This window comes from Melitaea cinxia, chromosome 26, assembly GCF_905220565.1.
Source record: "Melitaea cinxia chromosome 26, ilMelCinx1.1, whole genome shotgun sequence".
Taxonomy (NCBI): Eukaryota; Metazoa; Arthropoda; class Insecta; order Lepidoptera; family Nymphalidae; genus Melitaea; species Melitaea cinxia.
The window spans coordinates 2,283,106-2,427,284 of NC_059419.1; the positions used below are offsets into that span (position 1 = coordinate 2,283,106).

Sequence of the window (144,179 nt, forward strand, 5' to 3'; positions counted from 1 at the left end):
GATCAAAGACCTGGCAGCTACTTCGGACAAAGAATTAGTCTAGCTATTCAAAGGGGGAACGCTGCCAGTATCTTCGGAACCTTGCCTAAAGGGACTCCTTTTAATAATATTTTTGAATTATTATATTATGTATATATTAAGGTGTTTTAGTTTAATGTTATTTATCTAATTACTATTATTATAAATACATTTTATATATTTGGTGGCAAGCAAGCATTCTATTCAACTAATAGCAAACGGTTACCGTAGCTCATGGACACTTGTGTGGGTAACACAAAAATAAATCGTACTAATTAAGAAATTGTGAGGCCGCGTTGGCACAACGGTCACAGCCATGGATTGTACCCGTTACGCTGATGGTTGTGGGTTCGATCCCCGCACATGACAAACATTTGTATTGGCCATATAGGTATTTGCCGTGGTCTGGGTGTTTGTGCAGTCCTTGTGGGTCACCCCACCGTGCCTCGGAGAGCCCGTTAAGCCGTCGGTCCCGGTTGTTATCATATACACCTGATAGCGATCGTTACTCATAGTAGGGAATATATCCGCCAACCCGCATTGGAGTAGCGTGGTGGATTAAGCTCTGATCCTTCTCCTACATGGGGAAAGAGGCCTATACCCAGCAGTACAATATTACAGGTTGAAGCGAAAGCTAATTCAAATAGTATAATTGCTTTTGCTCATATAAAAAACCAGACCAGTTTACATAGGCAAGTAATAAAATAGAAGAAGAAATAGAACAAGAAATTGTAATTTTTGTGAAATATTTTACTTTCTACTCTCTTCTACTTTAAATAGTGTTTGCAGATTGCTTTCTCTAATAAACTTCGAGTTTTTGGCACTTCTTAATAGAAGAAAGGCTTAAATAATAATCATAACAATATAATGATGTAACAAACAACACTAGTTTTACTTTTGTTGTGTATTAATTACAAAAAACGTTATTGCTTTAGAATTTCTTTGTGGAGTACAACGGTAATTTTCTAGCAAATATAATCGCTAATCGCTCCCGCTTCGACTTTTATCTTAGACCATGTCCTAAAGAATACGCCCAGCAAGGTGCGGCCTGCATACACAGTTGCTAATGGATTGCTTTTCATGCCCCTTATTATCGTTACAGATTCTAAAATTCGTTTTACAGCCCCTTTTGTACCTAAAATATTTTTAGATTTTATGAAAATACGTGTTTGTATAAATGTTATTTATTTCTCTGTAAACTTTAAATTTATTTGACTGTATAGATATATAAAGTACTGGCTTATTAGTATTTATTTAAATACAGTTTATTCATAATTGTCGATCGATGCATTGGCGCAGTCGGTAGTGGCCCTGCTTTCTGCTACAGGGTACTAGTTGTTTCATATCTACTCTATTACAATACTATCTTCTACTATTTATTCTACTGCTAGGCTATTAAAATAAATCACGAAAGGCTTGTCTAAAACATTCCTTAATTAAATACTTGTCAGAGTACCTCAAATCTGCAAAAGTAACACTCAAATGTTAAACTCATAACGTATTATATTACAATTTATCATAGAAAACTTACCAGAAATACCAATTTAATCACAACAAACAACTTAATTGCGATTTATCTATTTTGAAAGTTTACTTGAATTTCACGCTTAATATAAATCTAAATTAAAATGGTACCAGCCTGTGTCTGTGATTCTAGGTGTAAGGTTATGAACACAAATATTAATTTTCAAACGACAAATTTATTTTTAGTTGTATTTTACTAGCTGACCTAAATAGTTTCGAAACTCTATAACCTTTTTTTAATGAATATATGTATTAAGTTTTTTTAGTAACTTTAATACAAACTTTGACCAGATATTATCACACAAAAAAAAACTATCTATATATAAAATGATATCACCACGAGTAGCCACCGTTAACTGTTGTCCCTGAGGTACGGAGGGAAGACTCAAAAGAACGTATTACATCCAGATTAGAAATAAAGCTCTGTGTTTTTTTTTATGTCACTAGGTCGGCAAACAAGCGTACGGCTCACCTGATGGTAAGCGATTACCATAGCTTATAGACACCTGCAACACCAGAAGCATCGCAAGCGCGTTGCCGACCCAATCCCCAATCCCCCCAGGAGCTCTGGTCACCTTACTCATCAACAGGAACACAATACTGCTGTGTACAGATCTGCCCTTAGCAAATGTCAATTCTATGACATTTAAAATTATAGTAACTACTCGCAACAATTATTGAGTAAGACCTCACAAAAGGAAAGCTCTATGGTAGTGTACAGGGATCCATACTTGTCAAACCATGGTTTTTCAAGTATAGAAAGGCAAATAAGGTTAGGTCATTTTTGCACCCATGTCTTCCTTCACAAAATTAGAGTAAAGGATTCTTCACTTTGCAAATGTGGTCTTGAGGAAGGCACTCTTGAACAAATATTTTTAACTGTTCAAAACTTCAGTTTTCCCTCTATGATGTTCTTACCCTTGAGATACCTCGCCCATCTAACCTGAGGTCTCTTTTAGCATAAGTTCATTCTCAGTTTATTGATATTTTATGTACCTATATTAATCAAAATAATATTAAATTGAAGCACTGTTTGTCTTGATTAACCCTACTAACCAATTTTTTTACATGTTTTTTTGTCTTTTGTTTTAGATACTAACTCGGCACTTAAAATTGATTGATTTGATTCATTTCTTCGTCTTTATTTTTGCTCTTACTACTTGCACTCCCACAAAACCTTACACAAAGCAAAGTTTTCTGTCCTAACTTAACAATTCTTATAATGCAAACTAAGATTCACTCAAAAGAAAGTAAAACCTCTTTACGTACGTTTGACTTGGGGAGTAAGCTGGTGAATGCGTGACGAGAGCCTTATGAAAATTGTGATCGGGCGAGGGAAACGGAAGTTGAGAGGGAGATTATAATTTAGTGAAGATAGAAAGAGATAGTTGTTAGGTTTCGTAAGTTTAGCTTCAGTCGTGTGGTCTAAAGCACACTCGTTTTTTTTTATATAACTAAGTAAACAAACAAGCGTACGGCTCACTTGATTGTAAGCGATTACTATAGCTTAAAGACGCCTGCAACACTGGAAGCATCATCGCAAGCGCGTTGCCCACCTTACCCGATCAGGCTGCTCCAGACTTTGGGCAGGATATTTTCTGCTGTGTCCTACCTCAGTCACAATTACTACAACATATATACATACCCTTTAAAATATTACGCACAATGTCGTCGTATCAAGCAGATTATGAACAATAATTGTTTAGACTTTATACTTATCTAAGTTTCAAGACTTTCCCAATTTCTAAATTCATTCTTTATAACATTTATTTAAAAATTCTTATAACACTATTTAATATTAATAAACAAAACCCTTTCTCTGTCAGAAAATCACTAGGATATAACTACGAAATAATTATAATGACCTAAATAATTCAGTGTAAATTATTTGGAAAACATGCCACCAGGTCGGTGCGATTGGTTGACATGAAAATGGGCGCCATCAAATATTTAGGTATGAAATAGTTCTTTTGTTTTCATGGTAGACATAACTATTACATATACGACTCATCGATAATCAGTAACAATTTTTCAATTCAATCTAGTGAACAGTATTTTAATATATTATATGTCATAATTTAGTAACGATTTTTAATCGACTTTAATAGGAAGGTGTGGAAGGTTTAACTGAGGTAGGGCACAGCAGGAATTCCCTGCTCAAAATATGGAGCAGCCCGACTGGGGAAGTACCTCGACCTTACAGAAGATCACAGCTAAATAATACTGTTTTCAAACAGTATTGTGTTCCTGTTGGTGAGTAAGGTGACCAGAGCTCCTGGGGAGGGATTGGGGATTGGGTCGGCAACGCGCTTGCGATGCTTCTGGTGTTGCAGGCGTCTATAAGCTACGGTAATCGCTTACCATCAGGTGAGCCGTACGCTTGTTTGCCGACCTAGTGATATATCAAAAAAAGGTGTTCAATTCAGCTGTATTTATATGTAATTACTTCATAACTTTTTGCTGGGTGTACCGATTTAGATTATCCTTTTTTTAATCAAAAGTTAATACTTGACACGCGGTTCAATTTAAATTTGACTGAGACCTGACGAGTACTTTTAGAGTTATATCTGATAATGCGTATTTATTTGACTATTTTTTCATCTGCGTTATATTACTTGTCGATGTAGTTGAAGTCGGTTTTTTTCATTTGCGAGCACATACAATTATATAATTTCATGTATTATTTTTTGTACATTAAAAGTTTGTAAAAGATTAAACGTGTACATTATTGCTTTTTTTTTGAAATTACACAAAAGAAAAATATAATTTGAAGCTGAACTCTACAAAGGCGTTTTAAACTACTTATTAAGTTGTACGTATTTATGAATATTTATGTTTTACAAATTTTTATATATGGACGCAATTCAGCCTGTAGAATCCCACTGCTGGGCGTAGGCCTCTTTCTCAATCTAGGAGAAGGTATCGAGAATAAACCACCACGCTGCTCAATTGCGGGTTGGCGGATATATATGAATACGTAGTGTGTATTTACATTAGGTAATACATTGTTATATAACTATGGATTATGCATGTAAAAATTGTACTAAGATTGTTTGTACAATTTTCAAACACATATAGCCGTATTAAAAGTATATGTATTTATTTATTAGTTATATAATGTTTTTTTCGTGATATAGTGATATATATATATATATATATATATATATATATATATATATATATATATATATATATATATATATATATATATATAGGATATTCCACCAGTAGCACTGGTCACATTACTCACCACAAGAATAAAACATTGCTTGAAAGAAGCATTATTAAGTTGTGATCTTCTGTAATTAATTTAATTTTTTAGAAAAATGCACAGGTTTTTCATCATGTGTACTCAACTTAATCATATACTCGCTATGTATACCAAACAGCAAACAATCTGATCAAAATCAAACCGTTGCCTAGCAACGAAATAACAATTTTGAAATATCTTCACTTTTCAAAAGCATCACAGTTCCATTCGATAAAGATACCTAGTTGCACGCATACGAAAAAATAAAAAATAAAAACGCGCAAATTCTTGTCACACTCGAACGGTCACAGATAAAAACGTGACAAGAATTAGTAATTTAATTCGCATTTTAAACAAGCGATTGTGACCTTAACATTTTGAATGGTGCAATGTATTGATTGAAGCTTAAGGCGATACAAACTAGGGCAGGTGAGGCGTCTTGTGTAGTTTATAGATTTAAAGTTATCGTGCTTTTTTGTTCTTATCGCACTCCAGGTGTTCGATATTTCTGTCTCTTTCACCTATTAAACTTTTATAAGATTGCTTCCACTGTATCAAGGACAATTTTATGCTTAAGATATTAATGTATATTGATGGATTTATTCTGTCAGTCATATTTAATTTTGTGTTGTTGTTATGTGTATGTTTTGATAAATGATTGTTTGAAATTATTTAATGGTGAATTATTAGATATGAAAATAATACGTTATTCTATAGAGTTAGTTCATTTATTTGAACGTTCTAATCTCAAGGGGTATTAATTCGACTTTATACATATACCTATAGTTGTACGATATGTGTATATAATTAGTATTACGTCAGAAAATGACGCACCCATGACTATGAAAGTAAGAAAATTGTCAAATCATGTGATTAACGTACTGACGGACTGATTCGCTGACTACTTTTTGTAACGTATAAGTAAAGAAATTAAAATATAAATCTGTTTATACATGTGTGTATTTTTGTCATATTTTCTAAGTTATAGTCTAATCCGACATAAGTAGATTTAACATACGATATCTAATATATAAAATTTTCGTGTCACAATATTAGTTACAATACTCGCTTCGGCCTGTAATATCCCACTACTGGGCATAAGCCTCTTTCCCCATGTTAGGGAAGGATCAGAGCTTTATCCACCACGCTGCTCCAATGCGGGTTGGCGGATATATTCCCTACTATGAGTAACGATCGCTATCAGGCGTAGATGATAACAACCGAGACCGACGGCTTAACGTGCTCTCCGAGGCACGGTGGGGAGACCCACAAGGACTACATTAACACCCAGACCACGGCAAACACCTGTATGGCCAATACAAATGTTTGTCATGTGCGGGGATCGAACCCTCAACCGCCAGCGCAACAGGCACACTACATGAAAATTACAATACTCCTCCGAATTAAATTTTTATTAAATTGTGTGTGCATATCGGGTAGGTCTGAGAATCGGCCAACATCTATTTTTCATACCCCTAAGTTATAAGGGAGGGGGATTTGGGGTGTCAGCATCATATACATAGATTTAACAACAATATTATTGCAATTATGCTAATACGACTAAAACCATGTTTTTGTTGTCTATTTATCTCTTTATATGATTGCGTAATAGCCAAAATGGACTAAACAGATTTTGATGATCCAAGACGTCGTCGCGAGCAAAATCGAGAGATTGGGCTAGTCGTTGACAAAAACCCTATCTGGCGTATATAAACATCATTTCTCAGAAACCAAAACTTAACCAAACAGATGTCGTAAATAGTAACATAAAATACATTATAATCTATATATAAATGAAAGTTTGTCTGTATATCCTTTATAGAATCGTAAACTATGCATTTGATTATGTGACATGATCTTCAGCAAAGTGTTGTGCATGAGTCCACAAAGGTTTCTGAGTTGGTACGACCAAAAAAAGCGTAGCAACGCGCGCAGGGTTCAGCTAGTAATTATAATAAATAAAAGCTTTTGCTTCAACACATTGGTTGGGAAAACTTGTTACGAATTACTTTAACAGTATTATGCGAGAACGTAAAAAATCTTTACGCAACATAAGTTTAAAAAAAATTATTTCTTCCGTATAATTTTCCGTAAATTTCTTTTTTCAGTTCTTTTTACGCAACTTCGCGTTCCATTTCATTAATGCGTATTTTAAGTATAAACTTAAAAAGTTATTCTGATGTATAATTTTATTTTGTTACGAGATGTACGTTGAGATTTTTAATGCGTTATATGTTGACGCTTTCTGGTTGTTTTATGCTTGTATTTATTGCGTAAGGCCTAACTGATTTCATAAGTAATTAGAGATCAGATTATTGTCGACTCAAAGAGACCAGTATTTTTCTTTTTTTTTTTAAATTGACAACTAGGTCGGTAAACAAGCGTGCGGCTTACCTGATGGTAAAGGATTACCGTAGCCTATAGATGCCTGCAATACCCAATTTCCCCAAGAGCTGTGGTCACCTTACTCACCACAGGAATACAACACTACTTAAAAGCAGTATTATTTAGCTGTGATCTTCTGTGAGGTCGAGGTACTTCCCCAATCAGGCTGCTTTAGATTTCGTGCAGGATATACCCGCTGTTTCCTACCTCAGTTAATCAATTTACGAGTATATACTCGTTAGCCCCATTTTTAGGTGTAAAGTTCTAGTGACTCCTTAAAATCTTAGGGTAAAACCGAAAACAACGATCCACGTTAGGTTTAAACAACAAACAAGCCCATCTTTTTACTGAAATTATATTATTTTTACCAATGGCGTCCATAATAAGGGCTTCCTGAGACCCCAGAGGGTGGCTACCCACAGTTTGGAAGATAATTATAGGCTGATAACGCTGAGTGGACCGCGGCCAATGAAAGCATTCATATTATTTATTTCTGTGTTACTCACACATTAGGGAATTCTAAACATTTTTTTTTATATCAAATTCGACTGTTCCAGCGGGGATTGAACCTGCACCTTCGACTAACTGTTTCGGTGCTCTAGCCAATTAAGCTATGGAACGATGTACCCGCTAGAGCGAAATTTTTGATATGATGATTTTATATGCGGTTTTGAGCGACCGCGGCGCCATCTATAGTGAGTCTTTTACAGCACTCGTAACAAATAAAAAATAGTGAAAACATGGCCAAAATATGTAGTCATAGATGCTGTTATTCCTCTACTTCTTAAAAGAATCTCATTAGTGGGGACCATTATAGTGTGTTAAAAACTTAATCTATATTTGCAGTCTTAATTGACTTTGATAATAATTACAAAAGAAGAGAATTACGCAATGTTTTTACCAGCTATGAGCGAGTTCAACTTATTGTTAATTAATAGAATACATTACAAAAGTAGGTATAACTTTAAACTTTGTGATGAACGACGTGTTATCGCAACGGTGTGACCGCTTTGTCGCACTGGTTTGAGGCTGTTCGCTAGCGGTTGTGAGTTCCATCCCCGCACATGACAAACATTTGTATTGGCCATAAATATATTTACCGTGGTCTGGCTCTTTGTGTAGTCCTTGTGGGTCTCCCCACCGAGCCTTGAATAGCACGTTTCACCGTCGGTTCCGGTTGTTATCATGTACAACTGGTACCGATCGTTACTTATAGGAGGGGAATATATCCAATCCGCATTGGAGCAGCATGTTGGATTAAGCTCTGATCTTTCTCTTACACGGTGAAAGAGGCTTATGCCCAGCAGTGGGATATTACAGGCTGAAGCGATAGAAGTTAGTTTTTTATTAATGAGACAACTGGCCCTTAGTAGTCGCGTAATATGGACTGTAATCATGCCAAGACTCTTTCAAATTCATTAAATACATTTGGGGTGGTATCCGGCACAGATGCCGATGTAAACCTGGTGAAGTTTAACGCCTCTAAGACCCAGGCGTGTCTATTTTCGGCAAAGCGGAGTCCTTTCCATCTGACTTCCTCTTTCCATGGTATTTCCGTGTCCATAACTGGCCACCTGGAGCTTCTTGGTGTTACTTTGTCATCGACCATCGATTTTGGCTTATACATAAAGGCAAAGGCTCAAATAGCTGCAAAAAAACCGGGCGTCCTCTAGAAGGTGAGACAGTAATTCACTCCGGAACAGCTTCTAAATTTATATCAAGCCCAAGTTCGATCATGCATGGAGTACTGCTCGCGTCTTTAGGATGGCTCAGCCAAGTACCAACTGGAGCTACTTGAGTCAATTGCGAGACGAGCCAGGAAACTCAACGGTGATGATGCACTGGTCGCTGCAAAGCTGCAAAGCTTGCGTCATCGGCGTAGGGTGGCCGGCCTGCCGGCTTTTTATCGGATACACTTCGGAAAGTGTGCGCAGGAACTCCATGACCTGATTCCCCCTTCTCCCTTCCATCTTCGTACAACCAGATGCTCTGCGTTACGCCACCTTTATATAGTTGACATTTCTCCTGCTTCCTCCTCCTGCGATTCACTAGTACAATCTCGATCTGTACGGCCAAAGAATGAAAATCTCTATCAGCGTCTTTGTTTCCAGAAAACTATAACCCGGGGATCTTTAAGTCGCGAGTGAACAGGTTACTTCTAGGTAAGCGTGCTCCATCTTAGACCGCATTTTCACTTATCATCAGGTAAAATAGTGGTCAAACGCAAGCCTATCATAGTATAAAAAAAATGTAAACAGGCAGAGAAAAAGCTAAAAATCCATTTCGGTATATTCGGTATCGATTATATTACTGCAAATATTTTTTTGCTTGCAAACGAAAATCAAAACTGACTTCAATTTAGAATCAATCAATCAATCAATCAATCAATCAGACATAGCAAGCACCAGCTTTCGATTATAAAAGATTCATCAAAGAATTATTGTTCAATATCAATACATCCAGTAAAAGATTATGAGATAAAAAATATAAAAGTACAGTCGAATTAAAAATCTCTTTCTTGTTTTGAAGACACTTTTTTAACACAAATACTTTTTTAACACAAATATTTTAAAAACTTCTTCAATGTACCAACTTCGACTTGATACAAGCTTTATAATAAACATAGTTAAACAGTTTGAAGGTAGTTTGAAATATGAGCGTCATTTAATTAAAATTTTACCCTCGTCACGTTATCACCAGTGCAGTTTCATGCAGAACTTTATCGAGTACTTGAAACACGAACAGATAAGTACGATTACGGTGTAATAAATTCGTTGTACTTTATCTATATAGTTTAAACACTTTAGCACTGGTTTTGAAGTATTTCCATTATCATTTATTACTAGAAGTGTAACGCTGTTCCGTCCTACGTGTAATTTTGATATTTGATCTGACATTTGTATTTGGAATTTTAAAGAGTTCTTGAATTCTTATGGCAATATGATTTCTGAAATCTAATTAACAATTTTTTCTTGCTTTATTGTAATAGGACCATCGAAGACTACTATACTTTCTGATTCTACTATACTTTCTGAGACGAAAATACTCTAGCACTTTTTCGAAGTGTGCAGGCGTAGATATAGAACGTGGTAAATATCTGATGTTGTGTGATTATACACGACGATCATTGGCACAAAAGGAGCTTTTTAACTGTTCTGGCTTACAAACAGAATAGGCAGTAACGGCAGCAACCTGATGATGTTTTGTATTCGGGTCATTAAAAATACGTTGATACGCGTTAAAAGGAACGAAGTGAAGTGAAAAGGAGATATAGTCCTTTGTATTTCCTGTTTGTAGTAACTTCCCTCTGCTGGTTTTTCAGTCTGGGGATATATCTGCTGAGGCAAACACATGTATTTTCTTTTATCACGTTTAGTTACTAGAAGTGCAGTAAAAACTGCTTTGCAATGGGCCAACTTTTTATGAAAGATACTCTTTCTAATAGTTTTAGAATTTCTATTTTCTAATAGATTAGACTATTAAAATCGTTGTAACAAGCGAGGTCACGGGTAGACATTAGTTACGGGTGAGTAGGATTTTCGGTTGACCAAGCCGGATAGGCCATTGTCTCTAGATAACACCGGCTTTTAATGTAATAGGATTGTTTCTTGGTCGAGAGTTATTTGCGTAATGTTGGTATTACTTAATTAAGCTTTTGTTGCGGCTATCGATACATATCGCGGTTATCTTTGTAAAATATTATTTAATGATAAATATTATTAAATATTTCTTGTTTATTTATCGTTAGACAGGCTAATTTCGTTTATTACGACATATTTTTTTATGAAATCTATAAATGACCTATTTATGATGTTTTTGCCGATTAAACCTCTTAAGACACCTGGTGCATGTTACGTGCTTCTAAATATTTTTTTTTTACTTCGATTTATTTAGATTGAAGTTAATATTGACTGTCAATTATTTTGAATACCATTTATTTTGTCTGCCGTTTATTTTGTACGCCATTCACTTTGACTGCGGTTCATTTTTTCTGCCGTTTACTTTGAACTCAATTCACTTTGCCTGCTATTTACTTTGACCGTCGTTTGCTTCGATCTCCGTTTACTTTAAGTGCCGTTTACGTTGACTATTCGATTGATATTTTTGGAGTTAAGAACCGATTTTCCCCCCCGGTTTATACAAAATATGAGGATTAAAATCTACTGAACGAATGACGTCATTACACTTCTATCGCACTTTTCCATCGCGCAACGCCATCTATCGCGTTAAGTCTAAAGGCATTACGACGTTTTCTAATAACGCCATCTTGTCGAATCGTATCATCGATAGATGGCGTCATTTGATTTGTTTATTTACCTTTTGCTATGGTATTAATATTTTTCTTAGACTAGTAAGCCTTTTTAGAACACAAACAGCAAAGACAAAGCCAGCTCTGCGGTCACCAACCCGCCTGCCCAGCGTGGTGACTATGGGCAAAACACATGAGTTCGCGCCATTTTTCGCTCGAGCTTGTGGAGGCCTATGTCCAGTAGTGGACTGCAATAGGCTGAAATGATGAAATAATGAGCAAGCCTTTTTTGTATGTATGATTTTATTTTTGTGTTACCCACACATTAGGAATTCTAAACATTTTTGAATATCATATCAAAAATTGACCGCTCCAGCGGGATAAGCCTTTTTTGTGCCTATTTAGACAGTCGATCTAAAGGAGTAAACTCCAGTCGTGCATCAGAGCTGACACACACTCTTTTTTTACTGCAGTTTACTTTGACCTTCGTTTACTTCGAGTGCTGTTTAATAGAATTGTTTACTTTGATTGCCGTTTAATGAGATTGCAATAGCCAATCGGTTTGTAATTACAAACTTCGCCGGGTCTGCATAAATAATTATGTACATATACATACAGATTTAATCCAGTCAATATGGACGACCACACCGTCGACCTGATATTCGGCGGTTCGCTGAAGTCTCTGCCGCCGGTCAGCTCGAAGATCGTAAGGATTTTCACCAGCTCAACATTTACAGGTAACATTAGTAATAATACCAGATTAATGAAGTGTAGTAAATACCATATAGTCAATCAGGCTTCAAAAGTGACGCTTGTAAGTTCAAGACAACATTTGTACTCCACCTCTTTATTTATCTTCAAATTAATTATTAATTTATTTTGAAATAACCTATATTTTTATAATCAGAATAACTCAAAATCAAAATCAAAAACATCTTTATTCAAATAGACTACGAAACACTTTCGAATCGTAATCTTAGAAATTAATATTTTAAAGTGACTATTACTTTTTGAAAGTAAAGCTACCATCGATTAGAAATGTAGATTCTGCAGAGAAAAATCAGCAAGAAATTCCAGTTACTCTTTTGAAAAAAATATATAAACTATGTTTTAGTATAAAATTAGTAATATATTACATGAAATCATGAATATTCTAGAAGATGGAGAAATCCATCAACTAAAAATACATAATTATTTATTACACACTCTCTACTCCTTCTTTTTCGAAATTTCCCTAATTAATCTACTCATATAAAGTCTTCCCTAATTAATCTCATAACTCACATACTCATATAAAGTCTATTTACGATTTGACAAGTAGGAGTAGATTTAGGGAGTTACATTTTCTTTGAAAAGTGCACCATTGATTTAATAATTAGATTGTGCTAGTTCAGAACTGAAGACAAAGTGTGGCTAGAGTTCGTTTATACCTTAAATTTCTTTTTAGTCTTAATATGTCAGGTGGACGTAAAGGTTAATTTATGTTGCTGCAGTCCAATTTATCGACCTATAACCTTTTTTTTTACGTGGGGAAAATCCATCATGGATACCCGCCAGCGCGGGGGCGCCAGAGGGTTATGTCAGACTCCTACTGACTAAAAACCACCACGTGTTAGCAGTCATACGCCTGGGTGGGGCGAGATGGGGTCGCGCTAGCATTCGCCATCTCGCCTCAGCGGTAGGCCCAGACAAAGCCTCCGGGCCCCGGCATAATGGTGGGGTGGCCTCGCTTACATAAGGCCACCCTTATCGACCTCTAACCTAACGTAACCTTTACATAAATCTTATAAATATTCTATCGAATATTAAGATGACATAATTAAAAATGAAAATATATGAAATAATTTTAACCGTCCTTAACACACCAAGTTGACGGCGCGTTAGCGCTTCGGTCACAGCACTGGCGTATGGCTGTTGTGCTGGCGGTTACGGATTCGATCCTTGAACATGACAGACATTTCTACTAGCTATACAGATGTGTACTGTGTGGTTACGTGCACTGTGTGGCTACGGGTACTGTGTGGCTACGGTACTAAAGAATATAGCCACCCCCTCTCTTCCCGTGGGTGTCGTAAGAGGCGACTAAGGTATAACTCAGTTCCGCTACCACCTTCGAACTTAAAAAGCCGACCGGTGGCGGGATAACTATCCAACTGCTGGCTTTGAAATACACAGGCCGAAGACGGGCAGCAGCGTCTTCGGTGCGACAAAGCCAGCCCTGCGGTCACCAACCCGCCTGCCCAGCGTAGTGAATATGGGCAAAACACAGTTCACGTTATTTTTGGCGTAAACTTGTGGAGGCCTATGTCCAGCTGTGGACTGTATAGGCTGTAATGATGATGATGATGATACAGATGTTTGTCGTTGTTTGGGCGTTTGTGCCTGTGTATTGTGTGTTTCCGGACCTCTGAGACAGGAATAAATCCTAGTGGGGGCCGTTGAGTCTGAAGTATTTCAGATGTATCGTATTAATAACGTTGAGTCGTTACTTGCATATAGGACCCGAGCTTAAGTATATTTAATAGTGTGAGATATATATTTAATAGTGTGTGATAGAGTGAAATAACATGGTGTAGTTAGTAAAATATTATTGAAATTTTGCACAGCAGGAAATATCTTCTATCTCCTCAACTTAAAGAAGATCACAGCTAAACAACACTACCCTCAAGTAATGCTGTGTTTCTGTGGTGAGTGTGCTAGCCATAGCACCCGAGGAAGGTCAGAGATAGGGTCGGGAACGCACTAGCAATGCTTTTAGTGTTACTGGCATCCATAAGCTACGGTATCTGCTATCAAGCTTACTATCAAGTAGAACGTTCCTTTGTTTGTCAACCTGGATGTATTAAAAAAATAATTGTTACACTTGTGAAGCAGTTTGCCTTAAACACAAATTGTTACAAATTGCTACCACCAACACCCTTAAGCTCTTGAAATATATTTCGTTTGAGTGAAACCAGAGGGAACGTAAAGTTGTTGAAAAGTATTATTTATATTCGTTAAAAAACGATCTAATTAATTTGTTGAATAAATCTTTGTTGGTCGGCGAGTAGTTCTCTATAATATTCTTGGCAACAGTTTTCATATTTTAATGAGTTTGGATGTCAGCCATCTTTGCTCAGGTGAAAATGTTTTTGAAGACGAATTTTTTAACTATAAAATATTTCGATTCATTTAAATTCCTTTTTACAAGTAATTTTACATAAGCTCTTTATATGGAGATATTAGCTAATTAAATTTTCAAGATGTATTACGATTTGCAATTATCGTGCACTAACTGTTTGATTTTCATTGAATTTATCTATCTATTACAAATGGTTAGTATTTGTATGGCTAGCTAATTATCAAATCCTTTTGTCTTTTACCAATCACATTTTTTCTATCTATCTATCTCTATCTAATCACGTGTTTGGGAGATTATTTGATATTTAAAAAAAAATAACTGCGATTAAGCTGATGATAGTGTCTTAAAAAATAAATAATTGTGTCATGACAAGGCAGTGATTTTATTATTTTTATTTTAGTAGATGAAAGTGGAAAGTAAAAGAGTTTTCATTTACACAAAATACATATTTTGAATAATATTAGAATATAGATATTTTGTATGTAAGATATAATTATAGCTATGCCTAAATGGTCTCTTATTTTTATACATTACTTAAATTATTAAGTCATTTGTATTTAAAAGGTTTTGAACATAGAAATAAATTCATCTACTTTATTATTAGTATAGATGATTGGGTACACGCAAACAAAATAACAAACGGCAACACATTGTTGTTGCGGTGATCCGCATTACAGCTGCATTTGACGCATGATATTGCACTATTTCGCGATATTGTGAACAACCTACATACTATTTACTATCCATAAAATTATTATAACTGGATTAATGAAATATTCTCATTTAAAAAACATATCACTGTACACCTACATTAGAACACAAGTTACAAATGTATATTTTAAGCCGACGATGCATTGGCGCAAGGGTGACAGCACTGGTTTGTGGCTGTTGGGCTGGCAGTTGCGGGTTCGATCCCCGCACGTGACAAGCATTTGCATTGGCCATACAGATGTATGCCGTGGTCTGGATGTTTGTGCCTCGGAGAGCACGTTAAGCCATCAGTCCCGGTTGTTATCATGTACACCTGATAGCGATTGCTACTCATAGTAGGGAATATATCCGCCAGCCAGCATTGGAACAGCATGGTGGATTAAGCTCTGATCCTTCTCCTATATGGGGAAAGAGGCCTATGCAGTGGCATACAACAGACTGAAGCATGTTTTAAACCGACTTGAAAAAGGGGGGAAGTTCTCAATTCTATTCTATTTTGTATGTGTTGAAACTCGTAACTTTTTTTTATGACAAATAGGCAGGCATTTGACCACAATCTCACCTGATGTTAAGTGACGATGCGGTCGAAGGTGGAGCATGCCTGCCTAATAACAGCCTATTCACTCTGGCCTTGAAGGCACCCAGATTGTATCGTTCGGAGAACTTTTTATTGGATGTCCTGATTTTATGTTTCTTGATTCTATGTTGTTTTAATTTTATGTTGCCGGTGCTTGTCGTGTGGTCCTATTCAAATTTGAGCCAGATCCTACAAGTAGTTTTTGAATGATCCGTAATAACGTGTATTGTTTTCGTGAGGCCATCAATATGAAAAAAATATCAGAAGTAAAATCTACTGAACAAATGACCTCGTTACGTTGCTCGTAACGCCATCTAACGCTAATAGACGTCGACGTTTTCTAATAACGCCATCTATCGAAACCCTATTGGTATTTGATTCGTTTATTTACCATTTAACATGGAAAGCCCGGGTAGGCAGGCATAACCGTACCCGGAGAGGCCCTCGGGCCTGCCAGGACGATCCACACACACATTTGACATGGTATAAATCTTTTTATTAGACTAGTAAGCCTTTGTGCCAGCGATCTGAAGGAGCAAACTCCAGTGGTGCGTCGGAGCTGAATGACACACTTTTTTAAGGTTTATTATCAGAACAAATTTTATATAAAGAGTGATAAAATGCTAGTATTTTTTAGTACATATATGTATACATTTGTATTACAGATAGTTTCGAAGTAATATTTAATAAAACCAAAGAAAATATTAATTTCCGTGTATTACTTAGTGAATAATAGAAATCGCGTGACAAGTGACCGTAGATTACCAACGAGCCACATTTAGTACCAACATAATATATACCTTGTTAACGTAGAACCATCCTCATTTTTATTTATTCACCTTTTAAGTTATATATCGTTAGAAGTTGGTAGAAAAAGCTCCTTCGATATTATATTGTTTATAAAAGTAGGCCATACCAGCGTACGACGTAGTACGTCAAACAAGCGTACGGCCTGTCTGATAGTAAGCGGTTACCGTGGCTTATGCATAGTTAGTTAGTAGCATAGCTAATGCTTATGTTATTATCAATATACTAGCTAACCTCACAAATATTGTTTTGTCACATATGTTATTAACGTCCCTAAATCCCCTCCCCTATAACTTAGGGGTATGAAAAATAGATATTGGCCGATTGTCAGACCTACCCGATATGCACACAAAATTTCATAAAAATCGGTTCAGCTGTTTTGAAAGAGTCTTGTAACTAATATTGTGACACGAGAATTTAACATATAATATAGAGAGAAATAAATAAAATTGGAGTGTCTGCTTGTAATATTAAAACAACCGCTTTTAACTAAATGCATATTATGGATGGTATACACGGTACATACACTAAAATAATATTTTTTACAATTCTTGTCTGTCTGTCTGTCTGTTTGTTCCGGCTAATCTCTGAAACGGCTGGACCGATTTTGACGGGACTTTCAGTGGCAGATAACAATTATATATTTTTTGTTAAATTCCACGCGGACGTAGTCGCGGGTACAGCTAGTATTATATAAATGATAAACATGAATTTTATGGAAAAAGTTACAAATTTTGTATTAAAACACAGTTTCTTTCTTTAAAAGAGTAGATGCGGAGTTACTTTCCTACCCCTAATCCCCCCAGGAGCTCTGGACCTTACTCACCGCAGGATCGCAGCATTGCTTAAAAGCAGCAGTGTTATTTAGCTGTGATCTCCTGTAAATATATATTATATAATTAGTTGAATACTTCATGTACTCCTTATGTCTACATAATACGTCAAAAAACTTTATGAAAGAGACAAAAAAAAATGTTCATAAAGTTTTTAGACTCACATAAAAAAGTTTCCTTTTACTATGTAAAAGTGTTTGACTATATTTATGCAAGAGAGTATTAATGAATAAAATAAAATAAATAAAAAAGTAAATGGGCAGTCGGCTGACGTTAAGATATTATTACTGCCCATTAGCTATCTATTACGTTTTATGTGTAGTGGGTACTCAGTTTAGGCAGTTAAGGAAATTATTCCTCTTAGGGACTACTCCCTTCATTTATTAAAGAGGTCAACGGCAATCTACATACAAAAAAAATGTGTATATACTATTTTTTTCTGTTTTTTTTTAATGTGATATAACATTTTCAGCTATAATTAAATGACTTTTGACACTTTAAAGATTAATTTTATTGACACACTAGCTGACCCGGCGAACTTCGTATCGCCTGACAGTGACTTTTAAGTATTATCACAAATCTTTTGTATGGGAGTATAGAAAAGTGTTGTTTGTAGACTTTTTCAGAAAATTTTAAAATTTTTTTTTTTTTAGAATTTTTCTCTCCGTAAGAACCATCCTCGTACTTCAAGGAATATTTTAAAAAAAGAATTAGCGAAATCGGTCCAACCGTTCTCGAGTTTTGCGCTTAGCAACACATTTTGCGATTCATTTTTATATATAAGAGATGACGACTTCGATTCTCGCATATGACAAATATTTGTTTAGGCCCATACAGGTGTTTGTGGTGATCTGGGCTTTGCTTGTGCGTTCTATATTTCCGGACCCCCGTCACTGACGAAAATCGTACTAGGTGCCATTGAGTGTATGGCATTTGTTTATACATATCATTTGCATATCATTGGTATACATATAAATAATATATTATAATTTTTTTTTCTAGATACAACGATGGAGAGGAACACACTAATGGCCAAATGCTATCCCAGAATAAAAGATTACTGTCGTGAAAAACATGGTTTGGAGTTTCAGGTACGTCAAAATATTTTGTTTCTAATCGATTGATTTAGCTTGTAGCATTCCACTGGTGGACAATCCGCGAATTCGCATTGGAGCAGCGTGGTGGATTAAGCTCTGATCCTTTTCCTACATGGGGAAAGAGGCCTATGCCCAGTAGTGGGATATTAAAGGCTGAAGCGTATTCCGCTGGTGGAGATAGCCATCCACCTTCACGTAGGATCTATCTCCGCTTCATCCACCAATTTGTTCGAATGCCGGTTGGTGGAATATTCCCTACTATAAGTATAACTAAGGGAGGTAAAGGAAATTTCCTGCTCAAAATATGGAGCAACGCGACTGGGCTAGTATCTCGACATTACAGCTAAATAAAACTGTTTTCAAGCAGTGCTGTGTTCCTATTGGCGACTAAGGTGACCACACTATACGGTAACGCTCTTCCGATGTTTCTAGTGTGGTAGACGTCTATGCTACGGCTGACAGTAAGCCGTAGAATAATGACAGTGAGGTTAATGTGTCATAAATTTTTACTGAGAGAATCAGTTTTGATTATTATTAAGGTGGTGCTTGTCGTGTGATCTAATTTAAGTAAAGCGAGGTCTGATGACTAGTTTTGTATTATCCCTAATAATTATAATGAAACAACTTGTTTTTAGTATTCTGGATCTTACCGCAGTTTATTAAGATTTTTTAACACCCGACGTTTCGGATATATTATAGCAAACATGGTCAGGGAGGACTCCGTGACATGGTTACAAAAAAGTGATATCATTATAATGAGTTAAATTCGCGTAAACATTAGAAAAAAATATCCTTAATAATTTTTAATCTGGTATACTTGTAAATACAAATCGAACCAACACAATTTTAAACGCGACTTACGCAACACACTAAGAATTATTTGTTTTATATAAAAAGTTCTCGTTTTCCTTGAATTCGGGCGATTATTATCTTATCCGATACTATAAAAATTTATGTCTTCCGTTTCCCAGTTTCTAAATCCTTGTTTTCATTAAGGAGAAAGTCATTTTAATAATATTTTTTTCTGAAATCTCTATTCAATTTAATTAAAACAATTGTGTTTGCTCGTAAACGAAAAAATAAATTGGACTTCAATTACATCAACAAATAATACAATGTAGGTAGACGAAAAAATAGTCAAGTAAAAACGCGTTAATAAAGATTGCTCAAAAAGTAATTGATCAAATTTAAATGGTAATGTCATGACAAGTAGGTATCAAGGAAGTTTTAATTTAAAACAAGAATCGATTATCGAAAGTGCTACACCCAGTGTAAAGTTATGCGGTATAATGCAACGTGGGTCGACGAAAAAATAGTCAAGTAATTACGCATTGTTGTCAGATCTCGATTAAATTTAAATGGGACTATATGAAAAGTACCACCTGTCGATAAAAAAAAATCATCGAAGCCAATCCACCCAGTAAAAAGTTCTAAGGTAACATACATAAATAAGGATATAGTCGAATTGAGAAATACCCCCTTTTTTTGAAGTTGGTGAAAAAGACGTTGAATTTTTGTCCCTTGTACGAACTGACTCTTGCTTGTCGACTCTTGCTTGTGCAAGAATTTTTTTGTCTTTTTTTATCGCTTATGATCACTATATAAGTTTTCGTGCAGTGATTGAAAATCGAAAGCCATTTATTTCATTTATTTAGTATATTTCAATGGCATTAACAAAGATTTTTTTTGTATATTTTGGTAAATATACACAATAATATAAAATAACAAATTACCTGAAAATAAAACACATATTTCAGTTCAAAACTTTATAATAGCGACTTATTGAAAAAGAGTATTTCCATCTTAAACCACACGTATATGCGGATATTTAACCCTCAAACTGAACTTACCCTTAAATTTCCTTTGATTTGTCTCTCATAATAATCTTCGTATAAATCCGTAGATTTTTCCGAGTAGAAGCGAAGGGATTTTAAAGCTGTGGATACGAAACGAACAAAGGACGTTTTTCGGAAACCCATAATGCCATTAATCCCTTAAATGTTTCCCATAGAATTGATCAAACAGAAACGGATTCTTGAAAATGATTCATCAATCATGCAAGTTGATTTATTTATTGACGATTCTAAGGAAGTAAATCTTTTTTAGAATCGCTGTGATTTGAAACTCGATGAAACAAAACTGCGTCACGATAAACAAACAAACACAAATGTAGAGGAGAGAATGAGATAGAAAACATTACACAGTATTTTATATTCATGGTGAAAACTCTCTTGCAGGCTGCTTTTCAGAAGTTTCACTTCTCCCGTGTGCACACACACACTTTTTTCGTTTTAAATTAGACCGGAAAAGCTCGAAAACAACATAAATAGATATTTTCCCTACCTTAGGAGCGGGCGACCATCTGTATATGTTTTTCGTCATTATTCGTATTAGTTCAAAAGTAGATACTACAGGTAAAGACTTATTACATACAATTTACTTATATTTATAATTATGTTGACGATTTAACGTTGATACATATATTATCAAGAAATACAAGAGTTAAAGTTTTGTTGTAAATAAATATTTCTACCAGAAGTTCTAAATTTTTTTTCTACATCGTCTGTACAAAGTATTCATCTTAAGAGAGGATAAATATCATCATTTTGTTCCCTGTAAGATTAATTATCATAATTAGAAATTCGCTCAGAATGGCAACAAACGTACACGTAAAGTTTTTTGTTGGGTGGGTAGGTACTACTACGAGCTCGTTACTTTCATTATGAATTTGGTACAAAATATAAAGTAATGAAAAGTACTTGGCATAGCAAATTATATTTTATAACATCTACTCGTAATATTAGAACAATAAAATAAAATAAAATTTCTTTACCAAAAAAGTAAGCAAAAAATATCAAAATAATCCAAATGCGTTATATCGTGTGTAGTTCGAACTTGACATTTCCATTCAATTCGAAAATTAATAATTCAACAGAAATCCACCGTAAAATTCAAAGCCAAACAAAAGGTGCTTTATTAAAAAAATCTAAAATTAATAAAAATGAAACTCACAAAAAGGTTACCTTTAACGATGATGAAAGATTATTTATACAACATATGAGTAGAGTTAACAAATTTCATAGCGCAGTTGAAATAGTACGTCGAACAGCACGTGGGCATGCTTCCGTCGACAGAAATAAACCTGCTGCTGGAATTGTTGGTTTTCGTAAGGGTTATTTAGTACTTTTAGCTATATTGACGCGAGTTATAAGCGATATAATGTAATTTTATAAATAAATGTAATAGTTCGTAATAGTTATATGTACCGCAGCAAGATATATTGTTACGTGTTAGGGTTCGAAGGATTTGGAGAGAAAGACCTGCTGACTCTTTTCAAGACTTTATTCACTAGCACTAGGTCCAACACAAAGCACTAGGTTCAAACACTAAGCACTAAGTTCAAACACTAAGCACTCACAATGTCCTCAGTCGTAGCCAATGTCGTAGGTTTCACTGGTACCACTCTTGATCACTAGTTTTCACTCTTGAAGTCGCCTCGAAGATCGCTCAAACTGAACTGAACTCGCTCGCCTACCTGCGGCTATTTATATCGGCCGACGCGAGGCCCAGACCATTCTGGAAAGTTCGCGCATGTACCCGGTTTTCGAGACTATACTTCTATATAGTTCCACAGTAGTACCTCTAACGCCATCTAGTATTGAGTAGAGAGTTTCATGCGGTCTCTGTATTTGCGTGGTTTCAATGGTTGCCGCTAGATGGCGCTAGTTTCTTTGTGTGTCCTTAACACTACTCCCCTCTTAGAGATGCTCGTCCCGAGCATCGTTGTTACTGCTATGGTAACGCGCCAGACGGTCTATGTGTACCACTTTGAATGTCCCTCTTGGTTGCTTTTGAATCCTGTAAGTCACATCATTCAGTCGGGTAACCACTTTGTATGGACCGTCCCACTTGGTCTGCAGCTTTGGCGATTTCCCTTTCCGGCGGGTTGGGTTATGCAGCCACACCAGTGACCCTTCCTTGAAGCCGCTCGTGTTCGATTTCCGGTCGTATCTGGTTTTCATGTTCTCGCTTGAATGTAACCCATTTTCCCGAACCAAGGCGTGTATATAGCGCATTTTTTCACTTAAATCGCTGACATAGTCTTGTACGGTATTTGGTCCCTCCGGTGCCCCTCCAGTCAATAGGTCTACTGGTATTCGTAATTCTCTACCGTAATTGACATACGCCGGGGTAGCTTTTATGCTCTCATGCTCGGCGGTTCGGTACGACAGAAGGAAGAGTGGTATATACTTGTCCCAATCTTTTTGTTTGTCGTCTACCAATTTCGCCAAATGCCTCTCAAGGGTCTGGTTAAATCTCTCAACCATTCCTCAGACTGTGGATGGTACGCGGTGGTCCTCGTCTTATGCATGCCCAAAATTCTGCACACTTCCTGGAATACTTGCGATTCGAAGTTCCTGCCCTGATCGGAATGGATTTCTAGAGGCACGCCAAAGCGACATATCACTTCTTCGACTAACTTAGAAGCAACTGTTGTAGCTTCTTGGTTTGGTATGGCGAACACTTCGGGCCATTTGGTGAAGTAGTCCATGACGACCATAAAATACTTGTTTCCCGATTCCGTTACAGGAAATGGCCCCGCTACGTCAACTGCAATTCGTTCCCATGGTGCAGCGACGTTATACAATCGCAGATTCCCACGGCTCCTGGTCTGTGGTCCTTTTACAGCAGCGCAAGTAGTACATTTGCGGCACCAATCCTGTACATCATCTCGACAATGCAACCAGTAGAATCGTTCTCGCACTTTTGTTAACGTCCTCTTGACACCTAGATGACCTCCTGATACGCCATCATGTATTTCACGGAGAACATCTGGTACTCTCGTTCTTGGGACAATTATCTGAAGGTGGAACTCTCTGCCGTTAGTCTTCTCCCATTTCCGGTAGAGTATTCCGTTTTGAAGTATCAGACTGTCCCATTGAGCCCAGTACGCCTTAGTGACAGCGCCAGTGGGTGCAACCTCACTCCAGATTGGTTTTACGTCACCCCGTTTCTTCCATGTGATGATGTGCCGAAGGTCGTCATCTCTTTCTTGAGCTTCCCTCATAGCATCATTCTTCCAGATACCCAAAGGACTTGTTCTTGTTAGCTTTAATGTTACTTCATTAGATTCTTGCTTAACACAATGTTTGCAGTCTTCCGAACACGGCATTCGTGAAAGTGCGTCGGCATTCCCATGCATCTTCCCGCTGCGGTGTTCCGCCTTGATCGCCGTTATCAACATATCAAATGTTTCGCTTTCGACAACATGTAACGGAATCATGTTAGAAATAAAAAAGTATACATTTGTCCACTTTGGTTTGAGGTACACCACTACCGGTAGATGCAATACCGAAAGATTCTCCAATGCTCCTCTGACGTATTTTTTTACCTGGATTACTGGTACTTGCAGCGCTATCATCGTCATTTTAATTTTCAGCTTCAACGATTTTCCTCTTAGGCTTGCCCCGATTAGATCCCGCCCTGATAATCTCTTCAAACCGTATGTATTGGGACTCGTGAACTCTCTTCATGTGTTGTTTTAAATTGTTGAGGCTCGATGCATGAACTTTTATTTTTGTTTCTTTAGGCAAGCATCTTTTACACACAAAGAGTATTTGTTGTCCCGATTTGGATACAAAATCAACATACTCACTCAAATGTGGCCATGGATTTTCTTCAGTCTCACTGTAATCTGAATCCATGATATTTTTTTAATGATCACACACTTTATTTATAAACTTACACCACACCAACTGCACTGCTCATATAAATACGCAATTTCACAGGAAAAGACAAGAAAACAAAACAAACACTCGTTAGCTCTTGACCGTAACCGCCGATAATAAGTAATGAAACCAAAACAAAAACAATGTGAAGTGAATTTCATACAGCGCAGTTTTCCCGCTCGCACGCGCCACACCTAAGCTATATTTGTTTCACTCACACCGCGGCACGCGCTCCGCGCTGCAAGTGCCGGCGCGCTCGACCAAACTTGTCGAAACCTGTTTTTCCCGCCGCGCGCGGTGCGTACTTCCATTGGGTTAACTGTTAACGGGTCCGTTAACCATTTTATAAGTTAACTTAAAAGTTAATCCGTTACTCGAAGTGTTAACTTCGTTAATTAACTGTTAACGGATTAACGAGTTAATGCCCAGCTCTGGTACTGATATTATATAATATGTCATTAAATCGTGTGTTATTACATTTTGAGCTTTGTTTAACAATTATGAACGATACCTTTTCTCATTTATAATGTTACACAATTGTGTTTGCTGGCAAATGAAAAAAAAAAAAACAAATTCAATTACATCGACAACTACTACAACGTAGGTAGACGAAGAAATAGTCAAGTAAATACGCGTTATCAAAGATTACTTAAAAAATACTCATCAGATCTCAAATGAAAATCACCACCTTTTGATTAAAAAAAAAAATTACCTAAATTGGAAAATATGCATTAATAGCGATAGTTCAAAAATACTAGTTAGATATCTCAATTAAATTTAATTGAACTATCGCTCAGATTAGCTCAATATAGCTTTCAGAGTATAAAAATCTTTAAATGTTTACAAGACCCGCACTCGGTCCTGATCGAGAATAGTTCGGAATTGTAATAGAAAACACGAAGCGGATAATTAAACAATGAATAAGAACATTGGCACCGATTTCTACCAATGTTGTTTTACAATGACTAATGGTATACAAGTATGCCAATTATTTCGCATACGACTCAAAATTTACAACATAAAAGCAGTTATTGCATTTAATGGTGAAAGAATACATGACCGTTTCTGAATAATATTTCACAGACGGTCGTCTTTTCCTAAGATAAGCAATTTAATTTATTTTATTTATTTATTTATTTAAGCATACTAACAATGTACATATTTTTACATTGTTATAAACACATTAGGGAATACAGTAAGGTCCTTAATACATATATCAATAACTAGCATGCATAACATTCAATTTTTTTTTTCAGCTTGCATATAAAACATATAAATCTATTAATAAACAAATAAAACTATTAATTGCTTAAAAATTACAAACGAGAAAAAAATTACAAACGGATTACAAACGAGAACATAAAAAAGGATTACAAAAGAGAATATGAATAAAGAAAGAAAAAAAACTATATTATTTGTGATAATTGTGTTTGCAGACAAACGAAAAAAAACCGACTTCAATTACATCGACAAGTAATACAACGTAGATCGACGAAAAAATAGTTAAGTAACTACGCGTTATCAAAGATTACTCCAAAAGCAGTTATCAGGTCTCGATAAAATTTAAATGTGACCACATCATCATCAACAAACATCAGCTTTTGATTAAATTAAAAATTATCAAAATCGGTACACCCAGTAAAAAGTTATGCGGATTTTCGAGAGTTTCCCTCGATTTCTCTAGAATCCTATCATCAGATCCTGGTTTTCTTATCATAGTACCAAACTAAGGATATCCCCTTTCCAACAAAAAAAGAATTATCAAAATCGGTACATCCAGTAGAGTTATGCGGTATAATACAACGTAGGTCGACGAAAAAAGCGTCAAGTAAAAACGCATTATTAGATATAACTCGAAAATTAGTTATTAGATCTCAAATAAATTTAAATGGGACCAATTGACACACACCACCTTTCGATTAAAAAAAAAATTGTCGAAATCGGTCCACACGGTCAAAAGTTCTGATGTAACATACATAAAAAAAATACAGTCGAATTGAGAACCTCCCCCTTTTTTGGAAGTCGGTTAAAAATGAGCAATAAGTTTCCTCTTAAATGTATTATAATTATCACCAAATCTGTCAATGCCTGGTAAATCTTTTGCAATTGTTATAATGTTATATTAGTGTTATAATTTAAGCACAGTTTAACCACGGGCGCCTGATTTCCCATATGAGTTTTTGATCGTGGAATATAAAAGATATTAAGGATTTTATTTCTTGGGTACCTACGTAGGACTGAAAGAGTATACGCTCAGCCAAGTTGCTACAATGTACATCATGATGCAGAATTTTATACAAAAAGCATAGCTCGAGAAGTGCGCGCCTGTTCCGAAGGCTCATCATTCCAAATCAAGCCAATCGTTGACTGTATGGCTGTCTGTGTGAGATGCCACTGGCAGAAAAAGCGAGATACCTCGTAAAAGTACGTTGTATACTTTCTAAGCGTTGTGAGTGCACAATATAGGTGGGGCACCAAACAACACTAGCATATTCGAGAAGACTGCGAACCAAGGCATTGTACAAACCTATTTTTGTAGACCAAGAGAAACCGTATTACGTCTAATAAACCCAAGCAAACGAGCCGCTTTTGTAATCACTTTGTCAATGTGGGATCTAAATGTTAATTTCTTATCAATAATGACTCCCAAATCTCTTATTTCCGCCACTTCCTGAAGTGATTTATTACCAATTAAGTAGCTTGAAACAAGCGGTTTTTTTTCCTTATGTATTTGATAAAGAAACATTTTCTAACATTGAGAGTCATGTTATTGGTATGGCACTATGTGGAAATTGCATTAAGATCTTCCTGAACTAACCTAGCATCTACATTATTATTTATTGTTTTATAATTTTTTAAATCGTCAGCGAACAAAGAAATTTTGCAATGTTTTATTTTACTCGTAATATCATTAATAAACACCAGAAATAAGAGTGGTCCCAAATGTGATCCCTGTGGTACACCAGAATTTGCCAAATATGTACCAAATTCAAAGCCATTGACAGTTTGGGGTCGCTTGTTTAAATACGATTCAAAACATTTCAATAAGGCACCCCCAATCCCATACTGACCCAGCTTGTGGATTAGCAAAAAATGATCGACTTTGTCAAAAGCATTGCTGAAGTCAGTATAAATTGCATCAACCTCCTGTCCACCATCTATCGCGCGCGACAAATCAGAGATAAATACTGATAAATTGATTTAAACAGAATGACCCCTCCTAAAACCATGCTGGGCACCTGTAAGAAAACGTTCAAATGGTTCGATATTATCGGATATAATATCTTTTCGAATAGCTTTGCAAAGCACAAGAGAATACATCCATGCGATCACCTTTTTTGTGCACAGGAACAATTTTCGCCTTTTTCCACTCGTCAGGGAAAACTCCCTCTTTTAACGATCGATTAAAAGTAAGGGTAAGAGGAAAAGCAATAGCTGAACCACACCGTTTGATAAAAAGGGGAGGAAGATTATCCGCGCCAGCACCTTTTTTTATATCCAGAGATTTTATTACTTTTAATACTTCATTTTCGTTAAACTTTATTTTACCTATATATGGAATGTTAGGGTTAGAAAATCTGGTTGGAGAAGCAATTTAATGCTATATATATACATACATACATACATGTATACCCAACTGCGTTAACAGGCAGGTCTTTATAGCATATTCAATTGGTCACTTTGCGTATCAAATGTTTTGGAACGCCTTGGTTACGGGACCTATTTGCTAAAATATTTTTTTTTTTAATTCTTTAATTTTTTTTTTTAGGGACTTTTGTCTACACAGACATGCCAGCCCCATCATACCCTAATTCTCACTATGTCTAAGAAATGGAGAGAGAATCATTGATGATGTAAGATCATATTAACTAGCAAATTTGCTGCATCAGACAAAGGTTCTGTTAACACAGAAAAAAAAGTACCCATATCAAATTTATTTATACTAAATCGTTTCATCAATAATTCTCTCTCCGTTTCGTATTTACAACATTCACTTAATATGTGGTGTACATCGTCTAGCAGACCGCATGTGTCACAATTAGGGGATTCAGCTTTTTTCATTAAAAAGGCAAACTTTTTGGATGGAAAATGGCCTGAACGTAATTTGAATGCTGTAGTGATGTACTTCCTACTAATCCTTGCTTTTATAAACCAAGGTAAACGAGGGGGCTGATTTTGAATAATTTTGTACCATATACCCTTTTCTTTACTTCTTTGGTCGAAATATTCTTTAAATTTTTGATAACAATCAATTCTAAATTTAGTCAAACTTTCTGAAAAAGTAGGTAAAACGTGAAGTTCCAATCCTTCATTTATAGCTATTTTTGCTAGATAGTCAGCCTTCTCGTTACCACTAAGACCTATATGCGATGGAACCCACTGCAGCTTCACATTTATATTCCTAATCCGGAGTTCGTTTAAAATGTTGACAATTGTGTAGGCTATCGATACACCTCTGCTATATCCAGAGGCGCATCGAGCCAAATGTTGTAAACTACTTTTACTATCCGTGAAAATGACAATATTTTGGTTATTCAGTGTACTGAGATATTTTAAAGCCTCTGAAACTGCAATGAGTTCTGCCGTCATTATACAAATATTTGATAAAATTTTAAATTGACCAAAAATATCCCCTTTCTGGCTACAATAAGCACATCCAAGTCCAGCTTCGCTCCTCGACCCATCTGTAAATATTTGTGTCCAACCAGAATACTTTTCGTACAATTCTTTCACGACACTAATTTTCAGAGATGCGCTTTCATAGCTTCTTTTAGATAATTTAATACAATTCAAATTAGTTTCTATTACATTACTTAAATCAATACTACTGATCCATGAATTCAATTTAAACATTTCTAATAGGTTCGAGGAGTGAATCTGGACCTGTTTACATTCACGATATACTAATAAAAGTAACGGGTTTTTAATATTTTGCCAGTATCTCTCATATCTTGATGAACTTAAATCATCCAAAAGTTTAATTGTTGCATTATTTGACCAAGATCTACATTTCATACAATATTTATATGCTAAATACAATCTCCTAATAAACAATGGTTGAATACACAATTCACTCTCCATTACATGTATAGGAGTACTTCTAATGAATCCACCTATTATTCGAAGGGCTTGGTTTTGAACCTTGTCAATTTTATAAAGATGTGTTTTTGCACTGTTATCGTAAAAATAGCAACCATAATCAAACCTGCTTCTAATCAAAGACAAGTACAAGGATCGAATATGGCCTGGATGGATACCCCAACCAGACCCAGCCAACACTTTTAATAAATTTAAAAATTTTGTAGATTTCTCAACAATCTCATTGATATGTTTACTCCAACGCAACGATCGATCTAGCCAGAGGCCTAAATATTTAATATTTTCATTCAATAGCAAAATATCATTATTAATTTTTAACTTAACTTTTCCTCTACGGCGACTTCTACTAAATATACACACCTTAGATTTACTTCCAGATATTTGAAGGCCAATATTATCCAACATTTTAACAACCGAGTTCAAAGCTATTTGTAATTCCGTTTCACAGTGCTTTAAATCGTTATGGCAAATGTAGAAAATAAAATCATCTGCATACTGTGCAACACATACATTTTTAATTTTAGTACATATTTCAAAAGTTGCTATATTAAAAAGTAACGGAGAAATTGGGTCGCCTTGGGCTAGACCCCTATTAGTATACCTAGTTAACTGATCCATTGTACTATCTTTGATCATTAGCTGTCTGTTGCTCAGAAATGACCAGATGTAGTTGCATATTCTCTTACCAACTCCTAATTTATCCAATGTCGTAACCATTCTATCTATCGAAATATTATTGTATGCATTTTCAATATCTATGCAACACGCCACTGTTGATATTTTATTTGCAAAGCCTAATTGAATGTAAGAAACAAGACGTGACAAACAGTCTGAACAAGATTGTGTCTTTCTAAAACCACAAGTAAGAGGTGATAAAATCAACTTGTTTTCTATAAACCATTCCAACCGTTTTCCTATCATGTTATGAAATATTTTACACAAACACGATATAAGTGAGATAGGTCTTAAATTGATTTCTGAATTTAAGCTATTATGTGATTTGGGAATGGGAACTATCAAAATTGTACGCCATTGCTTTGGCACAGTAGCCGAATTAAATATAGCATTAAATATTGTTAGAAGTGCTTTTTTACCAGCCAATGGTAAATTAAAAATCATGGAATACGTAATACCATCAGTACCAGGAGCCGTATCCTTCTTTTTTAAACAGGCCTCTAATTCTTGAATAGTGAAACTTGACTCTAGTAAAACATTATTGGATTGGACAAAAGGCTGACAGTTCGAGGCATAATCGGGGGTAAGGGATCGAAGCAACTCGTTTAGTTTCTCTTTGGGTGGTGAAATAATAGTTTTTTGATACCCTTTAAACCATCTCATTTTATTCCACATATCTGTTACGGATGTAGACTCATTAATATCCGTACAAAATTTTTTCCAGCTGTTTAATTTAGCCTTGAGCAGCATTGTTCTTGCTTGCTTAGTTTTATCTTCTAATTTTCGAAGATTATCTGGAGTAGGGTTTTTTCTAAATCTACTGAGAGCTAGTCTACGCTCGGCAATCGCTTTCGATAACGTTGGTGACCAGTAATGTTTAGGTTTGAAATTTTTGATAGGACTTATAAAAATTTTACTTATAGGTATGTTTTTGTTAGCTGAAAAATTGATTTGATTGATAAAATAATCATATAAATCTTGTATACTAGTAATAGAACGGTTGAAACTATCTACCGAGACAAATGAATCAGTAAGGTCCTTTTTGTATGATTCCCAATTAGCTTTTAAAAAATTACGTTTTTCAATATAGACTATTTCGTTAGTAAAATTCAATTTAACTTTAATAACCAGATGGTCACTCCCGAGGTTCTCATTAATTACCCGCCAGTCAAAACTAACAGCTACATCAGACGACACAAATGTTATATCTGGAGATGACATCTGCAAAATGCCATTTACTAATTTAACTCTTGTTGCATCTCCATTGTTAAGTGACACAAAACCTTGCTCTAAAGAAGAATCCAGTAATTGAACACCCCTGTTATCTGTTTTGTAGGACCAATTGGAATGATGTCCGTTGAAGTCCCCCCCAATTAAAGTTTTCCTAGATGCTATTGAAAAGATACTATCCCAGTCACACTGACGTGTTGTAACAGATGAAGGACAATAAACAGAAATTATATTTTCTAAGTACTTACAATTAATTATTTTAATATGAACTACCTCTATGCCAGAATTAATACTACTGCTAGAGCAAACAAACGACTTTAAAGATTTATGGATCATAACCGCTACTCCTCCATAAGAGTCATAACGATCCTTTCTATACACATTATACTCACTCAGATAGAGAGTAGTGTCCGTATTCAACCACGTCTCAGAGATAATAGCAATATGAATTTTTTCTTGATACAATAAATTTTCAAAACTAATTAATTTTGGTTTCAAACTTTGTGAGTTCCATTGCAATATATTAATGTTACAGTTCTTATCCATTGAAATAATTAAACAAATTTTCACCCATTCGCGTACCAGATATTATATTAAACACAAACAATTGAAATTCTTCACACACTACCTTCACAAACGCTGATACTTTATCTTTAAATTCATCATTAGACGTTACTATATTCTTAATTTTAATTATAAAACTCCAAATGTCAAATTTTTGCATTCTACTTCTCTCGCGTTTTTTTGTATGGGGATTTTCTATATTAGGGTTTTCTGCCACTGAGTCTGAATTGCTGTTGTCATCTTCTGAAATTTGTAATTCCATTTCGTCTTCTTGTAATTCTGTTTGTGAGTTTACATATGATTCTTTATTTTTCTTTTTAAAACTTTTTCTAAATTGTTGTGATTGATTTGTTATCTTTCTTATTTTAGACTGTTTGTTATGAGTGTCTTGTTCTTTATTCTTTTGTAGAACCGAACTATACGTTTTTCCTGAATTTAGGGAGGTTCCCGGCAAAGCTTTATGAGGTTCCTTATCAATCCAGTGCGATATAACCGGTAATAAATTTTCTTCTCCTCTTTGTTCATCCAAATAAACTTGTAATGCTTTTTTATATGTTAAATTTTGTTCACTCATAATTAATCGGATTTTCTTTTCTTTTAAAAACCACGGACAAATCTTGTCTATAGCCATGTGTTGACCCTTACAATTTGGACAGCAAAATACTTCCACTTCACAGTTATGATGATCCTTACCGCACTTTGGGCATGTCGGTTTGTTAATGGAGCATACTTTCTTTGAATGACCGAATTTCCAACAGTTGGAACATTGTGTTACTGGGAAAACATATTTTTCTATATCCATTTTACATCCATACGCAGATACATACTGTGGTGGAGAAGAGCACTTAAAACATACCCGAATCGATTGACTATCAATCCATTTTCCATCTTCATTGATTCTTTTCAATCTCTTAATAGATACTATCTCATGTACGGAACTCAAATTATCTAATAATTCTTCATCTTTTATGTCAAAATCTACTCCCCTAATTACACCGTAAGATAAATTTCCTTCATCAGTAAATTGAGCCCTTATATCCATCTCTGAAATCTTCTGACTTTGTATGAGTTTTTCAGCTTGTTTTTTATCATCAAACTGAATAAATAATTTATACGCACTCTTATATTTTATTTTTGTAATATTAGTTATATTTTCATTTTTCAGAAATTTGGCCATAGCCATTTGTTTAGGCAAAACTTTTAATGAAAACAAACATACTTCATACTGAACAGGTCCGTTTCCATTTCCTTCTTTATTCAAATGCTGCTCCATCATATAATTACTATTACTTGTCGAATCACTACGAATCAATCTCTTGGATCTTCTCCTTGTGACAGTCGTAAATCCTTCTTCGCTACTATCTTCGGCCTCACGTAATCTTTTTTCACTTTTTTTAGCATTCTCGGTTTGCTCCGTTAGATCCAAGCTCATATCCTTCAACAAATGTTCACGCTGCTTTAAAGTTGTTGAATGACCCTCATCAGGATCATCCTCATCACTCAAAGAAAATTCATCCATATTCATTAATTATTTTTAAAGTGGGTAGATTGATAATATTTTTACAATGTAAATACAGTCGCAATCGTTACGTGCGCTCGTCGCAGACTATCGCGCGACACTGTGCTAAAATATGCTTGGTAACTTAAATTTAGTTAATTGATTGATTTAGCATATAATATCCCATTTTTCCTTATAACAGATCACTAAATCTTGGAAAAAAAATCACAGAAAGTTGTTACGCAAAATTTTAAAAAGAATACAACGAACGAAACAGTGATGAATATGATACCATCCTGATTCAGTTTAACTAATTCTTATGTTGTAGGTTGTAGATATGCGGTGGGGTGTTCGAGATGAAGCTACTGATGATCACATGACAACAGAACTGTGTATGCGGGAGATCAAAAACTGCCAGCGGTTGTCTATGGGGCCCAATTTTGTAGTATTTCTCGGGCAAAAGTATGGTTACAGGTAATAATTTTGTCTGATGTATCTTTATAATTATTTTATTTGCTACTGCCTTGTCTTATAATTGGTTTTACTAGTTCATAGTCAATAATGAACTTAGTGAAACAAAGTCAGCCAATTGTGAATGTTAGACTAGACTAAACTTGGTTAAGCTACTAAAAATGCTATAATATAGTCAACGCGCTGTGAAAGCGAAGCAGTAATTGAACAGGTGAAACTTGGCGGATTGCGTAGTCTTAATGTAATTAAAAAAAACAAAAAAAAAAAACATCTAAGTTGGTTTCAAGTCTAAAACTTTTGACGATTGCTCTTGACAGACATTTGTAAAGTTACAATTGCTGAAGCTTTCAAAGCGTGGTACTCCAAGTTCGCTCTGGATACTTTCATGATGTTAACAAATTGTTTCTTGACTGTTTTTCATCGTTACTAATTATACAATAATATATATTTAAGTGTATTATTTACCTAGCCACAAAATATGCCTACATTATTATAACACAATAAGACAACAAGGTTTTTATAAAAGAAATTTAAAAATAACTACTTATGAAAAATAAATGGTTGTACGAATCATCATCATTACAGCCTTTACAGTCCACTGCTGGACATAGGCCTCTACAAGTTCGCGCCAAAAATGCGTGAACTCATGTATGTTGCCCATAGTCACCACGCTGGGCAGGCGGGTTGGTGACCGCAGGGCTGGCTTTGTCGCACCGAAGACGCTGCTGCCCGTCTTCGGCCTGTGTATTTCAAAGCCAGCAGTTGGGTGGTTATCCCGCCACCGGTCGGCTGTACGAATATTCGGCGGATATTATTTTAATTAATATTTTTTTCTCGATACATTTTTTGGTTATGCAGCTGGCATAAAAGGGCTTTTATTTTAGTTCTTGGTTATATTTTTTTATACAACAACATACGGCTCACCTGATGGTAAGCGATTTTTATTTTACCTATCCTCCACGAATCTTAAGAACAAAATAGTTTTATAGAATGCGCTAATGTAAGTGTCAAGAGATTTCCCAATAACATTTTGACATATTTAAAAAAATTATTGTGTCAATATTTTATCCATCCATCCATCAGCCGTTAGAAGTCCAGGCGCAATAGAGATAATATATACCAAATAAAAGTTACAGTGGCAGTTAGACCAACGAAAAACCTATTCCTCGTTTTTTTTTACAATTATTATTACTTAAGTCTTGCTTTCATTTTTCAGACCAATACCAACCTACGTGCTATCATCAGAGTTACAAATGCTCAGAGACGAACTGGCAGCGGGTGGGGTTGATGTGATACTGTTAGATACGTGGTACAAAAAGGACTCTAACGCAGTACCACCTGTTTCTGTGTTGCAACCTATTTCATCTATATTAGTCAATTTCAATAACAAAGTAAGTTTAAAGTCTCAGGTAAGGTAAAAAGTCTTTGAATAAGCATAATAACTTAGGTATGTTCGTTGATTTTAGAATTGAATGTTTACTTAAATGGTTTAACTCGATTCGAACTTTATACCAAATTGTCTTTTATTAATTAGTTCTTACTGCGTTGTTAATATGTAAGATTCGATCGAAATAAATTAAATGAAAGAAAAAGGAAAAAAAAAAACGAGTGCGCTTTAGACTACACGACTGAATTAAAACTTCTGCACAATAGGCCTGCACTGTGTCTTAGATATACGATACGTAACTGGCTATGAGAGAAAGAGAGAAAGAAAATTTGCGCTCGTACCTCTCTCTTGCTCCGTTCGCCTCACCTGATCACACTTTTCACAACACTCTCATCACGTATTCATTAGCTTATTATCCAAGTCAATCATGCGTAAAGAAGTTTTACTTATAAAAATAAATAAATTCAACATTATTTCTGTTTAATTATTCATAGTTGATAGACAAAAAAAGTTCAGCTCTGACCTTATGTAACATGCAGGCATTATGCCATATAAACTAAATATTACAACCTTACTATGACGAAAAAAAAAAACAATGTAGCGATAAAGTGGTCTAATATTAGGTCTTTTACCTATGATATTGCCGTTTCGTCGTACTGGCTATCTAAAAACTAAAAAAAAATCGCTAAGAACTCGAATTTCAAATTATTTTTATTTTTAAAATAAAGAATTCTTATTTTATAATTAGTCATTTGTTTAATGGTTAGCGTTCTGTTTACATCGCATTTGTACGTTTTTCGTCATCATGGATATGTTAAAAATTCGAATGATTATATGAAGTATGAGTTCCGTCGTGGTAGCAAAGCGGCAGAAGCGGCATGCAACATCAGCGACGTTTACGGTGCGAACACTACTAACGATCGTACCACCCGTTATTGATTTGCTCGCTTTCGTTCCGGAAATTTGGATCTAAGAAATGAACCACGTGGTCGGCTGGAAATGTTGGTCGACAATGACGAATTAAAGGCTATTGTGGAGGCTGATGATTCTCAAACTACAGCTGAATTAGCAGCAGCTTTCGCAGTTAGCACTAAAACAATATTGGTCCATTTGCGTCAAATTGGCAAGGTAAAGAAGCTCGACAAATAGGTGCCTCACGAATCGAATGAACGCCAGCGCGAAATACGCGTCGAGACATGCCATGCACTGCTCAACAGACACACAAACGAAGGCATATTGAATCGCATTGTTATTTGTGATAAAAAATGGATTCTATTCGACAATCGCAAGCGCTCAGCTAGTTGGTTAGATCCTGGTTCATTACCTAAACAATACCCTAAACGAAAAATGACCCCTAAAAAAGTGATGGTAAATGTTTGGTGGTCTAGCGCTGGTGTAATTCATCACGGCTTCTTACCAAGAGGCATAAGCATTACTGCAGATGTGTACTAAGAAGAATTAAACACAATAATGGGGAAGTTTGCACGTTTCCAACCAGCTTTAGTCAATCGCTCGGCTCCGCTGGTCCTGCACGACACCGCGCTACCTCATCTGCACAACAGACGGTCTCCAAGTTACAAGAGCTGGGGTTAGAAGTTCTCCGTCATCCACCGTACTCACCAGATCTTGCCCCTACAGACTTCCACTTTTTCAAGAATTTGGATACCTTTTTGGCGGGAAAAAATCAATACCCGAGAGGCAGTACAAAATGCCTTTGAAGAGTTTGTTGCCTCCCGTCCAGCAGAGTTTTTCAAGAAAGGCATCAATAAGTTACCACTACGTTGGTAAAAATACATTGATTCCATGGGATTGAATAATAAAAATAAAAAATACAGAAAAAATTTCATTAAAAACGGCAATTTAATAGATAAAGACTTATTATTTATTTTTCACCGGCAATGAGATTAACAAAGAACGCAACAAAGCATAAACAAATTTATAATATAATCATGAATCGTAGAAAGTTTCTCAAGATGAAGTTCTAATTAAATAGAATCCCGTGTATAAATAAATCAGGCATTCAGTGAGCAATTTATAAAGTTAACTGTTAACTCGCTTCGAACAAAAACAACTTTAAATCAAACTTTATTGAAAGCGCCTTAAGTATAGGTTTTCTAAATTAATGGACTTGTGTGATATTCTTTTGTTTACTTTAGAATATTCCAAAAGTCCTATTATGATTATGCTTTGTTAAATAATATATTTTCAAGTAGATTTCTTCTTATTAGTCTTGACAAGGTTTTGGAAGTACTTTAAATTTTTCGTCATCTTTACTTTTGTTGTACAACGTGTTACCGCCAAATTGCCGTTTGCTCACGAAAAACATATTTTTTTCATTATTGTCAGTCCTTTCATTACAATTCGTTGATAAAATAAGTGATAGCCAACTATTATCCTTAAAATCTATTAACTTAGCTCGGTTACTTGTAAATGATGATAAAAATGCTAGCTTTTCTTTTTTTTAAGAGAGTTCCTAAGCTCCAAGCAGAGGACCAAGCGATATGGTGGGACACACTCACCAAAATGCAAAAACTATTTCGCAAGTCATCATTGCAACTTTATAATGCCGGAAAAATTGATAAAGACACTATGCACAATTATTTTATGTCGGGTAAGTCTCGTTTAGGAAATAATTTTGCAATTTTCAAGATTACTTACAACTGACTTTAAGAAATGTTTGGCTTTGTTTAAAATACCATTGTTTAGTTATCTTGTGGAATGATCAAGGAAGCTTAAGTTACCGTTTCATTGAAGAATAGAATCATGCTTAAAGCTTATTATTAAGCTACTTTTGATTATTTTTGTTGATAAGTCTAACTTCGTTGTTATTTATGACAACTGATATCAATAATTACTCATGCCACAGAAGATTATTCGCATTTGTTATTAATGAAAACTGACAGAAAAATTACTCATAGCACAGAAAATTATTGCTTCTTATGCATGAAGAGTTTCCCCAGCAATGAAACGTTTATTCAGTGAAGCATGTATTAAACACTGACAGCTTACTTGAATTAGCCATATCCTCGTTCAGTCCTTATATTTCAGTATTCAATATACCAGATAGGTTTTAGGAAAGAAATTTTAAAACGTTTAAAAACTTATAACAAAATATCTTTACTTGCACAAAAAAAATATATGAGAATGTCTTCTTTTTCAGTAACTGAAAGAGAAGTTATCAACGGAATTCTCAACGTGAAGAACACGAAGAATCACTGTCTAGCATATGTGCGTTACATCAATAATATCAATCTCCAGAACCTAAAGAAGGCCAGTAACTTCGTCGACATTCTCAATAGAAGCTTAGACGCTGAAGCCTCCAAGCTCTTGGCTGATTTAAGAGATGTCAGATTGCCGAATAAGATTGAAACAACGAATATACAAAAGTCAGTTATTTGTACAAATTTAAGTATTCATATATTGTTGGAGTGCTTCTAATTTAAATTTTATTAGATATTATTTTAATAATCGTCACATTTTGGATAGTTAAAAGAGAGTTTTATATATTTATATGATTTGTGTGCTGTGTAGTTACGGCAGTAAAGAATATGCAGTATTTTATTTATTCGTAAAAAGGAACGAATTTTAAATAATTAGAAAATACTCAAATATTCAACTATATTCTTGTATATTCGGTTTACCAAATGGAAACTAACATTTACAACAAGCTAATCACTCCTTGTCTGTAAAGATAATAATCGACCAAATTACAATTTGACGTGATTGTCTGGTGTTTGGCTTCCCAATTTATTGATTACTCGCATTTTCGTGTGAAGCCATATTGTAATTGTTTTTAGTGTACAAGAGGTAAATGAACTCGAGCAGTTACATAAATTATTGTAAAAAATATTTTTTTTTTTTGTGTAAATAAAATACAACTGAGGTTTTAGAAACTGGGATGCTGGTAGAGGTATCAAATTGAAGAATATATGGATTAGGATAAATTCGGATGGAGATTAGGTATAAATTCGGTTTACTACAAAAGTTACCGACTGTTACGGTATATTTGACAGTTTTCTATGTTATTTATATGTTTTTTTATGTTAATTTTACTGAAAGTATATAGGTACTAATTGTAACAATCAATATTAAAAACATATTAATATGTGCGTGTGTGTATTGTAAGATCCATATCTTTACTACCCATTTCTTCAACCCCAAATTTAACTGTAAGAGATAGCTGCAGTGATAAGGCTTCCTTGTACCCTAATTATTATTATTTTGTTTACAGATACACAGTCGAGTGGATTGGACGTGACGGCCTTGATAATGAGACTCACGGCGAATATCTTAATCACTTTATATCACATTTTTACAAGAACATCATTAAACTTGTTGATAGGTATAATGTTTTTTATGAGAAAATATTTCGTGTGTGTGTGTGTGCATGTATGGACAAATTACCTGACGTTTTGTACCAGAATTCAGAATTATGTTTCGATATAATTAACTTATTAATCAGAATGACTATTATTAAAGATGAATATTTACTACTATCTGTAAAGTTGAAATTGTTATGACAAATTACGATACTTTGTTGTTTCCTATATTTTTAGATAGCTTTCTAACGGTGACACTTATTAATTTCATTAATTTTATTAGTTTCAGACATCATTGATTACAATAAAGCCATTATGATTTTGATAGAAATTTAAGAGTAATAAAAAATATTATCCACCTACCCGCATTAGAGCAGCGTGGTGGATTTAGCTCTCCTACATGGGCAAAAAGGCTCAGCAGTGGGATATTATAGGTGAAGCGTAAAAATACTGAAAAATATAGAAACTTATTTAAGTTAAAAAATTCTATTATCATTTAAAACAATTTGTCGTTAACTTCTAGAGCAATGCGTAAAGAAGACAGCAGTGCTCAAGGTCAGATAGTGACGGAGATACTCCAGCATCTACACGCTTGCAACAACTCAGTGAAGGTTTTCCATGGACGAGAGGATGATCTGAACTTCATCGAGAACTACATGATGAACAGTTCTGATAAACCACTTGTGTTGTATGGAGAAGGTAATTTTTGTTTCTTTTTGGTTTATTTCTGTCGTCAACCAAAATTTCGTCGGTAAGCATGCTTGTAACAACTCAGTGAAGGCCTTCCACGGAAGAGAAGATAACCTGAACTTGATCGAAAACTATACGATGGATATCTTAAGATAAATCTTTATTACTAATAATCTCCTTTTACCTTGGGTTGTCTGGAAGATATTGCTTAAAGCAATAAGACCGCCTTTGCATGCTGTCATTGTAAGTACTTTTTGTTTAATTTTATTTCTGTATTGCTGTTTTTTTTTCCTTTTTTTACTACGTAAAAGTGTTTGATTATATTTATGCAAGGAGTAATAAATAAATAAATAAACAAATATATAGTAAACCTTGGTTTTTGTATAGAAAAGGTGATTTTTCAAGACAAAATAACCTTCCGTAATTTTTATATTAATTTGTGCAAAGCCATAGTTTCCATATTTTTGCCTAAGCAAAATGGAGCCTGATTGTTCGAGGATAGTTTTTTAAAAAACTTTTAGACTATATTAAAATAAATAGTTTCCACACTATATAACGACAAATTATGAGGATTTTATTTATTTGGTATTAATATTTATCCTGTAAAACACAATATCACTAATAAATTTGTAGTAAAAATTTTAAGTCTAACATTACATTACATTTTAGAACGCGTGTTGCGTTCCAGTAGCAAGGTATTGTGTCTATATTTTATATATATTAATACGTGAAGCAAAAACTTTGTACCCCTTTTTCCGAAAATTACGCGGACGGAGAAGTATAAAATTTCGCACACTTATAGTTTATATAGAGAAGAAATGCAAAATGCTCATATTTTTTTAATTATGCATAAAAAGTACATTAAATCAGTTTAAAAAAAACATTACACACACTGCCATGTATTTGACACACACGCGTTTATTATTATATATTTATTGTTGATTGTCAGTCTGTGGTCAAATTTAAAATTTAAAAAAAAAAGGTTCTTTATTTTCATTATTTTTTGGTTTTCTTTAGTTTTAATTTTTAATTATGGTCGAATTTCTACCTCTAGGCGACAACTAGTTACTATTAAAGGACAATATTGTATGCGATCTTCTGTAAGTTTTACTAAGTACTACCTCCACAGTCAAAATTCTCCAGATTTTGAGTATACTCGTAATTATATTTTTGTTATTCAATTTACAGGTGGTTGTGGAAAAACAAGTCTCCTGGCAAAAAGTTCAGCAATGTCCTTAGACAAGTGGTTCGCGGAATTGCGACCGACGAACATCATCAGGTTTCTCGGAACTACTCCCGACTCCAGCGCTCTTACGCCAACACTTATATCAATATGTCAACAGGTATTTATTTTAGATATTTCAATTTGTTTATGTGTTCATTGAGCTTATGTTATTTATATTATTTAAGTATGTGATGATTTAGGAAAATATGTATAAGTGTGATTATTTTCACTTTCATTAATCGGCATTCTTTCAAAAAAATGCTGTGAATATTAGATATATCTACTAATTTATAAAATAGAAAAGTTTGTTTGTTTCTTTAAACGCGCTAATCTCAGAAGTTACAGGTTTAAATCGAAAAAATATTTTTAGTTCCGATAGCCCATTTACAGAAGATGGCTATTTTTTTTCTCAAATTAACGCGGGTGAAACCGCCGGGTACACTAGCTGTGCAAGCAATATTATACACTAGTATAATCATTGCATGGTATAAAACAAAATCGCTTCCCGCTGTCTGTATGCTTAGATCTTTAAAACTACGCAACGGATTTTGATGCGGTTTTCTTGAGTAAATAAAGTGATTCCAGAGAAAGATTTATATGAATGAAACATGCATAATATAGTAAAGAAACACTGATAGTTTTAGAGTTTTCTAATGTGATATCGTAAATAAACACTTTTTTGTGCTTATATTGCAAATATTTATCTAATAAAATTTCGAAATAAATGTAAAATAATCTTTAAAAAAAATTGTTATATTGAGTTTTATTTATATTTTATCTTTAAAGAAATTAAAAAGAATATGTATATTTGACATTTAGTGTGACCACTTTTGTACATATTTCTTTATTTGTTACAGTTTTGGCTTTTTTAATTTTTTTCAGATCTCGTACAACTTCGCCCTTCCTTTCGAAAATATCCCAGATGACCTGGTACCCCTCACCGCTCACTTCAAACAACTCCTAACCCTGGCTTCACCGCAACAACCTCTCCTTCTCTTCCTGGATTCTGTAGACCAGCTCACTGGTATTGGCACTGAAAATAATAAGGTTTCGTGGTTACCAACGAGACTACCACCACATTGTAAGGTAAAGAGCTAAATAATTAAAATGTAAAATTAATTCTCTCAATACGGACTATATCGTATAAGTTCATGATATTAGTGAGTACATTCTTTATCATTCCTTTGCAAATGGTTCTGCCCTTTGGAGCTATCTGCTGACCCTAATTTTTACCGACATGAGAAAGAGCTTACATCTATCGAAAAAATGTGGCTTTATCAGTCGAATTTTACCTATAACACCAACTTTAAGTATCTTAGGAACAGAAGACTGCGTCTGTGTGTTGAAGATAAATATATAAATGTATAATTATGTGTATATGTATATGTGTATATATGTATTATATGTAGTACTTTTACTTATTTTTAAATCATATAACTTGTAAACTTCATGCCAATTCTTTATCAACTATTCGCACATTTCTTACCGCTTCTCATTTTATACGCCTTGTCCTATACCCTAAGGTTGTTTGGGTGAAATCGCTCTTAGCGATAAGACCGCCTTGGTATATATTTCTTCGTATGTATTGCTTTTTTTGTAACGTTTCTTTGTAGTGTACAATAAATAGTATTTATTATTATTATAAAAATTTGTATTTCAAAAATAATTATTTTCTCTTTCTGGAAAAACTAAAATAACCTACAGAAATATGAACTCTAAGCAATTTAAAATTGTACTAAAATATATTTAAAATATGTTCTGCAGATAATAGTAACATGTGCATGTGAAGAGGCAAATCCAGAAGTTTCTAAAGAATACGATGTGTTGCGACGCATGATTGATTCAGAAGAGAATTTCCTAGAAGTCAAAGCTTTGGGAGAGGATTTAGCTATGCAAGTTTTGAAGTGAGTAACGAAATTAAAAACATAATTTGCAAAACTTTTGAGAAAGGTTAAAAAATAGTATTTAGAAATATTTGCAACTACTCAGTACTAGAATACCTGTTTAGTGTCACCCGCATTGAGGTTACGACTCTATATTTCTTTTTTTTTTTGAAGTAAAACTACGCACGCTTGACTTGGGGAGTTAGGCGGTGAATGAGCGATGAAAGATACGAAAAGTGTGATTGGGCGAGGCGAAAGGAAGTTGAAAGGGAGATATAAATTAGTGAAGATAGAAAAAGAGAGAGTTACGTGTCGTATATTACTGTTGTGGCAATATAGATGTTTAACATTAGTCGTGTGTTCTAAAGGATACTCGTTTTTGTCTTACCGTAATGTTCGTTTTTCAAGGCAATACAAATAGTCAGATAGATTCATAAATTGTCTTGATAAAAAAAAAACGAAATATAAATTTATCGCAATAAAAATTTACAAAACATGAAAAACAAATATTACATCTCTAACAATACAATGTCTACATGAATAAGGTTTTATATAACTAGTTATAGTGCCTAATTTTCTTTCAGACTATGGATGGCATCTGCTGCTAGAGATCTCTCGAATAAATAGTCATAGTGCCTATTTTTCATTTCAGACTATGGATGGCATCTGCTGCTAGGGATCTCTCGAACTATCAATGGCGTCTGGTCTCCAATGCTATTGGGCAATGCTCTTTGCCTATATTCGTCAAACTTGTATTTGCTGAGGTATTTTGCAATTTTCAGATTTTATATTGTATTTTCTATTTTTTATAATTTCTTGCTATACCAATAAGTACGATTTTATTTTTGTGTTACCCTCATACGTTTGTTCACTAGTTTCAAATAGTTACATAATTCAATGTCTACAATGAGTCTAGTATTAAAAAAACGTAAAATATATGATTTTCATAATTATTATAGTGTCTTTAATTTTTTCTCGTTAAATAATAATCCTAACTTTATAGGTCTGTAGATGGAGAAGTTACACAAAACCTCAAGATACGCATTTAGCATCAACAGTTATGGATTCTATTATGATGCTATTCGAACGAATCGAAAAACAAGTAAGCATAATAACAAGTCTAGACTTGTTTTATGACCGTTTATAACAATTTTATTAGAATTTTAAATCTTATCATTGCGTAAGTAATTGTGGATTTAGTAACAATGGCTTAACTGCTAGCACAAGAAGTATAATTTTAAAATTTTAGTCTGTAATTTATATCGATTACTTATGTTACAACTAATAATTGTTGACGCTTTCGTACGTGACTAACGACACTGTATTATGGCTGTTGCTCTGGCGGTCGTAAGTTCGATCCCCACACATGGCATGTATTGTATTGGCCACAACCGTTACTGTTGTTTGGGTCTTCGTACTTGTGTATTGTGTGTGTGATTTCTGATTCCTGTATGTGTAAATCCTAGTACCTATCCTACTTTTAAGTCAGTGTTAAGATTGAGTGCAGTAGGTTTATTTATTTATTTTTTTATTCTTATCAGCATGGTAGGTTGCTGGTCTTTCATGCCCTGGCCTATATCACCGCAGCTAGAAGTGGTCTCTCAGAAACCGAACTAGAAGACCTTATATCATTAGATGATAAGGTGTTAGATGACGTGTATCAGTACCATCTTCCACCGGTTAGAAGAATACCACCTTTGCTGTGGACCAGGTATGACCCCATGGGAATAATCTTATCTTCCATAAGTTAATATTAATTAATATTATAGAAATTGTAATTGTTGATCATTCTTGTACAATATGCATGTCAAATATTTAAAGCAGTACACATACGTACCTATTAAATACTTTTTATTACCACCCAAAAAAATTAAAGAGAAAAAAATAGAAAATAAAATGGAAGAATAACTTTTGTTAAAAACCTGTGTGTTAAGTAAATGTTTTAGTTCCTTTAAAAAGTATTGACTTTTTTGGTGTCACAATTACCACAAAAATGTAATAACTTCTCTTCAATGTAACGTTTCTAGAATCCGCAACGATCTTCCAAATTACTTATCGGAGAGAGAAGCCGATGGCGTTTCAGTAATGAACTGGTACCATCGACAGTTCCGTGACACGGCGCGGGAAAGATACTTCAAGAATATGAACATGGCGATGTACTTCCATTCCATGATCGCTGATTATTATTTGGGTAAGATTTCTATGAAAGATAAAAAAACTTTGTGAACTGGTAAAAGTTTGAGTAGTCAAATGAAAAGTCTAGTCGAGATTGAGGAAATTTTTTTAATTTCCAGAAAGCGCAACGCAAAGCGCATTACGCAATTTATTATAATCTAACAAAACCTGTCTGAGACTGAATTTTAGAATCCAGAAAAAATATCACCATACACTTAGAACATATTGATTTTTTTAAGCACTCGTTATAAGGTTATAAAAATCGCATACATAAAAAAATCTAGCGATCATGACCCATTAAGACAGGCAACATCTGACAGTATTAACCTAATACATTTGTCCAAATTTTTTTCTTTTATATATAAAAAGATAGGCTTAAGTTTGACCACTATTTCAACTGATGTTAAGTGAAAATGCGGTCTAGGATGGAGCAAGCTTACCTAGAAGTAACCTATTCACTCGCGACTTAAAGATCGTATTATCGTAAATCGTAGGTATATGGGGCGGTGGTACACCAAAACCATTTAAGTATACTGAGATTCAACGTCATCGGTTTAATCTCGCGGACAAAGAAGGCGTCGCTGACAGGAAGGTGCCTCTACAGCCTCTCGTATTCACTTCTGCTGATGGTTCTTCTAAGAGATACAACTTACGCAAGGTAAGTTTAACAAATAAGAAAAAATAAATGCTGATTACAGAACGCCTAAAAGATACTGTCATTAATAAAAATATTTTAACGAAACCTAAGGCTAAAAACTGTGAGCACTTTTAACAAATTGAACTAATGCACAATGGATTCCCAACGACTATATTACTAGTAGATATATTTTAGAACCAAATATGTTAAATAACAAAGGAAAAATCTTGTTATTTATAAGCATTCATATTATATTCATTTCACTCACTCACTCACTTTAGCCTAATACAGTCCGCTGCTGGACATAGGCCTCCCAAGTTATATTCATTTATCTAAGGTAAATCCAACATATCTGTCCAAAAAGTGAAGTTTTCTTATGTTTTTATTTTATTTATTTTAAGTATTCTACTAAAATTCTTAATGGTTTCAGTTTGGCGAACTCCCTTTCCACCTGGTTCGATCCAAGCGTTTCACTGATCTCTATGCTGAAGTCCTCTTCAATTATGAATGGCTGCATGCAAAACTCAACTGCTGTCCGTTACAAGCTGTACTAGCTGACTTCGAAGATGCTAAGCAACATGTTAACAAAGACGCTGTAAGGTAAAAAACTGACCCAACTTCTTTAAGCTCCGTTAAGGTTACTAATTTTATTACAAAGTAAAAAAAGTGTGTGTCAGCTCTGACGCACGACTGGAGTTTACTCCTTCAGATCGACCGTCTAGATAGGCACAAAAAGGCTTACTACTCTAAGAAAAAGATGAATACAAAACACTCGGCCACACATAACCGAGTCAAGTAACACCGCCTTCTGCATCCTGGCTGCGAGCTGACCGTCCCGGATATCCAGTTGCCTCAGATGGTGAGTGCGGCTAACCGGGATCAAACCGTTGACAGATATTACGATAGGAATGATTTCAGCGGACCTCTCATCCCACATGTCGACAATATCATGCGCCAGATACAGATATTTACGTTTTTTCTCAGTTTCGGCTTTCACGAGTTATTATTGTTATTATTATTATTATTAAAAGAAGTAAAGTAGTTTATCACGAGTAGCAGACAAAAACTTATTACATATCAGTATATATATACCCAAAAACTTGAATAAGTTTATCCATCATTTTTCATTAAATTATAAATATGTATTCAGATTTTTAAGATGTAAAGAGTCAATTTAGCTATTTTATAGATATATCGTCATCATAGATTTTATAGTCTAATTGTAATATGACGATTCAAACCATGCTTAAATATAAATGCTTAAATATAATGAAATTTAATGGAATAGCGACATACATATTAACATTTAAAAAAAAAATGTTCTCAGGGAGCTGACGCTTGTAGCGGATGCACTACGTCTGGGCGGCGCTATCCTAGGCCTGTTTCCAGACATGCTGGCTCCGCAACTAGTGGGGCGACTGCTGCCCGAGTCCCAGCACGCCGCAGTAGCTGCTCTGCTCGCTCAGTGCGCTCGCGCGGGACGACACCACTGTGCGTTGCTGCCTGCACATCACTGTCTGCATACTCCTGGTGGTCCGCTCAAGGTAAGAGGTGAGGTGAACGGAGTAAGAGAGAGAGAGGTGCGAGCACACATTTTCGATTTTCTTTCTCTCTTTATCTCATAGCAAGTTCGTATATCTATGACACAGGCAGGCATATTGCGCGGGACCATTGCTAAAAAAATTTAGTTAGTACCCTTAGTTATTGTGGTCTAAAGCACACTCGTTTTTTTTTTTAATTTTTATATGAATTTTTTTGTCATGAAGAAATGTGAGAGAATTATTTTAACTGAGGTAGGGACAGCAGGAATTATCCTGCTCTAAATATGAAACTGCTGTGTGGCTACGGCATTTAAGAATATAGCCACCTCCTCTCTTCCCGTGGGTGTCGTAAGAGGCGATTAAGGGATAGCACAGTTCCACTACAAACTTGGAACATATAAAGCCGACCGATGGCGGGATAACCATCCCATTGCTGGCTTTAAAATATACATACATGCCGAAGACTGGCAGCAGCGTCTTAGGTGCGACAAAGCCAGCCCTGCGGTTGCCAACCCGCCTGCCCAGCGTGGTGACTATGAGCAACACACATGAGCTCATGCCATTTTTTCGCGAACTTGTAGAGGCCTATGTCCAGCAGTGTACTGCAATAGGCTGAAATGATGATGAATGATGAAATATAAAACGACCCGACTGAGGAAGTACCTCAACTTTAGAGAAGTTAACAGCTAAATAATATAGCTTTCAAGAATGAAATATTTATTAACTTTGCATTGAGATACATAAATTGAAAATTCAAAGGCTTCCCAAAGTTTTAATAGAATATTTATATTTCGGATGTATATTGAACTTAATATACTTTTAAACGATAAATCAAATGAAAAAAAAATCTTAAAATCATAAACAATCTGTAGAAACGAAAATTTTAATGGGTGTATTAATCATTTTATTTTACGTCATTTTTACAACTTTTATTTTGTTATAAAATCTGATATTATTCCAGTTACATCGTCATTGTTTCAGTACTCACTCGAAGGTCATCAGTTCGCTGTATTCGCGTTCCGTCTAAGCTCGGACAAGCGCTATGTTGTATCTATATCTAGTCGAGTAATATCCTGGGATTTGTCCACATCAGACCTCGCCAGAGACCTCTGTCCTCAACTGGAAGGTATTATGCAAAACCTCGAAATATCGCCTGATAACAAATGGGCAGCTGCGTCTACTAATAATTCTGTTGTAAGTAACAATATCCTTCATTAAAAATTGCAAATGATATCTAAAACACTACTTAATAATGTTTGTTAAGAATAGTTACTGAGTAAAATTTCTAATAAACTGTTTCAGTCAATTCTCCTCAACATGCTGACAAGTGAATACATCACAATCGATAACCCATTGGATGAAGGTTAGTATTATTTATTATTGTCATAAAATATTATAAATTACAAGTTACATATCACCAATCATTTTTAAAACCTTTTATTTAAATTAACCAACGTCCAAAAAATAGGAGTTTCTCAATTCGATTCTATATTTTTTTATGTATGTTACCTCAGAACTTTTGACTATGTGAACCGATTTCGATGTTTTTTTTAAATCGAAAGAAGTTGCGTGTCATGGTGTCCCATTTAAATTTAATTGATATCTGACAAGCACTTTCTGAGTTATATCTAATAATGTGTATTTACTTGACTATAATTTTTTCGTCAGCCTACGTTGTATTATACTGCATAACTTTTTACTGGGTTAGATTTTGATGATTCTTACTTTAACACTTGTCATGTAGTCCCATATAAATATGACCGAGGTATAATGAGTGCTTTTTTAGTTATCTTTGATGACGCGTATTTATGAGACATTGATGACACTTTGTCGCAATGCCATCTATCCGGAATCCAGTAAAACTACTTCGGTTCGGACTATCAATCTACTATAACGTAGTGAGCAATAAAATCCACAAGAGGGCCGTAGTAGTTTATTGTTTATAAATAATTTTGATGAATTCTGATTTAACTAAAAGCTAATACGTGTGCAATGGGACCACCATTTAAGTTTGTTCTAGATCTGATGACTGCTTTTTGGATAATCATAGATTATTACTTACGGTGTATTACTTTTCGATGTAGGTAATTGAAGTCGGTTTTTTTTTCGTTTGCGAGCAGAAACAATTATGTAAGAGTTTGAATCTTGCAACTCAATTTGAACCCTATATCTTTCACCGATTGAGCTGAAATATTGTAAACACGCTTAGTTTGAATAACAATGCATGCTTAGCTATGTGAATTCATTCTTAATCCTTAAAAAATAAAATATATGTAAAAAAAAACAATTTATATAATATAAATAAATAATTATTTAGATCGCTTCAGCCTGTAATATCCCACTGTTGCCTGTAGCCTGTGTGGTTCTGATCCTTCTCCTACTGTGGCCCATGTAGGAGAAGGATCAAAACTTAATCCACCACGCTGCTCCAATGCGGGTTGGCGGATATATTCGCTACTATGAGTAACGATCGCTATCAGGTGTACACCTGACCATGATAACAACCGGGACCGACAGCTTAACGTGCTCTCCGAGGCACGGTGGGGAGACCCACAAACACTGCGCACACACCCAGACCATGGCAAACACCTGTATGGCTAATACAAATGTATGTCATGTGCGGGGATCGAACCCGCAACCACCAGCACAACCGGCACAATCCATTGCTGTGACCGTTGCGCCAACGCGGCGGCATTGTTTAGATATATATTGTAAAAAAACAATTAGGGTACTTTGATTTATTTCATTTACGATAAAACCAAACTTAATATATTACACTAGTCTATTGAAAGAGTAAAATTCCAATTTTCTATTTTGACACTTAAAGAAAACACTTTAAAAAAATGAAAGCGATCCTATGCAGACAAAGACATGTGTCAATTCTAGTTTTCTATACATCGATCAGTTATTACGTACAACACTTAAGTAAAGTTTGACAAACAGTTAAAAACTAAACTGTATCAGGCCAATTTTGACGATAGTGAAATATAAAACTTTAATTTAATATTAATTATATACAAGATTTATTATTAACTATTCTAGGCCAAACAGTACGTGGTGTTTACGTTCTAAATCATCACATGTTCATATACGGCCCTTATTCATGGGTTCAGTACAGTATGAGGGGAGAACTCGAGGACACCAAGCCAGCTCCCGACACAGCACCGTATGATGACATGTCTTGGGAAATACTTTGTAAGTAAATAGTAGATATCTGAAACTTCAGGTTTTGCGGTTATTTGAGGAGATTTATTTATTTATTTATTTATTTATGTTTATTAGGAAGACATACAGTTTGATATACATTAAAAATTAAATTTAAATGACATACATTTACCAGTTAAGTCTTCACATAATAATAGCACAAATAATAGCAATTAGTACATTAGTAAAAAAAAGCATACTAATTTCAACTCTAAGGGTCTAAATTTAGATATATATTTTCTTATACCAAAATAAAATGCCAATAAAATATGATTGAAAACAAAAAAAAATGACAACAAAAAAAGTGACAGAATTCTAACAATATCAGATATTAAGATTACAATTAAAATTAATTAAAATTAAAATATCATCGAGAAATGACATTCATCGTGATAGATTTAAATCTATTTAAGTTAACATTAAACATGTCAATGTCACCAAACACATTGTCATGAGAGTTGCATGCACGATAAAGAAAAATATTCCGAGCATATTTCGTTCTAATTACAGGTACAAAAAATTGTAATTTTTTACGAGCTTGTAAACGAGGACATCTCAAACTAATATTACTCAAAAGATAAGGGGTATCAACATAACCGGTTAGTATTTTATAAAGCAAATGCTCATCCCTAACCATTCGACGGTCCTTTAAAGAGATCAGAGCGGATGGCTTCGCGAACAGGTAGTTAGTTTTAAAACGAATATGTTTGCTAAATTTCTTTTGAACATTCTCAATTCTATCAATGTATACATTGTATATTGGGTTCCACACAGTTGAAGCATATTCGAGAACTGAGCTGACGTAGGCATTGTACAAAGTAAAGAGTGTGGCACTGTTACGAAAATCTTTTCCAATCCTAAGAATAAACCCCAGCATTCGAAACGCCCTGCCAACAATGTAGTCAATATGACAGTTAAATAAAAGTTTACAGTCAAGGTACACTCCCAGGTCTCTCACCTCAGTAACCCTCTTGATTGGTTCATTGTTAAAACAGTAATTGTACTCCACTGTATTACGTTTACGCGAAAAAGTAATGACATTGCATTTTTCGATGTTCAAGATAAGACCATTGCACTGACAGTAATCAAATAAACGGTTCAAATCATCCTGCAACAATGCACAATCAGTAGGTGTATTAATAGGTTTAAAAATTTTCATGTCGTCAGCATATAATAATATTTCCGAGTTCTTAAATACCTTATTTATGTTATTTATGAATAGATTAAAAAGTAGAGGGCCGAGATGAGAACCCTGAGGCACACCTGAGGTAACAGGTACAAAAGATGAGCAAAAGCCTTTAACTGTCACAGCCTGACTCCGCTCCCTAAGATACGAAATCATCCAACGTAGGAGATCGCCATGTATACCAACTTCTACAAGCCTACGAATTAATAAATAATGCGAAATTTTATCAAATGCTTTTGAGAAGTCGGTATACACGACGTCAACCTGACAACCACTATCCATATGAGACAATATTCGGTGTAAAAATTCATTCAAATTAGACTCTGTAGATTTTTTATTCATAAAACCGTGTTGCTGTTCAATAATTATAGGCCTAAAAGTTGGAAAAATGCTGTCATATATAATTTTTTCAAATAATTTAGCGATAACACACAATTTAGAAATAGGTCTGTAATTCTGAATATTATGTTTATTACCAGACTTAAAAACGGGCACCACAAATGACTGTTTCCATAACAGCGGCATAACTCCGGTTTTCAGGGACTTATCAAAAAGCAGAGATATTGGAAGCGCAAGACTGTCACTACACATTTTTAGAAAATATGGAGGTATAAGGTCAGGGCCACAACCCTTACTAACGTCAAGTTTCCTTAAATATCTTGATACAATTCCACGCGATATATCGACAGTTCCAATTGAAACACTATCATGACAATTTTGAGACGTGTTAAAGTTATTTACTTCGTAATCTGTGTTGGGCGTATTAGATCGAAAAACTGATTTAAAATAATTGTTGAAAAGAGAACTAATCTCTATACCATTTGACGCAGACAAATGATCCAAAAACATCGTGCCAGGTAATTCATTACAGCTTTTTTTAGACTTTACGAATGACCAAAAATGTTTACTGTGTCGTAATATTTTTTCTTCTGAGTTATTAATATAAGTATCATAGCAGTATACTTGTGCCCTTTTTTGTCTATCCCTTAATAATCTGAAAGTATCATAATCACTAATCCTTCCGTAGATTTTCCACTTTCTGTGATATTTGAGTTTTTCCCTAACAATTTTAATTAAAGCGCTCGAATACCAACACGGATAATGTCTACTATCTGCCACGACCCTAACGGGAACCCATTCGGATATGATTTCATTAATGGTTTGATAAAAGACAGTAACAGACGTATCGATATCGAGGCCCGACAGTAACTCATACCAATTAATATTATCAATAATCCCGTTGACAATATTGTAATCAACGGCACGATATAGTCGCACAGTCCTTGATTTAGAAGAAAGGGTTTGTTGTTTAAAAGCATTGAGACATACCTCTATTGCCGGATGATGGCTATCCTCGGGGACAAGCGCACAAATCGATTTAGAAGTTACACAGTGGCAGCTACAAATAATTAAATCCAGATACCTATGATTTACATTTGGAATACAATTATATTGATTCAGACCTGTAAAACTTAGAAAATTAAATAATGTATAGACGAGATTGTTATCTAAATTAGAATTATCCAAACACATAACAGAGTCATTAGAATACCATTTAGCTACGGAAATGTTAAAATCACCCGCTATAAAATAATCTTCTTCGGGGCAGTTAATCACGTCATTTGAAATAATTTCGAAACACCCGTACAGTGCCTCAAAATGCAACTGACAATGAGGAAAATAACAAGTATAAATGTTTAAAAAATGCAATCTTCGTTCACGACTAAGTTTTATTTTCACTTTGATAACCTTAGCGACTGCACCGATAATAGGTATAGCTGTAACAGAATCTACAAAAAAGTCCCGCCTGACGGCTATTAAAACACCACCACCTAAAGTGTTTCCACGTACCTTATAATCCCTATCGCATCTGTAGACACAATATCGAGAGTCAAACAATTCCTCGTTAAAAATGCCCTCCAGTAGCCATGTTTCTGTCAGACATATAATTCCAAAATCTGTTTTAAGTAGGTTTCGAAAAAATAAATTGGTTTTAGAACGTAAGCCACGAACATTCTGATAATAAATAGAGATATTATCATCCATTTCCGTAGAAAACACATTCACAGTTCAGTAATACTAAAGTATAAAGACGATCCAAATGCAACTCAAGAAACACAACAGAAAAGTCAAAGCAATTAGCAAACACAAAACAATCACAAGTCAAGATGTCCTCGCTACCTACAATATTAGTTATACAATAGGGTGACAATTCAATTAGTAATAAATTTATTTTTACAAAATGAATATATATAAAATAAAAAAATAAAAAATAATAATGAAAGAATAAAAAATAATAATGAAATAATAAAAAATAATCAGAGGAAGGTATAACGACATTCACGCAATTTTTTTCAAATCGCTGTTGCTTAATATATGTAATACTGGACTGGTATCTGTACGTCGGACCATAATAGTACAATTCTTTATCCAAACATAGGAAAAAATTTTCTCTTTGGCCAACTTTTTAGCTTCCTGCAGAAGAGCTTTGTTAGAACGTGTCAGGTGTTCTTTAAAGTACACATTAGAGCTATTACCAGCAAAACCAATATCACTACATTGGAGTTTTATTCTTTTAGCTAAAGCCAAGAAGTCATCCTTCTTCCAACGTGACAGGAACTTAATAACTATAGGTTTAATAAGCCGATTTTCGCTTTTACTATGAGCAACTCTGGTAACAAAATCAATATCTGTAGAAGGATTTAATTGATAACCAGTACGATCTGAGATTGTTTTTAAAATCTCCATTAGGTTTTCATTCTTCCTCACAGGTATACCATAAACTTCAATATTTGATCTACGTGACCATTGCTCTCGGCTATTATTTTCAGTTTCCAAAGTATCAATTTTCTTCTTTAAAGTATTCAGTTCAATAGACAGTGGGGATAAGGACTTTAATTCTTTTTCTAATCCAATGACTTTATTATTAAACTCATAATACTTCGAATTGATAAAAGACACAGATTCCCTCAAACTTGTAATATCGTCCTTAATTGGTTGAAGAAGTGTTGACACCATATTGCTTATCGACGCTTCTAAATCTACTTTCCACTTTGCCATTTCACTGGCTATAAATTCCTTAATACTCTCAAATTGAGTGGATATATCAAAATCGCTCGTCACAATCTCAGGTGACTGATTCAACACAGTCGAACCGCCTCTTTTTGTGTTTATATTCTCACTGGGAGATCTCGCGGAGGTTGAGCCACGTACAGGGGTATTATCTGAATTAAGGCGACGATCGCGTGCAGACACACATACAGGACATGCCCATTCCCTCATATACTCCGGTGACAATTGTTTGTTTCTATCACAAGGAAATAAACATTTAATATGATATGTATCCTTACACTGTTTACAATTGATACGGCCAGTGGCGTCCCCTGCCGTTGATTTGCAACAAGCATATTTCATTTTAAAAATTACAATAACTTCAAATAAACTTCAAACAAACCAAAGATTAAATTGAATATACAAAAATTGTCTCGGTGTTAGACTTGGATTGGAACTCGGGTTATATCGATTGATTAATTCTTTTATTCTGTCATACAAGCCGCCGCGCCAGCGTTGTATTGTTAATGATCAGTGAAAACTTGTTCCTTATAATGTTCTATGTAATTGAAGTTTATAATTATGATTATGAGGGTATCTCCCAATATTCATCAAGAAATCAGCACAGTGACGATGTAAAAACAATGTAAAACACCAACACCAAACGATGATTAAGCACTTAACTGGTGAAAGTACACACACTCAACTATGTAGATTCATAAATAAGTAAATTATTTCGACCTCGAAAAAACAAAGAGGTTGATAAAATGAAAATAAAGGTAGATAAAGGTAGATAAGTCGATATAACAATTTTAGTATTCAAAGTTCCCCTGAATAAGGATTTTGTACAACAATCTTTAAAATTAGTTAAACTGAAGTCTGAAAACGATTATTGATGGATAAAAAGGAGCAGAATTGATAAGGTTTCGCTTCTAAATAAGAAGACAATTTCGAACACAATTTGATATTTCATTTTCATAATAGTTTGCAAGACTTATACAGTAGATGCTGTGTGCTCATGTTAAAAATTCATACAGAATATCCGATACACCCTTGTTGATATTTTTTTACGTACAACAGTGACATTATTTCCAGCAATAGAATTTCGAGACTTGGAAAATTTGGTGTTAGTGATGTGGAGCGGTGATCTGGATGATGATAGACTTTTGGTGCATTTCTGCAAGGATGATGTCTGGATGCAGCCATTGAGGTGTAGGGGAGCTTTTACGATGAACAAGTACTGGACAAAGATTTATACCAGTGATCCTGAGAGAGGGTATCAGGTACCACAAATTATGTTAATTAAAACGCTTTTTATTCATTAGAAAGAAAATTAAAAAATTTCAGTTATCAACGATACTAAGCAAGTGAACTCTTCAGACGACAAACTCATGCAATCATCGTTGGAAACCAGACTTACAATAAAAGCAGACGGTAATTCTTATAATACTAAAATAAATATACATTTTCTATAGATCTCGGTATACGAATTAAATAAAGAAGAAAAAGTTTGGGATAAAGTCGAAGAACTACATCACAAAGACACAGACACTGCAGAGGCGATGCTACAATTGAAAAGAGGAAAGAAGGATCGGATGTTACTTGGTACAAATATTTATTATAAATATGCTTTTTTAGAATAAACAAAGCTTAGTTGCTATTTTTGTTCCTACAAAAATACATACTAGTCGCTTCTAGTTATTCCCAATCAAGACACCTCTCTACCATGACTTGATCAAACAACCTTACGACCCGCTTTATTATAAACGCTACCTGGCATATTCCTAGGAGCTCTAACTATTTTATTCACCACAGGAACACAACATTACTAGCAGTATTCGTAGTAATTTATTAATAAATGTTATTTCTTTGTCATTTTAACTTTTAACTTTTAAGGAAAAATAATAAGCAAAATAAGTTCATACAAAATCGATTTAAATCATATACATGGGTGTCAGTGAAGACTCAACAAAAACTTAAAGTGATTATTAAAAAGAAATTATAAGGTAAAGCGTCTTATTCGGAGTAGAATTACATAGTTGATAAAGATATGTAGACTTAGTGACGCCTGTATTACATACAAGATAATATTACTATTTTTTTACAAAAACACAGTTTATATATTATTTTCAAAAGAATAACTGCGGAGTTTCTTGCGGATACTTCTCTGAATAATCTAGCAGCTTCGCTTTTAAAAATAATACTTTAAAATTTTAAATTGTAGCGTGCTTTTGAAGCCGATTTTAATAAAGCTGTTTTCGATTTTGATTTTTGACTAAAAGTAAGTTATTTTATTTCAGCTACAACAACTTACAGTTTTGTAGTTTGGGATTTTTATAATATCATACCAAGAGGTAATCATGATAATGGTGATAAAGATGAAGAAAATGATGACAAGAATGAAGATGAAGTCGTAAGTAAAAGCATATTTTATTTTCTGCGAGTTATGTTCAGTTAAGTATCAGATAATACAAAAGACAGTAAACATTTTAAAATAATTGTGATAAAATTTTTATTTAAGAAAGAGAAACAAGACAAACAAGAAAAGGATCTGAGATTAGAGGGCATAGTTCTAAAACTTCCTCACACTATTAGAAATATTTCAACGAAAATGACTCAATCTAACTCTTTCATGATCAGCAATAATAATACTTATGCTGTAGCTGGAGTGAGGTATGTCTTTGTTTTTTTTTTATGTATACGTCGGCACCTGCGCTATCGTAGGCAATTAGCAAGAAATTTATAAGCAACAGATGCACACCGATTACACCACTTAGCACATCGTTCGATACTCACCTACCCTCACTCATTCCATTGTTTGAGTCATTCTGACATGTATAAAACGTCTGGAGCAACTGTGGCTAAGGGAGTCTTGGCTCTGGCTTGGCACGGAGCACATGCTGTATCCTGCTAGTTGCTTACCCTAGACTCTTTCGATAGTTAATTTGTGCAAACTAATTAACTTTTACATATTATGTTACAATGTATAGTTGTTAACTAATAACTATCTCGGGTTACCTTAGATGTGACCTCCTTACTACATACAAATAAGTTTATATTATTTTTATGGATTGTATGTTTATATGTATTACGCTTCAGCCGGTAATATCCCACTAGAGGGCATAGGGCTCTTTCCCCATGTAGGAGAAGGATCAGAGCTTAATCCACCACGCTGCTCCAATGCGGGTTGGCGGATATATTCCCTACTATGAGTAACGATCATCAGGTGTACATGATAACAACCGGGACCGACGGCTTAACGTGCTCTCCGAGGCACGGTGGGGAGACCCACAAGGACTGCACAAACACTCAGACCACGGCAAACACCAACATACAATACAAATGTTAGTTAGTTACAAGTCGACCTTACAGAAGACCACAGCAAAATAATACTGCTTTCAAGCAGTGCTGTGTTCCTGTTGGTGTGTAAAGTGATCAGAGCTCCTGGGGGGAATTGGGGGTAGTGTCGACAACGTGCCTGTGATGCTTTTGACGTTGCGGCATCCATAAAGTAAGGTAATCGCTTACCATCAGGTGAGCCATACGCTTTTTTGCCAACCTAGTTGTGTAAAAAAACTATATTTTTTTTGTAAATTGTCAAACTTCTTTGTCACGTTCCAAATTTATAATTCCCAGGAAAAATCTATACGTCTGGAGCCTAGAGACAACAAAGCTGATAAAAGTCTTAGACGCCCACTTCGGTAGAATTGTTCAGCTGGAACCTCTGACTGTAGGTGCTTGGAACAACGTGATCACCTCCTCTATAGACAGAACTGTGAAGATATGGAACATTGATAACATATTTGAGCAAGTCCACAAAATTGATAGGCAGGAACTACCTATCGAATCAATTAGGTTTGTTGTTAAATATAAGTTTTAGGTTTGAAAATTATTTTCACTACTCTGCTTTATATGTTTAGGTGACAATTTTGTTTTTTTTTTACATAGAATTGAATTTTGACATTACACGATTACATGTTTTATGTAAAAACAAGAATGATTGCTAACGTAACTTTTGAAAAAAGTCTTAAGATATATTTTTAAATAAAACTAATATTTACCAATAAAAAGGTTCCTTCATACAATTCCTTCTGAGACATTTTTCACTGAATTAAATTAGCTGATCCTTTTTTTAACTGTGTTCGTGTAAACGATTATTACTTTGTTTATATTTATCGCAGCGTTACAATTTACACTCAACTATTACAATTGTCAAAAACCATTATTAGATAAGGTAAGTTTCATCAAAATCAATAAGTTTTAGAAACAGACGAAAAATAAGGTACTAGTATCGGACCAAAACGCTTTTCACACTAGTCCATATTTTAAATATAAAATGTAGAGGGGTTTTCAAGAAGAACTTTGTTTTATAAATCATGCACTACTATAATCAAGCTCTTTTTTATTTACTAAACAAAGTTTTGAAAACTTCTTACGCACGCTTGACTCGTGGAGTAAGCTGGCGAATGCGTGACGAGAATGTGATAAGTGTGATCGGGCGAGGCGAACAGAACTTGAGAAGGAGATATATGTTAAATTGAACTAATTATTGTGTTATTTGTGCTGTGTGGCTACGGCACTGTGCTGTGTGGCTACGGCACTAAAGAATTTAGCCACCCTCTCTCTTCTCGTGGGTGTCGTAAGAGGCGACTAAGGGATAACAAGGTTCCACCAACCATCTTGGAACTTAAGAAGCCGATCGATGGCGGGATAACCATCCAACTGCTGGCTTTGAAATACACAGGCCGAAGACGGGCAGCAGCGTCTTCGGTGCGACAAAGCCAGTACTGCGGTCACCAACCCGCCTGCCCAGCGTGGTGACTATGGGCAAAACACACGAGTTCACGTTATTTTTGACGTAAACTTGTGGAGGCCTATGTCCAGCAGTGGACTGTATAGGCTGTAATGATAATGGTGAACTAATTAAGTTTTACTTTCGTCGTGTGGTCTAAAGAACACTCATTTTTTTTGTAAAATTTGGCTATTTATTTATTAATTTAACATTAACACCAACAAGACATACACTAACAAGAAGAGAATAATAATGAATTTTTACAAAAATATTAAGTATAAGTGCTGCCTTAATTATAGGTGTTACATACAATTCGCAAAAAGAAAACAGAGGCACAATATCCAAAGTTATATATAACAAATTCATATTAAATTAAATCACCGAAAAAAAAAATTCTACGGCTCGACCGATTTTAATAAAATTTTGTGGGCATATCGGGTAGGACTGAGAATCGGCCAACATCTATTTTTCATACCCCTAAGTTATAAGGGATTAAGGGGTTAAACATTAAGCGGGTTAATAACATATATGGCAAAGAAACGTTTGCGGGGTCAGGTAGTATATATATATATATATATATATATATATATATATATATATATATATATATATATATATATATATATATTTCCATGTATCAGCCTGGCCCGCGACGTCCCGCTGGCAGCGACAGTGACGCGCAGTTGCTGGGGGCTGTGGGACACGCGCGCGGGCCGCCTGCTCGCGCAGCTCGCGGACGCGCCCCTCGGCGCCATAGTGACGCACGCGCGCATCACGCCGGCGGGCGCTCACGTCGTCACCGCTGAGTCTGGCTGCTTAATTATATGGGACACGGCTGACAGACAGGTCTCTTTTATTCTTTATTGTTAATTCTAAGTATCGTTTAAAGTTATTAAGAATTACACATATGTACGACTTTTATTTTTGTGTTACCCGCACATTAGGAATTCTAAATATTTTTGAATATCATATCAAAAATTGACTAGAGCGCCGACACGGTCAGTCAGACGCGGGTTCAAACCCCGCTGAAGCGGTCAATTTTTGATATGATATTCAAAAATGTTAAGAATTACACATGTTTATATATATATAAGTATTATGTTGTATATGTATGTCTGTTGTATTGTTATTTATTTATAATAATTTTTACTCGCTACTTGAAACTGTCCTAGGACTCCAAGGTGACACTATTCGTCGTACATTATCCTAACATTGTATATGTATATCATTTCGATGGCTATCAAAATAGTTTTAAAATTCTATGTTCACGCCTCCAAGTTTATTTATAAGATAATTAATAATTGAGTTTACCACTAAAAATATACAATTTATAACTAGTTAATGTATAGAGGTAGGGCACAGCAGGAATTTCCTGCTCAAAATATGAAGCAGCCCGACTGGGGTAGTACTTCGAACTTACAGAAGATCACAGCTAAATAATACTGTTTTCAAGCAGTAGTCCTGTTGGTAAGGTGACCAGAGCTCCTGGGTGGGTGGAGATTGAGTCGTCAACGCGCTTGCGATGGTTCTGGTGTTGCAGACTCTATAGGCTGCGGTAATCTCTTACCTAATGATATAAAAAAAGTTAACAATTGAGTTACAAACTAAAAAAAAAAAAATAAGAATTTTTCATACTTCATATTCAATAGGCTTCTAAATTAATAGTTTCCTGATACTGAGTTGTCAAATGGTCCTCACATATAAAGTTCACGTTCAATATAATACATATTTATAGAATCGATTCTTTTTACTATAATAGTATTCAAAAGAGACTTCAAAGGATATTTAATTTATAGTTTGATTTTTACTCTATTGTATAGTGTGTATTTTGTAGCATATTAAATATTTAACAATGTTATAAAATATAGAGATACTTTTCATTTTGTGAGAATAAAGCACAGCTTCCTTGGAGTCGTGCAATAGGAATTTAGAGAGCTCTTAAATTTGAGACAAAAATATTTTTTTTTCAAGGTTGTATTTAAAGAAGAACAAAAAGGTATAAAGCAGTTATTATTTCTAGAAGATGGTACCAAACTAATAACAATATCCATGGTCGTAGCTACAGACAATGTTGACAATGTAGCTGTAGCTCATATTGTTGCAAGAACTATACCAGGCAAGTAGAAATAAATAAATAGATGAACGCTAAGACTGTACAATGAAGTATCAAATATAAAAAAAACACTACATATATTGACCTCAGTAGGTATAAAATCCTATGTCAGAAGTCCGGAAAAATATACACACACGTTTAATCATAATATACAAGCGACCGTATGATTTATACCAATATATAATTGTCATGTGGAGGAATAGTAATCAAGACCACTAGTGCAACACGCAGTTGCTCGACTACTGAGTCTTTTTCAAAATCTATAGATAAACGCTTAGAAAGCTAACTTGCTAAGAGTAATTTAAAAAACATTTCTTTGATTTGATATTATTCTAGTAGGCTTGCAGTAAAGAGAATTATCTTGTTGTAGACGGTGAAAAAATCTACACAGTAGATTATGAAGTCCGGGGGACGGGATACAGAGCAGCCGTGGTTTCTGCTGATGAACATCATATAGTTGCTCCGGGGATGGACAAATCTTCACGAGAATGCTTACACATTTTCCATGCAAGAACTGGTGCAAGGTTACACAGGTAAACTAAGAAGGTAGACTGATAATAATTTATGGAAAGTAAGATACGATAAAAAGGATAAATTATCTCTGTCACATAGTAAATATTCAAATTTTAAAAATATATTAGAAGCTAGTTAAATAATAAGTTAAAGCCCAATCTTGATCACTAGTCACACCTTAGAAAAGAGTATGCCTCATATATCATTTTAACATTGTTTACTTATAACATTCTTTAGTTGTTTATTTTTTGTTAAATATTTGCAGCAAAAATGAATGTTTAATAAGCTAAATATTTACGATTTGTTATAAATTTACTCGTAATTTCAGGATTCCCGTAAAAAACAGTGGTATAAAAGATATGCAGTCAATTGTAGCGTTACCACATAAACCCCACTGGGTAGCAGTCGTCGGAAACGACAAGGCGGGAATATTGGATATAAAGACCAAGCGACACGTTAGGTAAGTGCTGTGATAAAGTTGATCACTCCAAAGACTATTCTTTCCAGTTTGACAAGTAACATGCGCTATATTTTTATAATTGACGCATTTCTTCTCGACTTGCAACGTATTGGCACAATGGTCACAGGACTGGCTTATGCGTTAGCAGTCGCGGGTTCCATCACCACACATGGCAAAACGTTTGTATTGGCCATACAGATGTTTGCCTTGGTCTGGGTATTAGTGCTTTATTGTGTTTCGGACCCTCAATACAGGAGTAAATCCTACTGAAGGTCATTGGGTGTAAGGCGATTATTTATTTATTGGCTTACTTGCAAATCTCCGACTGATTTCAGGTTTGTACCACGCTGGAATGGAGCCTGCACGCGTGATGGAAAACTTGGCTTGTGTGCTCCATCTCGTGGTGGACTAGATCTGATCGAATTGAAACGTGGCACTGCAGTACAACAGCTAATCTCCAGAGCAGCGGAGGGCGTCTTCTCTATTATTACTATGTTCAGTTCCACTGACCAGTATGTCTTCTATTATCACAGCGGTAGGAAAACTTTGAGAGTCTTTAGGTGAGTGTTTATATTTTAAAATATATAATTAACAGCAGTCGTTATACTAATTTCTGATTAGAGAAGAAGAGAAGATAAATATATAATTTCAGTTGAGTAATTGATTTTATCATTTTAACAACAAAACTTACAAACAATTTTTGTATATTATTTATAATTTTTAAAATACGTTACTGATAATAACTATTCATTTTATGTAAATGTAATTAGTGTCCTACGCCCCTTTCTTAACCTGTAACCTAAAAATCGCCGGAATGCCACTTTCGTGAATTTGTCTTTATATTATTATCTTCAATTCTTCCAAATCTTATTTCAAGTGATTTTGTTCCTTTAAAGATTATCAAACATTATCATAATAAAGATCAATGTTTTATATGTAAATTTAATTTATTTTACAGAACCGTTGACGGTAAAGCAATAGCTGAATATCGAGCTCCAGCAGAAGTAACGGGAGTTGCAAGCGCTCATGGAGGAAAAGCAGTAGCTATTGCCTCACAAGATGGATGTCTTACCGTTCTTAATATTGTCGATCCTTACGAATAAAATACACATTATCCTTGATTCGATGCTTTGTAGAAAGTTTATCATAGAAAATTAGTTTTAGTAACGTAGACGTCAACAGTTATTAGGTGTAGTATTTATTAATTTAGAGGAACTAGATGTTGTCTTGGAGAAAGACTTGTAGTAATTAACTGAGGTAGGGCACAGCAGGAATTTCCTGCTCAAAATATGGAGCAGCCCGACTGGGGTAGTACCTCGACCTTACAGAAGATCACAGATAAATAATACTGTTTTCAAGCAGTATTGTGTTCCTGTTGGTGAGTAAGGTGACCAGAGCTCCTGGGGAGGGATTGGGGATTGGATCGGCAACACGCTTGCGATGCTTCTGGTGTTGCAGGCATCTATAAGCTACGGTAATCGCTTACCATCAGGTGAGCCGTACGCTTTTTGCCGAGCTAGTGGTATAAAAAAAAAGTAATGGAAAAAAAATTAATGTCTAATTTAATGATACGCTGATCCATCCATATAGTTATTTACTTCAGATGTTATAAAATGTCAGTCTCGGATTTGGTACTTGGATAATGATTACAAAATCTAGAAATCTGGACAAAATTGACAGTAATGTAAGACTGAATGTCATTTGTGTAGAAGATCACATCTCGAGATCTTGACAACTGTAGATCCAGTTAAGTGATAATTCTCGTCAATTTTGAGAGGTATTATCTAGGAAAAAACCAAACACAAAATCTAAGAATTCTAGTCAAACTTTCAGTCTTCTGTCTTAACTGAAGATATCAATATTTTATTGATAAGTATTATTAACTACAAAATATGAAATGTTTGTTAAAATAAGTTTTACTTTAATATGTTACTATTTCAAATATTAAATATTTTATTCTACGTTATATAGAACAATATTTAGAATAATATATATTTAAATACTATTCCAAACAGAAACATTGGCTGTGTTATGCATAGTATTATTTTAAACTAGCTTCTGCCCGCGACTTTGTCTACGTGAAATAGTTACTTTGGGCCAACGCTAACTTTAATAATTTGCGAACCTTTAACCGTTTACGCAGGGCACGCAGCGGCAGGTCTCAAAAGGAAAAAAAATACCGTTTTTGAAACATTCTTTTTTGGTGCTCTACTCTTCCTGGTCTTTGTGTGACGCGCTTCAGCCTGTAATATCTCACTACTGGGCATAGGCCTCTTTCCCCATGTAGGAGAAAGATCAGAACTCTCCGAGGCACGGTGGGGAGACCCACAAGGACTGCACAAACACCCAGACCATGGCAAACACCTGTATGGCCAATACAAATATTTGTCATGTGTGGGGATCGAACCTGCAACCGCCGACGCAACGGGTACAATCCATAGCTGTAACCGTTGCGCCATCGCGGCGTCGTTGGCGGTCTTAGCGTGATCATAGTCCATTTACCAAGGAAGTCTATAGGCTATTTTTTACTTTCAATTGACGCGTGTGAAACACCGTGCTACAGCTATATCTTATTATATTAATTCATTATTTTTAAATTTATTATTCACAAGCTTCTGCCCACGACTTCGTTCGCGTGGAACAGAGTCTTTGGGCTAACTGGGGAAGCTCTCAAAAGGAAAAAACCTGATTTTGAAATATTCTTCGTTGGTGCTCCGCTCCTATAAGTCTTATCGTGATGATATATAGTCTATAGCCTTCCTCAATAAATGGGCTATTCAATACTAAAATAATTTTTCAAATTGGCCAAGTAGTTCCTGAGATTAGCGCAAACAAACAAACTCTTCAGCTTTATAATATTTTGGTTGTGCTATGCAGAGTATTATTTTAAATTATATATATTCTTGCTTACAATAGGGATTATAAATACCTCAATTGAAATGTTCCTTAATGACCATGGTACAGATATTTGAGTACAAATTATTGGAATACGAAAGATGCTTAGGATAAATGAATTAGGCTAAGTTTTATCGGACTGTGATATGAGCATTGTTTTGTTACGTAAGGAATGTCTTAGGTATTATCAATTAAAGAAAATTTAATTGGATCTTTAGATGACGTCTATTAAATGTTTAAAATATTGATTATAGTTTAGAATTTTATTATCTTAGATAATGTGGTTGTAATAGCGTTGTTCAATAAATAAACATAAATAAAATTGTGACTTTTATTATCGGAATACTTAGAATATCAAAATTTCTACCCATATGTTAACTCACAAAAAACTTTCTTTCGTCTAACTTCAAGCTGCTATTTAAAAAAAATGGAATAAAATGTTACTCAGCTAAAAAAGATACATTGAGAAATATATTTCAAATATTATTTTGTGGTCGGTAGTAAAATAAAAAAGTGCTTGCGTATAAAGTACACATGTTAGGTGTGAAACTTCTTTGGCAAACTAATTTTAGGTCTTGTTTATTTTTATACAAATCTAAAGCTTTAGTTAGATTTCCGTTCCAGCGCCATCGATAAAAACCTTGCCGTTTCATCCGTAAAAAGTTTACGCTCATGTGCCTAAAGAAATTGAAAACTTGAGTAAGTCTGGATAAAACGGGACTAATTCTAGGGCACGTATTCTAACTCGTTGACTGCAGTCGGTACTAAAGTTTTTGTTGAATAAAGTAAAAGTTATACTAATAACTAAGACAAGTAAAAGCCATTTTTCAGATCGAAACAAAACGCAAATATAAACTAACTAAACAACTTACTTACAGGTGCAACTCAGGCTGAGTTGAGAGTTATTATATAGGTTTTTTTATTCAAGTATTAGTATTTAGTATTTCATTCGTAATAAAAACACAACGAACAAATTAAAACTTTATTACAATATCTAAAACTCATATTCCGATACGTATATGAACAACTTCGCAACAGCTATCCCTCCGAACTGTTCCCCGCTGTAGAGTTCCATAGATAGCTCCAGTTCTATGCTCTGAGGTCCTATTAGAGGTCGGACGAGAGATGTTACAGCTTGATTTCCGGTTTGAACCAATCTAAAAAATGAAACAGGAAAAATATATGAGAGATACAGCATAATGGATGAAAAACCATCAAAATTGTTATTTTACTTGGCAATGTTCCTTATAGAGTTAGTTGGTATGTGTATGTTTTTGTATTTTCTTTTCAAGAGAGTTTGCCTGATATATAAAAATAGTTTTTTGAACTTAGTCTTTATTTAGTTATTATATACATTAGTCTATATGTATACATATAAAATACGAATAGGCATATAGAAATTTTAAAAATGAATGTTTTAAGTCCGTAAACTTGCTTACGATAGCACGCAGGTATCTACATGCGTTTGCGCACAGCGCAATGAACTGATTACTGTTTTAAAATAATATCATCTTGTGTTTTTAATATTAGTATAATAATATTACGACAATAATTTTAGTGTAATTTTATCAGAACAATAATATAAGTATAATAATATTAGCGAGTCGTACGAGAAGGCGGAGATGTCGGCGGGCTCGGCGACGGAGGGCGGCGCGTCGACGCTCACGACGCGCAGCTGGAAGCGCATGCGCGCGAGGCGCCACGCCGGCCCGCGCATCGTGAACAGCTCCACCTGCGCACGCGCACGCTCACTTACTGCGGGCCTCGTCGTCGTCATTAATTATAATAATAATAATAATCCCGCATGACGAGAACCTCGTGAAAGCCGAGACTGAGAAAAAACGTAAATATCTGGATCTGGCGCACAAGATTGTCGACATGTGGGGTGTGGGGTCCGCTGAAATAATCCCTATCGTAATATCTGCCAACGGTTTGATCCCGGTTAGCCTCGCTCACCATCTGAGGCAACTGGGGATCCGGGACGGTTCGCTCGCAGCCAGGATGCAGAAGGCGGTGTTACTTGACTCGGCTAAGATTATCCGCCGGTTTCTCAGCCTTCAGCCCTAACCCCTGGCCGTTTGATCTCCCTGCCGGGGCGTAATCCTCCACCCGCTTATATTTATATATGTAAGTATAAGTAAATTTACTATATTATTTATATAAGTACTTATTATAATATATGTATCTATTATGTGTTGGGCGGGCGGAGTGACACTCAGTATAATAATAATAATAATAATTGTTTATTTGCAAGAACATGGTGTTGAAGTTGTACAAGATTAACATTAGTATAGTCCAAACATGTTCTACCTTACGGTGTGCAAATATTAAATATGAATGTGGTTCGATACAATATTTTTAACAATTACTGTAGATTATTTATCACTAAATTATTAATACATTAATTATTTATGTTTCAGCCTATCGCAGTCCCCTGCTGGACATGGGCCTTCTCAAGTCCACGCAAAATTCCGGTTTTGCGCAATCTTCGTGCAGACTACACCGACAATCTTACGTAGAACGTCGGTCCAGCGAGCCGGAGTCTACTATCGTCGTACTCTATATTTGTACCTTGTCGGTCGTATTTTATTGAAGTGAAATTTCTTTAGAATCGTTGTGATTAGATACTCGATTAAACGAAAATGCGTTACGATAAAGAAACAAGCACATAAATGTTTAGGATTAAGTCGGCGAGAGAATTAGATAGAATACATTACACAGTAATTTATATTCTCATTAAAAAAAATTCTCTCAGGCTACTTTTCAGAAGTTTCACTTCTGTCTCGTGTGAATTACACCCATTCACAAATATATAAATATATGCGTTCAAAAAAAAATATATATATATACACGCATTTTTGCGCATTTTTGGCGCGAACTTGTAGAGGCCTATGTCCAGCCGTGGACTGCAATAGGCTGTAATAATGATGATGATGATGATATATATATATTGATTTGTAAGCGATGAAAAAATTACTTGGAAAATAGTTAATAATATATCATTTTTTGTGTAAGCTGGATGAGGATTGCGGAAAACCGGGATGTTTGGCGCGAACTTGGGGAGGCCTATATCCAGCAGTGGACTGCAATAGGCTGAGCTGACTGACTGACTGATATCATTTTGGGTTACTGTAGTATTCAATTTTACTGTGTAACAAAGACGCTATTCATCAAATTGTAATCAAATCGTATTCCTTTCATATAATTCGTGGTACTTGCCTTAGAATCAGGTATGTAGAGATTGGAGACGAAGGTGAAAAAGTTGTAGGAGTAAGTGCTCGGCTTGTGAGAGCACTCCCAGTCAGCGGGCGGACAATAAGTTTGTATTATAGAGCAACGACTGAAACAAAAAAAATAAAAAAATCAAAAATACAGATTAAAAAAAATAACGTCTATTACAAAATTAACTTTTTAGCTGTCATGCGTAAAGTAATCAGAAATTTAATGTACCTTGCAATTTGTAGCATTAGCAATATAATATCTAGTGATTGATAGAAAAAATGAGACAGAGAATCACTTTATGCAAGAGAAATGGAAATATGAAAGGTAGAGATGGTCAAGACGAGATATAAGCTAACTTAATCAACCTTTAGCTAACTTAATTAGGCCATAGCCTTTGTTTGTTAGAAAATTTTATAATAGAGGTCGTCTATTAATCTCATAAGGGTCAAAAACATCAGGACATATATAGGGGGGGGGGGGGTAGAATAAGATTTCATCTGTACTTATTTTTCGTCGATTGATGATTCGATGATGATAGTTGATTTCTAAACTTTAAGCAGCACAAAACTATAACCAGAATTCTATCTGCAATCTTAATTTTTGTCTAGAAATTTAAATCACGATACTTAATTTTTCAAAATGTAATCATCGTATGTTAAAGATAATTTTCTTAAAATGCTTATAATTATTAAGTACTTTTTCGCAAATAAATACACGCGAATGTAGGGTTATATATATTGTATAGCTCGTCTAAAACTCTACCAGTAATTATCAAGGGGAGGGTTAAAATGTTACTTCAACTGAGGTAGGGTACAGCAGGAATTTCCTGCTCAAAATATGGAGCAGCCCGACTGGGGTAGTACCTCGACCTTACAGAAGATCACAGCTAAATAATACTGTTTTCATGCAGTGTTGTGTTCCTGTTGGTGAGTAAGGTGACCAAGCTCCTGGGGGGATTCGGGATTGGGTCGGCAACGCGCTTGCGCTGCTTCTGGTGTTGCAGGCGTCTATAAGCTACGGTAATCGCTTACCATCAGGTGAGCCGTACGCTTGTTTGCTGACCTAGTGATATAAAAAAAAATTTCAACTCTGATCTGTTTGGTTTTTAAATTACTTTAAATTTGGAATGTTATTTTATTTGTTTAGATTGAATTGTGCCATATTTTATTCTGTGCTTGTTACTTCTAAAATTGCTTTAAGAAGTAACATGTCTAGTTATCTGTCATAAATTTTGTATTTTTATATAAATTTTATAATGATTACGTTGAAACAAAAATAAATTCGAAATGTTTAAGTTAAAATAAAAAGTTTACTAATCAGTCTTTAAGTGTCTTTTTGGTTTGAAAGTGATCCCATTAGCCACATCTACCATTCAATAGCTAAAAACATTAAAAAAAACAATGTGATGAATGGACGACCCTTCGGATGCTTATAGCTCAAACACAGGCGACTCACTGCTTGCTCTCGAGGCGGTAGCCGGGCGGGCAGGCGATGCGGTGGCAGCGGTAGCCGCCGCGCGTGTTGAGGCACACGTCGCTGGCGCCCGCCGCCGGCGCGCCGCCCGCGCACGGCGCCGCGCCCGTCTCGCACTCGTCGATGTCTGGCGATGGGGGGGGGGGTACATTCTGGTTGCTAGTGTATCCTCATAAGGCGTTTTTTTTTAAGATAGGCGTTACTCAGCAACATCGCTGTTCAAGTTAGACTATGTTTTTAATGTCTTCAAAAAAGACGTGAGTCCACCGACCGGTTCTTATTCTAATGTATGGCACAATTTCTGTTTTTTTTTTTAAATTATTATTTCCTTATAATACTATACTTATATCTAGCTTAATCTTACATTATTCCTCATAAGGCGTTAATCGCTGGCCTGATTCACCCTGTTGGGCATAGGCATCTTTCCCCGTGTAGGAGAATGGTCTGATCCTTCTCCTACATGGGAACTTCTAAAACTATCATCTTAAAGCTTAATCCACCAAACTGATTCAATCCGGGTTAACAGATATATTCGATATTTAACGTGCTCTCCGAGGCAGGGTGGGTAGATAAGGACTAACAACCAGAACGGAAGTAAATATTTGCGTAAATACAAATATCCACTCCGAGCAGGAATCGAAGCGAATGTCACCGGAGAGATCGACAATGTGTTAGGTACCTATGAATTATAGCCTGACATACTAAATTAGTTATAGTAGTTTCGATCCATTTAATCTTTCTTCAACAGTCGCAACAATGTTTTTTTTAATAATACATGTTGACATTGTTGGTAATATTTATCGAAATACACTTTAAAACAGTAATCCATACCAGAAGGTAGTATGACATCTTACCGACGCAACTCCTGTTGTCCTCCGCGAGCCTGTACCCGGGCGGGCAGCTGCACCGGTAGCTGCCCGGCTCGTTGAGACAGCGCCCGATGCACAGCTTCTTGTGTTTGAACTCCGTGCATTCGTCCACATCGGAACACGTACTAAAATTGTATCAATTTCAATTTTATTTATTTAATTATCTATACCCACTTGCAGTGTTCAAGAATTCTGTATAACACAATTTCCTTCAATTTTAACCCTTACCTTATCTATCCAGTCAAATTTTGTATTCTGTCTTATCTTTGAATCGTATCATAATAATTAATTATCTACATAGAGATATACATTTATGCATATCTAATATAAAACCCTTTTATGTTTACTATTTATTTATTTTTGAAATTTTTATATATCTTTTGATTATTTTGTATTTACTGTACACCTACTGTACAGTAAATACAAAACTACTACTGTACTGTATGTATGTACCATTTCCTCGGCATAAATGTTGCCTAAAAGAGATCGCTCATTAGCGATAAGGTCGCCTTTTGTACTTACCTGAAATCTTACTTATTCTTGGTGTACAGTAAAGAGTTTTATTTTTTAACTTCTTAGATCTAACATTACAGGCAGAAGTCAATTCAGTAGATATATTCAGAAGTAAATTTTATAGAGATAATTTAATAGCTAAAACGATGTATTGGCACTGTATTTCATGGTAGAAGTTATTAAAATAATAAAGACATATGTTTTTAAAACACTAACTGGGAAATTTTTCTTGATCCTTCTACTAGAAGCTCTACAGTTATTCGTGGCGTTTTCAAGAAACCATAGTCGCGGATAATTTAGTCACAAAGCCGAAATACCGAGATTTTCAAAATACCAATCGTGGAAAGTCCTATAGAAATTATTAATAACATGATAGAAAGATATAAAGAAATAGATAGTGTTCAATTAATATCCGGATCAAAGGATCACCGTAGTTATTAAAAGTATAGCATACCGATTGTCTGCATTGAGACGGTATCCACGATGACAGCTACAGCGGAAGGCGCCCCACACATTGTTACACCGTTGTTCACACAATGTTCCTGCTCGAGCCTCTAGACATTCGTCTACATCCACACACACCTAAACAAAACATTTTTTTTATATAATACTCAATTCAAGGTTAAAAACTTCAAATTACGTATAGTAAAGACATTGCTTCAGCCTGTAATATCCCACTACTGGGCATAGGCCTCTTTCCCCATGTAGGAGAAGGATCAGAGCTTAATCCACCACGCTGCTCCAATGCGGGTTGGCGGATATATTCCCTACTCTGAGTAACGATCGCTATCAGGTGTACATGATAACAACCGGGACCGACGGCTTAACGTGCTCTTCGAGGCACGGTGGGGAGACCCACAAGGACTGCACAAACACCCAGACCACGGCAAACACCTGTATGGCTAATACAAATGTTCGTCATGTGCGGGGATCGAACCCGCAACCACCAGCGCAACAGATACAATCCATGGATGTGACCGTTGCGCCAACGCGGCGTCTACTCGTTAAAAACTCCAAATTACGTATAGTAAAGACATATGGAGTATTAACATCTTCTTCTTCTAGAAAAGAGTGAATTAGTGTGAAAATAGGTGCTGTTAAGTTACCAAATGAAATTGATAGAAATTTTGAAAATTGACAAAATAAAGAAATCAATGATAAGTAAACCAAACCTTATCGTTTATTGGAGCTGACTTAAATCCCTTGTGGCAGTGGCACTGGTATGAACCCATCGTGTTCAGGCAGTCTGCGTGTTGTGAGCACACTGGCTGAAATTATCGATAATTTTATTAGTCTCTAATATTGATTGAATTTTTTTTTTGAACATCGAATCGAAAGAATTAAGAATTAGATCAAAATAAATTTATTACTTAGTTCAATATTATCAAATTCAAATATTCTTTATTGTACGCTAAAAATAAACAATGAAAAAAAAACAAAATATACAAATATACAGCTCATTTTTTCACTGAAAGAGCGATTTCTTGTAAACAACCTTTGGGCAAAGGACATGAATAAAATGAAGCGGAATGAAGGTGAACCAATATTAAAATTAGTTGCAATGTTTGTAACAAAGTATTTTAAAGCATGTATACAAGCATTCAACTCCTACACGGAAACAGAGGAATATGCTCAGCAGTATGATATTACTAGCCGAAACAAATTTTCATTGAATTAAGTGCATCAGGAAATATCTTGCTCAAAATCTGGAGTAGCCCGTCTGGGGAAGTACATTGATCTTACAGAAGATCTCACCTACACAATACTGTTTTTATTTATTTATATTGTTTTCAAGCACTGTTGTGTTCTTGTTATTAGTAAGGTCAAGGCTAGGCCAGAGTTCCTGGGGTAGATTGGAGGTAGGGTCGGCAACGCGTTTGCGATATTTCTGGTGTAGCAGACGTTTATAAGCTACGGTAGTCGCTTACCATTAAGTGACACATACGCTTGTTCGCCGACCTAGTTGTATAAAAGAAAAAAATCAATCAATCTACTCACCGGGCCGCTAAGCGAACACTCGTCAATATCCTCGCACTGGTGGTCGCCCACCAGCCTCAAGCCCAGTGGACAGCTACACGTGTACCCGCCGCGCAGGTTTGTGCACTGCTGGAGCGGGCCGCACTGGGCTTCCCCAGTTGTGCATTCGTCGATGTCTGCGGTAGAATTAGTCATAGTTACTTCAAGTATACCATATATCTCACCATGTAAACAAGTAATTAAATAAATTATATACAATGCCGTCTAAGGGCATGTAGGAGCCCTTGAGCATCGACAAATTTTTGGGGCCCTGTTGGAAAGTAATAAGTTGTAAGTTTTATAGAGTAGAGCATTATGAGAGTAGATAGAGAGTATTTATCCAAGCCATTTTTTGATAAAAAAATGGGGTTTCGAATAATTATATTAGTCAAATATTAAAGATATACAGAATCTCAATAATATGAAAAAAAACTACAGTTGTATTATAGGATCAAGTTTTAATATCAACTCGAAATATAAGTTTTATAATTTACTTTGGTAGATATAAAGATAAATTTTGGTATCCATTTGGAGCCCTGGTAAGGTTGAAAGCTCTGGGTATGGGCTCCGTTTGATATGGTTCCGTTCCCTTATGATAGAGACGAAACCGATTATATTTCTGTGTACAAAAAAAGTTATATTTGCAATTTTTCTAATGGCGCAAATAAATTTATTTCTTTCACCTTATTTTCTTTTTAATATATGCAAAGATAATTTTAAAATATGCGAAGTTCGAATTTTGTTAAATTAAATGCCTTTTTGATATTAGCGTGTATATCACTAAGATAGTATTTCAATACGATTGGAATTTAGGAACCGTCATTCTTAAGTTAGATATTTTTTTGTAATGAAATTATGTTAATAAAAGGTCAAATTTTGAGCTTAGATAATTCGACGGTTCTTAATCTAAAGCCTTATCTTGGTTCTCATTGGCTTGTTATTAAAATGCATTTGTTTTAATTATTTTGTCACCAACAACTAGTGGAATATACCTACCAGACTATGACAAACATTTTATACATATTTCGAATTTCTCTACTATCATTTGTAATATTTTGTAAATCAGTAAAGTTATATTATATTTTACTATTATAAATAATACGAGGGTAAACATTACCTTCACAAGTATCGTCCCTACTAAGTCTATATCCCAGAGGACATCTGCGTTTTGTTCGTCTGTCTTCATTATGTTTATCTTCTGCGATAGTAACGTTTACAGTGCCTTTGGTTTCTGGTATTATAGCGTTAGCATCGAATTTGGGATAAACTGCAAAAGCCATTTTTGTAAAATAATAACAATTAACATAACATTAAACATTATATAAATATTTTTTGACAACATACATCCCTTTTAAATAAAACAATAGAAAACAGAAAAAAAGCGTCTGCAATTTACATCGACAGTAATAAATAAATAATAATATACATGTAGAAGATATCTCTCTTTATTTATCTCTGATAAATTTAGATAAAGTAATTATGAAGAAACGTTTTTTTTCCATAGAAATGAAGAACTAATAGTTACAGGTAATCTGTATTACCTGCAACTATTAGCGTGGTAGTACGGTATTCAAATATGATAAATAAAATGGTGGTAAATAAAACCGGGTAAAAAACCTACCTGGTAGATTTTTATAGCCAGGCGGGAATCTCTCACCATCCCAGACCGGCATACATCTGTGTCTGTCGAGGTCGAGTCTCCAGTTCGGTAAACATTCACACCTATAACCACCGTCTGTATTGATACAAACCTCCCCAGTAGCACAGTTTGCTTGTCCATTTGTGCATTCATTTACATCTAAAATTAAAGTAAATTATTGATTATTTCCTATAATTGAAAATAATATCATATCTGTTATAATTACTTTCGATATAACAAGTAAAGTTATGACATTAATTGGGTGATTTTTCATTAAGCTACACAACATCCACGGGCTCTTAGTTACCCGTGAGTTTTTTGTACAGCCTGAAATTTGTTTCTGATAGGCGTGTGTTTTCTGAAAATCGCAGTAAGACTAATAAAAAAAGTCTAGATATAGTCCGAAACACGCTTTTTTCTCTCTCGGACTTTTTTTTTTGTTAAATTAGCTAACCTTATAAAACAGTTTACTGATATTATGATAAAGCGAACTATCAAAGTAACAAAGACCGCTCTTTGACTTTTATCTGAATAACACATGACATGCTAACACGTCCGAAGATAAAAATTATACAATGAAATACAAGAAAATAAATTTAGTTTTACAACATAACAATTAATCAATGGTCACCAATCCGCCTGCCCAGCGTGGTGACTATGGGCAACTCATGAGTTGGCCCCATTTTGACGTGAACTTGTGTAGGCCTATGTCCAGCAGTGGACTGCAATAGGCTGAAATGATGATGATGATGATGATGAACATAACAATAATTTTACCTTCACACTTTCTGTTGTTAGGATTCCAACGGTACCCGACATCGCAATTGTTTCTCGGTCTAAAAGGTCTCGATGTCATACTTCGAGGATCTGGATAGCCCCAAAAGTAATCTTAAAAAAAAATACATAAATTTTATAATAATTTATAATAATTTTAAATATTTGTAAACATATAAATTAAAAAACTGCATGTGTCAGCTCCGATACGCGACAGGAGTAAACTCGTTACGATAGATTATTTTATTAATATTTAAAAATATATTTATCCCTTTCTCAAAACACTTTATGTGGTAAAAAGGCACTCTTTCTCGGGACTCAGCGTCAATGCTCAAAGTTACTGTTTATTACGATACACTCGTAACACGACATTTTTTTCATAACACGGAGCATATATCGTTTCGTAAGAAGTAAACTCAAAAAAAGAGGAGTAGTAACATTAATTACAGAATCACCTTTAGTACTAGATGAAGTTGGAGGTGTTGGTGTAGTAGTACTGGTAGTGCTAGTGGAAGTACTAGTAGTAGTACTAGTAGAAGTACTAGTAGAAGTACTAGTAGTAGATGATGAAGACGTAGTAGGAATGCAAGCTCCTGTAGGCAAATCTCTCCTAAATCCAATCGCACAATTGCACATATAACCTCCCATAGTATTACGACATGATTCTGTTAAACCGGAGCAGCTGTGGCGATTTGTGGCACATTCATCGATATCTAAAACAAAAATTGATATATTACAATTGTATATAAGAAAAGGTTCAAATATTGTAGTGTACGAATTGAAGATGTAATTTTCAAAAGGATAAATTTTAAAAATCATCGGATTTTAAAAGCTATTTTTCAGATGCTTCTATTACAAATTATAACATGTTTATTTCAAATCTAAAATGTTTTAATCTTTTTTCATCACATCATTATCATCATAGTTTATAGCCGTATTTTTGATATAAAAGGTGAAGTGTATACAAAATAATCATTTACCAAAACAAGCACCATAATCATCCATTTCAAATCCAGCTTGACAATCTGTTGGTTTTTGATTGATAACAGTCCATTTGTCTTTTTGAACTTTATTAGTATCGACTACAACCGAACCGTCGTAATTTTTATGTCCTTTAACCGTTGCTGTTTCTTCAGTGACACTTACAGTAATAACGATTGGTGGAGTTGGTTCTTCTGGTATAGGACTGTTAGTAGTTTCAGGAGTTTTAGGATACACTTCAGGTTTATATTCTGGTTCAGTAGGCTTAGTTTCAGGTTTGGTAGGTTCGGTTGGTTGAGACTCTGGTTCTATGGGTTTGTATTCTGGTTCTATGGGTTTGTATTCTGGTTCTATGGGTTTGTATTCTGGTTCTATGGGTTTATAATCTGGTTCTATAGGTTTGTATTCTGGTTCTTGTGGTTGAGGAAGAGAATTCGGTTCACCAGGTGGTTGGATGCTATTAAATATTTTTCTATCTTCTGGTATTTGTTGAGTTGGTTTTGATTGTTCTGGCTCATTAATTATACTATTGTCAAAAGGATCAGCTGGTTTTTCTGGAATAGGTATGACTATTGGCTCTTCAGGTGTGGGTTCTGTAGGTTGGGGTATCGATACGGTTTTTACTTCAATTGTAGTCGGATTAGGCGTTGTAGTCGTTACGTTTTCAGATTTCGAGTTGTTTTGACTTATGTCTTTTTCATCAATTTCCTCTCTAAAAACAAAATTATAAAATTACTGTTACACCAAACTAACAGTCATTCCATCATTTAAATCACCAGAAAAGTTGAAATGAGCACTATAACAGTTACTAACTCATGTTTCAAATTCAAATTATGCTTAAAACGTTTATTCTATTAGAAACATATTTAATTTAAAATTCCTTGACATTTTAGAAGCTATATAAGATGCTTTAGATGACTTATTTCGGGGATAAAGTTTAATTTCTCCGACTTTAAAGTTAACTTTTTATTGTACTAATAACTTATTTTAAAAACTTCATGACCAAATTTTACGAAAAATAAATCAACAAAATCAAAGTATATTCAATTTTTTTTGCAATTTTTTTATCAAAGAAAATATACCCAAATGGATATATGTATAATTACACAGTCATATACTAAATCACACATACTCTGAGTCGTAGTACTCGTAATCGTATACTGGCGTTGGTGTGTGGCGCCTCTGACAGCGAAAGGAGCCAGGTATGTTTACACATTGGTACTCGGGGCCCGCACGGTCGCAGTTGTGAGTGCCCAGAGCGCACTCGTCTATATCTGTTAAGAAATGGGTGATTAAAATCCTATCGTTACACTTCCTTGGGTATCATAGTAATCTGTGATAAACGGAGTTATATACTGAGCTATACTAAAAAATAAATATAAATACAAACGACCCATACTCAACGGCCCCCAGTAAGATTTTCTCCTGTGTCGGGGTTCCACAAGCACAAACAACCAAACCACATTAAACTTCTGTTTGGCCAATACAAATGTTTGCCATGTGCGGGGATCGAACCCGCGATCGCCAGCGCAACTGTCTCAAGCCACCACCGCAACCGATGCGCTAATGCGTCATCTGTATTCATACTGTTGTTTTATTTGATTTGATTTTAGAAAAAAAAAATTAAGTACGGTCTCGCTGGTAATATTGAAGTAGATTATAAATTTATCTGGTAAAGGAAAAGTTAACATGAAAAGGGTCACCAGAAGTTAAGCCTGAAATTTGTTAGCAAATTAAATATCAAAACTCGTGTGGAAATTAAAAATTTTCATCACATAATAAAAAGCAAAGAAATAAAAAATGTACCTTCACAAGTACTGGAGGAATGGTGAATGATGTAGCCAGTTCCACAAGACAACAGTCTGATACAGAGGAAAGAGCCGACCGTGTTGTCACAGCGTTGGGAGTCCGGGATGCAGTTGTTTTGATCGGTCGCACATTCATTTATATCTAGGGAATTCATGATTATGATGACAGTTCAGGGGTCAAAACAAAGATAACACTACTAAATTTCTCAGTACTTAGTGGTAAGTTTTTATGAGGAAATGTACATGGGGACTGCAATCCACTAAACCTGATTTGGTAATACGGCAGTTCCGGTATCATTTTGCACCTACCGGATCTGTTGCCAAATTGCCAGATCCGGTGATGATATTTTTTGAGAAAATAACCGCTCTATTGAAAGATAGAGCGTAGTTCTTAAATGTCCTGTGGCGCTGAAATAAAAGACTTTATTGATAGTTGCGTTATGGTGCGGTATTCAATTCTATTTATAGTTAACAACACTTAAGCTGTTTGACTTATTGTGCTAGAATTTAAGAAATTCATATTGTAGTTGCAGAAAAGAAATAAAAGATTCAAACTAAGGATTTAATAAACGGAGTATCCGTATCGGATACCAAAATATATAATAAATAATCGGATATCCAAAATAGTAATTGTGTTTGCTCGCAAACGAAAAAAAATGACTTCAATTACATGGACAAGTAACGTGAGATGACGAAAAAATTAACAAAGGCACTAGTCGCCACTACGATTTTCGATTGTTCCTCTCGATTTCTCTAGGATTCCATCATCAGATCCTGGTTTCCTTATCATGGTACTACGCCTGGGATATCTCCTTTTCAACGAAAAAAGAATGATCAAAATCGTCTCATAAACGACGAAGTTATCCCCGAACATACATAAACGGTCGATTTGAGTAACCTTTTTTTAAGGCGGTTAAAAAATTTATCCGTAACATAAACAGACATAAATTCGGACTCGGATGATTTCGCAGGGATCTATCACAGAAGGCAATTTTTTATTATACATGTGTTATGTTTTTACATTTTCCCGATCAAATAACACAAGCCGTGCACATCCTTAATTATTTTTTTAAATACTCAGAATTTGTAACAGTAACGAATACAAAAAACGTTTACTTACTACAATGAGTACTTACTCATGAGTAAGTACTACAGTAAGTCAAGTAAATAATACATATATTTACTTTGACATTTCCTTTCTAAAACTGAGTATCTGTAACTGACCTAAACCGATTGAACGAAACTGAAACCGACTGCCGGATGACCAAATCGGCCGGATTGAAAACGACACCGGAACGTAATCCCTAAGTGTACATTTTTGATATTATGTGTATGAAATGTTTAGCTTAAGCATCTTACTTAGAACAGTTCTTTGTAAAAATAAAAGATAAGACTAGATAAAAATTGGCTTAGGACGTACCAACACAAGCTCCAAGAGTAGAATCCAATTCGAATCCTAGTTTACAGTGACATTCGTGACTGCCGTTAGTGTTCAAACAGTTCTGGTATTGATCACAGAGGTGTGTCCCTTCCACACACTCGTCGATGTCTGTAAGAAAATTGGTTTGTTCTACTAAAAGTACTGTTATGTTATCATAAGCGATATTTAATTGATAAAAACGGAATCGGAGCGGAAATAGACAATTAATCTATACTAATATTATAAAGCCGCTATATAACACTCTCTCTCGTGACCATTGCTTGACTGGAAGAGATCTCTTCTAAGATAAGACCACCTTTGCCATCAACTATACGTGTAATTTTTGTATATTTTTTGAAGTGCAATAAAGTATATAATTAATTAAGAGGAAAGTCTTAATTGTTTGTTTGCATTGAATAGGCTTCGAAACTACTGAACCGATTTGAAAGTTTTGGGTAGCTACATTATTCTCGGTTGACATAGGCTATATTATATTAAAAAAAAGGATTTTTACTAAATATCCAATAATGTAACCCAAGTTGTAAAAAAAGTTAAATAAAATGATAATATTCAACTTTCTTTACTAATTTTTGTGTGTATTAAAATTGTCAATTATGAAATTTTTGTTAAATACCCGAAGGCGTGGTGGGATGCTAGTAATTTATAAGAAACAGACCAGCAATGATTCCGTAGATAAAAGAAAATCAAAAGTACGAAATAAGAAAAGTGGTCAGTGCTTTCTAGGGCTTTGTGTGCTTTAAGGTCTTTTCTCATCATACCAGTTCCGGTTATTATCGTAAACTCGATAACAATCATATCTCGTTGTGAAAAAACTATCTGCTAACACATATTTATCAGAATTTGTAAGTAACTAATACAATAAACGTCTTTCTCTAATTTCTCGTCCCAATCTTTATCCTGTTAATTTCTTTATCCTACAGTGAAATATTTTCAGACTTTTTAAGTTCTAGATACATACAACATCCAGTCTTAGCTAATATAACTACAAACATAAAATTAATAATAAGCTAATTTATGTAGTGTAATATTTAAAACAGAATCAAATACGTTTTTAGGAATAAATAATTTTAATGCAGTTAATAGTATTTTAAATCATACCATCACATTGCTTCATAGCCGGATCCCATCTCATGCCTTCAGGACACTTTATTTTGGTATTCCTAAAAATGGAAAATCTTTGGTAATACCAAATACGTAATAATACTTCGTAGTTTTGGTGTAGTGATTTATGTAGCCAAGTGAAGCGCCAGGCGGTCGCGGGTTTGATACCCGCTTAGGCTTGTATTAATACAAATATTTATTACATGTCTGGGTGTATGTCCTTTTCAGACTCTCCACTGCGCTTTGGAAAGTACTACCTACCTACCTACCTAGTCCTGGTTGTTATCATAAACACTTGATAGCGAACATTACTCATAGTAGAGAATATAGTTACCAACCCATATGGAGCAGCAGCTTGGTGGATGAAGCTCCGACCCTTCTGTATAGTGGAATAGGCCTTTACCCAGTCACTGGACGTTACAGACTAAATCAATAAAAAATGAATAAAAAATATTACATTTAAAAAACAAATAAATACCTTGGATCAATTTTTGGTTTACAGTCATATTCGCCAAGCACATTGACACAAATCTGATCTGGTCTGCATATATCTTGACCGTCTTCACACTCGTCGATATCTAAAAATCAAAGTATAGCTTTAAAACCATATATTGATGACTCGAAAAACATACCTTAACTAAACATAGTTTTAAATTTTGTTCGTACATTATATGTATAATTGTGTTTGCTAGCAAACCAAAAAAAACTAATTTCAATTACATCGACAAGTAAGTACAAGGTTAGTAGACGAAAAAAATTAACAAATGCACTAGTCGCCACCATGATTTTCGCAGGTTCCCCTCGCTTTCTCTAGGATGCCATCATCAGATCCTGCTTTCAATCAAAAACGGTTCATAAACGACGAATTTATCTTTTTTGAATACTTAAAATTTTCAACGGTACGGAGCTACAACGTAAACGATTGTTAACACAGACAGTGGAACATTACTTGCAAAGATATGACTTATCTACATAGTGAATAATACAGTCATTGTTAAGAGCTGCAGTTGACTTAAATTCTAAGGTAAATGAATTAAAAATAGTATCAAATATAAATAATTCTAATAAAAAAGGTGTTGTTAGAGCTTCGACACGCGACTGGAGTTCACTTTAACAAAAGTGTAATTCAGAATAAAATATCGAAAATGAAATACATACCTTCACACTTATTGGTGATGGCGTTATTTTTGAATCCGGGTGGACAGTGCTTCGAACCTTTATCTTGACAATGGAATGATCCGCGCGTATTTATACAGAACTGGGACATATTATTGCAATCATCTTTACCCATTAAACATTCATCAATATCTATAAAAAAATATAATACATTAGTAAAGTCAATATAATATTAAAGTAAAATATAATATTAAAAGAAAACAGGAAATAAAATTAATCTTTGGTCGCCTTTGAATTTTCTTAAGATACGCTTTACCTTTACTGCTGGGCATAGGCCTCTTTCCCCATGTAGAAGGGTCAGAGCTTAGAAGGATTAGAGCTTTTTAAGATATAATATTGTTAATTTCCTTACGTAATTTCAAATGTGCAATAAAGAGTTAAATAAACAAAATTAAGTTAAAAACCCATCTAGTATATTTTAGTCTAATTTTCCTCAACGTTTTTTGTTTGCTTAGTTCATATATTTTATTTCGGAGTATATAATCTTGGTCTTTTGAGTAATATTTGTGTTGAAAATTGGCTATGAAAACATTTTTAATTTTATTTTTTTATTATTTTATATCACTAGTTCGGCAAACAAGCGTACGGCTCACCTGATAGCAAGAGATTACCGTAGCTTATAGACGCCTGCAACACCAGAAGCATCGCAAGCGCGTTGCCGACCCACAATCCCCAATCCCCCCCAGAAGCTCTGGCCACCTTACTCACCAACGGGAACATAATACTGCTTGAAAACAGTATTATTTTGCTGTGATCTTCTGTAAGATCGAGGTTACTATCCCAGTCGGGCCGCTCCATATTTTGAGCAGGAAATTCCTGCTGTGCCCTACCTCAGTCATATATATTTCTTTCCAAGCCCATAAAGAATTTTCTTGTAATATAATATATTCAAAGTTTGTTTGTTTATCTTTGTTACCTTCACATTCTTCACTTAATCCACTTTTGAAACCGGGAGGACATCTATCTTCTACGTGTGGTTTTTGTTTACTGAAAAACTTCAGAGGATCTCCGGTGAGCCCTCCACATTTGTACCCACCTATTGTATTCTGGCAGAGGTAAGAGGGACAAGGAGGGGTGGGTAACTTGCATTCGTTTATATCTGTAAGGGATTTATGTTTTTAAACTTCGACTGTCACTATGAACACTTTTTATCAAGCAGGATTTACTGCGATTTTATTTTGAAACTCCCAACATTCATCAGTCACGCGGACTCACTCAAAATATCGGGAGTTTGAAAATAACAATCAAGGTAAGTAATGTGAAATAAAAAGTGATATGTAATTGAATTATTAATGCCAAAGATTCATTTAATCCCTATTTATCGAGTTCTCCGAGGATATGTCATATGTCGAATGCGAAAAGGTAACTAGGATCATTTAAAATAATAAATTTGCAGTATTGTTACTTTGAAAAAGTTACCATTTATCGAGAGTCGAAAATAGATCAATACTTAATATAGGAAAAAGTAATGAAAATTGAGTAATCTACTTCGATGTATAATTGTTTGCTCGCAAACGAAAAAAAAACCGACTTCAATTACATCGACAAGTAATACAACGTAGATCGACGAAAAAATAGTCAAGCAACTACGCGTTATCAAAGATTACTCAAGAAGTAGTTATCAGATCTCAATAAAATTTATATGTAACTAGATGATAAACATCAGCTTTCCATTAAATTAAAAATTATCTAAATCGGTACACCCAGTAAAAAGTTATTGCGGATTTTCGAGAGTTTCCCTCGATTTCTCTGGGATCCTATCATCAGATCCTGGTTTCCTTATCATGGTACCAAACTAGAGATGTCCCCTTTCCAACAAAAAAAGGATTATCAAAATCGGTACATCCAGTAGAAAGTTATGCGGTATAATACAACGTAGGTCGACGAAAAAAGCGTCAAGTAAAAACGCATTATTAGATATAACTCGAAAGTAGTTGTTAGATCTCAAATAAATTTAAATGGGACCAATTGGCACACACCACCTTTCGATTAAAACAAAATTTGTCGAAATCGGTCTACCCGGTCAAAAGTTCTGATGTAACATACATTAAAAAAAAAAAAAATACAGTCGAATTGAGAACCTCCTCCTTTTTTGGAAGTCGGTTAAAAAGAAGATGATAAAAACGAAATATTCTACAATATAAATCATTTTTATTTCCAAACTGCTTCGTTAACTAACTTTTGTTTCGTTCTTTCTGTTTCATAACAACTTCTTAGCTATTTATATTTTACTGATACATTACAATGATAGCATCTTACATAAAGATTGTCTGATTTTTAAGTTAGGCTAATGATTTGTAATATTAAGTTTTTTTTTTCGTTTTGTTTTACTTACCGTCACAAGCGTTATTGAGAAAATTCTTTGCAAATCCTGGAGGACACTGACCAATTTCGTGACTAGATTTGGGATTTTTCACAGGAATACATTTATATGAACCCTGAATGTTGAAGCACTGAGTATCTGGCAGACATAAGGGAGGATCCAAGGCGCATTCATCTATATCTAAAACAAGAACAGATCAAAATCATTAATAATAATAATAATGGGTCTGGGTCACATACTCCCTCAAAAGTGAGATAAATTTTAAATACCTAAATCAAGCTTCCGTTATCTGGTTACCGTTTATTTCTTCCATTTAGCTATTTCACCGAATTAAAAATTATTAAAATATTGCATTCTGTCTTTCTCCCAAACTTTCTCTCGCAGTTCTGACGTAAAATTCATTTTTATTCAACTTCTTGCTCTGATTTATACTCACTTTAGCCTGTAATATTCCAGTGCTGGGCATAAGCCTCTTTCCCTATGTAGGAGAAGGATTAGAGCTTAATCCACCACGCTGCTGCGGGTTGGCGGATAAACTTATACTCAATCGTCTTTATCATCTAGCATAACTTATATATTATTATTTATAAGAGAAGTCGAGAATTTTCCATACCTTCGCAAGATTTCTTATCAGCCATCAGCTGATAGCCCCTTCTGCAGGAACATTTCACTTCAATGCCATTGTCGTTGCATTTGTGATGACATGGGTTGTGTGGCTTACATCTGTTCTTTGTTACCTAAATATATATTTAATAATAATATACCAGATCTTGATTATATCTCATTCAAGATCACCTCTCTCAAGATTGTCATTATTAATAAACTTGAATATAATTATATACATCATCATCATTTCAGCCTATTGCAGTCTACTGCTGAACATAGGCCTCCACAAGTTTGCGCCAAAAATGCGTGAAATCATGTGTGTTGCCCATAGTCACCACGCTGGGCAGGCGGGTTGGTGATTGCAGGGCTGACTTTGTCGCACCTAAGACGCTGCTGCCCATCTTAGGCCTGTGTACCTATTTCAAAGCCAGCGGTTGGATGGTAATCCCGCCATCGATCGACTTCTTAAAATCCAAGGTGGTAGTGGAACCTTGTTACGTTGATATTTACATATATTTATATTTTTATGTTTAACAATATATCGAGACATTAATTCAACAACTTTAATAGCTTGATAATCACCAGAAAAAGTTGTTTCATTGTAATGAGTAAAATTCGCGTAAACATTAGAATACAATCACTAATTACATTTAGTAACTAGCCGTGACCGTGACTGTATCCGCGTGGAATTATAAAAAAAGTTATTATTCAGTTCGCAGAGTTAGAAAACAAATAAATTTCTGATTTAAAAGTAGCCTAAGTTACTCCTTATTACATCAGCTATCTGCCAATGAAAGACCGTCAAAATCGGTCCAGCCGTTTCAGAGATTGAGAGAGCCGGAACAAACAGACAGACAGACAGACAAACAGACAAAAATTGTAAAAAATGTTATTTTTTAATAGGTACCGTGTATACATCCATATGCATTTAGTAAAAAGCGGTTATTTTAATACTACAAACAGACACTCCAATTACATTTATTTGTATAGATGTATAGTTTACAAACATTTGTATGGCTAAGACAAATATGTGCCATATACGGAATTAGAACTGACACTTTTAAGATCTATTGGATCTCGATAAAGAAATACACTGATATAAGTTATTGTTTAAACAAAGAAACGTCAAAACGTTACCTCTTTACAGTTTTTCCCATCATGCATAAGCATAAATCCAGGATTACATTCGCATTTGTATGAACCAGGTACGGGGATACAATGATGGGCGCATAGCTCGTTTGGCGCGTATTCCTCACATTTAGATGCTATCATTGACAAATCTTAAATACAAAGAAATATATGTACTGCGAAGTCAAATGAGACAAAAAATATTTTTTGTAATCATATCAAAATACGGAAAGATACATTGCTGTAGAGAAAAAAATTAAAAAGTTTTAACATTAAAATTATAGTAAGCAAGAGCTGCTATTCATTGTAGATATTCTATTAAAAATTAATAAAAATTATATTAATATAGTCTATTCGCGTTAAAGAAATAGTGGACTCACTACTGTCATAATAACGACCAATTAACTCGCAGTAATCGTTACAAACGCTATAATTACAGGTGACTGAAATCCCTCACGACCATGGCGCGAAATTTGAGGGAATTTTAAATTTAAAATTAACATCCACGGGCTATAAAACGCCCACGTCTTTTGTTAAACACCATGCAGTATACTTATTACAGGCGATTTATTACTCAAGACTGCAGATTGACAGTAATGTTTAGTAAATCTAGGATAAAAATACTAGGAGTTTCAAAATAGTGACCGCGACTAGTTCCGTGGAATCTAGAAAAAGCGTTCTACTATTGATACGATTTAATAAGTCCATGAGTGCGGTTATGCTGAGTGACAGCGATGACTCTCTATTTTCTTAATGCGAGTTAACCTTTATAAATGTTAACACAAAATTAAATTAAGTTTGTTCTCCATAAATAAACCTTTCATTTACAATGTAGGGTACGAGTTTATCATCATTAAATGACAGGCAATCGAATCGATTTAAACTGTTCTGAATAAATTGAAAAGGCTATTAATCAACAGTTATGGTGTCAAGTTTAAATTGATAGTATCTTAAGTGAACTCACCCTTCTCGGTTGGTTTTGGTTGTGATACTGAATCTCGATGTTTGTCTTGGGAATTACTACTATCTTTGACTGCATCCTACAAATACATTAATATATTATTGTAATTGTCTTTAAAACTAACAAAATATTGTTTTTTTTTTCCTGTGGCCAAAGGTTGTATCAACATCTTAAAACCTTTAATTCCTAGAAATGAATTCAAAGACCTGTTTTACCGTGGATTACTATTTGACGGATGACGTTATCTAACAGATAAAATGATTATGATATATTATTGATAATATGATTATGATAATTAATTAAAGAAACAGGTTTTAAAGGTCTATTCTACCCGCTGTTTAAGTCTGTTCGGTCAATCTAACTGGCCATTAGCCTAGTTTAAAAAAGTCTTACTTTACAAAAGTCTTACCTTGCAACATTGTGAGAAAGCTTCTCCGGCTAATAGTTGCTCAGCGCTCTTACCGTGCACCGACACTGAGCAAGAGGCAGCGCCCCGGGCTTTACCTATAATAGCCCCTGACTTGCACTGGTCACAACATTTCTGTAAAAAAAAATATTTGATCACTTTGTGACTTTTCTTCCTTATGATTATTCTAAAGTTCAGTAACGAAACGAAAAATGATTTTATTATACTTTGCAAAGTTAGTATAGCTAAATTATAGTTGTAAGTAAACTTTTTATAACATACACAATGTAAGAACTAATTTTTATTATAAGTCCCAACACTGGCAACTTAATTGAAACTTTAAACAACATCTTACACGATTATAGCATGTACCATAAAACGGTTACTATAAAATATAATTTACCCTTGCAAACAAGATTAGTTAATAAAATTTCTAATGTATTATGAATAAATAAAATAAATATTAAAATTGACTATGTAATGATGTTCGGTATCGTCTCTACAAGCACTTGTGTATAAGTTATAAATATACGTTTATGATATGGGATATACTTAAGTATGTTCCTTTCATACATACTGAATATTATTCTATTTAATTCCATTATCAATAGTCCCTACTTATATTATAGATGTAAAAGTAACTCTGTCCACCTGTAACGCTTTCGCGTTTAACCACTGAACCGATTTTGGTGAAATTTTGGTAAAGAGATACCTTGGTATCTTGGGAAAGGACATGGGCTACGTTTTATCGTTGATGGAAGTTTGTCATTATCGAAGACAAAATTAAGAAATTTTTATTTAAGGACTTGATAAAGATGGAGGTAGTACACAACGAGATATATAGCCTTAAAATATAGAGCAAAACCTCTGAATAATTACCAAAAACTTACAAATGATCGCGGCTAAATAATACTGATCACAAGTGGTGTTCTGATTCTGTGGTGAGTAAGGTAGAGAGCTCCTGGGGAGTGACAGAGGTGGGTTGGCAACACGCTTGGAAGCTCTTGTTACTACTGGTGACTAGGGAGCCAAAGTAAAAGAAGAAGTACTACTGGTGACTATAAACTATGGTAACCGCTTACCATCAGATGGGTTTAGTCGATTAAAAAAAGCGATAAAGAAATTAGTAAATATATGTAAAAGAAGAATCCTAAAAAATTGAAAATGCTGAATCTCCGAAATAACTATTCCATTTGAATAAAGTCGTGGGTAAAAGTTAGTAATACATATAAGCGCTCTTCTAAAATTATGTCCTGTTTTTATTGACAGCGCTTGCATAACAAAGCGGTCGAAACACTTGTTGCACGTTCAACAGCTGACGCGTTACTAACTCATAAATCAAAGTTGAGTATTTACTAATACAGACACACAGCTGCAGGCCTGTATGCCACGTTCACGATTATTTTGTCGCGTGGGATATTTTACATTGAATTATTAAAACTGATTACATTTTATATACATAAATGTATTATTTTAATTCTTTCTTAATTATTTTTCTCATATTTTTTGTACATCGTAATTCCAAAAAAAATATGAGAAAAAAATTACTGGAATTTTTGCATATTAAATTAATTTTATTTAATACGGGAAATTTCCAGGAGACGGGCAGCAGCGTTTACTGTGTACTATAACATCTACTGCGGTCACCGACACGCAGTGCCAAACGCGGTGACTATGGCTAAAAAAACCCTATGATAGGCGCCAATATATATAGATTAACTTTTAATAATATAATAGGGCTTGAATAATGTAAAGAATATGTAGTCTTCATCGTAATTAAACATACCAAAGCGTTATTATTATTATTTTTATACGTATTAGTTTTCTACGCTTATAATGTACTAAGATTATACGGTTACTACGTTCAAGGATCTAATTTGTAACATTTTACCTAATGGAATTTTGCATGCCAATTCTTTTGTACCGCGTATAATTCCGTTGCAGCGTCCTAGCAGCTATACTAAGAAAAATATGTTAACGAAATATCCCTAAATATGAAATCACATTTTTATTGAAATTCGAAGATTTCTATTTTCTTCAATGTTACGGATATCTTTGCTAATTGTAAATAAATAATGATAACATAATCCAAATATTTCTCTGTTAATACACAGAAAATTATATATATATTTTGTTCCTATTTCAATTTTAAGTCTTGTTGTCTTTAGAACCGTCATTTTGAAGTTAGATAGGTTTTTTTTTTTTTTTGGTAACGAAATTACGTCGATAAACGGTCTAAGTTTGAGCCTAGATAATTCAACGGCTTTTAATCTAAAGACTTACCTGTAAATATATTTTAATTTAATTAAAAACTAACCTTTGCTGAATCTTTCGTCGATCCGCAACTTTTCAAACTTTTCGCTACGTCGATTCCATTTTCGCAGTCAATCTTTTTCCTGCAAAAAAAAATGTATTGTTAAACCTATCTGGACACTTTCAACTTACTGATTTATCAAAAGATAATTTAAAACATTCATCATCATCATCATCATCATTACAGCCTATACAGTCCACTGCTGGACATAGGCCTCCACAAGTTTACGCCAAAAATAACGTGAACTTATGTGTTTTGCCCATAGTCACCACGCTGGGCAGGCGGGTTGGTGACCGCAGTACTGGCTTTGTCGCACCGAAGACGCTGCTGCCCGTCTTCGGCCTGTGTATTTCAAAGCCAGCAGTTGGATGGTTATCCCGCCATCGGTCGGCTTCTTAAGTTCCAAGGTGGTTGTGGAACCTTGTTATCCCTTAGTCGCCTCTTACGACACCCACGGGAAGAGAGGGGGTGGCTAAATTCTTTAGTGCCGTAGCCACACAAAACATTCTTAAGAGATATTTAATGACTCGAAAAATTCGTTACAATTTAATATTTAGGGTTTAACTATCAATTTTTTAAACACAGTTTATATATTATTTTTCAAAAGAGTAACAGCGGAGTTTCTTGCCGATTCTTCTCTGCGGAATCTACATTCCGAATCGGTGATAGCTTAACTTTTACAAAAATAATATTTTATTTATAATGTTTTAATTTGTAAAATGACAATTAGAAAGTGCAGTTTTTGATTTTGATTTATTTCACATGTAACTGTCAAAGCTTGTTACAAGTAAGGCACTGATAGCCTTTTTATGTGAGTTTAAATGAAGTAATTAAGGCTTTTTTAGTTGAACAGAGATAGAGTTTGACATAACTAATATATTATTTGGACACATGATTTAAGAGATACGGGAAGATAAACCTTATGGGTTACTCTGCAGCTGGGTGTACATTGTAGTTAGTAAATTGTAGTTAATAGATACATATACACTTGTAGTAGTCCAAATTAACTTACTCATCAAATAGCAATTAACATTAAATAAAATAAAACACAACCTAATTACCATCTTTACGTATAAAAAGCAGAAAAGTTTGTTTGTTTAAGCGCGCTAATCTCAGAAACAACTAGTTCGAATCAAAAAATTATTTTTGTATTTGATAGTCCATTTACCGAGGAAGTCCGAATTTACCGAGGCTATTTTTACCTCAAATTGACGCGTGTGAAACACCGTGGTACAGTTATAGCTTACTATATTAATTCATTAATCGTAAACTTATTATGTACTAGCGACCCGCTCCGGCTTCGCACGGGTATAAAATATAATTATAGCCTATGTCATTCACTGAAAAAATGATTCAAATCGATCCAGTAGTTTTGATTTATTCATTACTGCCTGTGGCCCGCACGCGTTAACTTTAGAGTAAAAACCGGCCGGAACCGCCGCAAACGCTACGTACCGCAATTTTTAAATCTGTAATATCTTCGAAAATATTCATTTAAATCATTTGCTGTAAAGGGCCATATAGATCTATATTAAATCATCAATGTATTTAAGGTATTTAATTAGATAAGGATTAATGCTGTATTGGTTAAAATCGCTTCGAAAATTAGCCATTATTTGTCGTAAAAAGTAAATGATAAAAAAATGTTATTGTGGGATATCCATAAGAGATAGACATATACCATAGCGGAGTTTTCTGCAGACCTTTTCAATGTGTACAATACTAAGTAGATTATTTTGATAAATCTCGTAGGGTTCAGGCTGCGTTTGCAGTGTAAGCAGAAAAAATGGAATTATTTACGACATCACATTAGAAACCTCAAAAATAACAGTATTTCTCCACTATTTAATGGATGTTATTATACCTATAAACCTTCCTCTTCAATCACACTATTAAAAAAAACAGCATCCAAATCCGTTGCGTAGTTTTAAAGATTTAAGCATACATAGGGACATAGGGATATAAGGACATAGAAAGCGACTTTGTTTTATACTATGTAGTGATTAGTATTATTATTTTGTATTGTAATTTATGACTAATAAATGTTATTAATAAAATAAGGATAGTCGTATCGCACATGTTGGAATTGGGTCGACTTCGGATCTGTATTTGTAATGAGGTCAAGGACGACGGATAACACAATTCCACTTAAAGAATTGTTATTTATCATTATTTTATGAGTATTTATTTATTTATTAAAGGATAACCAACAAAAGATACAATAATAATAGTTTACTATACACGAGTTTACAACAGGGTGTCAATATTCATTTAATTACAGTTTATCACAACATGCATTATCACGTCAAGTAATACAAATAATTAGTTAATGAGTAAATTTATCAATAAGCAATTAATAAAAATTTAAAATGATAATATCGTTAATAATACACGTACCAAGTTCTGTGTGATAATCCAGTAACAATTCAGAATATAACATAAATATATATAATACACGATAAAATACGATGTGAAAAGCGCAAAAAAAAGGAAAACAACAACACAAAACAGGGCAAAATACAATGTCAAAATTATAAAATGATCGAATGTCCAAATTTTAAAACTAAAATAAAATTATAAATAAATTATTTAACGTTGTGTCCATTTGTTATAAGTATTCTTTGACGGTTCGCAGGAAAGTGGACATAATAATTATAAATAAAATAATTTAAAATAAGAAAAATTTAACTACAAGTCAATTTAAAAGTTACGAATTGCATAGTTTAGCTCCAAAATACAACTTACAACAATTCCACATGAACGTTTAACCTATTATTAGTTTTATTTTTCTTTACATTATTATTTTCCAAAAGTTTTTTGTTAAATATCTGATGAAACTAATCAAATCTATATGTAATCTTAATATATATAAATCTCGTGTCACAATGTTTGTTCTCAATGGACTCCTAAACTACTTAACCGATTTTAGTCAAATTTGCACACCGTGTGTAGTTTGATCCAACTTAAAAGATAGGCTATATTTTATTTTGATATATTATGTTATTATTATATTTCAGAAAAAAATAAGGTGATACGAAGTTCGCCAGGTCAGCTAGTACTTATGTATATTTGTTTACATTCATGCTTTTCTATATTTTTTATTAATTCATTAATTTGGATTAATAGCATCTTACGCTGCCAAATAGTACACATAATTTCGCCACTGCTGAACATAGGCTTTCCCCATGTAAGAAAAGGATCAAAGCTTAATCCACCACGCTGCTCTCATGCGAGTTGGCGGTTTTGTATATATCTAATATATAAAATTCTCGTGTATATATATCTAATATATAAAATTCGTAAAAAAAAAAAAAAAAAAAAAAAATCAGATGCATTTAAAACGAAGGAACAAAAAGATTTGTTAACAGATCCTAAAATTAAAATAGAACCTAGCTGTAGTAATGAGTTGGATAAGTCAATAAGTGAACAAAAATGTCCTTGCTGTGATAAGCTAGTAACAAAACCGATGGATCAACATTTAGACGAATGTTTAGCGTTTTTCGATAATAACGCGACAATACCTACAGAGGGTCCCTCTACAAGTTTTGAGACTATTGTAATAGATGACGAATTTGACGAATCGTTGACGTTAAATTCAACGGGAACTAAGTGTCCATGTCCTTGCTGCCTTAAAATGATAGAACTAGTAGATATGAATGATCATTTGGATATTTGCTTGAGTTAATGGCTTTTTTTTTTTTGTTAATAATTCGTGAAGAAAGGCAAAGAGGTAATCTAAGCTAGTCTGTTCACTTTTCCACAATTCAATCTAAGGCAATATTTAAAGTGAACTCATTTTGTGTTTTTATATGATAATTACGATATATATTCATTTGAATTTTTTTTTCTTTGATTAATACGTATGGAAATTATAGGTATTTATATTAAATGTATGATTAATATTAATGTGCTTTAATATAATTGTGCTGTGTGGTTACGGCACTAAAGAATTTAGCCACCCCATCTCTTCCCGTGGGTGTCGTAAGAGGCGACTAAGGGATAGCACAGTTCCACTACCACCTTGGAACTTAAAAGGCCGACCGATGGCGGGATAGCCATCCAACTGCTGGCTTTTTAAATGCACAGACCGAGGACGGGCAGCAGCGTCTTCGGTGCGACAAAGTCAGCCCTGCGGTCACCAACCCGCCTGCCCAGCGTGGTGACTATGGGCAAAAACCCCCATGAGTTCGAACCTAAAAATAAGGCCCTCAGTTCCCGGCAGCCCCACTATTCCCGGCTACGGCAGCGGCCGTGGTAACGGTGGGGTAGAGGGTGCTAAGAATCACCGGGGTACGGGAGGCTGCCATAGAAAAATATTCCTGGCTACGTATAATGGACGCACGCTACGGTTGGACCATCACCTCACCGAACTTGAGGTAGAACTTAGTCACATTAAGTGGAGCATACTGGGGTTGTCTGAAGTCCGAAGAGAGGGAGAGGACACGATGATCCTGGACTCCGGGCACTTGTTCTACTTCCGTGAAGGTGATGGGCTTTCCCAAGGTGGCGTCGGTTTTCTGGTTCACAAGACTCTCACTAACAACGTTGTGGAAGTCAGTAGTGTGTCGACCCGGGTAGCGTACCTTGTACTTAAGCTCACCGACAGGTACTCCCTGAAAGTGATACAGGTATATGCGCCGACCTCGGCACACTCTGACGATGAAGTCGAAGCCTTGTATGAAGATATTACAAGGGCCATACATGGCACTACTTCGACCTTCTACAGCGTTGTTATGGGAGACTTCAACGCTAAAGTGGGAGTACAAGGCCGCGACGGATCGAGCATCGGACCACACGGATTGGGGCACAGGAATCACAGGGGGCAGACGCTTGTCAACTTCCTCGAATCGGAGGGGCTCTTCTTGATGAACTCATTTTTTGAGAAGAAGCCCCAAAGGAGGTGGACATGGCAAAGCCCCGATACTGTGACGAGGAACGAGATAGATTTCATCATAGCGGATAAAAGGCATATATTCAGAGATGTCTCAGTGGTTAACAGGTTTAACACCGGCAGCGACCACCGGCTAGTACGGGGCACTCTGAATATATGTCTCCGAAAGGAGCGGACCCGCTTGATGAAATCTACTCTCCGACCTACGCTGCCCCAAATACTATGTGGCTCCGAGCAGTTTCAGTTGGAACTCCAAAACCGATTCGATTCGCTGGAAACTACTAGCGACGTGGACGAGATAACCGACAACGTGGTGAAGACGGTGTGTACACTGGGTCGCAGGCACTTTCCACCAACAAAGCCAACGAAGCAGTCCAAACTTTCTCCCGAAGCCTTGGATCTGATGCGGCAGAGGCGCGAGTTGCCGGCTGCTTCGCCAGAACAGAGGGCTCTTTCCAAGAGGGTACGGAAAATTATTCGCCGAGACCTCCGCTGCTCAAATACGAGAGAGGTTGCTACTCTGATTGAGCAGAAAAGGGGGTCCAAAGTTTTCCAAAGACCATTGGGGAGAAGCCTTCTTGCGAAGCTTAAAACAGCAGATGGCAGAACCGTCTGCTCTCGCCCTCAGGTCCGAGAAGAGGTTGAGAATTTTTATGGACAGCTGTACTCGTCGAGCGCACGCAAACCTGCGACTTGGGACACCGAAGATCCACGGGCACCATTGTTGCGCCATTATTCGGAGTGTATCCCGGACTTCGAAGAGGATGAGATTGGTGCAGCGCTCGGGCAGCTTAAAAACGGAAGGACCCCGGGGGATGACGGAGTTACCACTGAACTCCTTAAAGCCGCAGGGCGACCTGTCCTGAAAGCCTTGGCAAGACTATTTAACGCCGTCATCCACCGAGGTACCACGCCGGAGGCGTGGTCCAGGAGTGTGGTGGTGCTGTTCTTTAAGAGAGGCGATAAGTCTCTGTTAAAGAATTACAGACCGATCTCACTTCTGAGCCACGTCTATAAGCTGTTTTCGAGGGTTGTTACGAATCGTCTCGCCAGAAGACTCGACGAATTCCAACCACCAGAGCAGGCTGGGTTTCGAAATGGCTACAGCACCGTGGACCACATCCATACTGTTCGGCAGATTATCCAAAAGACGGAAGAATATAATCAACCGCTGTGTATGGCATTTGTGGACTACGAGAAAGCCTTCGACTCCGTCGAGACCTGGGCTGTCCTGGACTCTCTGCAGAGATGTCATATCGACTGGCGATATATCGAAGTACTAAAATCTATGTACGACGCGGCGACGATGACCGTTCATGTCAATGACCAAAGAACAAGACCTATTTCCCTCCGGCGCGGGGTAAGACAGGGGGATGTAGTATCACCGAAACTGTTTACCACTGCGCTAGAGGATGTTTTTAAGACCTTGGATTGGGGGGAACGGGGCATCAACGTCAACGGTGAATTCATCTCTCACCTTCGTTTCGCCGACGATATTGTCATCTTTGCGGAGACGCTGGATGAGTTAGGCCAAATGCTGGCCGGCCTAAACGAGTCCTCCCGACGTGTCGGTCTCTGTATGAACTTGGATAAGACGAAAGTTATGTTTAACAACCAAGTCATACCGATACCGGTATCGGTCGATGGTACCCTTCTCGAAGTTGTTCAGGATTATATTTACCTAGGCCATACTATCCAACTAGGCCGCAACAACTTCGAGAAGGAGGCCGATAGGAGGATTCGGTTGGGCTGGGCGGCGTTTGGCAGACTCCGTCGAGTCTTCACTTCGAAGATTCCGCAATGCTTGAAGACAAAAGTTTTCGAGCAATGCGTCCTGCCTGTGTTAACATACGGAGCCGAGACGTGGACACTGACCAAGGGACTGGTCCACAAGTTTAAAGTCGCACAACGTGCAATGGAACGGGCTATGCTTGGGGTCTCTCTCAAAGACAGGATTAGAAATGAGACTATCCGCGAGAGAACGAAAGTAACCGACATAGCCCACAGAATTAGCAAGTTGAAGTGGCAGTGGGCTGGTCATCTGTGTCGCAGGACCGATGGCCGTTGGAGTAGACGGGTCCTAGAGTGGAGACCGCGTCTTGGCAAACGCAGTGTGGGACGTCCTCCGGCCCGTTGGACCGACGATCTACGTAAAATTGCCGGTGTAGGCTGGATGAGGATTGCGGAAGACCGGGATGTGTGGCGCGAACTTGGGGAGGCCTATGTCCAGCAGTGGACTGCGATAGGCTGAAGTGAAAATTCTCGTGTCGCGGTATTTATAGTTAAACTCCTCCGAAATGGCTTGACCAATTCTCATGAAATTTTGTGTTCATATTGGGTAGGTCTGAGAATCGAACAATTGGCTTTGTCGTAGCGTCTTCGGTACCTGCCTGCCCAGCGTGGTGACTATGGGCAAAACACGTGAGTTCACGTTATTTTTGGCGTAAACTTGTGGAGGCCTATGTCCAGCAGTGGACTGTATAGGCTGTAATGATGAGAATCGAACAAAATCTATTTTTAGTGTTAAGTAGTCCCCCTAAGATAAGGTAGGCAAGGTAAGGTAAGGTAGGTAAGGTAGGTAAGGTAACCCCTAAATTTATTTTCAATTTTTAGATAAATTATTTATTTTTTATTTTATTATGATTTGGCGTTGAAAAATACATATACAATCCTAAATTTTCACCCTTCCACCACCAACTCCTGTTTCTTAATAGCGTTTAGCGGCAAGATAACGTTTGCCGAGTCAGCTAGTATTACAATAAATACTTCTAAAAGTAATGAATGATTTACAAAAGCTTTACTGACGTAGAGTTAGACCGTTATTTGTTTTCGCTACATTAAGGAAGTCTGAGCGATAACTTTAAAACTATATTTTGCATTCAGTTGCTACACAGTTGCAAGAGTGTTTCTACCTACTAACGACTATCGTACAGTAATTTACATTGAATAATATTTATAACCGAATTAATAATTTTAACCGATTATTCTTAATACATAAAATTCTCGTGTCACAATGTTAGTTACTATACCTCGGCTGAACCGATTTTTATGAAATTTTGTGTGCATATCGGGTAGGTCTGAGAATTGGATAACATCAATTTTTCATACCCCTAACTTATAAGGGAGATCGGGCGATTTAGAGGGTAATAGCATAGGTATATGGGAAAACAACGTTTGCGGGGTCACCTAGTTTATTAAATAAATAAATATTCGTTATAATGAAATAAGTTTTTCGGATTTCATCGCGGTTTATTAGGTTTTTAACCGACTTCCAAAAAAGGAGGAGGTTCTCAATTCGACTGTATTTTTTTTTTTTTTTTTTTATGTATGTTACATCAGAACTTTTGACCGGGTGGACCGATTTCGACAAATTTTGTCTTAATCAAAAGGTGGTGTGTGTCAATTGGTCCCATTTAAATTTATTTGAGATCTAACAACTACTTTTCGAGTTATATCTAATAATGCGTTTTTACTTGACGCTTTTTTCGTCGACCTACGTTGTATTATACCGCATAACTTTCTACTAGATGTACCGATTTTGATAATTCTTATTTTGTTGGAAAGGGTATATCCCTAGTTTGGTACCATGATAAGGAAACCAGGATCTGATGATGGGATCCCAGAGAAATCGTGAGAAACTCTCGAAAATTCGCAATAACTTTTTACTGGGTATACCGATTTTGATAATTTTTGATTTAATCGAAAGCTGATGTTTATCATGTGGTCACATATAAATTTTATCGAGATCTGATAACTACTTTTTCAGTAATCTTTGATAACGCGTAGTTACTTGACTATTTTTTCGTCGATCTACGTTGTATTACTCGTCGATGTAATTGAAGTCGGTTGTTTTTTTCGTTTAGCAAACACAATTATTACATGCCCGACGTTTCGGATACTTTACAGCAACCATGGCCACGGGAGGACTCAGAGAGACGAAAAAGTTGTTTTGATATAGTGAGTGAAATTTGCGTAAAAATTAGAAAACACTAAACGTTCGGTTAAAATTTAGTAATTATGATCAATTATACTAACAAAGGAAACTGCTTTAACTGCAGTGTTTTTTAAAGAGTAGGTACCGTAGACTGGGGTGAATTTGATCATTTTCAGGATTTAAACGGTTATTTTTCTTAAAATATGCGCACGAAATATAGTAAAATAATAATTAAATATCGGTTTTATCTATACTGTCCATTTCTTGAATATATATTTTTTATTTTTGATTATTATTTTAGACTAGCTGACCCGGCGAACTTCGTATCGCCTAACAGTCGATTCTTTAATTTTATTATTTTTTTTTTAGAATTTTTCTCTCCGTAAGAACCATCCTCGTACTTCAAGGAATATTTTAAAAAAAGAATTAGCGAAATCGGTCCAACCGTTCTCGAGTTTTGCGCTTAGCAACACATTCAGCGACTCATTTTTATATTATAGATAAATAAATAAAATGCCAGTGATCAATTTTAAACTATGACCGGGTTGATATCACCTTTTTTTTCAACGGAAATCGAAAGAATTCCCAATCAGTAAGAAAATGGGGAAATATTTAAAATTCGCTCGTATCTCTAGGAGTTATAAGGTTTTTTTTTTAATGTCTTTGAAGTTACTTTGACAAATAGAAACAAAGATATTTTACGAAATATTCAACTTTATAATAAAAATAAACGTCTTTCTGTATTAAATTTGTTTTTAAGCATTATCAATAAATTATAAAACAATTATAAACTTGTATGATATTTAATACAGATATTCCTTGTTTATCAAGGAATATTTTCGAGAACGTTCGTAAATCTAAAGAGATAGTGTAAATCCCCATTCAGGACTTTTCGCTGCAGATTTATATATAGTTATTATAATAGACTCTTCATTTTCTGAGAAAACAGGTTTTGCACCAGGACTTCTCCCAAATTTACCATGGTATTTGTTATAAATTGTTCCATAGGGTATATAATACTTTTAAAATGCGTCATGTAAGGACAAACGGTTTTCAACTACGTTATAGCGTTATTTAAAACTTCTTCAGTGTAATTCTGGTAATCACGAGACCCTAAGTGCTTTTTGTAGGTTTTTGGCATGAAGCTTAAACAATAAAAAATATATTATGGTTATTAAAAATACTATAAGTAAATAAATAGTCTATGTAATTGGAAAGAGATTACTTCATGGGGTAACATCGATAAATGATCGAAGTAAACCCACATAGGTGATCAATGACACCCTATACAAAATACGCCGCCAAAACTCCGGTGGATTTCAAGGTTATTATTTGTGACAAACGTCGATGCTATAGACGAATGAATTTCTGATTCGGTGAATTATTTACGTTTAATACATTTACAGTACTCAATGTTGTATTTTAGAAGTTTTTAGAGCTTTTAAATTTACACAAAACTAGTACTTACCATATTTAACGTATTTTTTCCCAAGCCGACACGGATCTATTCCACAGCGACTGAGCACACGATGATAGTGACATTTAGTTTTGAAAACGATGCGAACTAATTCGCACTATTCGAGTTTAAAAACAAAACTAAGCTCTTATCAAAGTTAGCCCGCGATTCAAAGTAACCCCATTCTACGGTAACTGCGAATTTCTTTTCCGTTTCCTTTTTCCGAATTTAGCGATTCATTTTAATAACATGGATAAATAACCAGTAAAATACGAAGTTTTTATAATAACTTATTTTATCGACCTTTCAGAGTTTGATAACAATAACAAATCTCTTAGTATTGACACTGAAAATGCACCCTCCGCACGAAATATTTTTGTCCTGCCATTTAGCGCAGTTCTCAGAACTATTTACGCATCTATTATTAACGTTGACCAAGCTTAAATTATTCAGTTCAATTTTATATCATTAATTAGAAACGCAACACTTGAAAACCAAATACATTATCCTGTTCAATACATTTTCCTGGTAATTATTTTTCTGAAGATATATGACATTCATATATATACGTGTATGATATGACAATATTTTGTTTGATATTAAGGAGTGATTAAAAAACATTTGCTATATCTACGCATTTTAAAATATTTGCAGTTGTAACTTCATATCCAACGATCAGATAGATCTTAATTTCTTCTCTATTCTTTTATTGGCAAAATTATCTGCACTATTTCAGCACTTGTAAAAATCATTTTATTTAATAATTAAGTACAAATCAAAATGTACAAATGATATTCGATAATAATTGTTCGATATTAAAGATTGACATTTACGATGTGTCTGGTAAATAAGTTTGCAAATAGTTTAAAATAAAATACAAGCTTTGATGATGACATGCGCTTTATTGAGATCCAAGCTTGCAATTGTTTTTATAAATTATTAACAGGAAATCTATACCCAAATATCATATACACGAAAATTAATCATATACATGTCAGAAATAATAATTAATTATAAGAATAGACACTTCGTCTAAGTCGTCTCCTCATACGTTGTCTTTTTACTACTTACAGACAGCTACCAAATTCATTAAATTAATTAAAAAGATATTCCTTCATAAAATATTTTGTTAATTGTTGATGAATTATAGGTTAAACTTTTCCCAACTTTGAAATATTTATTCGAAATTACTTTTCAATCGTACAAATTGTAAACATCTCCTCTCCTATAGTTACATGAGAAGACTTACTTCCTATACTTGAGAAGAGGGCTAATCCGCCTCGTTTGTATACTTTGGTAAGATGGACACTAAGCTGTATACTTACGTAAAATATTCTTTACAACATTGATCCATGGCGAATATACACAGCGAATCAAATGACGCAGGCACGGGAGGCGGTACTGATGAGGAGCAGTCTTCAACAGTATGATTTTGGGCGTACGCTGTCCCTTGGTTGCAACACAACTGCGTCGTTTCAGCCATTTCATCTGCGAGTGAGCCTGGAAGTTGAAAATTCTATATAACAATTGCACTTTATGTATCAAAATCATTAGGTACAATGTGTTGCTAAATTATATTCAAACCATTGTTTGCTACTGTTTTTGGTACAGTGCTACCAAAAATAGTAGGTATACGTAGTAAAAATAGGGGCAATAAGCTTATGGCCCGCCTGGTGGTATGACGTTACCGTAACATATTAACGCCCTGCAAGTCTAGGAGGCATGCTGTGTGGTTACGGCATCAAAGATATAACCACCCCCTCTCTTCCCGTGGGTGTCACAAGAGGCGACTAAGTAATAACACAATTCCACTACTACCTTGGAACTTAAAAAGCCGACCGATAGCGAGTTAACCATCCAACTGCTGGCTTTGAAATACACAGGCCGAAGACGGGCAGCAGCGTCTTCGGTGCGACGAAGTCAGCCCTGCGGTCACCAACCCGCCTGCCCAGCGTGGTGACTATGGGCAAAAAACATGAGTTCACGCCATTTTCAGCGTGAACTTGTGGCCTATGTCCAGTAGCGGACTGCGAAAGACTGCTGTAATGATGGTGTGATGAAGTCTAGGAGCATTATAAGCGTGTTTCCAAATCTACCCCCAGCTCTACCTAGAAGCTCTGTCAACCTAATTTATCACAGAAACATAACACTGCTTGAGAGCAGTAATTACTTGGGTTAATCTTCTGTAAGGTTAAGGAACTTCCCCAGAGCTGTTCCGTAATTTGAAGCGTGATACATCTGATGTTCTCTACCTTAACAACAGATTAGAATAATGAAAACCTTTATCTTCGTGTTAGCACGTTCTTTTGCATTGTTTGGTCTGTCTATTAGAACTTTTCTAACAGAAAGTCTTGTGGTGTTAGTCCAAACCAGGTGTCTTTACTTTACTTTTTAATATTATTGATGTTTGAACCTCGAATCTATACATATAATAAAATGGTAGGAAAGTCAAAACAGTACATTGAATATTTTTTTTAAAGAATACTTGGGGTGTGATCTACAATCGATACATCGTCGATCGTCTCAGCTAGTACAAAACATAAATTTAATTACAAAACATTTAAACAAATCGGTGTGAATTTTTAATTGGTTTTTGTAATTTTCTAATATGTATAAACTTTAATTGTGTATTATTACAACCGTAAATTCACCTTAAATAATTAAATAAATAAATAAAGTTGATGTTGTTTCTGCTACTTGTTATTCAGTATACTTCTATCATTATATATTTTATATTCATTTGTGTGATAATTATGACTACTCAGAGTAGTAAAAAATTATCCATCATTTGATATCTGATATCTTTTAACATACTCACACGATTGTCTGTTCCTATGGTAAGCAACTTTATACTTACAACTACTTGTATTATAGCTAACAGCCGGCTGATGTAGCTAAATACTTTTTTTATTAATATACTTAGAAATACAAATATTACACCCAGACTCAGGTGGGAATTTAACCCGCAACCCACGGAGCAGAAAGCACTAGAAAATGCACCAACGAGCTAGTCAAAACTTAACTAAGTTAACTTTGAATTTAGAAAACTTCAACCAAATAGCATAGAAGTAACCTCATTACAAAAAAAAATCGTAATATTCATGCTATCTTGTTATTTCAATTACTAATTTTACTTAAAAGTCATAAACCTGTCGTAAATTAGCTTGTTTTTTTTGAGTTTCTTTCTGTTCTTTAGTCATAAAGAATTTTTGTTCCGCAGCTTAATACCCCGCTGTCACGGCTCGTCAAAGAATCTGTGGCTACCTTACTCAGTGTCATCTTTCAAACGGCTGAAACAGTTACCAAGTCAGGAAACTCCAGATTTTTAGCAAGCTTTTCCTACTATTTTTACTATACTATATTCCTACTATTTAAACTTACTATATATTATAGACAGACTTAAACATCGCAAGCGCGTTGCCGACCCAATCCCCAAACCCCCCAGGAGCTCTGGTCACCTTACTCACCAACAGGAGCACAATACTGCTTGAAAACAGTATTATTTTGCTGTGATCTTCTGTAAGGTCGAGGTACTACCCCAGTCGGGCTCCAAATCTAGACTAATCCGGATATCAAACAGCCTGACTGTTTGAAGAAGTCGATCGTTCTGAATAATTAAATATGGAGTTTCACGAGCATTCGTTCTAGATAATTGTTCCCATTACCGAGACACGATTAACACGAAATTGATTCGTACGACGAAAATAGCTAACTGGTTTATTATAAGCTCTTCGTGAGGATAAGCCGTTTAAAACTTTTAAAGCTGCCAGTAAGGCATTATTTATACAGTGATAAATGATAATTGTGTTTGCTCGCAAACGAAAAAAAAAACGACTTCATCATCGACGAGTAATACAACGTAGATCGACGAAAAAATAGTCAAGTAAATACGCATTATCAAAGATTACTCCAAAAGTTGTATTCAGATCTTGATGAAATTTAAATTTGACCACATGATAAACATCAGCTTTCGATTAAATTAAAAATCATTAAAATCAGTACACCCAGTAAAAAGTTATTGCGGATTTTCAAGAAGTTCCCTCGATTTCTCTGGGATTCCATTATCAGATTCTGGTTTCCTTATCATGGTACTAAACTAGAGATATCTTCTTTCCAATAAAAAAAGAATTATCAAAATCGGTACACCCAGTAAAAAGTTATTGCAGATTTTCAAGAGTTTCCGTCGATTTCTCTGGGATCCCATCATCAAATCCTGGTTTTCTTATCATGGTACTAAATTAGGGATATCTCATTTCCAACAAAAAAATAATTATCAAAATCGGTACATCCAGTAGAAAGTTATGTGGTATAATACAACGACGAAAAAAGCGTCAAGTAAAAACGCATTATTAGATATAACTCGAAAAGTAGTTGTTAGATCTCAAATAAATTTAAATGGGACCAATTGACAGATACCACCTTTCGATTAAAAAAAAATTGTCGACATCGGTCCACACGGTCAAAAGTTCTGATGTAACATACATAAAAAAAAATACAGTCGAATTGAGAACCTCCTCCTTTTTTGGAAGTAGGTTAAAAATAAACACCTCGGACACAAAGTGTTATAGCCCGTAGGGCGAAATTCTGTCCGAAAATTTCGAAAGTATTCCGGAAAAACATATAATGCATAAATTAATGTTCAAATCACGAGAATCGTCTGTTTGTCATAAACATTGATTTGTGATGAGATATTGATCCTGCGGCCCTTAACATAACAACGAGTAGCTATGATCAATGAGTCAAGTCGTCGTTACTTCTACTTAGTGTCATTCACACACAACAAAATAAACATAGATAAGATTGTTTGTTACCTATTACTAGGTATTTTTACCTTTCGCATGCGTAGTTAGCTGAAAAGATAGTTTATATTGTAGATATATTTTGATCGAAGTTCTTAAATCAAATTAGTCGTCATTCATCTGTTTTTGGTGGTTTTGACACTTCCAGACTTATTGGCTAGAAAATCGAAGGACGAGTGATTTTAGCCAAAATAAAGATCAATGTCAAACTAATCTAACATTGTCTGTGTACATTTTTCACGCTTTTCCAACATCTTTATCTACATCATATAGGAGGATACGTGAAGCAAAAGCTTTGTACCCCTTTTTACAAAAATTGCGCGGATGGAGGAGTATGAAATATCGCACACTTATAATTAATATAGAGAAGGATGCACATGTGCAGAATGCTAATATGTTTTAAAAATTATGCATAAAATTATATTAAATCAATAAAAAAAAAATTACATACACTACCATGTATTTGACATACACACGCATATTATACTCTTTTGTTGATTATCAAAGTCTTTAGTTAAATTGAAAAATATTAAAAAAGTTTCAGTATTTTCATAATTTTTTGGTTCAAAACAAAAATTATACATGACATATAAAAACATACCTATGTCTGTAATGATATATGTAGGTTTGAAATCAAAAACAATAAATTACTGTCAACGGATACGATCCCATGTGTCTTTGGTTACGACACGTAAAGGTCTTTAAGCTACATCTAAATCAAAGTGTGCCATCTGTCACATTAAAAGCATGACATCATATTGTCTACTAGCTAAACCGGTGTACTCTTCGTGCCGACATTTTTTTTTTTTTCGTAAATCGATTGTTTTCGTTTACAAATTTTATCCTGAAAAAACCAAAACAGCAAAAAAATGATCTGATTTCGCGCTGTCGCTCCTAAGTTACAAGCGTCAGTATATGCTTTATGGCAATTTGTTTTTGTTCATATAAATTTAGTTTAACAGCGAGAACTTGACTTTTAACCTACGCTTAAGATTTTTTTAATTTCTATTTTTCTATCCCTTTTCTTAACTTATCCTTAAGATCATCCCATCTTTAGCGAGCAAACCATTTGTGGCTCCTCTCAAGTGCTTGTGAATGAGGGCTTAAGATTGTTTATTTATTATAATATAAATGAAGTTATATGAGTATAAATGATTGCTTTACATAAAGTAAAATTATACATAAATATGTTTGTTCTCAAAGAAATAAAGCTATTTAAATTAACGTGGATAAGTATTTACACCTTTTTACACATAACCCTAAAGCTACTAGTTAGATCTCATTAAATTTAAATTGACTCACAGTATAAGGTTATTATTATTACACATAAAAATACAGTCTAATTGAGAACCTCTTCCTTTTCTTTGAAGTCGGTAAAAAGAGCAAAACATCGTTAACTGGCTGATATAGTGGTATATGTAGTTTTCTGCCGATTTTTCTCTGCAGAATCTAAATTACGAATGGATGGTAGCTTTACTTTTAATGATTTTGAATTAAAATTTTAATTTGTAAGATGACGATCCGAAAGTGATTTTGACGCCTATTTGAAATAAGTTTTTTTTAATTTTGTTTTTCACATAGTAGCACATGTTTAATGAACACCAAAAAGGTTTTACAATCTAATTAGCATACAAAAATTATCAATCGATAACTTATAAATCAGTTAAACAAATCAATGTCCAAACATTACGTAAACGACTTTATATGTTAATTTGTCTGTCAATGCCATCAGCAAAGGTAGGTGTTTAATTGCAGTCAATAATTTCGTAAAAGATTTCATGAAGATATTGGCAATGATAAGAAAATATAATATTTTGTGTGTTTGTGTATTTTTTATATATTGAAAGTTTTTTGTTTATTTTCTGGTGACGATCAGTATTGTGTGGCTGAGAGATTAGTTCTTATAATGTCATTGCGTGGGTTCGATTCCCGTTGAGAGCGAAAGTTTGCAATAAGTTTCTAGTTTTAGTGTTACTTCTTATACATTTTTAGTATATCTGTTAGAGAACGAATAGTTGTATATCTTGACTCTTGTATAATTATGTTTGTTGGCAAATGAAAAAAAAAGGACTTCGGTTACATAGATAAGTAATACAACGTAAGTAGACGAAAAAATGGTCAAGTAAATGCGAGTTATCGAAGATTACTCAAAAAGTAGTTATTAGATGTCAATCAAATTTAAATGGGACTACAAGCATCAGCTTACGACTCAAACAAGAATCATCAAAATCAGTATACCCAGTGAAAAGTTATCGATACAACATAGCGTTGGTCGACGAAAAAATTATTAAATAAATACGCATTTTTAAACATAACACGAAAAGTACTTGTTTGACCGCAATTAAATTTAAATGGGAGATATGCACCACCTTCCGATTAAAAAAAATCATCAAAATCGGTCCACCCGGTCAAAAGTTTTAAGGTAAAGATACGTTAAAAAAATACAATCGAATTGAGAACCTCCTCCTTTTTTGTAACTCGGTTAAAGAACGATCGACTCTTAATAGGAGAATCATTCGCAAACGCGCAAAAAAAAGCAAAAAAAAACCAGGCAAAGGTTTTCATATTCACAGACTGTATAACAAAAACCATGATTTTCAAATACCAAAATATAGGGATCGATTATTTTCATAAACCTAACATCATTAAAAAAACGAGTGTGCTTTAGACCACACGACTGAAGTAAAACTTACGAAACGTAACTCTCTCTCTTTCTATCTTTACTAACTCATAAATCCCGTACGCCCCGCTGATCACTATTTTTCGTAACGCTCTCGTCATGCATTCACCAGCTCACTCCCCAAGTCAATCGTGCGTTAAGAAGTTTTACTTCAAAAAAAACTTTAACTATAAATAACCAGCATATCATCAAAACAAGCAAATCCATTATCGTTTAATTAAGAAGATAATTAAGTCGAAGATATATATCGGAAGAACAATTATCAATGAGAACCACGAATCATAAAAAAGTTAACAAAAAACATCACTACTATTAAAATTGGACAACAAATCCCACAAAGACAATCTGGATTAAGTAATTCCAGAATTTTAAACAATATTAGTATTGGGTAGTAATAAGTAGGTAGAAGTAGTACCCGTTCCAGAAATTTAAATAGTAATTAATAAATTCACTCTACTTGTACATGTAAAGGCATTCTTGGTCTCATTAAGCCATTATCATGTCTAAAATAGGATATGCAACGATGATAGCAATATAAAACGCGTTCTAGAGAAATTTCCTTATCACAATTTTCACGATTATCGCTAAACCAACATTGCAATAGATATGGTCCACTTTACAGAATCTAAAACTTTCTAGTTAAGAAGCACCTTGCTACTTACTACTCATTAATACATTAATTATAACAAAAAAAAAAAAAAAATTATTTAATTACGAAAATATAAGAAAAATCCTATCTTTATGATATACAATAAGACTTTTCTTGTGTTTCATCTATTTGCCATTAAAAACTAACAATAGTAAACTTTCAATTAGAAGTCCCAAAATCTAAAATAAAGATCGAAAAATCTGTTAAAAGTTAAGGCATAAAATACTCTATTATAAACTAAGCTTATATTACAGGATCAGAACAGGATCATTAAAATATTAATATAAGCACAAAACAATAGCCAATAAATTATATCTTACCGTCCACATACGGCATGGGCAGGATAAACAGACACAATACAAAATACCACATTATCACAATTGCAATAAACAAACTTTTCAAAAAAAAAAAAAACTTTTAAAATATATCACAAAACGTCTCCTGTCTCGCTACATTTCACTCAAATTCGATATGTGCGAAAGAGATGAAATAATAAAATAAAAGTTATCGCATTTTTAAATTAAAAAGATTCCGTGGATCCTTAATACAAGAGCGTTGCGCAGGAGTGTGTCGTGAGAGCGTACGCGAGCGAGTCTATTTCGGTCGGCGTGTATGGCCGCCGGCTCTGTCTTGTCAAAGATTTGTAACTGCAGATGTGGCTATGCATATCACTGGAAGCTACCTAACAGGGCCTTTAAAAACACCTATTTACATTACCTTTAAAAACATAGCAATAAGAATAAATTTGAATCTTAATTTAATGTATTACTAAAACTTTTGTCTGTAGCATGTATGGAAATGGAAAAAAAATCTTTAACTATGTTGTAATATATTATATTTAATACACAATTTATTTTAAGCGTGAAAATAAGCAAGCAAAGATAATAAAATGAAAAATATGTAGTTTATCTAGACATTACCTTCGTTCACATCTTTATTATTAAGCAATCTTGATATATTATTTTAATTTTTTTGTTTCTTCTTTTAAGGTTTATAATTGTAATGTGTGTGTCTAAGTGTAAAAATAAACAGTAGTACTTACTATATATAAGTTATGATGTACAGGTTTTATACCCATTGACATCAAATTTTTAATAAAAACTTAAAAAATAAAAATCACGAAAAATATATGCTTATATAACATTGTAGTATTACGATAATTTACATCAATAAACCTAATACTTTTATTATGCAGGACTAACAACGGTTATGTTTTTGACAATAGCGTCTGCAACGTTGCCGAAATATCTATCAAATATCAGTCAGATCAGTTTCAAAATGACAATAGCAATAATTCGCAATAATACCCATTGACATCAAATTTTTAATAAAAACTTAAAAAATAAAAATCACGAAAAATATATGCCTATATAACATTGTAGTATTACGATAATTTACATCAATAAACCTAATACTTTTATTATGCAGGACTAACAGCGGTTATGTTTTTGACAATAGCGTCTGCAACGTTGCCGAAATATTTATCAAATATCAGTCAGATCAGTTTCAAAATGACAATAGCAATAATTCGCAATAACATAAAAGTAAGTGACCGTAAAGACTTATGAAAGAACTTAATTTAGTGAATAGACAAAATGAATTGGTTCGTCTGTTTTTATCATAATCTGCAATACCCCTCCTACAAGTCCGCATCTTAAGCGAGATGCTGCAGGACATTCAATAAAATGCCCTATGGCTCGCGGAGCTTTTAATGAATATACTTATTGTTTTTTTATCGGATTTTGTTTAATAAATCAATGGGATTGTACACCTTCGGAGCGATGAAAGCACGTTTTTTTCTTTTTTGTTAATGTTGTTTTATAAATTTATTAATACAGATCGGGCCATACAGATGTTTGCCGTGGTCTGGGTGTTTGTGCAGTCCTTGTGGGTCTTAGTGCGAGTTCGTGCAATCAAATAAAAGTAAATTTTTCTTTGTCCTAGTAGGCTTTCTTTACATTTACACTTTATAGTTATAAAGCCTTTTATTGTCGTGCCCATTACATTGAATTTATTCAATTTAATTAACATAATATCATAAATAAAAAACATCTACACTTTACTAATTATAGATACTAGCTTATTTGTAACGTAGATTCTGCCGACGAAAGCTTGCTAAAACTCAACAGTTACTATTTAACAAAAATATTAAAACATAACACATTTTTTTTGTGCAATATTAGTCATGTATAGCAGAATAGCTTGAGAGAAAAGCGATGAAATATAATGGCTTACATTGCTTATATGTAATATCAGGTTTCCAACTATCTACATTATCAATGTTTTGTAACACAGGTACAATAGGTTAAGAGTGAAAAATTAACAAAAATGCATGTATCCATTCATTATCAAAACTTATGGATTTTTTTTTACTTTTTGTGATAACAACGACATAGCGTAATAATAACAGCACCTCGCTGTTGGCGCTAGCGATTGGGAATTTCTTGATTCCTCGCTCATGCGAAATGTTTGTATAGACCGGTACGTACAGATGTTTGCATAATTATATAGTCTGCTCTGACACATGATACTCATCCTACAGGGGATTTATTACTTACTAGCTGTGCCCGCGACTTCGTCCGCGTGGAATTTAACAAAAAAGCCATTGTTCAGTTTGCAGCGTTATAAAATAGGTAAATTTCTAAAATAAACATAGACTAAATTACTCCTTACTACATCAGCTAACTGCCAGTGAAAGTTCCGTCAAAAACGGTCCAACCGTTTCAGAGATTAGCCGGAACAAACAGACAGACAGACAGACAGAATAAAAATTGTTAAAAAAAATATTTTGGTATATATACCGTGTCATGTCATATTGTACATCTATATGCATTTAATAAAAAGCGGTTATTTTGATATTCCAAACACACACTCAAATTGTATTTATTTGTATAGATGTATAGATTTGTTTATTTTTTTATAATACCAGCTGACCCAGCGAACTTTCTAGGTTCATATGGTAATATTTTTGTCAAGAGGGTATCGATGTATTTTTAAATCTTTTCCCGACAATAACGCTTCAGACTGTAATATCCCCCTACTAGGCCTCTTTCCCAATGTAGGACAAGGATCAGAGCTTCATCCCCTTCCCCGAGGTCCCGTTTATTATCATGTACACCCGATAGCGATCGTTACTCATAGTATGGAATATATCTGCCAAGCCGCATTAGAGCAGCGTGGTAAATTAAGTTCTGATCCTTCTCCTCCATGAGAAAAGAGGCATTACAGTAGGATATTACAGGCTGAAGCTTATATAGACTAGTTAGTTACTTTGATCAAGCTACTCGTCCCACATCATACCTTTCGTGAGCGCGTAAAAACAGCTATAATTTGCAATAAAAAGCAATCTACCAAGAAAAATAATACGTATATTCTTTAGTTGTATGCGAGAGTTAGTATTAATATTTCATTTAATCGACGTTTTTAAGGGCTTAGAAAAATAGTATTGAATTGTAGAAATACGTTGCCAGAGTAGCATGTATATTAAGATAAAGTAATATTTAAATAAGAGCTAGGGGTTTTTTTCATTTGGAACGTGATCAATAATACCTATGGAACCCCCATTTGAAGGATGCAGTTAGGAGTCGAACAACCTGTATATATTTATACAACGCCAAACTTTCAACAAATCTCAACTTTCAAAATACAAAAAAATAGGAGCTCGGTTCGACATTCGCAACATCGGTATCCTAGAGAAAGACATATGGACAGTAAATCCTTGGAAATCGTTCCGCTCATTGATAAAAAAAGGACCAAAACGAAACGTTTGTGTAGTTTCCGAGATAAACCCAACGAATGGACATTGTTTTATGTTACGCGTGTGTAGTTGTTTCGAATTTGCGTATTGTTTCTCTACAGCGAACTTTTTTATGCTTTGATAAGCAAATTTCAATATTGTTTACTTGCAAAAAAAAAATATTTATAAAAATTACTGAAAATTCTAAAATTTTAAGTGAAATAAATTGTGTTTTTTTTCTTTGAAAACTTTTATACTAAAACGAATATTGATATAAAAATTTGTATTGTGATAATTGATGATAGAAACCGGGACCGCAGTAAAAGAAAGGAAACAGGAATCCTTTCTTAATTTCAGTTTTTTGTTAGCAATAAATATAATGAATAAAAAAATATTGGATTAAAATACTAAAAATGTTCAATTAATATAACCTATTTGTTTTTGGAACGAAGTGGGTCGTTGCGGAGGAGTGCATCCTAGCAACAAAAATGCACGCATAACTTGTAGAGTAAACTGGTGAATGCATGACGAGAGCGTTACGAAAAGTGTGATTGGGCGAGGTCAATAGAGCAAGAGAGAGTGCGAGCACACATTTTCTTTTTCACTTTTTCTCATAGCCAGTTACGTTTCGTATATCTAAGACAGATCGCAGGCCTATTGTGAAGGCCTATTGCTACAGAAGTTTTACTTCAGTCGTGTGGTCTAAAACACACTTGTTTTTTATAACGTACATAAAAAAGTAGAAGAATAATAATTTAATAATTGTGTCTTTACAAATGAAATATCACGAATCTTTTTAAAAACTTATCATATCCTGAAAGAAGCCGAAGAATTTTTTTAACCGACTTGAAAAAAGGGAGGAGGTTACCTAATTCGACCGTATATTTAAACTATTGCATAGCTTCTATCGCGGGCCTTGAGCGCGGGGACCGAATCCAGAAATTTCGTAACGAAAAAACCTCACGCTCCCCACTCCGACGGGCACGAGGGGTGGCTTGAAGGCCGTGCATCGTCTAACGTCGTTTCAGTTCGGCAGTCTTCGACACGGCGTTGTGTGCGTGCGATTAGAATATTTATAGAGTAATACTTATAATATAGCAAACTTATGTTTCTTATTTCAGTTATCATAAACCTATAGTTTCAATGATAAATATTCCTCAATAACCAACAGCTACTGTAAGATAATAAAACCCACATGTATTGTAAAATAATAAAAATATTTTAAAAAATATTAACTTTTTATTTATTTAATAAAATAAAAAAAAATTGTTTTCTTATAGGTCACCACGCTCAAAAAGTGTAACTTGAATTAATATCAAAGAAAAAGAAATACTGCATAAATAAAATAAATAAATAATTATAATTGCATAAGTTGATACAAAATGCTATGCAATAGCTTTACCGCGGCAGTCCCCGAGTGCCACACGTCTTTTTTTTTAATGTATGTTCAGGGATAACTCCGTCATTTATGAACCGCTTATGATAATTCTTTTTTTGTTGGAAAGAAAATATCCCTAGTTTGGTACCATGGTAAGGAAACCAGGATCTAATAATGGAATCCCAGAGAAATAGAGGGAAACTCTCGAAAATCCGAATAATTTTTTACTGGATGTACCGATTTTGATGATTTTTAATTTAATCGAAAGCCGATGTTTATCATGTTGACCACATGATAAACATCGGCTACATTTAATTTTCATCGAGATCTGATTACAACTTTTAGAGTAATATTTGATAATACGTATTTACTTGACTATTTTTTCGTCTACCTACGTTGTATTACTTGTCGATATAATTGAAGTCGATTTTTTTTCGTTTGCCTGCAAACACAATTATTCTTAAAACATTTAAACTACAATAGTGATAACCCTGGTTTGATTCTTCGACCTTTCATTCGGATGTTCAATTCGTGGGGTCGTTTCGACCCCATCGGCCGAATAAGTGTTAATTTGTATATTTACATTAACACATTTCGCTCCACGCAGTATTTATGATTTAGAAGCGCAGCCGTCTCTTATCGCAGTGTATTTGTTGACCTTATCTCTCGTCTTTCTACGAACGCTCTATGCTAATATTAATACAAATATTTCGTACCTCCGGCTGTTATATTGTAACTATTCACTCATTTAAATTGGTTATAAATTATTTATTGAAAATAATCGGTGAAACAAACTGTGATACTGTGATATTTTAAATTTATATATACATACTAGCTATGCCCGCGAAGTCGTCCGCGTTGAATTTAACAAAAAAGTTATTGTTCAGTTCGCACAGTTATAAAATGAATAAATCTCTAAAATAAAAGTAGCCTAAGATACTCCTTATTATATCAGCTATCTGCCAGTGACAGACTCGTCAAATTCGGTCCAGCCGTTTCAGAGATTACCCGGAACAAACAGACAAACAGACATGCGGGTAGACAGACAGACATGCGGGTAGACAGACAGACAGACAAACGTAAATTGTAAAAAATGTTGTTATGGTATATGTACCGTGTATGATGTATAGCATCTTAGCATTTAGTAAAAAGCGGTTATTTTCATATTACAAACAGATACTCCAATTTATTTATTTGTATTTTTTAATGTCTAATTGGTATCGAGTTAACAAGACAATATATCAAAGATAAAAAACCTAATACGACTGAATACGCTACGACTTATAATGGTGAAACCGTAAATATACATATAATACAAAACCGCAAGCGATGCTGCTTACCCTACAAATTTTATAAAAGAGAAAATTTGGATTACTCAAACCACTGGAAAGCTTGGTTTTTAAGCTGATGCAGGTTAAGAACTCATAGGCTAATTTTCATCAGGATAAGATCGTAAATCACGCAAGTGAAACCGCGAGGACCATTTAGTTAATAAATAATAAAACAAAATCCGTTAAATGAAATATTTCATTGTAATTTTCATTGTTTATTTCTGTCTGTCCAGGAACGTGATCCCATGACCTGTGCATGTTGCCTTAACGCTGACCTCAAGGTCACATCGTCCTTAGCGTCGCTATCTTGTAGTACTACGGTAATAATTGACTGTATCTGATTGTGATGAATCAGTATTATTTATAGGAATTATCATTTATTTGTTGTTCCCAGTTTCTTTATATTTAATTATAGGTAACTTACTTAAAGTAATATTTAATGGTTAAAATCATTGTTTCGTCTACTCGTATGTTCTTCTTAGAAATTTATAAAAAAGTTGCTTTTCTTGGCTTCAATGGATGTCAGGATTTTTCTTTAAAGCCTCTTTTCCTCATTCTCAGTGTTAGCGTACTTGACATGGTCGAGGTGATTTGAGCATGATTAAGATGAAGTAAAAAATTTGATGCAAATTTTAAAAAGGTTCTTTAATTTTGTGATCATTGCCAGTTCGTTTATCGTACAATCTCCTTCATTTCATAATATTTTTCTTTTAGGTTTGAATTTTAATCTTATTTTTTTATCAAAAAGAACTATTCTAGACCTCAACCTATGTATGCACTTTAACTGAACCTACTTTTAACCAATTTGGATTTTGATTTGAATTTGTATTAGTACTCAACGTGTTTTTTTAACAGCAGCGTCTTCGGTGCGACAAAGCCAGCCCTACGGTCACCAACCCAACTTGACTTGCCCAGCGTGGTGACTATGGGCAAAACACATGAGTTCACGCCATTTTTGGTGTAAACTTGTGGAGGCCTATGTCCAACAGTGGACTGTGATAGGCTGTAATGATGATGATGTGTTTTTTTTAAAGTTTTAATTAAATGAACGAAAGGTCGAAAACTACATGCAAAGATTCTACTACTGGATATCTTTTCCATACAGGAGAAGGCTTGATCCATCAGTCTGCTGCACATATTTATAGTTTCTGGGGCAGACTTTTCAAAGTGATCTCCAAGACACGGTAAGGAAGGACACAAACTGACTAGATACTAATGAAATATACACACAACTACACTAAAATGAAAAATTGCAAGAGTAGTAGATATCGCAAAGTTAAGATTTCTAAGCATATATGGTTCAACTAATTATGTAAATAAAAGTTCTGACAGGATATTTGTTCTGTAATTATTATTTGAATGTGTATGTCATTTTATGTTATATCTTAGTGACGTAGCCGGTGTGATAATAAATTTTCCATTTTACGTTTGGATTGTATTAAAAAAATAGCTAATTAGCCCTAATTTCGCTCATTGTACTACACTTTATCATGTTTTTTATGTACAATTAAGTATAAATTTGATGCCGATTACTTATTATTACATACATTGTACAACTTACAATTGAGATCTTTATTTTAAATTATGTTATGGGCTTACTCTTGACCCCAGTCTAGCTCTAGAGCAGAGACGAGGATGGAGGACGATGGAGCGAGTTGGCCCAGAAGAAGCCTGTTCACTCGCGCTTTAAACATGTTTGGGTTGTATGAACTCGGAAATACAGACGCCGGCAGGGAATTCCACTCCTTGACTGTGCGCATTAAAAGATCATAGTAATCCACGGTTCTGTATCGTAAAACATGAGCAAAAAAGCAGGAAGCTACTTCCCCCTTCTCCCACTATTTACCTTATCAGCCCTTTTTATTATACAAATTTGAAAATAATAATTGTGTTTGCTCGCAAACGAAAAAAAAACCGACTTCAATTACATCGAAGAGTAATACAACGTAGATCGACAAAAAAATAGTAATACTTTGTTCGTATTCCATATAACGCGACATTATAAAATTGTAGAATTATATAATGTTCTACTGTTATTTCTAACATTTTGTTAGCGATTGTAGGCAGAAATTTCATAAAAGGCCCGTCGTCGATTCGCGCGAAGCGCTGACATCGCTTATTACGGCGGGTTTTTTAGTTGAAGCGGATTTATATTGAATTACGGTTTATGTCTTTTTTATTAAAAATATGTAATGTTCATGTTTTCACACAGCTCCGATGCACGACTGGAGTTTACCCCTTCAGATCAACTGTCTAAATAGGCACAAAAAGGCTTACTAGTCTAAGAAATATATTATTACTATATCAAATTGTAAATAAATGAATGCAATAACGCCATTTATCGGAACCTAATTGCGTTATTAGAAAACGTCTGAACGCCATCTCTAACAAGGTCATTCGTTCAGTAGATTTTACTGTTCAATTTTTTCATTCCGGGGCCTTAAATGAAAATCGATTCTTAAGGAGAAAACTCCAAAAACAGTCAAGTAAATACGCCATATCAGATATAGCTCAAAAAGTTCGAGTCAAATCTCAATTATATTTAAAGGGGCCTACTCAAAGCACTGCCTGCAGGGCCTGCTTGCAGTTACTGCCGCAGAGGATGTTGCTCCACAAAGCACTGCAAATCATTTACGCGGCATACGTTGTCGTGTTCACTTGTGTTCTCTTTGTCCTTGCCTAAATTCGTCAGTTTTTATAAATGGCTCCTACATTATTCAAACACCAAAAAATAGCATTGGGTTTGACTGTATTGAGTACTTGTAGCGTTCAAAAGAAAAAAAGGAAGCACTGGTGTAAAAAAGTTTTATATTTTTCATGTAAAAGTCACATAGCCTGCGACCGCATATCTTTGTTATGATAATGATCGTGGTTAGTTTTCCAAAGACATGGCAAATCCCTATACAATTAGATTACGTCCCTCCACACGTCTTTTTCTCGCTGGCTCATTTTTCTTGAAGAAAACAGAGCCAAACAAATAATATAATAAAACCAAACCAACTAACCACCAACTAACTGATTAATTGCTAAATGACAACCACTGACAAGAGAAACCCCAGGTCAAATAGAGTAGACAAACGTCGCAATGTACCGACGTAAACAAAATGGTGGTCTAAATCGGCCCGACCGAGCTACACATGTCCCTGATTGCAGTTTACGGAGTGGGGAGATCGTGTGTCGGGCTGGCAGAACGACACTGCGGCCCTGCGACAGGGTGAACAATTAAAATATCGGCCCTGCATGCATACATACAATACGATCGGCAGTGGCACTGCAAGCAGGGCCCTGCAGGCAGTGCTTTGAGTAGGCCCCTTAAATGGGACCACATGACAAGCACCACCTATCGATTAAAAAAAGAATCATCGATATCGGTCCACCCAGTAAAATAGTAATGAGGTTAATATAACGTTGGTCGACGTAAAATAGCCAAGTAAATACCCAGTATTAGCGATAACTCAAAAATTAAAAGCTCAAATATATTTATAACGAATAAACTGCTACTCTCTACTCTAGTGGAATATTGTAATTTGATCGATAGTGAACGAAGTAATTTCATAACATTTTGATAGATGGCGTTGTGGCAAAGTATTGAACATGACCACAGTCGTCTTAACATCGTCATGTAAATACGTGTCATCAAAGATTACTCAAAAATTGCCCATTATATCTCAATCATATTTAAAACGGACGACATGACAAGTATTAGCTTTTGATTTATACAAAAAAGATCAAAATCAGTGCACCCAGTAAAAAGATATAACGTATAATACAACGTAGGGTGACGAAAAAACCGTCAAGTAAATACGCAATATTAGATATAACTCACAAATTACGAATCAAATCTCAATTAAATTTGAATGGGACCACGTGACGAATAGTAGCTTTTAATTTATATAAGAAACGTCAAAATCGGTGCACCCAGTAAAAAGTTATGAGGTATAATACAACGTAAGGTGACGAAAATAATGTCAAGTGAATACGCGTTATCAAAGATTAATCAAAAAGTAGTTATCAGATCTCGATAAAATTTATATGTGACCACATGATAAATATCAGCTTTCGATTAAAGTAAAAATTATCAAAATCGATACACCCAGTAAAAAGTTATTGCGGATTTTCAAGAGTTTCTCTCGATTTCTCTGGGATCCCATCATCAGATCCTGGTTTCCTTATCATGGTACCAAACTAGGGATATCCCCTTTCCAACAAAAAAAGAATTATTAAAATCGGTACACCCAGTAGAAAGTTATGTGGTATAATACAACGTAGGTCGACGAAAAAAGCGTCAAGTAAAAACGCATTATTAGATATAATTCGAAATGTAGTTGTTAGATCTCAAATAAATTTAAATGGGACCAATCGGCACACACCACCTTTCGATTAAAACAAAATTTGTCGAAATCGGTCTACCTGGTCAAAAGTTCTGATGTAACATACATAAAAAAAAAAAAAAAAAAAAAAATACAGTCGAATTGAGAACCTCCTCCTTTTTTGGAAGTCGGTTAAAAATGGTTTTTAGACGCCGAAGATTAATCAACATCTAGTTACATCCTCAAATTAGCTGGAAGATGTAAAAAAAAATTAAAAGTTTATTTATCGCCTACACCCAGATAGGACTGAGGCTCTTCAACTTATTAAAATTCTGATTTCTCGGAATCATAAAACAAGACGAGTTTTAATCACCATGTTGCTTCCATCAAGGTTAAAGCTCATATTTCAAAAAGTCAGTCATGAATCAAATTAAAGAATAACTAATTAAAAAGTGATTATTTTTAATAAATTCATTCTAACGAAAAAAAAAAATTGAGCAATATTTGCTTATACATAAATGCTTGTTCAAACAAGCATGCATAATGTGTCGTGATTTGCGTGTGAAGAAATTTGATCCTAAATGGATATTGGTTTGTTTCGTACGTTATAAAGCTAATTTTAAGCTTCCACTATTGCAATCACGACCACAATCACGATTCAGCCTATAACGTCCCACTGCTGGGCATAAGCTTCTTTTCCCTTGTAGGGAGTAGGAGTATTGAAACTTAATCCACCACGCTGCTCCACTCCGGTTTGCAGATATTGGGTATATATGGGAATCTGCTGACCATTTTTAAATTGCACTCAGATTAGCACAAAATTTAATTAAGATTATCGACCATTCTCAGGTTTCTTTATGACTAACCTATGACCTTACGAGTTGTCTAAGGTAGAGGGCAACGAAGGAGAGGTACTAGAACTTACAAAGACTTAATAGGGACTAGCTCTAAAGTGCAAGGAATACTAGCTCAAAATTTGTCTTTCTAAGATAGAACTTCAACTTTACAGAAATTCACAGACAAACAATACTAGTCCCAAGTTGTGTATTTATATGGTGAATAAGGTAACCAGAGCTCCTGAGATTGTACTTTGTTGACAGCAATGGTAGGGTCGGTATCGCGCTTTTTATGCTTGAGGTGTTGCAAACGTTTGTAGGCTACGTTATCAGCTTACTAACAGGAAGGTCGCGTGGCAATTTAAAAAACAATTCAGTAAATTAGTTATATGAATTAGTTATCTTGTATATTACTGTTATAATTACCTAAACGAAGATTTATCATGTACATGAATAATTAAACTCACGAACATTCCATACGAAGGGAAACCCTTTATAAGATCTCCATTAACGATTACTCCCTCAACGAACTCACAAGCAAGTTCTGAGTTCTCACCGTTTAACAATTAGCATAATCAGGATGAAATCTTTGATAACTTTGAAAATTGTTATATTAATACTGAATATTTATAGATTTCTTCATTCCATTAGAAAGAGGAATAAGAATTTTTTGTATAAATCTCAAAATAAATGGTATTTTTATTTAAAGAAATAGCATTTACTATACACATTGCACGCCTCCAAGGAAGCTGTGCTTTACTATCACAAAATGAAAAATACGGGAAACATTTACTCTTTAACCTCTATATTTTTTATAAAAATGCATTAATATGCTATAAAATATAAACTTTTATACAGAATATACATCAAACTACAAATTTAATAACATTCTTTTTTGAATACTAGTACAGTAAATACAGTATAGAATCGTTCAAATAAAAAAAAATATGTCAACATTTTGGATATGCGGATGATAGCAAAATCACGCAAGAGCCACTTGACGAAATAATCTTTTTTTGAAGTCAGGATATTATTAACTAAGAAGTCTATTGAATATGAATGAATGATGAAATGTTTTTAATTTTTTTACTATAAATATTTTTGGTATCTGCCATAATAAATCTGAGATTATCTACAAAAACCAAATCAAGTAATCGAACTATGTATTCGAATCGTGTGTATGTACGAGCCTGTCTGGATACGAGCCTTGAAGCTACCCTCCTTACCCGGGCTTTCATTACCAAGGCACTTTGCCTCCGCGGTCACAATCGAATCATTCAGTCATCGAATCGTTGTATGGCCAATCATTAGTTAATAAACAAGCTACTAGAGAGCGCTGCTAAGTATTAGCTACAAACGATAGATTAAGTAACATTAGAATCATTCAAGAGGTTAACCAAAGCAATGTACTTGTCATCATAATATTTTTTTTTATTCGTTTATCAATTTCTTTTTTTCGCTGTGTGTGAATTTTTCTTTTGTAATCAAATTATTATGTGTTTATGTAGGTATTTGTGTAGGTGTATTTGATATGTATGTATATGTGTATGTATGAATATATATAATATGTAATTATGTTTATGTCTGATAGTACATATTTTGTGCCCCTATCCCCACTAACAATCAATTCTAGTCCTCTGCCCAAAGGTTACCTGGAAGAAATCACTACTTTAGCAATAAGGCTGCCTGTTGCAACTAATACAACTTTATAATTTTTGTTCATGAACCAGTATAATTATGATGCTGGTACTACTAAAACCCTTGAGAAACTACTGGTACGACTACTGCCTACACTGTCATTAGCACTAGGTAGTCACTTCACAGAACATTATTAAATTAAAATTAAATTAAAAATAATGGTGATTGCTTAAAAGTACCGACGTATGTAAATTACCGTAAACAAACTCTTTTTCAGAATGTTTTCGAACAATTTAATTTTTTTTAAATATTTTATGATAAAAAAAATGTGCTTGATTTGCCTGAAAAAATATCAATACCAAAAATAAATAAAATTTCTATATATTAAATATATATAAGTAAACAAAATTTGCTAAACGTGAAGTGAATCTTATGTACGAGTAAGAGCGTACATCTTTATAGATAGATATGCGGTTAAAAAGCGTATTAAATAACCATGTTTGTTTTCTATTAAGAAACCCGTTGAAGCAAAATATCTGATCTTCACAGCCACCTTATTTGTCTGTATAAATAGAAAAGTGTTAGCTATATAACGAGTGTTTAAGTCTTAGGCAATGATAGTTAGACGATACGAGAGTTAAATGTTGTTATCGATTATAAAATGTTATTCAATTTGTAAATAGCTAACGGCAAGTTTGATCTTGATTTTTATTGATGACTAGCTGCCTGGACAGACTTTGTTCTGTCATAAGTTAATAATAAAAATTACTTTTATTTAAAAAAAATTTTTACTCTTAAAACGTTCCGTGGGCTTTAAAACCCTTAAATGGACAATGTTGTTTTTGAACAACATACTAAACATCACAGATAAAATTGACCTTCTTTTAATTTGGAACATCATCATTACAGCCTATACAGTCCACTGCTGGACATAGGCCTCCACAAGTTTTCGCCAAAAATAACGTGAACTCATGTGTTTTGCCCATAGTCACCACGCTGGGCAGGCGGGTTGGTGACCGCAGGGCTGGCTTTGTCGCACCGAAGACGCTGCTGCCCGTCTTCGACCTGCGTATTTCAAAGCCAGCAGTTGGATGGTTATCCCGCCACCGGTCGGCTTTTTAAGTTCCAAGGTGGTAGCTGTGGAATTATGTTATCCCTTAGTCGCCTCTTATGACACCCACGGGAAGAGAGGGGGTGGCTGTATTATTTAGTACCGTAGTTAAGGAACATACAAAAAATAAATTAGCCGTATTGGTCGAGCCCATCTTTAATTATGCGCTTAACAACATTCATTTTTATTTATATAGATAGATAAGCATAAACCAAAGCTAGGTGAGTATCCAGTGGCGTATTTTAAGATTCAGCGCCGCGAGCCATTTTAATTTGCCACCCCATAGATTAAGGAACAAAAGCAAATACAGCGTATTTATTAGGGATATGACATTTCGGAAAATAGTCCATTAATAACTTTATCTATTGATTTTGTAAAATGTTTCGGCTGACCTTTTTTAGGCCGTCCGTTCCATAAAAAAATCGACTAAAGGGAACTTATATTTCGGCTAACCTTTTTTTAGGTGCCTTTGTTTACAATCGATTATTTTTTCACATTCAAAATACGTATGCGCCATCCCTCGCATAATGCCGCCCGGGGCCATGGCCCTTTTGGCCCTAGAGTAAACGCCCGTGTAAATACTTGCTGGACCAAAAGACCTTCATTGGAAACGTGGAAAAAGGACTAAAAAAATAGCAGGAAAAGTAAAGTATAGGTAAGAGAGACCAAAATCACTAAATAAAAATAAATTTCAAAAACTATTTCATGCCTGTTTTCATATATATTACTTTATTGAACTTAAAAAAAGAAACAAGTAAAAATCATATTTACTAAGAAAGTTGGCAAAAGCGAACTAATCTCTATAATAGATCTCTACCAGTCTACCCATAGTGGTGAGAATTGATGTTACCGCGGAATACAGTCGTGCAAAAGTGATTATTAATAATTATTTCATCGTGTAATGGAACATGTAATACATCGATCAAACATTATATATAGTAGCGGTAACATAGAGCTAGATAATCAAATAATAGCATAAAAAATTAAAATAATAAAAATACTTTTTTTTATATCACTAGGTCGGCAAACAAGCGTACGGCTCACCTGATGGTAAGCGATTACCGTAGCCTATAGACGCCTGCAACACAAGAAGCATCGCAAGCACGTTGCCGACCCAATCCCCCCCCCCCCCAGGAGCTCTGGTCACATTACTCACCAACAGGAACACAATACTGTTTGAAAACAGTATTATAACTACTGTTCAACTACTATATATTGTTCAAAAAGTTCAATATGTAAGCTAAAGTACAAACAATAGCAAAGTCATATTATATAATTCATTATATAATTCACTACCAAATAATTTAATGACATAATTAATTCTACACACTGGATTAAAGTATGAGATAATCCACACTTAATATGCTAAGGCACAACCAATACATATTCTTATTGTTTCTTCGGAATGTCATACTAAATGTATTGGTGAAGGTCGCGACGTGTTTTGAAAACTGAGCAACTGATAAACGATCTAAGGTACTTTGTAAAATATTTCGTGATTAACGTTGAAGGAAAAGAATGTTAGAAAACATGCAAATCTTGGACGCAAAAAAAGTATATAGCGAAGAGTGACATTTTTCTTTGATATAAAGAATTGTAAATAAATTGTATAAATAAAGATAAACTGCCAGATGTGGGTACTGCTAAATACAAAACTAACGAACGGCTTCTCTTTTTTTTCTTCTAACTTTCTAATACTTTGTAGATGGTTTTTACGCATCGAAAATTTAAGAAAATGCGAAGTAAGGTGAAATTTTTGGTGAATATTTCAGTAAACGTATTATATACTTTATTGCACTTAAGAACAGAATATACAGAAAATTACATATATAGTTGATGGCAAAGGTGGACTTATCCCTAGAAGAGATCTCTTCCAGTCAACCAATGGTCATGAGAGAGAGTGTCATATAGCGGGGGACACAGTGCAAGAAATAACAATATTGAGAAAATAGTTGAATAACTGTAATGTATTACAAACTTATAAGTATAAATACATACACACAGACACGTAATGATTATTTAAGCTTCGCGCATTTTACAGCAAAGATAGGACAACGTCTGTCGAGTCTGCTAGAAATAAATAAATTGACGCTTCACACTCAAAGTATGATAACATTCTTGTATCCGGAAACATACACAAGAGAAAAAACACTCAGGCAAAGAAAGAGATCTGTAAGGCCTATATAAAAATATTGTCATGTGCAACAATCAGATCCCAAGACATCTGCGTCAAGTCGTCATCTTAAAGGTAATGATACTCTGGCGATGAAAATTTATGCGACATAATCAATATTTATATCTATTTATCATCATCATCATCATCATCATTCCAGCCTATTGCAGTTCACTGCTGGACATAGACCTCCACAAGTTCGCGCCAAAAATGCATGAACTCATGTGTGTTGCCCATAGTCACCACGCTGGGCAGGCGGGTTGGTGACCGATCTATTAGAAGTGCAAAACTAAATCATTTTTTCCATGTATTTCCTAATATAATTGTACGTGTAGACTTGATTGGATGATTGGCACTGTAAGTTAAAAGCTTTAATTCATAACGCCATTTTTCTGTGAGTTGACAGATAGCTTGTAAAATACTCATATAAATACTATTTTGAGAGCAATATAACCCGTGACTATCGGCGTTAATAGAACTTTCGTACCACTACCGTTTTACTAAAACGACAGTCATAATATCTTGTGAAACCGAAAATAATAGAAGCAGAAACATGATATTTGACCAGGTGTTTTTCATCACAGACAAAAATATTATTTCAATGAAAGTGAAATGACAACCAACGGTCACCAACTCGCCTGCCCAGCGTGGTGAAAAAACACACGAGTTCGCGCTATTTTTTGGCGCCAACTTGGGGAAACCTATATCCAGCAGTAGACTGTGATAGGCTGAAGATGATGATGAAAGTGAAATGAAAGATTGTCTAGGATAAAAAATATATGTGACTTGAAATTTAGTATTTGACTTTGTTCTAATCTCCTAGAAGCACTGTACTGAGCTTTGGCATAAGAAGCATTTTGTCCTAGCTCATAGAATGGCTTAAAATAATGCTAAGTATCATTTACCAATTATTCTAGACTTTGAGCGTGATATACTAACTGTCAATGAACAGAAATACAGATTTATAAAACTAAAAAAAAAATCTCTGCCTAAAATTATTTCTAACTACATGTGACATGTGACGTTTAGATAATTGTTACGTTTTTTGATATCTGCCACTTCTCTATGCGATTAATTCAATTTTTCATCCCGTACTTTTACAAAGTATCCTTCTTTAAGAACCCTTAACAATGTAAAGAAAAACCGAAATAAAACAATTGTGTTTGCTCGCAAACGAAAAATCCTGACTTTAATTTACATCAACTCAAAACGACTTATCACATCTCATCCAAATGTGAATGTGACAACACGAGAAGTACCAGCTTTCGAATAAAAAAAAAGAATCACCAAAACTTGTACACTTAGTAAAAAGTTATGAGATATGGAACATAAAAAGTACACTGGAATTGAGAACCTCCTTCTTGTTCTTAAATCGATAAATTAACCGTTAATCGAATTGGTCTACTTGTTCTCGCGTTTCGCGCTTAGTAACACACTTAGCGATTAATTTTTATTTAGATAGACAAAGCGTTGGTGCTTTATAGATTTGTGGCCATCACGTTATTGTGTCAAATAATTTTGCAACACATCAAGGCGAGCGGGATTACATCATCCGCATGAAGATATTATTAAATCAAACAATTACATAGAAACGCTAAAATCCGAAAAAGGTGTTAACGCCTTCGACATGAGTTAAGATATTCGTGTGAGTGTAAGCGATTTTATATAAGTGTATTTGAAATAAGCGATTCTTGAATAGGCTTTAGTTATTTTGAAGCAAAGATTCTTTAATATCGAAATCAATATTAAGATATTGCTATGTTAAATAAATTAAGAAAATATTAAAAAAATATGCTTTTATTTATTATTAAAATTACTACAAAAATCTTTAAAAGATCGAAGTGAGTGCAAGCTATTTTGTATAATAAGATTTGAAATAACCGAAACAAACAATATTTCAGTTGTTTTTTTTTTTAAATATAAGCGAAGGAAAAAAACACGTTGCACAAAATTAGTTTTTTTATAAATATAAATATTTTTATTTTAATAAAAAACGCTTTTTGTTGAACTTAATCCTTAAATGCTGTCACATATTATATTGGTTCGTATTTAGCATTGTTAGGTTATGTAATGTGCGAGTAGAAATTTTTAGTAATAACTTTTTTTTTCACAAAAAATATTTTTGTTTGATTGATTCAACTTTTAAAATCCCACTACTGGGCATAGACATGTTTCTCTACATAAGAAAAGGATCGCATCTTAATTTGAGTAACTATTGCCAACCGGAATCGACAGAATACGTGTGTAAAACAAGTAAAGCCTTTGGTCTCGGTTGTTATCATAGACACCTAACAGCTATCATTACTGATGGTCGGAAATTATCACCTAACACTAGAGCAAAGTTGTGCTTTAAGCTCCGAAACTTATCGTAGATGGAGAAATAGGACTATGCCAAGCTATTGGATGCTACAGGTTAAATCATCAGGCGCACTTTAGTTAAAAAGATTGGGGTAAGTATAGGGTTAATATGGATAGTGGATAGACTAATAAATTTGAAAGTCTAAAAAGATATATATTAAGAACTGATTGGTCAATTAAGGTTTAAGCTTGTTTATTTGACTTTGAATGACTAGCCCGTTGGCGCAATTTGTTGTGCTTTGTATTCCGCGGGTTCCGTGTTCGATTCCCGCCTAAGTCTGGGTGTAATATTTGTATTTATATATGTATTATTTGTATGTATATTTAAAAAAAATAGTTCTAACAGTCGGATGTTACCTGTAACACAAGCATTAAGTTTCTTATCATAGAAACAGACGCCCGTGTGTGTATGTTATAAGATATTTATTTATTTATTTATGGAAAAGTGACCTAAGCAGCGGATAATTGATCTGTTTGTGTAACTAAATGATTACTCGTATAGTTCAGTACTTCATTTTTTTATTAAGAAACGGCACAACGGGATATACCCTGCTCAAAATCTGGAGCAGTCCGACTGGGAAAGTACATCGACTTATAACTGAGGTAGGGCACAGCAGGAATTTCCTGCTCAAAATATGGAGCAGCCCGACTGGGGTAGTACCTCGACCTTACAGAAGATCACAGCAAAATAATACTGCTTTCAAGCAGTATTGTGTTCCTGTTGGTGAGTAAGGTGACCAGAGCTCTTCTGGGGGGGATTGGGGATTGGGTCGGCAACGCGCTTGCGATGCTTCTGGTGTTGCAGGCGTCTATATGCTACGGTAATCTCTTACCATCAGGTGAGCCGCTTACCATCAGGTGGGTACGCTTGTTTGCCGACCTAGTGATATAAAAAAAATATCGACCTTACTGATCACAGCTAGATAATACGGCTTTCAAACAGTTTTGTGTTTCTGTTGTGAGTTAGACAGAACTCCTGGGGAGGGTCGGGGTTAGTATCGGCAACGCGTTGCAATGCTTCTGGTTTTGCAAGCGTCTATAGGTAGTGTAACCGCTTACCATTGACTGAAGGTGGCTGTGGTGTTTGCGACGTGTAAAAAAATCGCGCCCAAAGGTTTGGAAGAAATCACTCATCAGTGATAAGATCACCTTTGTACATCTTTGTTTTTGTCTGTTTGTACTGTTTGTTTGAATCTTTGCGTACAATAAAGTATAAATTATTTTTATTAATTAAGTAAAAGATAATTTGATATAGGAATTTTTTATAAGAAATAACACACGATAATTTTCATTTACTATTTAATGAAATAAATAAATTTATAACTAATTTTACACAACAATAGTCTTTGGCACAAACCAACACCAATATTAATACAAATACAGCTCTGGTTTATTTCGATATGTTTTAGATACCTTTATATATTACGCAATAAAGCAAAACAACTTATAGAATAATACCGTTTTATATATATTTAAATACAATATTAATGATAAAATTATTACAAGTTTGAGGGCCTGTTTCACTGGTAGCCGTTAACGAGATTTGATTGATGTCAGTGTTGATTGGATGGAAATAGAATGGAAAAGTTTACGACATATCAAATACCTTTTACACCGTTGAATTTTAAACATTTGAATTATATTTATGGCATATTATTCGCAATTGTGAATTTAAAGTTGTAGTTTAATTGAGGCAAAACCTGTCTTAATATATATAATATTTCACGTCATGCTGTTGAAATTTATTCATAGCTTATGTGCAGGATGTTTAACCGCAACCGGTGGAACAGGGCCTTAAACTGTGTATTTTGGCTTTATGGTATTTTTACAAATTATTTTGGCATTATTTTTAGTACATAAATACACAGATACATATTTTGCATTGATAGTACAATATTATTTTTACTAGTACACACTGCTAATCTAATCAAAGTACATTTTCATGTAACTTAATAAATTTAATATTATTCCTAGTTTTAAAGTATATGGAAGCACAATATTGAGTTACATAGCGAACGACTATAATATGTTGTTCTATTAGGAATGATGCGTGAAATTATTTAACGAAATAAATAGTATATGTATATATGTATAGAGATACAGCGATTACATAAGACATGAGTATATTAAATCTTAAACGCAAATTTGGCAACGATTCATAGGTATATAGGTTAAATATTTTTTTTCTTAGTAACATTTGTTTTAAATAGTTCCTATACGACTTAAAGGTCTACTAAAATTTTACTAACATCGATATTATTAAAATTGACATTAAATAGACATCAATAGATTTTTAAAAACATGTTTGAACACGATTAGCTTTTGGGAATCCACACATTCCACTACACATCATTTATGTATAGAGTTATATAAATATATAGAGAGAGTTACAGCTAGTAAATATGTGATAAAAAATATTTTGTAAATAAATAACTTAATTTAGGCCCAATATATTGTGATATTTCTTATAAAAATCTACAGTATATGATAAAAAATGTATCAATTGAGAAAATTTATATTGGTTCTATTATGTATATGAATTTCGTTACGATTTGTTTGAAAACTTTTTGGTCACGGTAAAACGCAGTTCTTTATATTTTCATATTTTAAATCGATTTTAATAAATTATTACTAAAAGTTAACTAAAACTCTCTACGCATATAATTCTATTAAAGCTGAACCAAAAAAAAAATTAACGATCAGTCTAAATTAGACTCCTATTAACGATAAACAACAATACACATGTTACATGCACATGCTTTTGATTATACAGCACTCATTGTAAACGTTACAGTAGATCTGAAAGCTAATCTAAAAACACACATGTCACCGCGTCTCGTTGCGTTTTACACAAAAATATTTCTAATCTAAACATTATAGTCATCATCTTACGCCTAAGTCCTCATAGGACTAACATTAAATCATATAAACAAACGCGCAAATAGAGCAAATACGTATAGCCACTCGATCAATTTTAACTTCGCTAATGATTGACATATAACCCATTACATGTTAAACAAAATTTAATTATACATTTAGTATTACATAAAGCATTGACTACATGGAAGACAATAAGATAATATTATCCTAAAATTAAATAAATCAAAAACTCCAAAAAAATATAGCGTAACGTACAAACATACATGAACGCATCGCGACGCACCAAAATAATCTAAAGTCAAAAAAATTGTTGAGACTTAAACGCTTAAACGAACACACGACTTAGAGCTAACAACGAAGTTATTTTGATAAAACTAAATAAAAATAACGTTAGACTAATGATTAAATATCGCTAAGCTAAACTATGTAGGTAATATGGCACAAAATTTTGATAATATTAAAATTGTGCGTGACATATAACAATATATTTTTATTGAAGTACTCTCAGAATAATGTATAGAGTTGAATACTTACGCTGTCGAATCTCTAACCGACTGAGATCGAAGGTGTAATGAGTTTAAGCGGTTCCGTGCTTCGCTTGTTCCTCAGCTTGCATCTTAGTGCGAAGTGACGGGACGTCTTCCGGGATGCGGACGATTGTGTGGAATTTCTGAAATATATAAAGTTTTTATATGTATTGAATATTTTATAAATTTTTTTTTAAACGTACTATGAATAAGACAAAACAATCTGAACTACTTTACTTAGATAGATTAGAAGATACTTTTAACTAAATCATACGATTTGATAGAAAGTTTATGAAAAAAGTAGATGAATTTATTTTGATGTACTAAAAATTTATAAATAATCTAAAAAAAGTTTTAAAAGGCTTTTCGTGTTTTTTTTGTATAAGGTTATTTAAAATTTTAATATTATAAAATGAAGTACGAGGAAGACTCGTGCACGAATACAAAGACTAGACTACTAGAGATACTATCTCTTAGCAGACAAACGAAGGAGCAGTTGTTTTGTTTATACCTATAACTGAGGTAGGGCACAGCAGGAATTTCTTGCTCAAAATATGGAGCAGCCCGACTGGGGTAGTACCTCGACCTTACAGAAGACCACAGCTAAATAATACTGTTTTCAAGCAGTATTGTGTTCCTGTTGGTGAGTAAGGTGACCAGAGCTCCTGGGGGATTGGGGGTTGGGTCGGCAACGCGCTTGAGATGCTTCTGGTGTTGCAGACGTCTAAGGCTACGGTAATCGCTTACCATCAGGTGAGCCGTACGCTTGTTTGCCGAATTAGTGATATAAAAAAAAAAATACCACCACCTGACGGTAAGGACATTTGCAAAACCAAAAAAATCAAAAGGCTGGACCCTATCCCCACTGTTAGCGTAGCCCATTTCCAGAAGCTGTGTCAATCTTTTTCACTAAATTATAACAATGCCACTTGAGATCAGTACTATTTGTCTGTGATCTTCTATAAGGTTGAAGTACTGAAGTAGGGTTGCTTGAGATTTTGAGCAAAATACAATAATCATACTCAGAAGTTACATGGCAAAAGTTTTTCGTTGGTTGTATATTGTTTGTTGGATCTTCTGTAAATTTGACGTGCTTTTCCAGTCGGACTGCACCTGACTTCGAGCCATATATTTCCCTTTTTACCCTGTTTCAATAAAATATTACAAACTTACTCAGGAGTCATAATAAAAAGGCTTCATTAGACATATTTAGTTACAGAACCATCAAACTAACCTCCATATTGGTTCCGAGGGTTCTTGTGAGGGTAGGTGGCTGTGTTTGATTACATAACTCTGAAAAATAACCTTGCTTGGCCGCCTATTGCAACTGATGCAACTGTGTTACTTTCAAATGTAATTCTGTATTCTGTCAATTATGTATTGGTGTGCAAAAAATAAAAAAAAGCTGACCTCCATGTTGGTCCCGGGGGTGACCCGCCACAGGTACAGCATGTACCCGGGGATGCAGAGCATGGAGGACAGCGCGGTGAACCAGCCGAAGGCGTGCGACCACCACGGGTACTCGTAGCTCATGTACTTGATGGGCTTCCACTGCACCAGGTTGAAGATGAACACGCTCTGCGGATAGGGAATACCAAGTATGACTACTACTGGTATTAGTATACCATCATACTTTATCAAAATTTATAAATGTACTATATCATATCGTAGTTCGATTGCCACTCGGGATGTATATTTGTTGTCTGGTTGTCATTCCTTGTAGATCTACCTGCCATGCCTCGGAGAGAACGTTAGTAATCGACCCCAGTTGTAATCACATACACTTGATAGTCTTAGTAGGTTACTCTTAGTAGGGAATATATCCATCAACCTGCAGTAGAGCAACGTGGAGAATTAAACACCGATTTTTTTCCTACATGGAGAAAGAAGCCTATGAACAATGAGATGCCATAAAAGAAAAGCTATATTTTTTTCTATTCAGACAAATTCTTAACTTGTGTGACTGGGATAATGGACGAATTTTATTGTTCCATGATGTATACGATTAAGAATAAAATATTTTAGTAATTAATATCCGGCGGCCCGTTGGTAAACTTGTCGTGTTCTGTCCAAATATTTCAATATTGTAATAAACTTAAAAATTACATTCATAGAATAATTAATAATTTTATAATTTCACTGAATTTTTAAAATATTTCGGTAACTAACAATATTATTAATATTAATAAAATATAATAATGCATTAAATACATATTAATTTGTTCATCATGTTTTTAAACTACTTACAATACAGATAGCGGGAGTGAATCCAACCCAGCAAAACTTCCACCAGATAGTTGGGTAGTATCCGATCATTTCTTTAATTCCATCATAGAAGCGGTTCACGCCAAACGCCCAGGAGATGGAGACGCATTCGAAGAAAATGAGGAACAATAAGCAGAAACCGGATACAGCATAGGAGTCCAAGATTTGGAACACGTACATACCACCCTAGAAGAAATTACTAATTAATGAAATTGAACCACAAGATCTAAGAAAAAATAAATGAGACTGTTAACAAATCACATTATATTGAGTGAAGTAACATATAATATAAAATTTGTATTGATAAAATCAAACTGTTTTTTAAATATTAGATTTCTTAATCGACTTACAAGTTGCATGCTGTATCTAAATTCAACAACAAATGTTTGCATATAATTGTCATAATGGCACATCATTCAGCTCTTAAACGATTACAGAACTAAATGACTTATTATTCATTATTACTTTCTTTACAATTATCCTACGCTCTGGTTGATGTTCGTTAGATTCACATTCGATATCTATCATAATTTGTTTTCTATATTGTGTCCTAAACCCAAACCGAAAGTTTATCTAGAAGATATCTCCATTCTAGCATAATTGCAACGAAGTGAAATATACAAAGTAAGGTTAACCTTACTTTGTATATTTCACTTCGTTTGCTACTTTTTTTTTCGTTCAATGGTATCAAATAAAAAGTAATATTCTTATTTCTACTTTCTAAAATTTACCTCAGAAATACAAGAAAGTCCGACCAGGTAAGATATAACGCAAGTAATAGCGATGAATATTTCCTTTCTCCTTCTCAATAGTTTGGGCCATTCGTCGATCACCGCAGTGATGAAACCTTCCATGGTGCAGAACTGACTGTCCAGGCCTATTAACAGCAACATAAAGAAGAAGAGACACGACCAAAGAGGAGCGCCTGGTAGTTGTAGAACTGCTGATGGATAGGCGAGAAAAGCTAAGCCTGGACCTGCAAGAAAATATTTAGTGCTTATAATAGAAATTGCCAGATTTTGTTTAGTTTGGCAATGTAAGACAGGCAAAAAAACACAATGTCTTAACGGTATTAAATGTATAGGTTAGCAAGTCTTGGAAAGTTTAGTTTTTATAATCCAGTAACTACAATGACAAATGTGTTTTTTTAAAGCATTTCCGCAACACATCGATAAAGTTTGACCTTGAAAAAATGTAAACTGTACAGCCAGCGATAAAACAGTATCGGATTTTTTCATTATTCTGCTTTTGGCTTAAGATTTTAAATTTAATCCGTTCCAATAATTATTTCTTACACAAAATGTTGAAAATATAACAATTATTTAGAAAAAATAATCATACCTGATGCTGCAACTTCCGCTACGGGTCTTTGTTGTTCATGAGCCATAAAACCAACCACTGAGAATATGACGAAACCAGCAAACATTGATGTACTGGAATTCACTGAACATACTATCAACGCATCTCTGAAAGAAAAAGTAAAATTTTGCTATTATTCCTAACAAAATCAGATTTAAATATGAGTTATACAATAGTTTTATCATAATAAAGAGGCAGCCTAAAATCTAATTTTCTATGTAATAGATTTCGTGAATACTGATTTACAAAATATATCACACCAACGAAATTTATTTTCGCGATAAAGCCAACTTTTGTATTTGGTGCGATGATGATTGTGGTTTGTATTTGATTTTTTTTTGGGTACATTAAAGAATATACTATTATTATTAATATTCTTTTTACTCCTTAATTACCTAACCTTTATGGGGAAACCAAGAATTTATTGAAATGTCATATAACAATATTATAAGCATAAAACAACAAGCTAAAGAATTAGACTTTAAGTAAAGAATTTTATCACTTTCATCATCTAGATATTATACAGAAACAGTTTAAGAAGTAGGAAGAAATGTCATATAAAAAGACTGAAAAAGTAAAAGAAAACAAACTCAAAGAGACATACTTGTAAACGTTGTTAGTGAACTTGTTATAACTCCCGAGAGCCACTAAAGTTCCCAAACCGAGACCGTAAGAGAAGAATATTTGTGTGACCGCATCTATCCATACTTCGGATTCGAAAAGTTTCGACATGTTTGGCATTACGTAGAACTTTATACCTTCTATCGCTCCGGGTAGAGTTATACCTGTTTGGAGAATAAACATTACATTCTTAGCTATATTTGTATATATAATCTTTATTTAACTCACCTATATACAGTAACTATTATCTCCCTCTTTCTACATACATACTAATATTTCCTACTATATTAACAATGATTACAAATTTTTTATGTCTTTAGTTGTTCTAGAAATCTCTAAATTTATTACTCCATCAAAATTGAAAGTTAAGAAAACGAATAATTAGATCAAATTTTACGCCATTTCCTCATTGCAAACCTCACTTACCTCTAATAAGCAAAACGGTCAACAAGAAGTAGGGGAACAGAGCAGTAAAATAGACAACTTTGCCGGTCCACCTCACTCCCTTCCAGATACAGAAGTAACAGAGCACCCAAACTAATAGTAGAGTACCCGCTAGTTCCCAACGAATGTTCCCAATGTGTTCGATACCGCTCGATATTTGGAGAGCACGACGTCTGAAAAAATACTTTATATTAGTAATAAATAAAAAATATATTATGTAACTAAATTGAAACAACACGTCTAAACCAAAAGAGTGAAGACTTTAATTATGTCTTGTAATTAATGAAAACGACGATGAAGGAGTGTTTAGTGAGACGGTAGGTGATAATGAAAAACCTTTATTGCTCAAAAGAATTTATGAAATATAGGTATATGCAAAGCAGTTGACGGCGTGTACGGCATATCATGGTGAGATTTGCAAACTAGCTAGCCCTTTAGTACAATTTCCATAAGCCCTGACAAAACCCTGCTTTTGCGATGCTGGTTTTATTCCTACCCTAAGTCTGAGTGTAATGTAAATTTTTTTAGATACATATTATTATTATATTAATCAGCATTTCTTTCAAAGAAAAAAAAATATCTACATAAACTGGTTATTACCTAAAACACAAGTAAGCAAATTCAAAATATTAAAAATAATGAGACTTACTCCCAAAACTCTTTCACAGGGTCCGAAAGGACGGCTTTGCTTACATTCTTGCCATTCAGGGTACAGAAGGTATTCATGTCGAAATCAGACCAACAAGTAAGGTTCGTTCTGTCGTAAGGGTTCACACAGGTATCTGTATTCCAATAGTTGTCACATGTACGCCATGGAACATCTGAAATTAAATAAGTTTTGGCAGCCATTATAAAACAGACGAAAACTGCTAAAAATATGAAAAATATAAAAGCTACAATTTTAAACAATTGCATTCATCTCGCATTATTAACAAAGTATTAAGTTTAGTGGAAATTTACTTGATTTGACTCAACTATCTCACTTTATAATTAAAGCGAAAATCCTAAGATCATACCAACCTGATCGCATAGACATGAAGAAGTAAAAGATAGCCCACGCTAGAATTACAATATAGTACACATTCATCCAGCAAGACATCACTGCGGCGGCGTAACCAATTCCTAAAAGAAAAAACTGATAAATTTCTGGTAATTTTAATAATTGTTCAAAGCATCAAAAACCTTCAAGACTGAAATCATTGTTATTTGGAATAATTAAATATAACTGCTTCTAAAGCTGTAAGATGAAGCATTAATTAAATAATTGCTTGCTATCATTTATTCTTTTGTTATACAAAGAAAAATTATTTTGAGAACTTGAACAGCAAATGATTCAAATTAGTTTTAATTTTCAATGACATTTGATTTAAATTTTCAAATCTTCTTTTTTAAGAAAGATAACTTTGAATTACAAAAATATCTTGTTTTTTTCTACTTTTTTAAATACTCTCATCTTACTAACCTTTGAAAATCGGTGCAATCTTGAATACGCCTAAACCGCCGATCGTAAGCATCTGTCCCATGGCTAGTTCCATGAAGAACATCGGTATACCAGCAAGAAACAGCGTTAAGAAGTAGGGTATCAAGAACGCTCCGCCACCATTCTTGTAGCAGAGGTAAGGGAAACGCCAGACATTACCAAGACCTATAGCTAGACCTATGACGGAGAGAATAAAGTCCAGCTTGCTACCCCATGACCCTCGTTCAGGAAGATCTGATTTTGACTTTTTCGGAACGCTGAAAAAACATTTACTCTTGATAAATGGCATAATGGTTGATGAACATAACCAATAGAATTATTAGAATAAAATATATGTAATCAATAGTTAGGTTCACATTAAGTACTGACTCTATCATCATGATTTTTTTAACTATCATATATCATTATGATTTTTTTAACTAGTCTGGCCATAAATACTGTTACATAAAAACTTTTCTTTTTTGAAATTTTCAATTATTTTGAAATTGGAACACGTATATTATTTTAAAAACTTATTTCGTTTTTCGCCATTACACATATTTTTTCGGGTTCATTATCAAATTACAATATGGAATAGGGTGTTAAAGAAAATAGGATTGCATTGATCGCCTTGCACAAAGTAGGTACGGAGCCGTCGATCAAATTCCAGACACTTCAAAAGCTTGGTATCAGCCGTATGGTCGTATATCGTATTATCAACAGATACAGCAACACTTCGTCTGTCGAAGACCAGAAAACATCAGGGTGGCTGCATGTTGTTAGAAGTACAAAGGCTGTTAATGCTGTTAAAGCCAGAATTCGTCGAAACCCCATTAGGAAGCAAAAAATCTTATCGCGAGAAATGAAGATTCCCGCTAGGACTCTGTCGCGTATTATAAAACAAGACCTGAAGCTCGCTGCTTATCGTCGATATACAGAACATGCCCTAAATCAGTCAAAATCAATTAAAGAGAGTGGAAACGCCTTCAAAACGCCTTCTGTCGCGATACGCAAGTGAAAGGCACAGAAATATCCTCTTTACCGATGAAAAAATTTTCACGATTTAATAATAATAATAAGAATAATAAGCGTTTATTTCAGACGTGTACATCCATAGTGTATTAGTGTGTTAGTAACAATATTTACTTATAATCTATGTTAGTTATTGTTAGTAAGATAATAATAAAATAAAATAAAAGAAAATTAAGAACACTACAATAAGCAAAATGATAAAGTATACGCTCACAGTTCTAAAGAAGCTGCTCAAGTTGTCGGAAAGGTACAACTTGATCATCATCCTGCATCAATGATGGTTGGTGGGGCGTGTCTTATCAAGGAGTCACAAAACTACATTTTTGTGAAAAAAGAGTTAAGACTTCAGCCAAAGTGTATCAAGATACAATCTTGGATCATGTTGTGAAACCTCTCAACAATACACTTTTTAAAGATATACCGTGGACTTTCCAGCAGGACTCTGCACCTGGGCACAAGGCAGGAACTACCCAAGCCTGGCTTGAAACCAACGTTCCGGACTTTATAAGAGTTGAAGACTGTCCCTCCTCATCTAGCCCAGACCTCAACCCTTTAGACTTCAAATTATGGTAAGTTTTAGAGGACATGGCCTGCTCTAAACGACACGGCGACATTGAGTCTCTTAAAAAATCTTTGGAGCAAGCAGTGGCGAAATTTCCCTTGGAAACAGTGCGTTAATTTATAGATTCGTGGCCAAACAGATTAAAGGCCTGTATAAAAGCTAAAAGTGGCCATTTTGAAAAGAATATTTTTTTATTTTTTGCTGAGATGTTAATAAATATGTAGGTATAAATTTTAATAATATTACATTACTTCATTTAAATAAAAATACATATTCATTTGTAACAGAACTTATGGCTGGACTAGGTATATAGACCACATAGCAAACATGCTTACGGTCCGCCTAATGATAAACATTTCACTTAGTTTATGGTCATCCTTAGCACCAGGACCCTAGCCTATCAGTACCTGCAACACCAGGTATTGCATGTGCCTTGATCATCACAGGAACAAAATAATTTTTAAAAGCTGTATTATTCGGCTGTAATCGTGTGCATGGTTGAGGTAGTTTCCCAGTCTGGTATCATAGAAAATTCGAGCAAAACATATCTACAGTACCCTACCTCAATAATCTGACTATAATGATTTATCTTACCTGGGCTTACTGACTCCTTGAACGGTCAATTCGATGTCATCACCACGTGCATCATTTTTGGTATCCATTTCTTTATCTTCTTTTTAAACTCCTTCGAAATCTACACTTTCTCTTCTTGTCTCACAATCTTTGTTTCCCTCACCAGCAAATAATTTATCAGTCAAGGGAATTGTATTAACATTTTTATAGAAGTACGTCGACTAGAAATGTATCTTTGTACTGTTCAGAGTAATTTTCTGTAACAAAAAAAATAAGCTTTATTTAGTTATTAAGTGTATAAATCATTGATTGAAATAACTTAACTAATTAAAGAAGAAATTTGTAGACTATGTTATTACAATTTTCATTTTTTTCTGTTTGAAGAAATTCATGATGGTAAAACGAGGTGTGTTTTCTTTTTTAACGGAATAATCACAACGTAAAATGTTATGCGCTTGCTTCTCCCCTAATAATACAGTAAGAATAATGAAGATACAAAAGTTACAAAAAGGACTGTTTAAAAAATAAAATATAAAAGGACAGGCTTCTTAGGAGAAACCATCAATGAAATCGTTGCACTATGTAAAGTCATCGAGACGACAAAAAAATATCATCAAATCACAAAAATAATTGGACTCATACCAAACAATACACCATCAGAATCTATACATATAATAAAATGGTAAGAAAGTCGAAACTGTACATTGAATATTTTTTTAAAAGAATACTTGGGGTGTGATTTACAGTCAATATCGAAGACAAAAATATAGTTTTTTGAATTTTTGTCTGTTTGTCTGTATGTATGTCCGGAATAAATTTAGCTAATAAGCTCAAAAAGTACTGCATGGATTTACTTCAAATTTGGCACGAACATTATTAAGAAGTCGGGTCAACATATAGGCTACATATTATCACAGTTACCTACGGGGAACGAGCAGTGAACCTTTATTTCTTCAACGCATTCTGTAACAGTGTAATCTAACGAGGCGTATTTGAATGTTGTTATTATTATGTTAATAACCATGCTATAAGCTAGCTTCACACTATAAATAAAGACATTCTGTAGTATATTTAGTATCAGCATTGCACCCGTGCGAACCCGGGGTGGATCACTAGTCAATAAATAAATCAAAAACTTACAACGGTTATTAAGATCTGAAGTAACTAATATGCCAACCATTACTAAATTTAAATTGGATAATAGGATAACGAGTGAAGATATATTTAGTCATAGTTCAAGCGACCAGTGCCCGTAACCTCGTGGACTGGGACGTTGGACCAGGATATTTGTACTAAATGGTAAATGGTAATCAAGTTATCTGGTGGTTAATATTGATTGCCAGAAAATTTTCAGCACCGTAGGAGCCAAAATGCTTTGTTGATTTTTAGATATGAAAGAGGGGCTAAAGAAAATAATGTGCTAGATAGATGATGGCTGTAGTCAATTATCTATAATCTAACTTTATTGGAACAAAAAGTTTTGACTGTCAGCTTGTATATTTCCATGTATAATATATATATTATGTACAATATTGTCTAGGATGATAGTGATTATGCTTTTTTAATGACATGATCTTGTTATGCGGGCAAAGAGGGCATTTACTAAGTTTTGGCATAACAAGTTAAATGAAGCCCGTGACCAACATTTGTGACGACATCGAAACATCGAGAGTTTCGAAATGCGAATCACGATGAGACCCTTGTAGATTTTTACAGCGTAAAGTATTATAAACGAGTACTCCGCCACTACGCTGTTCTGTTTACATTCCCGAAGTAAAAGCGTTTGATAAGACCATGTATGGCTTAAAAAAAGATTGTTGAATTTTTGTTATTTTTTTTTTTACTTTTAGATGACATCAATGTCCTTAATAGATAGATGTGGTGACTAGATATTCATGGGGTGGACTTAAGTTGACTTCTAATAATGGGCTTATTACTGTGTTACTCGGAGTTGGGAATGTGTCCGCCAACTTGCAGTGGAGTAGCATGGTAGATACCGTTTTAATATGAGGGCAGTAGGATTTAACAGGATGAATTAACCAAATTTTATTAGTATAAATTTACACACATAAGAAGGAAAAATAACCGCTCTGGTGTCGTGATGCGAGTTGCCTAAAACACCGACAGTTTGCGGGTTAGATTCCCGCACGGGAAGCATATTTTATTCGCACAAATATTTCTTTCCGGTTTGGATGTTTGTCCTTGTGGGTCTCCCCACCGTGCCTCGGAGAGGTCGTCAAGCCGTCGGTCCTGGTTGTTGTCATAAATACCTGATAGCGATCGTTACTCATAGTAGGGATTATATCCACCGACCCGCAGTGGAGCAGCGTGGTTAATTAAGCTCAATTCCTCTACCTACGTGGAGAAAGAGGCTTATGCCCAGCTGTGGTAAATTACAGGCGCAATATTTGAATTATACTTTGGTAAAATTTTGTGAAGCACATCCACAAACGATCAATCAATAAACATAAAAATAAATCTGTATTAAGGACACATATATATATATCTATAATATATATAAAAGCGAAAGGTCATTCATTACGAAATCTCCGAAACTATAACACCTAGAAACTTTAAATTTGGCAAATAGGCTCCTTATAGGACGTAGGCATCCGCTAAGAACGGATTTTATGAGAAACGACCCCTAAGGGGGTAAAACGGGGGTTGGAAGTTTGTATGAAAGTCCTATGTTTTTGAAGTAAGAAACTTGAAATTTAAAATGTATGCCTTATAGATGATGAGAAGGTGTCCAAATAATGTATCTTTAGAAATCAACTCCCTTTTGGGGTTAAAACGGGGGATGGTAGGTTGACTCACTCATCACGAAATCTCCGAAATTATAACACCTAAAAAATTGAAATTTGGCAAATAGACTCCTTATAGGGCGTAGACATTCGCTAAGAACGAGGTTTTATGAAATTCGACCCCTAAGGAGGTAAAACGGGGGTTGGAAGTTTGTATGAAAGTCCTATGTTTTTGAAGTAAGAGACTCGAAATTTAAAATGTATGCTCTATAGATGGTGAGAAGGTGTCCAAATAATGTATCTTTAGGAATCAACTCCTTTTTGGGGTTAAAACGGGGGATAGTAGGTTGGCTCACTGATCACGAAATCTCCGAAAATATAACAGTTACAAACTTGAAATTTGGCAGGTAGGCTCCTTATAGAACGTAGACATTCGCTAAGAACGAATTTTACGAAACTCGACCCCTAAGGGGGTAAAACAGGGGTTGCAAGATTGTATGAAAGTCCTATGTTTTTGAAGTAAGTGACTTGAAATTTAAAATGTACACTCTTTAGATGGTGAAAAGGTGTCTAAATAATGTATCTTTAGAAATCAACACCTTTTTGGGGCTAAAACGGGGGATGGTAGGTTGAGTCCCTCATCACGAAATATCCGAAACTATAACAGCTACAAACTTGAAATTTGGCAGGTAGGTTCCTAACAAAGCGTAAACATCCACTAAGAGCTGATTTTACTAAACTTGACCCTTAAGGGGATAAAACGGGGGTTGGAAGTTTGTATGAAAGTCCTATGTTTTTGAAGTAAGAGACTCGAAATTTAAAATGTATGCTCTATAGATGGTGAGAAGGTGTCTAAATAATGTATCTTTAGGAATCAACCCCTTTTTGGGGTTAAAACGGGGGATAGTAGGTTGGCTCACTGATCACGAAATCTCCGAAAATATAACAGTTACAAACTTGAAATTTGGCAAGTAGGTTTCTTATAGGATGTAGACATTCGCTAAGAACGAATTTTATGAAACTCGACCCCTAAGGGGGTAAAACGGGGGTTGGAAGTTTGTATGAAAGTCCTATGTTTCTGAAGTAACAGACTTGAAATTTAAAATATATGCTCTATAGATGGTGAGGAGGTGTCCAAATAATGCATCGTAATCTATAATCTATAATATATATAAAAGCGAAAGGTCACTCACTCATCACGAAACCTCCGAAACTATAACAGCTACAAACTTGAAATTTGGCAGGTAGGTTTCTTATAGGGCGTAGACATTCGTTAAGAACTGATTTTACGAGAATCGACCTCTAAGGAGATAAAACGGGGGTCGGAAGTTTATATGAAAGTCTTATGTTTTTGAAGTAAGAGATTTAAAATTTAAAATGTATGCCCTATAGACGGTGAGGAGGTATCCAAATAATGCATCGTAATCTATATATATAAAAGAGAAAGGTCACTAACTCACTCATCACGAGAACCCAAAAACCGCTGGATGGTCCCATCCATCCAGGATGGACAAAGATGAAATTTAGCAGGGAAATAGATTATAGTTAGTAGACGTCCGCCAAGACCGGATTTTGCGATATTCCACCGCTAAGGGGGTTTAATTGGGGTTGATAGTTTGTATGAAACACATACAGCAGCTATAAGTTCGCCTGATAGGTCCCCGATGGTTATAGTCTTGTCTTACGTCTTAAACTTTACGGTCTTTTCTCTTAACATCCAAAAATATTAAAAAAAAAAATAAGAAAAATCCATCGTGGAATGTGACCATAAA

General features: G+C 34.6%; 3 protein-coding genes and 1 long non-coding RNA gene across 4 annotated transcripts in view; 2 read left to right on the forward strand and 2 right to left on the reverse strand.

Annotated features, from left to right (window-relative positions):
* Positions 1-12,060: 12,060 nt before the first annotated feature.
* On the forward strand, positions 12,061-64,201 carry LOC123666593 (NACHT and WD repeat domain-containing protein 2). Its single transcript, XM_045600694.1, has 32 exons — positions 12,061-12,163; positions 18,478-18,566; positions 33,697-33,842; positions 35,056-35,230; positions 37,693-37,837; positions 38,387-38,612; positions 39,458-39,568; positions 40,069-40,244; positions 41,424-41,578; positions 42,343-42,546; positions 43,225-43,364; positions 43,996-44,107; positions 44,347-44,445; positions 44,885-45,054; positions 45,371-45,534; positions 46,013-46,176; positions 46,586-46,755; positions 47,483-47,699; positions 48,678-48,890; positions 48,999-49,059; positions 50,739-50,891; positions 56,233-56,420; positions 56,613-56,742; positions 57,438-57,547; positions 57,659-57,810; positions 58,774-58,992; positions 60,571-60,775; positions 61,901-62,045; positions 62,413-62,575; positions 62,884-63,015; positions 63,351-63,575; positions 63,974-64,201. Exons 1-32 carry the CDS (start codon positions 12,061-12,063, stop codon positions 64,116-64,118), a joined length of 5,007 nt encoding a protein of 1,668 aa, XP_045456650.1. The 3' UTR covers positions 64,119-64,201.
* A 1,660-nt stretch (positions 64,202-65,861) lies between these two features.
* LOC123666614 lies at positions 65,862-66,232 on the forward strand. The gene is made up of 2 exons (XR_006745292.1): positions 65,862-66,133; positions 66,170-66,232. It is a non-coding gene; the product is annotated as an uncharacterized LOC123666614 (long non-coding RNA).
* Positions 66,233-66,878: 646 nt separating this feature from the next.
* Positions 66,879-109,492, reverse strand: LOC123666398 (fibrillin-1-like). The gene is made up of 28 exons (XM_045600492.1): positions 109,391-109,492; positions 102,268-102,442; positions 90,665-90,743; positions 88,351-88,482; positions 87,945-88,020; positions 86,990-87,132; positions 85,860-85,983; positions 85,259-85,444; positions 83,840-84,022; positions 82,906-83,055; positions 82,226-82,325; positions 81,745-81,806; positions 80,626-80,754; positions 79,204-79,347; positions 78,530-78,671; positions 77,397-78,109; positions 76,872-77,129; positions 76,420-76,530; positions 75,625-75,801; positions 75,121-75,270; positions 73,986-74,140; positions 73,160-73,255; positions 72,442-72,569; positions 71,460-71,599; positions 70,588-70,732; positions 67,726-67,741; positions 67,521-67,642; positions 66,879-67,067 (listed from the first exon to the last, which is right to left on the reverse strand). Exons 1-28 carry the CDS (start codon positions 109,440-109,442, stop codon positions 66,905-66,907), a joined length of 4,251 nt encoding a protein of 1,416 aa, XP_045456448.1. The 5' UTR covers positions 109,443-109,492; the 3' UTR covers positions 66,879-66,904.
* A 21,906-nt stretch (positions 109,493-131,398) lies between these two features.
* The window catches only part of LOC123666505 (sodium- and chloride-dependent GABA transporter 1), a 14,727-nt gene continuing 1,946 nt past the window's right edge, over positions 131,399-144,179 (reverse strand). Inside the window, exons 2-12 of the mRNA XM_045600587.1 lie at positions 139,685-139,920; positions 137,500-137,774; positions 137,058-137,159; positions 136,687-136,858; positions 136,020-136,210; positions 135,577-135,757; positions 134,955-135,079; positions 134,345-134,589; positions 133,596-133,799; positions 132,759-132,926; positions 131,399-131,491 (exon numbers count right to left, since the gene is read on the reverse strand). Of these exons, the coding sequence (XP_045456543.1) occupies positions 131,399-131,491; positions 132,759-132,926; positions 133,596-133,799; positions 134,345-134,589; positions 134,955-135,079; positions 135,577-135,757; positions 136,020-136,210; positions 136,687-136,858; positions 137,058-137,159; positions 137,500-137,774; positions 139,685-139,752 (1,824 nt within the window). The 5' untranslated portion in view covers positions 139,753-139,920. The remainder of the gene's footprint in view (positions 131,492-132,758; positions 132,927-133,595; positions 133,800-134,344; positions 134,590-134,954; positions 135,080-135,576; positions 135,758-136,019; positions 136,211-136,686; positions 136,859-137,057; positions 137,160-137,499; positions 137,775-139,684; positions 139,921-144,179) is intronic.

Coding starts and splice junctions, on each gene's coding strand:
- LOC123666593 (XM_045600694.1), top strand. CDS start 12,061: ATGGACGACCACACCGTCGACCTGATATTCGGCGGTTCGCTGAAGTCT. Junction 41,579..42,342: donor TTATATCAATATGTCAACAG/GTATTTATTTTA, acceptor AATTTTTTTCAG/ATCTCGTACAACTTCGCCCT. Junction 63,016..63,350: donor AAGACCAAGCGACACGTTAG/GTAAGTGCTGTG, acceptor GACTGATTTCAG/GTTTGTACCACGCTGGAATG.
- LOC123666398 (XM_045600492.1), bottom strand. CDS start 109,442: ATGTGGTATTTTGTATTGTGTCTGTTTATCCTGCCCATGCCGTATGTG. Junction 75,271..75,624: donor TGGCTATAAAAATCTACCAG/GTAGGTTTTTTA, acceptor TGGCTTTTGCAG/TTTATCCCAAATTCGATGCT. Junction 74,141..75,120: donor TAGGGACGATACTTGTGAAG/GTAATGTTTACC, acceptor ATTCTACCGCAG/ACATCGACGAATGCACAACT.